Below are 144,179 nucleotides of genomic sequence, written 5' to 3' on the forward strand. Positions count from 1 at the left end.
TTAATTACTACTTAGTTTACTATTCAGGATGTTCACACATTTTTCTTGGGTACAATTAATAATTTTCATTCTTTATGTAGGTTTGGAGATTACACGTACCGCTGAGGCTCACTAAGCGTCAGTACCGCTCCACGGAGCGGTAGTACCGCTTGATGGCCTCAGCAGCAGTACCCCTGCGGATCCGTGCTCCTACCGCCTCGACACAGGTGTTGTAGCGGTAGTACGGCTGAAGTTCATTAAGCGGTAGTACCGCTTGCTGGGCTCAGCCGCAGTACCGCTGTGGCTCCGTGCTCCTTCCGCTTCGATTCGAGTGCGCATTTTCTCGTGTCGGGTTTTGCGGTACTTGCTGCGGTAGTAGTGGCGGTAGTACCGCTTATTCGCGGTAGTACCGCCCTGCCCCCACGGTAGTACCGCTCTGGGTCCCAGCCCCAGCCCCTTTTCTTCTGGCGTGGCAGTACCGCTGAGGGGGAGCGGTAGTACCGCTCTGCCTCCGCGGTAGTACCGCTATCTGCGGGGCTGAGTGGGGGGGTAACGGTTGGTTTGTTCCCCCACTATAAAAGGGTGTCTTCTTCCCCCTCCTTGACTTACCTCTTCCCCCAAGCTTCATTATTGCCCAAGCACCATTTATTGCTCAAGCTCCATTAAATACTTCAAGCTTTCTTTTGCCCGATCTATCTCCCTAGCCAATCAAACTCGTTGATTTGCTCGGGAGTGGTTGAGAAGGCTCGGATCTACACTTCCACCAAGGGATTTTTGATTCCCCCACTCATCCTTAGCGGATCTTGTTACTCTTGGGTGTTTAAGCACCCTAGACGGTTGAGGTCACCTCGGAGCCATATTCCATTGTGGTGAAGCTTCGTGGTCTTGTTGGGAGCCTCCGATTAAGTTGTGGAGTTTGCCCCAACCTTGTTTGTAAAGGTTCGGTCGCCGCCTTCAAGGGCACCAATAGTGGAATCACGGCATCTCGCATTGTGTGAGGGCGTGAGGAGAATACGGTGGCCCTAGTGGCTTCTTGGGGAGCATTGTGCCTCCACACCGCTCCAACGGAGACGTACTTCCCCTCAAAAGGAAGGAACTTCGGTAACACATCCTCGTCTTCACCGGATCCACTCTTGGTTATCTCTTACCTTTACTTGTGCAAGCTCTTTAGTGTTTGTTCCCTTGCTTGCTTGTGTGCTTGTTGTTGTTGCATCATATAGGTTGTTCACCTAGTTGCACATCTAGACAACCTACTTTGATGCAAAGTTTAATTTGGTAAAGAAAAGCTAAAAATTGGTAGTTGCCTATTCACCCCCCCCCCCTCTAGTCAACCATATCGATCCTTTCACGTACGTGTATGGTTGGTCCGGGCCGCTTCATCCCACAATACCGTTGAAGCAAGATAAGACTAGTAGCGGCAAGAAAGTTGACAACATCAATGCCCACAACAAATTGTGTTCTACTCGTGCATAAAGAACTACGCATAGACCTAGCTCATGATGCCACTGTTGGGGAACGTTGCAGAAAACAAAAAATTTCCTACGGTTTCACCAAGATCCATCTGTGAGTTCATCTAGCAACGAGTGATCGGATGCATCTACATACCTTTGTAGATCGCGAGCGGAAGCGTTCAAAGAACGGGGATGAGGTAGTCGTACACGACGTGATCCAAATCACCGGAGATCCTAGCGCCGAACGGACGGCACCTCCGCGTTCAACACACGTACAGTCAGCGTGACGTCTCCTCCTTCTTGATCCAGCAAGGGGGAAGGAGAGGTTGATGAAGATCCAGCAGCACGACGGCGTGGTGGTGGATGCAGGGCGTCACAGTAGCAGGGCTTCGCCTTATACTACGAGAGAGAGAGGTGTAGCAGGGGAGAGGGAGGCGCCAAGACTCAAGGTGCGGCTGCCCCCTCCCTCCCCCTCATATATATAGGCTCCCCTAGGGGGGCGCCGGCCCTAGGAGATGAGATCTCCTAGGGGGGGCGGCGACCAGGGCTGGAGTGGCCCCCAAGGCAAGGTGGGGCGCCCCCCACCCCTAGGGTTTCAACCCTAGGCGCATGGGGTGGGCCTAAGGGGGGCGCACCAGCCCACTATGGGCTGGTTCCCCTTCCCACTTTGGCCCATGGGGCCCTCCGGGATGGGTGGCCCCACCCGGTGGACCCCCGGGACCCTTCCGGTGGTCCCGGTACAATACCGGTGACCCCGAAACTTGTCCCGATGGCCGAAACAGCACTTCCTATATATAATTCTTTACCTCCGTACTATTCCGAAACTCCTCGTGACGTCCGGGATCTCATCCGGGACTCCGAACAACATTCGGGTTACTGCATATACATATCTTCACAACCCTAGTGTCACCGAACCTTAAGTGTGTAGACCCTACGGGTTCGGGAGACATGCAGACATGACCGAGACGACTCTCCAGTCAATAACCAACAGCGGGATCTGGATACCCATGTTGGCTCCCACATGCTCCTCGATGATCTCATCGGATGAACCACGATGTCGAGGATTCAAGCAACCCCGTATGCAATTCCCTTTGTTAATCGATATGTTACTTGCCCGAGATTCGATCGTCGGTATCCCAATACCTTGTTCAATCTCGTTACCGGCAAGTCACTTTACTCGTACCGTAATGCATGATCCCGTGACCAGACACTTGGTCACTTTGAGCTCATAATGATGATGCATTACCGAGTGGGCCCAGTGATACCTCTCCGTCATACGGAGTGACAAATCCCAGTCTTGATCCGTGTCAACCCAACAGACACTTTCGGAGATACCCGTAGTATACCTTTATGGTCACCCAGTTACGTTGTGACGTTTGGTACACCCAAAGCACTCCTACGGTATCCGGGAGTTACACGATCTCATGGTCTAAGGAAAGGATACTTGACATTGGAAAAACTCTAGCAAACAAACTATACGATCTTTATGCTATGTTTAGGATTGGGTCTTGTCCATCACATCATTCTCCTAATGATGTGATCTCGTTATCAATGACATCCAATGTCCATAGTCAGGAAACCATGACTATCTGTTGATCAACGAGCTAGTCAACTAGAGGCTTACTAGGGACATGTTGGTGTCTATTATTCACACATGTATTACGATTTCCGGATAACACAATTATGGCATGAATAAAGACAATTATCATGAACAAGTAAATATAATAATAATGCTTTTATTATTGCCTCTAGGGCATATTTCCAACATGCCTCCCATGAGAGAAGCAAAACGCATGCCTCCCATCGTGGCCATAGCGTCGGGGGGTGCTCCAAAGCCAACCATGCTTCCCATTGCACCTAAACCGCCCACGGTACCTCCGAAGCCACCCATGGCACCCATGGCACCGAGGCCACCGCCACCCATGCCGCCGAGGCCACCGCCACCCATGGCGCCGATGCCACCGCCACCCATGGCGTCGAGGCCACCGCCACCCATTGCACGAACCATGGCTCTTTTTTGGATCAATACTTCTTGTTGGGCAAGATTGACATACTCCTTTTGCGCCGCATTGAGGTGAGTTGTGTCCAAGAAGAACAAGTGCTTCTCCCATTCCAACAATCTAGTTCGCTCCTCATTGCTCACCTTCCTCTCCTCCAAAGCCACCTTCCTCTCCTCGGCCGCCACCCTCCTCTCCTCGGCTGCCAACTTCCTCTCCTCGGCCGCGGCATCTTGGGTCCTTGCCATTTTCCTCACCTCGTTGGCTTCTTTTCTTGCCTTCACAATAGCTTCCATAGCATTTTTGAGCTCATCATCTCCTTTCCTCTTCTTCTTTTGGGTTTGGTCTTTCTTGCACCCATTCGGTCGCTTTGGCTTCGAGTATGAACCCGAGTTGCGTGTAGGGCTTCTCTTGTCGTCATCACTTGATGCATCATCCTCCTCCTCATCATCATCCAACTTAATTGTTCGCTTCCGTTTGTCGCTCAAATGCAAATCATCCAAATCTTCATGCTTCTTCCATTTCTCATCATCCTTCAACACATCATAGCAATGAGGCAAAGTAAAGACCCTTCCTTTCTTGATCTTCCCCTTCTTGGTTTTCCTCTCCTCTTCTTTGAACAAGTTTTGCGCAATGTTGAACTACATGAAAACAAAGCAAGTTAGCACCAACAACAAGCAAAACAAAGCAAGTTTAGCACCAACATATGTAAGATGAAATGGCACTTACTCTATCGTCCTCATTTGTGCCACTTGGGTTCAACTTGTCAACCGCCTTTTGACAAGCCGCCCACCTTTGACAATCCGAGTTGATTGCCGACCACCGGGACCTAAGTGATCGGTTGGAGCGGTCAATTCCACTCACGTTGCGAGCATCAAAGTGTTCCTTCATCCGGTTCCAATAAGCATCTCTACTTTGATCGCCTCCAATGGATGGATCCCTCGACACTTGCAACCAAGTATTGCATAGTAAGATGTCATCGGTGTTGGTGTAATTGCCCGATCTTCCTTTCGGTGCGTCGACAATGCCCTCACCCTCCTTGTCCACCTCGAACTCATGGTCTTCAAAATGCATGTCATTGGTTTGAGACCAATGCGAATTGTTGGAGCCAACACCCATCGTTGACATGTATGCATCATCATTGAGACTACAAATTTTTTTTGCACAATGCAAATAAGCTATCTATATGTGACGAATGCATTCAAAAAATAACAAAAAAATGAAAAGTTAGAATTTTTTACCTTGGAGGCATTTCGTCGAACATGTTGTGTGCGCCGGCCGCCGGCTCAACGAGTGAGCTTGCCGGCGCTTCGGCAGCCGCCGCGCCCGTCGCACGCCCCGCAAGCTTCTTCCTCTTCGCCTTGGAGGTGCCGGAGCCGTCCGCCGCCTTGTTTTTCTTCGCCGATGTCTTGCCCTTCTTTGGCCGCGCCGCATTGGGGAGCTTTGAGGAGGAGGGGGCGGCGGCTCGGGCCGGCGCCGGCGCGACGCCACCCGCCGCCGAGGTCATCCGCGGCGGCATGAAGAGGCCATGCGCGAGGCCGCTCGTCGTAAGAGCTCCGGCGGCGGCGAGGCCAAGCCACCCGGGCTAGGGTTTGTGGCGGTGGCGGCGGCGGCGGGGGCGAGGGGGTCGCGGCTATAGGACGGGGTGAGGGGGGTGCCGGCGCGTGCGTCCATGGGTGCGGGTCGCCGGCGCCGGCGCGCGCGGGGCTTTGGAGGGGGAGAAGAAGAGCGCGCAGCACGAGCGTCGAGTGTGCCGCATGCGGAAGCGGGCGCCGCAAATACACCGCGCGATGAACCGCATCCACGCGCGCGCCCAACTGCTTATACCGCGCGCGCGGTTATTGCGCGCCTGCTGGAGCCATCCACCGGGTTGCGCGCGCACTAAAACGGAGGATTTTACGGCGCTGCGCCTGTTTAGCGCGCCTGTTGGAGATGCTCTAAGAGAGCGAGACTGAAAATCTCCATGTCCCTAAAGCCCAGGCCCCCTTTATACTTGGGCATGCACATTGTTTCCCACAAGACCCATGTAGTATTCCTTTCTCCCACTTTGCTGACCCATCAAAATTTCCGAATCATCATGGAGATATGCTAGCATAAACCCCGCAACAACTGGAATAAGGCAATAGAATAAGTTGGTAGAGCCTAAACCACTGACTTGATGAGAACCTCCTTATCACTGCCTGTAAGGTACTTTTTCATCCATCCATGCACATTCTTCCACACTCCCATCTTTTAAGTAAGCGAACACGCCATTCTTGTCCCACGTAAGATGGAAGACCCAAATATCACTCACATAGAGATTCCTTTTGTATATCTAGAATACCATTTACCATGTCTCTGCAAGTTCCCGGGCGAACTTTTTCTAAAATTCACAAACATTTTTTGAATCTATGAACAAAAATTTAAATGTGAACATTTTTAAAATTTTGAAATTCTATTATTTTAAATTTTCAAAAAGAAAATTGTAACAGAAGCAAACAATATTTGAACTTCAAAACATTTTTTAAAATTTCTAAACAAAATTTCAAACCAGGAACATTGTTGTAAAAATAAACAAAATTTAAAAAATGGAAAATAAATAAATTCCTGACCATTTGATGAAAATTAAAATATACTTTTAAAAGAAAAAATATGGGAAAAAAGAAAAAAGAAAGAAAAGGAGAAACAGCAAAAAGGAAAACAGGAAAGAAAAGGAAAAAATGTAAAAACAGAAAAAAGGAAATATAAACAAGAAAAAAGAAAAAAAAAGAAAAATGAATAGAGAATAGAGAATGAAAATGAAAAAGAAAAAACGGTTTAGGAACATTCTAAAAAGTTCCCAAAATCAGAAAAAAAAACTGCTAGGGACCTTATAGAACGTTCCCAAAACCGGGATCGGTGGATGCATGCCTCACTTCTAAATGGGCTGACACGCTGACAATTTGAGGCAGAATGCATCAAATAGAAAATCGCATGTTCGCTCAGGGCTGTGCCATGCATTCCCAGCTAGCGAATTCGTTCGCTCGATGGTACACCGGCCCCTGGGGCACGTTTAGTTTTTTGGCACTATATCCCGGAGCAGGTCGTCAGATATTGGTGTCCTATAATTCCTATAATTATGGGAAAAGCTCGGGAACAGCCGGCTGATCCAGCACCGGGCGCCAGCCGCCTCCTAGGCGTGATGTGTGGCCTGCACGCCATTTTATTTTCCCTTATCTCACTGGCCACTACATCTTTGTTGTAATATTTTATGTAACAACATCTGTGTTGCAAAAGTTTCTTCCGCAACAACACCGATCTTGCAAAAAAGTGAAAACGCAAAAAGAAACTCTGCAACAATATCTCTGTTGCAAAAAATGCAACAAGAACTCTGTTGTAAAAATATATATGCAACACTATCTTTGTTGTAAATATTTTTGTAGCAAGACTTGTGTTGCAAAAGAAAACTTACAACACGCCCTCTATTGCAAAATTGGGTCGAGCCATGAGAAAATACCGAATCTAATGGCTCGCAACTCGGCGAATCTTTTTAAAAGATCCACCGGCCGACGCGTAGTATGAGCATGTTTGGTTGGTGGCCTAGGTCACATGCCTGACAAAAACCAGTGCTTAAAAGCAACCTGAAAAATAGCTATTTCTGCTTGGTGAAAAACAAAACCGTTTACTAGTTCTAATAGAAAAGGTCACATCAAGTACTATTTGCATGATTAGCGTTCCTAGGTCCAGGCTAGTGAACCTGCCTGGTTTAGAAGCCAGGCTAACCAAATTATAGTGTGTCCAGGCCAGGCTGCATCAGGCTTTTCCAGTACAGCAAACAAACACCCTTCAGGCACATCTCAGGCAGGCTTCAGGCCAGGCACTCAACGGCGAGGATGCGAACCAAACTGACCCTATGTCCATGTTATAAACGGACAACATCTATAAGTCCGTTTATAACACGCTAAAGGGACTTGTCAATTTAGCCCGTGAGTAGCCCACCTTCGCTTATCGGGCTTGCCTGGACCTGGCTATTAGACTGCTAATATCAGCAACAAACAATCAACAAGCCCAATCCATCATCGTCTCCCTTCTTGTCTCTCCCTCGCGGCAGCACCAATGGCCGTTGCGGCGGCGGCCGCCGGAGATGACCACCATCACCCGCAGCAGAAGTACGGTCTGTGGAATAGATCGCCGTACAGGTCCGCGGCGGTGGTGGCCAAGACGGGAGCTGCTGCTGCTGCTGCAGAACCAGGCGGAGATGCTGCGGCCGTAGAGGGGGATCGCACGGTGACGCTCTGGCGCGCGTGGTCGGCGAGGAACGAACCAGGCCAAATTCATCCCCACCCAGGTCCCCCGTTCCCCTCCCTTTCCCCTTGCTTCCTTGCTTGACCATCCGTTCTGCATTCTTGAGCGACCCTGCAGTGGTGAATGCCAGCTCCCTGAAACTGTAAGTTGTACATGTCGACAATTCAGTGAGTAACCGATCTTCTCTTCATTCTCATTATCATAAATAGATATTCTCTATGAATTCTCCGTTGTAACACGACGAGCCTACGCAAAGTAATCATCAGCAAAGCAGGAATCAGTACCAAAGGTTGCAGTCAGCTTCATGTACATTCATACGACAACATCAGGTGTCAAACTGGCAAAATAGTATATACTTAAACCAACTCTTTGGAATACAGTTCATACTCCATCACATCACAAATTAAAACTACAATTCAGTTAAGTAGGCATTTCAGGCAAGCACAAGGGGTAGGTGGAGCTGACTGTTGGGTGTGTTGGTCCTCCAGCTTCAACACAGGTTTCTTCACAAGCTCGCCAACCTTCTGCTGCAAGTGTTCCTTGACTTGGTCGCTGTATGAACCCTTAAGCCACACTTCCTTGAGATTCTCTAGCTTCTCTAACCCAGAAAGCTCCAAAGACGACTCGGTAGAAGAGCAGTGAACAACCAGCACCTCCACATTTGCAGGCATCCTACCTCCAAAAACTATCACCAGCTTGTAGCTGCCACAGTCAATCTTAAGGTCTGGGGCTTGGAAGAAATCCCTAGTCCACGGGGCCACCAGACTATCATAATAGAGCTTGCCATCTTCAATCGGCTTGAGACAAAGATGACGGAACATATCCTTGCAAGGCAATTGTACAAGGCTGTCTATGTTCTCCTGCGTTGATATTACCAACTCAAGATCTTGAACGCGAGCCTTTTTGAGATTCTTGCCAAGTTGCTTCATCCAGACTACCGATACGTGTACATTTCCCCCGTACAGCTTGAGGCTCTTTAGTGTTTTTGGCGGCTTGGAGATGTCATCCAAACAACACAAATCCTCCCGCTCCTTCTGCTTCTCATCATTATCACCGAGTCTCACTGACAAGGTCTCGAGATGAACATAGCCTGAGATGACAGAACAAAATTCACTCCAATTTTTCCAGTTGATGCCGGACACAGCGAGCTTGTGCAATTGGGTAAGCTTCTTGAGCTCCATGAGGATGGCCTTGCCACTAATAGTGATATTGACAACACCAAGTGTATGTAAAGCGATCAGCTTACCAATCCCAGCCGCAACAGGAACCTTAACACCACTACATCGTCGACGTTTGCATCTAAACTTGTTGGACAACCAGCTGGAAGATACCAGCATATCTCGTCCCCGACTGCTCCATGGCGTTGTGGTCTGGACTGGCTCTTCTTCTGCTGGTGTTGTTGCTTCTCCTGCTAATTGGCTTGTAACCATGGCATCACTATGGTCATCTCCAGCGGTTGCTGATGTCATGTGGTCCTCATCAGCTGCTCCTGCTTCTTCTGCTGGTAGGTCTTCCGTAACTGATGGTGGTAGTATGGCACCAGCACGAATGTATTGTAGCTTATGTAGCTTCATAACATAAGATGGCAAAATGACTATGGAGGTGCCTTTTACATCTAGAGTTTGCAACTGCTTCAGGCCAGCCAATGATCTCGGCAAACAGGTAATATATTTGCAACCTCGTAGGGAGAGGAATTTGAGGCGAAGAAGTAGCTTCCCAATTTGCTCAATATCAGCATCTCTGACACCTGTTGAATTCTCTAGATCCAGCACCCGGAGCAATTCCATATTGACATCGGCAGAGATGAAGAATGGCCTCCACTTGCCGAACACCGTCAATGACCGGAGCCGTGACAATTCCATTCTCTCAAATACAATCTTGTCTCCATCCCAGCTGCTACTTATGGCCAGGTGTTGTCCAGTTCCAGCACGCTGCCAGTTATGGCTGCGACGCCCCTCTAGTGCAAACACAAGATTATCTTGCATTGGACGTGAAATGATGTATTCATGAAAGAATCCATTGACTTTCCATACGTCTGCACTGCTTGGTGGTTCTTGCTGCTGCTGGATTATTATGCTTAACTCTACAAGCTGGGAGAAGTACTTCTCCGCATTCTCTTCTGCAGTACTGCCATTAGTCCCCCTGGAGTAACCCTCCGCGATCCACCGCCTTAACAGACGCCTTCGCCTAATAATGTGGCCTAAAGGGAATACTGACAGATAGAAGATACATGGCTTCAGTGAATCTGGACAATCATCAAAATAGGACTGCATCCTAGTAAATAGACCCCTTAAACATTGGAATCTTGGGTCTGTCTCCAACATGATCATGAATTTAGCATTTAGGCTCTCTAACAACTTTTTATCCCATTTGTAGGGTGCCTGCAAGGACTCGCCTATGGCAGCTATTACTTTGGGTAGCCCGCCACACTTGGCAATGATCAGTTTTGAAAGCTCTTCCTCTCTGGAAGTCTTGATCAGCTTGCCACTCCGAGCCATCTACTATCAAGAAATAAGTTACTTTTCCAATAAATATAAATATGCTAAATTCAGAAATGTATACAAAATCAGTTTGGAAACCATACAAACTTAAGCATTATAATTACTTTTGGAAATTAAGTTGAATTTATCACAAAAACAAAATTTTGTTTGTAATTAACTATCTAATGGGTAGTTCATTAAAGTCAACTTTGAGAAAATATTTGAATTTATTTTCTTGAAGTTGAAACCAAACTTAATTTGACCCAAAATCAAATATTTGGATGAAAATTAAACTGCATCTATAATGTTTAAAATATGAGCATCTAACATATTTCAAACTACAATAACTTGAAGTTGAAATTTAATTGTGATGTATAAGCTATCTGCACTTTACTGTAAATAATTTCTTTTAGTTATCTACAAAAACTGTTATTTCTAAAATCAGAAAAGTAAGTTACCAAACACAAGTTGACCAATACTTTCAAGTGACTTTTATATTTCTCAACATCTGAAACTAGTTATTTTTCATTTGGGGTCGAGCACGTGCTATTGTCCGGATGCACCCTTGTGTTTCAAACAATAATATTATATGGTGTAATATTGTAAAAGGTTTTACATCATGCATTTTTCAAGGTGTGTTGGGTGTGTGTGTGTGTGGGGGGGGGGGGGGGGGGGTGGTGGGGGCTTGCATTCTTGAACTGTATGCCAAAATCCTAATTATAAGTAAAGACTGGCCTGGAATGTCTCAGGAAAAAAAAGGCTTGGTTCATCACATTTTGTCACAAACTTATGCATATAGTACTATAAAATGTACGGATTATTGCAAGGTAGTGTAGATGAACGCATGCCAGTGAAGGAACAAAATTGAATGGTTATCACTATTCATATCATACATTTATACATTGGCAACAGCGTGTCATGTCTACATATCAATAATTTGAATGCAACTTCAAGTTGACAACACGGGTAATTAATGTTGGATGCTTGATGTACAAATTTGACATAGCTCTAAATTAACTTATAGCTATTCATAGACTAACATATGTATCATTTGTTACTCTTGTTGCACATAGAAATATTCATAAACAAATGTACGTAGCCAAATTTCTTGCACTAGAGCAAATCAATTAATAAAAATGCCTTGGTGAAGAGAATACCTTTGTGAAGAGAGCAAGGGCCGTGTCAGCACCAAGACCTTTCACATTAAACACTCTATCTTCTCGATCATCTACACAATGTGTGGCGACACCTTTTTCATTTGTAATGACAAATATACTGCCTTTAATTGGCTCAGATAATAACACTTCTTTTATCTGATCCCAGTCATGTATGGAGCATAAACCATCAAAAACAACAAAGTAGTCGTCTTCCTGCAAAAACTTACGACACCCTTGAATTGGGTCCTGGCCTTCTATCATACGAACTGCTGCAGTTTCTTTTTCTTCAAGATCATCCGAATTAAAATCCATATATAATTGTCTACAAAAGTCTGTCAAATCGAATGGTTGGGGAACATCCACCCAGCTGTACTTCCTGACCGGTTCAAGATCACCAATCATACTCTTGTAATAAAAGCTTCTGACTGGAGCTGATTTCCCGACCCCTGCAATCCCCCACACGGAAGTAACACCATGAGGAGGACTGCCATCTGGGACAAATTCCAAAATAGGATTCCATCCACTATAATCCTTAATACTTTCAAATTTGTTGATCCAATCACGTGCCTCTACCATTCTGATAGAGAATGCGTTACTCTTGTCCTTATCTGAGTACCCTTTCTTCTGCAACAAAGACACATATGACTATAAATAACATAACTTAATCCATACAAATTAAACATGTCCACTAAAATCTTATGTGAAAAGTTTTCTGATATCTTTAGTATGCTTGCTAAGCTCCCATTGATGGGATGTGGCACCAGAAGGATAAAGAATTGAACGGCAACCTACGTGCCGTTTCTTCACTTTACATGCATATAGCTGGAGTATGCGCAAATGATGCTAAAAATGGTAGATGTGAAATGCACATTTGAAGCATTCTAAAATTCTATTACAACACATTAGGACAAGTTTGTGATTGTATGTACTTTTTTTGAAAAAGAGGTTAACCTTCGTTGTTTGCATCATTGATGTGATGCACACAATCTTATTAATTATTAAGCAGAGTACAAAACAAAGCCAGCCACGGCTAAACCATTACAAGATATATGAAACAAACACCTACAGCTAAGTCAAAATTTTCACATCAACGCTTTCAAGAAGGGATAGGCGTACTCGCGCCGTCGTCGTTGTGTCCGGCCGAAGACAACCAAGAAAAGGATTTTCATCCTGGTTGCCGAGTCTAACCACCGAAGGCCAACACATCAGCAAGGAAACAACACCTTCAACAAAGTAATGATGAAAGTTCTTCACTATTGAGCCCAACCAATTAAGGGTAGAACAAGAGTTTTCACCCCAGACATGAAGTGGTGTTCCAAACATCATCTTGAAGACAGGTATTCCTCTAGTCACGCCAACATGTACTGCATGCCAGGCCAGAATGGCACTAGCAAATGGATGGGGCATCTTCTCACCATAGAGGCATAGACCATCACCCGGCCGTTGGGGGTCGTCCATGATGCGGCGTGGATCCAACCACAGCCGCTCCACATCTGTGAGAATAGGCATGCAACATCCGCTACGACCCTAGGGACGCTACCCCAGCGTCCTTCATATTAGCAGAGACCGTTGTAACCGAGCTTGATGCCGATTAGGAGCACTCGGTGCGCCCTTGTGCCCCATCAAAGTCAGTCGCTGCATATGGGAACCTCCACGTGCATATGCCACTGCCCACACACACCAGACGACAAATGTATGCCCTCGGCCATTGGCACACCATCGCCCAAAGCCCGCTATCTGCAGGACCTTGATAACGCCATCTGGCTAGCTAGTCCGGGGTTGGGGAGGAGGGCCACACAGAGGCGACACCGGAAGCTCATTGATGACCGCCAAATGCGGCCATGGCCTTGACGGATGCTAGATTAGCCTCGTGCAGGGCCATCGCCGCAGCCTCGCACAGCACCGGACCTGCCGCTTGCCTGTTGCACCAAAGCAAACACGGTCCCCAATACCCATTGTTGCCAGGATCACCGTCGTGGTGCGTTGCAGCACAACTACCTATGCCGCCCGGCAGGCTCGACGGAGAGGCACACTCATGCCCGTGGCTGCAAGCAAATGCGTCACTTCGCCGCCACATGGCATCATTGGAGGCGACGAGAAGCGAGTCAACGGGAAGAGAGATTGATGCATCCGCCACCATGAACAAGGATGTGGAGTCGCCATGCCCGCCATGGGTGCCTGCCTCCGTAGTGCGCACCCTTTTTGGCTCGCAGATCTGAGGCCGGGGTGTTAGAGTTGTGTCGAATAATGTGTACAAGGTAGGTTACAGTTGGACTAGGAGTTGTATTGTGTTTAGATAGGATATGGAGTCGTGTCCTAATAGGACACTTGTATCCTAGGCCTCTCATATATAGCGGGGGTAGACACACGATGTAATCTATGCCAACATAATAGCACCGGAACGCAGGGGAAGCCGGCGGCATGTGCCGGTGTCCAGGGCGACCGGGTGCGGTATTGTGACGGTGTCACGGGGAGGAGCGCCGGTAGTCAAGCCCCGGGGATGTAGCCATATCGATGAATCTCGTTAACAAATCTCGGTGTCGTGCTCGTGTGATTGCTTGATCCTCGGATGATCAATGGTATGCTTCGGATTTATTCTAACAAGTGGTATCATGAGCTAGGTTGGACGAAGGTGGATCGTTGATCGGAGCCGGAAGGTATTGTTGGAGTTCTGCAGGGAGTGATCGCAGTCGTTAGAGCGGGAATCGACTTGAGGCGATCTAAGAAGCAGAATCAGCGGTTGTAATCTTCTTGAGGCGATCAGAGAGACAGCGCATGCAGTGGCGGATCGGTTCGGCGGCGGCAGGCAGGCAGGCAACGTGCAGCGTTCGAAATCAATTCGGTCTCGGCGAGAACGATCGTGATTGATGGAACGTATAGCAGACGCAGATTGGAGGCCCATCCGGAGAGCTGAGCTGAGCGGAAGCCCCACGAAGGCCCAATCAGACTGGTTCGTGGATGCGTGCAGACATGAGTTTTGTTTTGGACCAAAAGAAGAGGACCGAGTCCTCGTGTACGACACGGAGAGAGGCAGATCAGATCGATTCGGCGGAAGAAAACTACCTATTGTGTTGTGCATCCGTCAGGAATTAGCAGAGGTTGTGGCAAGGCAAAGGCAGCATTGGAAGTTGTGTAAAGGGAGCACACCACGTGAAGAGGCCAAAAGGTTTTTTCTTTGGCTGGGATTTGGTGCATGTACACGGTTGTGTACTTAGGCATCGCGTGGGAGCTCAGTTATTTTCCATCGAGTTAGCCGTATGAAGAACTGTGACGCCAATGGGTATTAGGTTTGAGGTGGAGAAGTTCGCGGAACTGAAAACCTTGGATTATGGTAGACATAGATGAAAGATTTGTTGGCATAACAGAGATGCTTGAAGGCATTGCGGGAAGTCATGTCAGTTAAGATGGAATTATCATGTGATGGATTAGAATTCGCTGAAGACGATTTGAGAGCCTGGAGCGTGTCATGTAGCCGGACATGTTCGGCTGGGTCGGATAGGACAGTCTGACGGGATCGACGTGAGTCGGTTGGAACAGAAGACGGTGGTGGGATCAGCGACAGTGACATATGAGCGTGATGCTGATGGTGACCGACTTCTGGTCGTAGAAACACGTGTGCAGGCCCCGAGGGCTTGTGTGGCTTCGACAAGACTATGGCGTGGGGTTGATTCAAGGTGGTGCACACATGGAGCTTGAAGTCGACGGGGCGCGAGGGTGGGCTGATCATCTACCATGGAGTCATGTTGAAGGTGGAGCTGGATTGAGGGGCTACGGTGTAAGGATCAAGGGAATCGAAGCCTATTCAACAAGGAGGAAAAGCGAGTGACATGTAGTTTGGACTGGAGTCCAGTGGTCTGATGGAAGCATGAAACTCGTCATCGGTCGGTGATGATCGGTGGTACTCTGCAGTGGGGTTGAGTGGTGTGGGTTCGCGGCCCTTGAGACTCGACCGGGACAGCGGAGGCTCGACGCAGTAATAGCAGCGAGGTGTGCGGTACGCACGGGACATGGAGACGGGCCAAGGCTCTGGTGGTCATACATGTGGTGAGACAACTGTGAATTTGACTCGGGATGACTACAAGCAATGGTGAAATTTCTTCAAGTTTCAGACAGGCGGTCAAGGAAGGAGCGGTGATATTAAGTTCAGGTAACTCTTATATGTGACACCCAATATATGAGTTGTTCAATTTCACGCAGGTCAGTGATCAGCATGTGATGGCGTTGGACTGATACTCTGAAAGTTGGGAGCGCAAACTAGAGTAATGTGGAACTTAATTTCGTTCGAGTGTTGACTCTGGTCAAGAAAAGAAGGGACTACAAATTGCAGGTGGAGTCATATGGAGTCTTTGGAGTAGCAGCGGTACTCATGGGATAAGCTCAAGTCCAATGTACATGGAAGTTTGACGCATTGACAAATTCAAGGTGGTGGAGAATATTCGCCAAGGTGGAGTTTGTTAGAGTTGTGTCGAATATTGTGTACAAGGTAGGTTACAGTTGGACTAGGAGTTGTATTGTGTTTAGATATAATATGGAGTCGTGTCCTAATAGGACACTTGTATCCTAGGCCTCTCATATATAGCGGGGGTAGACACACGATGTAATCTATGCCAACATAATAGCACCGAAACGCAGGGGAAGCCGGCGGCATGTGCCGGTGTCCAGGGCGACCGGGTGTGGTATTGTGATGGTGTCACAGGGAGGAGCGCCCGTAGTCAAGCCCCGGGGATGTAGCCATATCGATGAACCTCGTTAACAAGTCTCGGTGTCGTGCTCATATGATTGCTTGATCCTTAGATGATCAACGGTATACTTCGGATTTATTCTAACACGGAATGCCGCCTATCTATCTATGGTCGCCGTCAAATGGCTGACCACACCCCACTAGAGAAACCACTGCACTACCTCGTTGGAGGCAACGGGAAGCAACGCTAGGGGGTGGGAGACTGGCAAGTCGCCATCTTTGAAGACGGAAGGCCTGCTGAATCGCACTATGTACAGACAGTGATAGAGAGAGGGAGGGAGAGAAGGAAGAGAGAGGGGGGAGGAAGAGAGAGGGAGAGGAAGAGCGAGAGAGGACTCGGGAGAGAGGGAGAGAGAGTATTCCACTCGTTATTGTTTTGCTGTAATAAATTTTTATGCACATATACAGCTAGCTACTCCCTCCGTTCCTAAGTACTTGTTTTTTTAGGCATTTCAACAAATGACTACATACGGATCAAAATGAGCGAATCTATACTCTAAAATATGTCTATATACATCCGCATGTAGTAGTCATTTGAAATGTGTAGAAAGACAAATATTTAGGAACGGAGGGAAGATTGTAAGAAGAGAACACCATGCATAACTAAGGGCAGGTAGATTATTAGAGTAAACGTACCTTTCTGGACTGAACATGGGCTGCAAGGTCGGCTGCTCGACCATTGTCAAGGAACACTCGATTTTCATGATGTACACAGTGTGTTGCAACACTTTCTTCGCCCGTACTGACAATTATACATCCATTCGTAGGCTTGGAGAATAATACATCTCTTATGAGGTTCCAATCATTTTTCGACTGTAGACCGTCAATAACAACCAAACACTTGTCGTGTCGAAGAAAATTAAGGCACTCTTCAATTGGGTCATGGCGCCCTTCCATCAGACCGAAAACCGCATTTTGCTTTGGTTTGAGATCATCTGAGTGAAAATCCAAAGATAAGCGCCAAGAGAAGTCCATCAAATCGAACGGGTGTGGTACATCAACCCAACTGAACTTTGTAAATCCGGAATCCAATTTCTTTCCATCTTTTACCCGTACAGTGGGTGGTATACCATCTTCATGTGCAATAAGCATTTGGTTGTAGTAAATTTTCCTGGCAAGAGCCGATCTCCAAGCTTCGTCCCCACACAAGGAAATTGTACCATGTTGTTGTAAACAATGCCGGAGGCATGGGTAATACACATTATGTGGATCTACAATAAGTTTAAATTTACCAGTCCAGACATGCGCTTCTTCCCTTCTGTTGCAGAAAAATCGGCCCCTGCTAGAGGCCTCCTTGGCTCCAAGTCCATTATACTCACAACCCTGCGCATGGCCACAAGTATAAGATATATGTAAAAGCATTTGTTTAAATTAGGTTAATTAGAACAAGGGCTAGGAAACTTATACTACTAGAAAGCCAATCAAACAAAATACAAACACGCGAGGTATTCCGGGCCAGGCCAGCAGCTACTAGAGTAAACCTCCACCTAATATCTATGGTCGAATTCCAATTGGGTTTGAGTTAACTTTAGGGGTCATACTAATATTAATTAAGCTGGAAACGCATGAATGTTTGAGGGTTAAGACACTGCTACTGTTTATCTAGTGCAGCAGCAGCAACAACAATAGTAATAATGTATGTATACCTTCATTGAGCGACGAAGTACCACGTCGGCTTCCAAATCTTTGGTGTTGAGCGCTGGACGATCAGTTTCGCCTACACAGTATCTGGCCACACTTGCTTCCTTTGTAATGACAAGGATACAACTCTTAGTAGGCTCTGATAAAAAGGCAGCTTTTATTTGGTCCCAACTATCTGTCGAGTCCAGACCATTAATAACCACGAGGCACCTGTCTTCCCTGAGAAACTTATGACACCCTTGAATGACGCCTGTGTCTCCCATTGTACCAGCTGCTATAATTTTCTTGGCTCGAAGATCATTTGAATGAAAATTCAAAAATAAATGCCGAGCAAAGACACCCAAACTAAAGGAATAAGGTACATCGACCCAGCTGTGTCGTTCAAATTTAACTTCCTCAAATTCTTTTGACTTATTTGTTACGCCTGCGTACACCTTATCAATAAGAGTTGATGACCTTAGATCAGGATGCTTCTGCACAGAGATCACACCAACAACATGTCTTAATTGCCAAATGAGTTCACCCATGTCACTACGACGTTCAGAGACCTGCACGTAAGAAAATTGGATAGTTTAACTAGAATGCGAGGATCAGAACAAACCGGTCTCCATTAATATGCATTTCCCCAAACATTTTTTCTTTAAATTAATTATAATTCATAAGCACACCTGGGTCAATGAGACTACGTCTGTTAGCGAAGCCAATTTTTTTAACCCCCATAATGCATGATTAACTGCGAAAATGACACTCCCTAAAAGACTGCTAAAATGGTAGAATAAGCTAACTCTCTATTCTAAAATAGTACTAGCAAGTAGCAATACCTATTTTTTCTGTGCATGCAACCCTTCTACATAAACAAATCATGCATGTCCGCCATGTCATCAACTTGGCATCTCACTACTTGTTGAGAATAATTCCTTATCACAAGGAAGTGCGTATGTATTTATAAAAGTAGAACAAATGATTACTATATGAAGTTCTGAAAGAATAAATACTAGTATATGTACTTGCAAAAAGGATGTAGTAGACAAAATAGTGGTAGCTTTTTATGTCTACAATTACGTTGGAAAATCAGTGGTCAAAGAAGAATGAACCTTATGATACATTATTAGGTGTTCATTACACTAAATTCACTATACTCTAACTTTCATGAATAAAAGTCCAAGTAATTTGTTTACCTGTTAGTAGTCCAAGTTTAAGAAGTTTGACTATGTATTTATAGGATGGCATCTATTTCCGAATGAAGAGTAGTGGTACTAGCTAGTAGTACTGAGTAAGAAATAAACCTTGTACGGATGACTATGAAATTAAGGAGGTAGTTTGATTTGCTGTGTTGCCACATATGGGGTTTACGCACCTTGTTGAAGAAGGCACAAAGAGATTGGCCACCGGAGAGTTGTCTGAGGTTCGATACTTGATAGGGATTCCCCGTGCACGAGAAAGCAAGACCCAACTGCTTTGTCGTCACGACAATCCGGCTGCCGTTTTTACTTTCCGGTAGGTACATTCTGATGGCATCCCACTCTACCACAGAGGATAGTTGTTCCACGATAACGAGATACCTCAGCTGGCTCACTTGCTGCATGAGCTCATCTTCCTTGGCCACCGCTTCTTTCATATTTTTTCGGAAGCCTGCTACTCCTACACTTGCTCGGTTAGAGCTAGCATAGAATTGAGTGAGCAAGATTTTGATGAACTCATTGAGGTTAAAAGGATGCGTCAGCTTTACCCAGGCTCGGCTTGTGAATTCTTGGCAGATTTTTGGGTCATTGTAAGCCTCCCTGAGGACGTGTGTCACCCCAAGATCAGATGCTCCTGGGCTTCCACATACAGAGATAACCTCAAGGTCACTACCTTCATTGGTGATCAACTTCCTGAGGTCACCCATATCAGGCCGTATCTTATCTGTGGCCTCCCACACCTTGTGCAGGATGCGGAATGCCGCTGCTGGGCCAGAATCAGGCATAAGCTCCGTCGTCAAAGATGAGACAGTAGTAACTACTGTAGGCTTTGAGTTGGAGTGGGAGCCAGAGTCACCAATGAGGTTGTAGCGGGTGTTCCTCTGGCTTACATCCTCCACCCTCGCCTTGAGCCGCTGAATATCCGCGACCGCCACATCCAGAGGCCGCACCGGTGCCATGCAGTCCGGCAGCACGCGCCACAACCAGGACCAGGTTGACTTGTTGTCGAGGTGGACAACAAACTCGAGGCAATCCTCCACATCGAAGGCCAGGTCACGGACGTGCCTCACCCAGGTCCTCACCACTTGGGTGTTTGCCCGTTCCTTGTTGGCAGCGTTGAGAAATGATTGCATCATTTCGAACTCGCCAGTGATGAACACCAAATCATTCTGCACTCGAATCCGCAGCTTCGCCTCCTCATCGATGGCTGACTTCACCCTGCTCACCGTCCCCTCCACCGCCGTCTTGGTCAGACCAAGCGCGAACTCCGCCATTCTGGCTGATCTCGATCTGCCTCACTTGTGTGTTGTGTCTACTCAGGGTTGCTGGCTTGTGTGTTTGTTGTCTACTTAGTATTGCGGTTCGCAGAAGCTAGCTGCTGGAGATGGAACTACATATAAATCGGAGATCTGGTTGCTGCAATCAAGACACCCAATATTCTAGGTGCTTTGGCAGCTGCTTTTGTTTAGAGAAATGATTAGTACCAGTACTACAGCTTTACAGCTCAACCCCCAAAACAAGCAACGAATCCCAGGGCCCTTAATATCCACCCAAATGTAGCAACAAGAGATAAATAAAATCAATAGCTTGCCGAAAAGCATGCCACGGTCTTCACCACTATCTTGATAAAGCGAGCAGAGGCATATGCATGGGCGGAGCCACGTTATCGCTTCCGGTGTCACTGCCACCGGGTAAAGTACGTGCTTAATTACCTTATACTACATAGTCCTGATTTTTGGGCTGGACACCGGTAATTATTGAACCGGGACACCGGCCAGCCCAGACAAACACAGGCGAGGCAGTGCAGCCCAGCTATACATTAATCGATCCCTGGTCCTGTACGTGCGCGTGTTGAAAAAAAACTATCGATCCCCATACGGCTGTACCCTACCTGCAGGTGCGCCTGTTCGGTTGCTCGTCCGCTCGGTTTCTGCGCTTCAACCCAGCGCCGCCGTTCTCAGCCCTTCTCCGTCACGCGGCCAGCCGCCGGTCTGCCGAGCTGCCGTTGTTCAAGCATCGCTAGCCGGCCACCTCTACCTTCGCCCCACTCAGGGATTGTTGGAAATTCGGGGTAGGTCTCAACTCTCAACTCAGCACTTGGTAATTGCCGATCTCTCTTAAATCTGAAATCTCTATTCAACTGTGTGTAGGAATTTCATTTTTTTTATTTCTGTTTTTCTAATTGTAAGGCTAGGGTCTTAAAATTTGAAGGTATTTGGGGACAATTCGCTGCGATTCATATATAACTAGGGGAGGATTATTTTTGTGACAGCAATGAGGCACAATGTCGAGTAAGTTTAGGTCCCTAATCGTATCATTCAATCAATACGTTTTGTTTATTGTTTCTATTCTTGCATATGCAAACACAAATAATGTAACTCGTACATCTTTGCTAATACAATAATAATTAATCACAGGAGAATTTATGGAAATGTTTTTAAAAAAATGAAGACCTCGGCATAAGATGATATAACTAGCCCATCACATTCAGAATATATTGACATATGTCGTCATCTGATCATATTTGTTTTCATTGTTTGGAGTTCTTATGCTTAATTGTTCAAATTTACATAATCAATTAGTATTTTAAGTGGAAGTGAACAATTTATTTTGATCAGAAATCTTGTTGCCATATAATTTGTGTTGTTGGGTGTGTTATTTATATATACTCCCTTGGTAAAGTAATACAAGATAGTGATCTAAAAAGTCTTATATTACTTTACAGAGGGTATTATTGCTTAGTGTACATCCTTGTATATATGATGTGCACGTGGACACCGGGACATTTTTGTTCTGGATCCGCCCCTGGGCATATGTAACTCTTCACTTGACACTTGAGTAAAAGAGGTAGACTAGCATGACGTGATGTGATTAGCCCACGACCACGACGAGATGCTTGGTTCTTGCCTAGAACCAAGCAAACAATTCTTTCTTTCATCTCTTTGTCCCGCTGCTTCCCGGCATATGTAACTTCTCAAATATTGTTCTGATATAGATTTCTTAACATGTTTGTTAGTTTCGCAGTATTGTGCTTTTGCCTATCAACCACAATAGGCAAAATATTTTGCACAACTTTCTAACTATATCTCCAACGCAACACAATAGTGCTATGTGATATACTATATATTGAATGTTACTGTGGCAATAAAAAATGTGAGTGCTTTGATAATATATAAAACCAGTACGCACCCACTATCTTGCCCTAGAGCTCTGATATGTCGGGACTCGGGATCGTCCCTGTGCATACTGTGGTAGAATGAACACGTCGATCAAGATCATAGATAAACCCAGTACACGATGTTTGCTTCTTCTTCTTTTTTTGCGGGGAGAACATGGTGTTTGTTAACCAGGGGCAAAGCTTACATCCACAGGGTGATGCTCCCCACCATTTGGTAACATGAGCCGTCTAACTTGAACACATGTCAGCGTGTTTACATGAGCCACTGGAATTCTTCTTTCAATCTTAAACATGCTGCTGCATAACTTAACCTCTGAGCCGTCTCACCTAAAAGGCTAAAACCAAGCAAAGGATTCTTTCTTCCATGTTGCTGCTTCTTATGGTTGTGTGCATCATGTGATGCAGAGGCCGGGATAATTCCTTTTTATGAAAAAAATGCTGCTGCTTCTTGGCATATATAATTCCTCCATTTGATGTTTATTTTAGCAATGCTTTTGATACCTTGCCACCTTCCTTGCCTAGGAGATGGGGCCAGGCAATGAGCAACTGGAGGATTCTTCTCTTGATCTTCACGTATGCCGTATGCCGATGCTTATTTCTTTGGCACAACTTCCCGTCCATGCTTTGATTTGCTTTTGACTGGGCAATCACTTCTCGTCTGATTTATTAAAACAAGGGGGGTAAAGAAACCAAAAGAATCTTGTTCTGATCTTTGCGCATGAGCTGCTTGTAGCTTGGCACATGCAATTCCTCCTGGCCTAGAGCCAAGCAAAAATCAACCAGAGAATTGTTCTCTTGATCTTGCCGTGCTGCCACCGCTTCACGTACATCAGCCATGCAAAAAGTATACTGACATACAGCTTGGTCTGAGACAGCATATGTTGTGCGCGCGTGGGACAGCATATTGGCATGCAGCTTTAGTTTGAATGCTGTTTCTGGTAAACCACACTGAGGAATACAAATGTCTCGTATGTTTTTGATGCACTAGACTGCGGCAAAGACACAAACTTTCCGGGAGAAAAATGGATACAGCGGAGGAGGAGGTCCTGTTGTCTTTACGACCAGTTACTGATGAGTGTCGTACGTGTATACTCAATTAGTTTGCGCTTCATATACAGGACCGCAACTTTGACGTTCAAAGATTCTTTGTCGTAGACACCATGCGTGAAGCCTCTCGTCCTAGTTTGGAGGTAACACCGGTTATAACTGAAATAGGTTTTTGCCAGTTTATAAATAAAGCTATCCAAGCATCATGACAATAAATAAGAAGTATAGTAAGGCAACGGCACAAGACATTCCCAAAAGCGATGCTGCTCCTCAGCTTAACATCCACACCAAATCGTAGCAAACACGAGACTATTGAAACCAAAAGCTTGCTGAAAAGCATGCCACCGTCTTCACCAGTATCTTGATAAAGCAAGCAGAGAGGCGTATGTAACTCCTAAAGAGATAACGTGATGTGATTTGCCCATCACCACCACGTGGGACGATGCTTGGTTCTTTCCTAGAACCAAGCAAAGGATTCTTTCATTATCTTTTTGGGCCAGTGCTTCCGGGCATACGTAACTCCTCCAATTGATGTTTATTAGTGCTTTAATGCTTTTACAGTTCTACTATTTCTTTCTCCAATATTTTCTAAACATGCATGGGCTCGTATCCATTATTTAGATTTCTTAACATGCTTATTAGATTTACAGTATCTAATTGTTGCCTATCAACCAACGCAAACGCAAAATAATTTGCACAGTTTTCTTACTATCAACAAGAAGTCTTTGTGTAATGTGATATATATATATATATACTAGTATATACTGAATGTTATTGTGGTAATAAAAAATGTGAGTGCTTTGATAATTCATATAAAAGGGCCCCACGCCGCTGTCGGGGTCGGCCCTATGCATACTGTGTTAGAATGAAGACGCCAAGCAAGATCATAGAAACGAGTACGAGCCGCCTGGATGTCAACACATGTCGTCAGCTCCCTCAGCGTGTTTACATGACCCACCAGAGTTCTTTTTTTTTAACCTTTACGTGCTGCTGCTCCTTGGCATAACTTAACCTCTGATGCCATCTCACCTAGAACGAAACTGCTTTGCGCACGACGCCTGCGTGGCCGATTCATGCACGATTCAAAATCAGACGATGTCCTGCAGTTTATTCCCACAAACCAACGGCTTGATTAACTACATCGTCCATAAATCATGCACATGTGTCGTGTGTATAGCATCGTTGCACCTAGAACCAAGCAAAGGTTCTTCCGTGCTGCTGCTTCCTGGCATATCCATCTCCTGCAATTGATGTTTTAGTAATGCTTTTGATGTATTGCCACCTTCCTCGCCTAGGAAATGGGGCCAAGCAAAGGATTCCTCTGATCTTCACGCCTTATGCATCCTTTGCTCTTTGGCACAACTTCCCGTCGATGCTTTCTTTGCTTTTGACTCGCCAACCATCTCTGGATGAAACCAAAGGAAAATTAAGAAACCAACTAATTCTTCTTCGTATCTTAACGTACATGTGGCTTGTAGCTTGGCATATGCAACTCCTCTTCTAGAGACAAGCAGAATGCAGCCAAAGAATTGTTCTCTTGATCTTGCCGTGCTGATAAAGAAAAACAGGAAAAATCAAGGAAAACTGATGCATGAAACGAAAAGAAAAAACCACATGAAAGGTTCTTTTTTTCAGTCAAACACAAAAGCTTCTAAAACCAATGCATAGAATCTTTTCAAAATTGCTCTAGGAAGGTACATGAATGGACCTTGTTGGGCCGGCCCGGTAGCTGAAGCGCGAGAGGCGACACGGTGTCTGGTCTCGCAAAGAGAATAATCTATCCCAATTTCAAAAAAGAATATTCCCAAAATCCATAAGAAGAGCAATATAAAAACGGATTATGATAACCAATCCATGCATCAACAGATACACAGTCCATGCAGGTATTGATAAGATCTCCAAAAGTATTTATTCCTAAACATTTGTACAGCTTGTTACTCTTGCTTTGCGTCTTCGGTTCTTATAATCATTAAGGCACAAAACAAAACTTATGTTCGATGAGATTGTATCATATCTGCTAATGATAGACAGATTAGTCATATGTCTAACAAGACCAACAATGGAATTCGTGCCCTAGATGCGAAACGGTTTCCTCCACACGAAACGCGCCTCCCCAGGTGACGTGCGTTTCTTGCCTCCCACCGCCACCGCCACCGGTCCGCCTCGTCTTCGGTTGCCTTACGACCATAGAGGCGTCGCGGACCCCGACCCCTGTCAGTGGGGGGCTTCTGCTCCGGTTTTAGATGTTTTCTTGAGTTTGGTTAGGGTTTGTGTCATGCTCAGGAATGTGAGGCGATGGCTCTTCGAAGATAGAATAAGGTTCTCCCCGTCTAGCCCCCGTTATGGCAGTGCATCTAGCATCATCGGAGGACATGTGGAGGTGTGTCTCTGGCACATCTCATGGGATTCAGTCGGTGTCTCTCTTACAGATCTACTCTGATTCAATCTTCGCCCGTTTACGTTGGCATGTCTACTTAGTTGGATTCTTTCGATCTACACTTATCTTCATTGACGATAGTTGTTGTTCTGGTGTGCTAGTCTAGCAGGGCCTTATCATAATGACTTTCCGACTGTCTGCTACAATAAGGTTAACCCGGCCTTGGTGAGGGAGGGGTGTTGAAAACGACGTGCCTTTGGCGTGATTGCAATCTGATAGATTGTCTACCGTGCTGGATGTATTTTTGATTATATTTTGTATTCTTTATACTATCATGATAATTGATGAATAGTTTAAGTCTGTAGATATGAATTGAACCATTAGATTTTTTCTGAGGAGAAGAATTGATAGGCCTCCTTCGGCCAGGAGCATATCAGCAAACTTAAACTCACCCGACGGATTTACAACTCGCCACAAGCAGCCTCCATAGTGGACCAGCCCAGTATCAGCCGTTCCATTTTTGCTCTTTTGTTTGTTTATTTCTGTTTATCTCTAGTTCGTTTGTTTATTTATTTTTATTACTTTTTTGTTTGATTTTCTGAAAAACTATTTTTTAAAATTCTAAATACATATGTTCCAAAAATTAATTTGCCGAAATATTTAATAGCTTTCATCACACATTTCGAAAATGTAAATGCTGTTGTAAAAAAAATGTTCCTGCATTTATAAAGGCATATTCGTGCCATCCAAAAAAATATTCGTGCCATTGAGAAAATGTTCACATATTTTCAAAATTCCATGTGATGTCAAAAAAATGTGCGTGCAATTGTAAATATTTGTTCACATAGTTTATAAAGAGTTTTATATCATTCATGAAATTTTCCACCACATGTAAAAGTATTCACACGTTTCAAAATTATATTAGTGGCATTTTTTTAAATGACTATGCAGTGCAAAACAATCTTAGCATAATTTATAAGAATGTTCCCTACCATTCAATAAAATGTGTTAAAATATAAAAATGTTTGCATGCTTAAAAAATGTTCAACGTGTATTTTAAAAATATTCAATGTGAATTTGACAAAATGTCAACATGTATTCAAAAAAAATCAATGTGTATTTGCAAAATGTTCCACTTCTATCTGAAAAATGTTCAACCTGTATATAAAAATAACGTTGAATGTGCATTTAACAAATGTTCAACATGTATTCGGATAAGAATGATCAACATATGTTTGAAATGTTCAACGTGTATCTAAAAAATGTTCACATGTATGCTTAAAATTTTGAACTTACTAAAAATTTTGAAATGCATTTGAAACAAGGAAGGAAAACAAAAAAAAAAGCTGGGGAGAAATCAAAGAAAACTGATATAGAAAACAAAAATAAAAAACCACGCAGAAGCTTCTAAAACCGCTCCATAGAATCTTTTCAAAACCACTCCAAGAAGCTACAGGAATGCACCTTATTGGGTCGGGCCAGTAGCGCAGCGCGGTGTCTGGCGACGACGCTTACGGCGCAGCCAGGGCCGTGCTCGAGCGCCTCCAGGCCCCCGTCACGCGCGCCGGGGCAAGGCGCCATCCGTCGCCGCCTCGCCGACGACCCCGCCGCCGGGCAGGAGGAATGCTTCCACGCCTTCAACCTCCGCATCCACGACGTCGTCCTACAAGGTCGGCCCCCCATCCTCCCCACTGCCCGACGATGCCTCCCCTTCCTCCTGTGTCGCCTCCCTCGACCAGTGTAGGCACGTCGACATAACCTGGACGCCGTCACTGCATTGATCATGTAGATCAGGGCGCCTGCGACGTGACACAGCCATTTTCTTCGGCCGAGCACTGAAAAGGGGCTGACGGCTGCATCGCCATGCCATTTGTAGCTCAAGATTTGTAAGCCGCACAAGGTCATCTCTGCCGCTTCACTTCTGGTTCGCCTCTCTGCTCCTCCCAACGCATCTATCTCGTGATTTCAATAACTGAAGGTGCTGGTGGCCATCCTTGCCCTCTTCTCCTTCCCGTCCCTGACCTGCCATCCTCGTCCTCACTCACCTTGATTGGTGTTCTTGTGTTGCAGGGTTGAAGGTCAAGGTCGGCGACCTGTATGTCCACAAGTTGTCCCATGGCTGTTCACTGTGGGATGTGATCGAGAGGTGAGGCCTCTTTGCCTGTTGAACAGGTGCAGGGCCTCCCGCTTATTCCTACTTTCTTGCAGTCAAAGGACGGGGTTCGGTGAAACCAGAGCAAACTAAGGTCTATGGTTATCTCCCGAAAAAAGGGTGTATGGTTATTTTAATTCCCTGTTCTTTCTTTTAGAAAAGTCACTGTTATTCGTAGCCATATGGTACATGCATGTGTGTCAAGTTTCATTTGTAATAAATTACATTAGCTGAATTTAAACAGATTAAGTTTCCTAATGCAGGGCAAAAGCATAGTGTATTCAGTTTGATATTGTTCCCGTATTTATTTGTTCTGGGCATAGCTAAACTCTCAAATTGTAAAATCAATTTGTCCAGTTTACATATTTTCAATCAGAAGTCATCTTGTTTTGTTCATAAATTGTGTCATTTATAGTTTAACTTAACTCGTCATGTAATTATCTGTTTCTACCTATTGGAGGGCATAGCACATAACCTGTGGGCCAATGGGCTGAGGTTTTCAAATGTTATTTTACCCCTCGTGTCTATTATAGGCTAGATACATTTCTGCCATCTTATTAAGTACTCAGATTTCTATTTAATGAACTCAGATTTAAAGACAATAGTCCTTTCCCAATAATAAAAGATGTATTTTATGAGGTAGTACAGTCGTAGACTTTTCTTATGTTCTGATTTGTCATTCCACCTCACTGAAAGAGCTTGTAAATTTGTAATTGGTTCAACAAATAGCATACACTTTCTTTCGGTTTGAATAGTCTGAACTTTGTAGCTCAGCGGCTACTTTGCGGGTGTATTTAAATCTTTTGGCCACACTAGGAAAGGGTAGACTATTTTAGGTGATAAGTCGGTTGGTTAATGTTGTAGTCCCTTTTTTATTGGAATGTTTTATGTTTCTGTACATTAGTTTTGGTAGAAAATCCACATCTGCTGTGGCATCTCTTCCGTTTTTGGTGTTCTCCTGAAAGAGCGAAGGGGCAAAGGGTTTCTTCAGTATTGCACAAGACTTTGATCTATCTGGTTGGTTCTGCTTCAGCTGGGGTTATTGGCTTATTGCCGATGTTTCCCTCTGCTCTATGGAGGCAGCGGCATATGTAGGATCCTGAATTGGGGTGTAAAGAGTAAAAGAAAAAAAACTCCACTAGACACGCACATTTTTCTTTTGAGGGGTACCCAGCCATGTGCGTATGCTCGAGCTATAGAGAAAAAAATTGTTGCTCACTCTGGAACCCATTGATCAATCGGGGGAATTGCAGTTCTGGTCTGATGGCCTTTTACGTGCTAGGCCAGCTGCTTAGTTAATGGCTTGAGGGGGAAATATAAAGGGTGTTAAATGATAGGAGGTGGGCAGGGCTGCTTTGCTACAAGGCACTAAATTTTCAGATTATTATAGCTAGCAAACTACACATATATGTATAAACCTTGGTCTGCAATTGGTAGTAGTACTTGTTTGTTACTGAACTTTGAAATTGGTTTGCGTAAATTTGGAATATGTCTTGACATATTTTACTCGGCCGCGGTTCAGCTGTTAGGTTTGCTTCAAAATTTTACTTTCTGTGAGCATCACTTTCTTAGGGCATCTGATTCCTAACAGCCCTCTAATGGAATTCATTATGCATATGCATTTCTCAATAGGGAACAAAGGAAAAACATCTATTATTACTAGGTAAAAAAACGCGGATGACAAAGTGAACCAAAAGCAGGCTCGAGGTTTCTTGTCCTAAGCACCTGACCTGAGATAGCTTCTAAAAAATCCATAATCAGAAAGGGTCAAGGAAAATTCATATGAGATCAGAATACAAGTAGGGCATTGATCAAGCGATTTATTTAGAGGAGTATTTTATTACATGCGTGTGTAGTACGGGTTGTTGTTTCACAATAGTTTCCATGGCCTCTAAGCATCATTATTCATGTGTGAACTTTCAATATTTGTGATTTTGGTTCTGGTTGCATAAGAATTTATCGAATGCTTTTAGGATCCCAGCAAAGAAGGAAGCTAATAATGATGGACATACCTAGCATTTTCGGCCCCGGACATAGGTCCATCACTCTCTACGAGGGCATAAATCATCATCCAGATCCAGATTCCATTTTCAGGAATAAGACCGTCGCACAGCTGGGATGTGGCAATGGTTGGATATCCATTGCGCTTGCAGAAAAATGGTGCCCTTCCAAGGTTGGTGTCTCTTGTCCCGTCCGCTATCTCAGGTCAGGTGTCATTATTCATGTGTGAACTTTCAATATTTGTGATTTTGGTTCTGGTTGCATAAGAATTTATCGATGCTTTTAGGATCCCAGCAAAGAAGGAAGCTAATAATGATGGACATACCTAGCATTTTCGGCCCCGGAGATAGGTCCATCACTCTCTACGAGGGCATAAATCATCATCCAGATCCAGATTCCATTTTCAGGAATAAGATCGTCGCACAGCTGGGATGTGGCAATGGTTGGATATCCATTGCGCTTGCAGAAAAATGGTGCCCTTCCAAGGTTGGTGTCTCTTGTCCCGTCCCCTGTGGACATTTATCTTATGATCCTCGTTACGTAAGTGGGAACTGCAGCAGTTTCGCATTTGTTTATAAAAGTGGGAGCTCCATAGTTAGATATTTACCCAGGTTTGACGATATGATACTTCACAGACTTCTGATAATCTGCCGACAGTCTAAGTTAGTCGGAGCATCTGAGAAAACAATATATGTCCCCCTCCCCTGGTTTTTTCTCGTCCTGCCTCCCACCTCCCAATTCCCCCGCAGTAACGATCCCACCTCCCAGTTTCGTCGGTTTTTTTTTGATTTTTTATTCGTCCCCCTCCCACTGGTTTTATTCATTTTCATGCTTGATGTAAAGTTTAGTGTTTCTTTCCTTCTGTTTCATGGTAATGATGCGTTGGATATGCTTTAGTGAATGGAGGAATCTGAGAACACATAGTGATTTAACCTTACCCTGTTAAATGCTTACATGCATGTTCATTCTGTTCAACTAAAGATAACCACGATTATAGGGATATTATCTTTCTACAAGCATGTTTGTGCGTAGGTATAAACATGATTCTCACCACCCTTCCTAATTCGTAATGCAAAGATACTTGACTAATGTTGGATCTTGCATATGCAATGAATACTAATGAAGGCCATGTGCCTTTCTTATTTCATGCACTCTTTGCCCAGTTACCTACTTAGAGTTTCAGTTCGCTGCACAATTATCGTGCCACTGAAATATGTAATGTGAAACCCGCTCCCATCTGTTCTCATTTTATAAGAGTGCAACTTTTTATATAACAGGACCCTTCCAGGTGTTAGATTTATAGTTAATTACTACTTAGTTTACTATTCAGGATGTTCACACATTTTTCTTGGGTACAATTAATAATTTTCATTCTTTATGTAGGTTTGGAGATGACACGTACTAAAAATCTAATTAATTTTCTCTTGTCGTTTTTTGTAGTTAATTCAAGGAGGACCCTACATCTAAAGGTAACAGAGCAGTTTATATCATAATTCCATTGCTGGATTTCTAGAAGAATGAAAAAGGGAGAAATGGTTGTTTCATTTGGTGTGCGAATCTGGTTTAAAGTGTGCCTGCTTATATCTGGCAGATCTTGGTTGCAAAAGTATATCAGGAAGATCTTGGTTGCAAAAGTGATCAGATATACTCCTCTGTACCAAAATATAAGACGTTTTTCTCAGTTCAATTGAACTGCAAAAATATCTTATACTTTCATACGGAGGGAGTAATAGTCAACACAACCAGGTTGGTTCTGTAATTAAATGCCTAGCTAAGATCTTGTAATTTTGAATCAAATAGTTTGACTACACAAAGAATTATATTTACTTTGTGTAAGATCTTGTAATTCTGAACTATTCTAAATCAAATATTTTGTCTACTATTCTATATAGGTCTTAAGTAGCAAAGCTAGGCATTGTACATAATTTTGTTTTGCTTTGGATTTCAATTAACTTGGAATTGGGGGAGAAGTTAACAATAAGGTTCATGTCTACAAGGTTGGAACGTTGAGATATTAGGAACTGTGCATTAGTACTCCCCGTGAAAAACCGACCGGCAGGGAATGAGAATAGCCCACGAACTCCAGATTTTTTGATGGGTTTGTATTTGAATTTCTGTGTATTGATAGAAGTTTAAAGAAATATGGATAACAGTAAGCACATCATCCATACACACATGCACTCACACATGGCCAGTACCACCACTATCCTAATCATTTAACTACTGATTGGTTTTAATAACATTTTTCCCAGGCGGGGGCACATGCCATTTTTTCTCCTTCACCATGGACCCTGAATTTGCTGAACTCTGGGCGTGTCGATGGGCTGCTCAGCTTACATGTGAACTGGACGTGGCAAAGCTTATCCTGGAGACGAACTCAAAGCTATGAAAATTCATGTATACTGATTATCGAGCATTATGGTATGTTTTCCACGAGACTCAATTTGTTATGTCCAGAGGCATGGCTTTCAGAATAAATGCAGACTGTATGTTTACTCATTATCGTGATCTTTGTATATCTGTAACTACACCATACAGCTTGAGCCACTTGATGACCAACCTGCAATTAGATGTTACAAATATAAATGCAATATGTTAATTCTAAGGTGGCATCCAATTCCTAATAATTCATACCTGAAATAAAATTGTGATTTATTCGCTATCTTACTATCATATCCGCATCGAGCACAACCGAACTCCTCTTATATCCAGTGAGGCCAACTATCTAGAATATTGTCACCATCTTAAATCCATTGATGTTTTTCTGTTAAAGGCTTTGTTCTATGTACATACTGAAATTAGCAAAGCCAAACTTTTAATCTGAAAATATCACTTTATAGTACTTTGGTCTGTAAATGTGTTGGTTGCTGTATTTTAAAGATGCGGTTTGTATTGGAAAAGATTACATTAAAGATGGTGTCGATCCTGATGACGGGCTGCCTTGCAGGGAAAGGGACGGGGGTACAAGGCATGGTCTGCGGCGCCGCACCTTGTTGTTCCCTGCCGGTGGCGGGCGAGCTGCAGTGGCGCTTCTCTGTTGCGTGGCGAGGGACGGGGGCGGAAGGTGTGCATCTGCAGTGCCACTCCTGGGGCATGCCTCTCCGGCGACATTGCCGGCGTACACAACATACCTTACTACACGGGGATTTCATCTCTGAACTAAATATTACGTCCGAAGACTGAAACATCCAGAAGATTTATTGAGACTATTCATTGATGGTCTTTCTCTACTACACGAGGAAGGTAATTTATGTGCTTCTTTTTCCATTTCAATGTACCGTTGTGTTATTTCGGTTGAAAAAATAAAGTTTCTACATATTTTCATGGCTTATGAAAAGTAGCTGAGATCCGTTGTTTTATTCCTACTTATTGAGGAAATTTCTGTGAAGCTAAAGTTGAAGTTGTTCATCTTTTTTTCTACAATTTAGTACTCTTGACATAGTTCTAAAATTTATCATTTCAAAAGATCAGTGTAGTAGTGCAGGCTAACAAAACCGTATTTTCTACAGGCCTGAGGTAGACAAACATAACAACTGATGAAAGAAGAACATATTTGTACCTTGTTGCCCGCTGACTATATGCATGGTTGAATTGTAGTATGTGTGATACATGAGAATAATGTAATATGAAGTGAAACATGGTGGATAGGGCTTCGTGAATGAGCTGGCGGAGAAGATGTCAGTGGTGGAAGCGGAGATGTTATAGAAGATGTTGCGGGCGGTACCGGAGGAAATGGCCAAATGGGGTTCCTCGGAGCCGACAAGAAGGATGCTGCAGCGGCACATATTGGTTTCCATTTCCATCCAGAGAAGAACTTATGAACGGTATGTGCGCGATCCATTCATTCTTTCGTTTGATCCTTCCTTATTCCCCTCAACTCAGATTCTTTTTCTTTTGCACTTACATGGTTTTTATGGATCAATAAATTTAGTGACATTAATGGCAATGAGAATATCATATATCCATAAACTTCACATTGTTGTTTTTCAGCAGAATATGATGTTTGTCTCTTTTTCATATGGACTGCAATATGGTCGATGGTAGCTTGCTGAATAGGTTAAGCGAGACCCAAGACATAATTTCATTCCCAGAGTTTGACTTGCTGAATAGGTTAAAAGCCTACTACAAAATATATTAGACACGGAGTTTGTAAGGGTTACATGTATGCAATTTACATGGGTCTATCTAATGTTAGAGTTTCATGCCTCTAATTATTTGTATTTATGTATTCTAGCTATGGATACCAGTAGCATTAGTTCTTTTAAAGTACTGCATTTATAAACTTTACTATTTAGATAATGTATATGAAAATATCAAGTAATTATAAATGCCATTTATGATCACAAACGATCTTACCGGATGATTGTTTTCATGGCCTTCAAAGAAGAGATATCCTAGAAGTTGAGTGCAGTTGGAGGGGCCTCAGTCCTTTTGAGCCAAGAAAAGTAGATGGGGCATGTCCAAGCTATGAATAGTAGATGGGAAAGTGTTGAAATATTTTGTGTTTCCATGGTTTGTAAATGGTAGGAGGTATATGTAGTAACCTGTACGGTTTCAAATGCCAAATTTCATGTGTAAAAGTTTGCTAGGGAATTCTGATTGTAGAATCTTGAAATAAGGGAACAAAATCCTACATGTGTCATATATTTAATTAATGGATAATAACAACAGACATGCTTTCATGAGATGATTAATCTTAAGCATAGAAGGGCATCCATGTGCCACCTATCATTTGTAATGCATAATAAAGAGTTCTATGTTTTTGTGTTTTGTGCATTAGATCTGATCCTATATGTTACCGAATTACATTGTAAGTAAAGTGGATCTCAATATTTTTGTATGTTATCAGCTATCTTTTCTATACATGTGAAATTTGATATGCAATTAGTAACAACTAACCTGCAATGAGTAGGAAGGCATAGTAATGTAATGAATAACCCAATATCGAATACTGATAATAATATCGACAAAACGTTCTTGATTTTTTAAGGCCCGTGGCAACGCACGGGCACTCTACTAGTTATGATAACCAATCCATCAACGCATACTCTTCGGTTCTTAATCATTAAGGCGCAAAACAAAACTTATGTTTGATGAAATTTTATCATATTTGCTAATGCTAGATAGAGTAGTCATACGTCTAACAAGACCAACACTTGAATTCGTTCCCTAGATGCAAAATGTTTTCCTCCTCACGAAAAGTGACGAGGGTTTCATGTCACCCACCACCAGGGCCGTCTCCGGTAATTTGGGGGCCCGGGGCGGAATTCAAAATGTTGGCTCAAATTTTGGAAAAAAAATATATAACTGAGGAACTATTTCTAAAAAGTCGCATACCTACCCAAGAAATACCTCATGGTAAAGCATATTCTTTTGCTCAAATACACAATATGAGTAGAACTAGAACTTGATGTGGAACGATCGGACAAAATAGAGACATGACAAAAAAAGCGTGGGGATATAAAAGAGACCTGATGAATAGGTTGCTTCGTCCGTGCCTATATGTGTACACACTACTGTTGCGGGCATCGACGAAAAAAAATATGTTCATCTTGAAATTGAAATAAAAATGGGGGCAATTTGAGTTCAATGGATTAATGATTTGTTTTCATTTCAATTTTTGTTCGACGTTCAAGTGCATCTATTTACAAATCAACACATACAACATCAATTTGGAAATCAGCAGATACAACATGTTAGTTCAAATGCATCTGCTGTTGTTATAGGTTTGTCTCAGTCCAAGAAATTACCGAATAGTTTGCTCTCGGCTTCGAAGGCGCATCCAGTCCAGGGCGAAGGGGAGGCAGACGAAGGTGCCCGACAGCAGCAATACGGGGGCTTGGTCAGTCTGGCATACGTTAGGAACTTGTGGGAACGGTGCGGAGGAGCTAGAAGGCTGACGACGGATTGCAGCAGATGAGCAGTCCTCGACTTGTCTGCGGGGTGGGAGATGGGTTGAGGCGGCGCGAGCGTGCATGGCAGACGACTGGGGATGGGGTTGGGCGCTGCGGCCTAGGGATCGGGACAGTACCAGGCTTGTGCAGAGATTGAGAAGGCGTTCGCGTCAGACTCGGGCGGGTTGCAGATATACGTGCACGACAGTTTCTCCCCGGTCGGGGGCCCCAAGATTTTGGGGGGCCTGTGCGGTTGGCCACTTTGGCCGCCCTCATCGACGGGCCTGCCCACCACCCCCGCCACTGGCCTGCCTCGTCTCTCGTGATCTTAGGACCATGGAGGCACGGTGGATCCTGACCCTGACAGTGGGAGGGCTCATGCTCTGGTTTAGGTAATTTTTGACTTTGGTTAGGGTTTCTTGCTTAACAAAGCGAAGCGGCAGCGGCTCCCTGAAGATGGAATAAGGTTATCCCCGCCTACTTCCCATCCCGGCGGTGTGTCTTGCGTTGTTGGAAGGTGTGTGGAGGTGTGTCTCCGAAGAATCTCACATGATATTATTGGTGTTTGTCTTCGATGGGCCTGTTCTGATCCCATCTTCGTTCGTCTACGTTGGTGTGTCTACATGTTAGATTCTTTCGATCTGCACTTCTTTCATCAGGGCTGGTTGCTGGTTTGGTGTGCTGGTTCAGTGGGGCTTTAGCACGTCGACTTTCCGACTGTTTACTACAACAAGGTTTGCCTAACTCCGGCGAGGTAGGGGCAATGACGACGGCGCACCTTCGCCTCGCTCCAATAATTGTAGTCATAGATATATGGTCCATGAGCCTGTATGTAATTTCAGTTCATTCTGATGTTCTTTGTACTACCATGATAATTGATGAATAGATCAAAAGTTTCTTCAAAAGAAAAAAAGACCAACAATGGTATAATCCAATGAAATGTCATACAATTTTTGTCTTCAACATACATGCATGGGACCAGATAGATATTGCAAAACCGAGGAAGTGAATCTTCTTCTCAAAATCTACTCCCTCCTTTCCGGTTTATAGGGCTTATCTCAAAATTTTAGTTTTTCCATTTTATAAGGCTCAATTTGATTGTTTCCCATCACATGTTCAGACTTCAAGGTGTATGAAGAGAAAACTGACCAATGCATGCACTTTATGCATGCATCCATTGCAATTAATGCGTTCGTAAACATAATTTTTTGAGGAAAACAAGAGCATTAATTGGGTGCTTTTGCAAACTACAAAAAATATTCCACCACTCATCATCTACCTTAGTTGGTGAGATTTTTGAATTGAGCCTTATAAACCGAAAGGAGGGAGTATCAATTATTCCACGCTTACATATCTTATTATTATTATTATTTAGTCATGCGAGCTTACGATAGAGACATGCATGTCTATAGTTTGTTTCTTAGCTCATACCTCTACGCCAAGGGAAGCACCTCCAGTTATCAATTTTTTGCACTTCCCCTTGTCATTAATTTGGTTGCAGAATCTAGTGAGTGGTTCTTCTTTTTTAAACCTACTAATTATTTCAAGCTTATTTATACTTTTTTTTTCTTTTCTCTAAACGATATGAACTCGGTGACAAAGACATGCATGTCGATAGTTTTGTTTGCTTCTTAACTCGGTACCTCAAGGGCAGAAAAGGCATAATTCTATGCAAAGAAAAGCACCAATCAATCATCGTTTCTTCACCTTGTCATTACTACGATTATCTTATTTTGATGTGGATCTGTGGCATCGCCAGACATGATTATCTCCTCGTCGAGAGATAACTTTGGTAATATGATCACAATACTCTTTCCTTATGTTTTCAAAGTAATGATGTGAGAGTATCTAAAAAATGATCGCATGTATAGTGGCGGAGACGGGGCAGCAGGGACCCTGGCTCCCCCTCACATCGATTTACAATGCAAAACTAGTCATTAGTTGCTGCTAAAAGCCTAATTTTCTATGACTTGGTTCTCCCAAACTGATTTAACATCACTCGCCCCCTCCCTCCAGTTCAATTTTACTGGCTCCAACACTGCGCATGGACAATTGTAGTAACCAGTGATTCCTCCAGAACCAAAAGAACTATCGGGCGTGCTACGCATCCATTGGCTGGTTTTCTTAAAAGATCTGTTGGGTCGTGAGCCGCCGATCTATGATGATCTGCAACAAGAGCCTCGTTCCAATTGCAACAAACCTTTTGTTGCAAATTGCAAAAACATGAATTTGTTTTTATGAGATGGCTCTTTTTTTTTTGCGAGACGGCTGTATATATGACTCTTTTGCAACAAGAGCCTTGTTGCAATTGCGACATGCCCTTTGTTGTAAATTGCAAACATTACTTTTTTGGGGAGGCTACTCATTTTTTGAAGCTCTTTGTTGCAAAAAAAAAAAACATCTCTACGTATGGACGTGTCTGTTGTCGGGGTTGTCTTCTACACCGCCACCTTCTACCCCACCACCCAACCCACGCATCCCACCTCTCTCCACCTCCATCCTCTCATGCTCTCCCTGCCCACACCCACCTTCTTCCGGCAGTCACAGCTCGTCACCACCACAGCCATGCCCAACCCCACTACATGTTGCGCACGGCTTGCCCTATCGCCAGCTTCTTCCGCTGGTGGCCAGCGCGCCCTCGCCCTCCCCGCGTCGTCCTGTCCATCCGTTCTTCGGGCCAAGGCGGACACGACCCCTTGCCGCCATATCCAGAAGCCGCGGGCTCTAGTCGATGCTGCTACCGCTCTACGATCGCAACAAGAGCCAAGTTGCAAACATGTACTGTAGTACTGTAGTGAGGTTGCTCTTAATCCATCTGATTAAAACATGACGACCACTGAGACGGTGGATGCGCACGGAAAGATCAGTATGTTGATCTATGGTGATTCGTAGGAACTATACATGTCCCTTGGGCTTTAAGCCGTTAATTTACAGTAGACTAATCGATCTAGTAGTACATATTTTGCATCTTGCTAATGATCGAACGCACATGAGATCTTCTATAAAAACGTCTCCCGCCGTGCCGCAGTTTACACGCATCACCTGATCTGGGCCGTCCAAGACGGATCGAACGGCGCGCAGCAGCTGACGCGGTTTTTCCTCCGGCGACCACGAGCACAACATGGTGCCGTGTCTGAACCAAACGGCCGGCGGCCTGGCGAACGGGAAAGCAGAGCATGCGTGTGTCCGGCCGTCCTACCAGCACTAGTCCGTCTCCCACGTCCTGCGTCGGAACGCTGGCCCCGCCGCCCGCCGCGTCGTGATCACCGCGGCGCGGCTGGCCACATCCTGGTCGTAGCGCGCGCGCTCGTCGGGGTCGGCCAGCGTGGCGTACGCCGCGTGCAGCCGGATGAACCCCTCGTCGCCGCCTGCGCCTGCGGCGTCCGGGTGCACGTCCCTCGCCAGGCGCCGGTACGCCGCCTTGATCTCGCCCCTGCTGGCCCCCACGCCCACCCCGAGCACCTCGTAGTGCGTCCTCCTAGCCGCAGAAGCCCGCGCCAGCACGCACCGCCGGGCTCCGGCGACACGACCTGGAAAGGGCACAGCTGCAGAAGCGAACGTAGCCATCTATGGTTCCTTCTCTGTACTTCTTGATCCAAAAGCAGAGTACTTGTTCGTTGCACTGTTGTCCGTCCTCGTCCAGGAGAAGGGAGGCGGCGATGGATTTATAGGGGCTCTGGGCAGGGGTTGAGGAGCTTACTCAGCACTGGATCTTATCTGCTTCGAGAAGAAGATTACGATTATGTGTGAGCTCCTGCTGCTGAGTCAGCCACCAGTGGCTTCTTCTCCTAGTGCCCAGCCTGTTGCTTTCGCGCCACCCGTCGTGGTCCGGTTGCCGCTGCACCTCCTCTTCTCTTCTCTTCTCTTCTCTTCTCTTCTCTTCTCTTCCCCCCAACAAGGCGGAAAGGGACTCTCCATCATTAAAAACTCAGTCTCTTCAACCAACTTGCGCGACATTCCGGGTAGCGGGCATTCTAACTAATCTATGTGCATCAACATTGCTTGCGGGTTGCTCGTCGACGAGCTCACAGCTCTGAAACTTCTGCTTCCTGTCATTGATCTCATGTAAGATCATGCAATACTTACCGAGATGGACCGAGTTCTTCGGGTCATTTCGAGACCATGCAATACTTACCGAGATGGACCGAGGCACCCAAAAATAAGCCAGTCTCATTTCGGCAAACTATGCCCACCGCCCGGTGTTGGATGATTTTGCCACTGCATCATCAATGTTCATCTTTACCTCTCCCGCTGCTGGCCGAATCCATGACGTACTGTGCCCCGTCGCCGGAGCTCTAGTGGGTCTGGAACCTTGGTTCATGGCTGGAGATCTTGGAGCTCATGCAAATACCTCTCGATGAAATGATGTATAGATAGTGGCCTTTATAGCGCGTTTGAGAGCGGCACTGAAGCTCATCGATGGAGGCCCCATACGCGACACAACTGCAACCAATGCGGGAGCAGTGCGTCCTGGACGGCACATCGGCTGTAGTTGGGGCGGCCGGGCACATGCCAGTAGAGAGCACCGATGGTGTCTGCTCACGCGCGGGTATGAACCCACCTACACCCCCTGTTTGTCCATATATATTTTCTATGAAGATGGATTTTTGATTCGTGCATGGCAGTTTGCATTGCAGTTTGTAGGAAATTGTACAAATTTTAGTATGGTAGTTTGTACGGGAAATTTTAGAAATGATTAAGATGTATGCAGTTTGTATGAAGTTTGGGTGGTGATTAACATGTAGCCATTACTTAAGATGTATGGCAGTTTCTAGGGAAATTGTAGAAATGTTTTTAAGCCCAGATGGTGTGGGCAACTAAAACTTTTTCACATGACATTCTTTGTATGATTGTGTTTGTTTTATTCACATGACAATGTGTTTTCTCGTGCCAACTCTGTAGGTAATCACCACAACATCATATAAATATTTGATTCATGATATTTTTGCCATGCGCAAATTTGTTATAGGCACCACAAAAATTTATATTATACTTACCATGGCAAGTAAACTATAATTACCATGGGAAATAAACTAGGTTTACCATGTCAAATATATTTGTAGGGTAGCATGGCAATTTATTATAACACCATGGCAGTTTTATTTAGATAGACCATTCAAAACATGGCAGAAAAATCATATGGCAAATTGAAAACATATCCGTTTTCGTTTAGTTAAACATGGCTTTTTTTATAACAAATTGTATTGGTCACATGGCATTTATGTGTGAAGTGACATTGCAATTTTTTGAAGAAGATCATACGGCAAATTCAAAACATAGCAGAAAAATCATATGACAAACTCAAAAACATGGAAGTTTTTGTTTAGTGGAACATGGCAGATTTTTAGAGCAAATTATTATTTTTGGTCACATAGCGTATTTTGTGTGAAGTGGAATGGCAAAACTATCATGCATCAATAAGTTCTTGTCAATTATTTTTTGTTTCGAGATAGTATCAACTTATGAAGATTTTTGGATACAAATCTTTGTACTAGGTTTATGGCAAGTTCACATGTGCATACAATGTCCACATGGCTAATTATTAGAGCTTGTCATTGCAAATAATTATTTAACATGACAATTTTCTAGAGTTTTTCTTAATGTCCCATGAGAAATTGTATTTTTTTACATCACAAATATATAGAGTTGTCATGGCATATAATGTTCTTTAATATGGCAAATCGTTGTTTTTATAACAAATTTGTGCTAATGTTGTCATGTTTAAATTTCAGTATAGGTAGCATGGTATTTTTACCTATTTTAGACCATGACATTTTAACTCGTTAGACCATGTCATTTTTATTAGCCTGACCATGGTAGTTTTATTGTTAAGATGATGGCAGTTTTCGTTATTAATAAGGTGGCAGTTGAACATGGCATTTTTTAGCATATAGTGTTTTTTAATGTAAAAACTTAGGTACAAACATCGCACCCACTTTTTTGTGTGCATACAACGTTTTTTAATTTTTTATATATTTTTGTGAACACTTTAATTTTATAGACATTTTTAAAATTTTATATATTTTTTAGGTGAATTTAATTTTATAGATATGTTAAATTTGTATAAACTGGACTTTTTTGGGTATGAACTGGACCTTCTTTTGGTCCAACTAGAAGAGAGTAACACCGGCCTCTCAACATTTAGGGACCATATTGGCGTCCTTTTACTATGCATTTATTATACTTCCTTCGATCATTTTTAGTTTGCATATAAGATTTGTCTGAAATCAAATCTTCTAAGTTTGACCAACTTTATAGAAAAAATACCAATCATCACAACGTGAAATCAGTATCATTAGATGCGTCATGACTTTAATTTTCATAATGTATAACTTTCGCGTTATAAATGTTGATATTTTTTAATATAAATATGATCAAACTTTATAAAGTTTGACTTCAGGCAATTCTTATATACGAATTTTTTTTTATATACAGAGTAAAAAGGACATGAGGGAGTAGTGAAAGAAATAGGTAGTGACATCGGAGTAGTGGAATACTACTCACGCACCGCTCGGCATCCCTCGCCGCTGCCGCCCCCCTCCTGCTCCTCTTCCTCGGCCTCGTCCACCGCCCGCGCTCTGCTTCGGGCGCGGCGGGGAGGAGGGGCGCGGCTAGGCTTGGATGGCGAGCACCGCACCTGCGGCTACAGCAACACGCCCCCGAGGCGACGCATTCGATTCAAGGGCGTTTCTTCTTGCCGAGAGAGGATTCTTCAGTTCTTGGCGTGCTCTTCCTCTCTGATATCGAAAGATCTCAGATAGTAGTAGTAGTACCAATCTTGGTAGTTCCAATGCTGTATGTACTCTGGAGATAGCTTCTCAAGTGAAATTCCGGGGGAATTTTTGTACCAAGATGTAGCTCCAAGGAGCAAGCAAGTGTGTAAATCAATCTCCCTGCTGCCTGATGGTACAAATAATAAAGATTTTGAAGTCCAATGTATCTTATGTTATTATCATGCATGTACTGTGTGATTGAACAAACTAACAGGGTCGACGCCAAAGATTCTTGGAGAAGTCGATACATGGATGGAAAGAAGACATCAGGTGAGTTTCCCTTCACAACTTTGGAAACAGCACATGAATTTTGAAATCCTCACTTTTGTAAATTCTTATGTATGAATGCACTGACAGAGTAACAGGTCGACGCATGAGATTGATTCTTAGGAAAGTTGATGCATGAAACAGAGATTGGGCAATAAAGCGAGCCCAAGAGTTGGTTTCATGGTGGCGATTACAAAAGGTAGGTTGCTGCTATGCAGTTTTCCTCCCAACTTTGGAAAACAACAGTTGATTCTGATGCCAACAGAAAACTGCATCCATCCAGAAAACACCACAGCAACAGGTCAGCAAAGGAGATTGATTCTTACAAAAGTCAATGCATGAAACGGAGACAAGGTGACAAAGTGAGCTCAAGAGTTGGTTTCATTCAGGTGGCCAATACGAAAGGTAAGATTGATGCTATATTTTCCCTTCACAACTTTGGAAGACACTTGCAAAGTTGCAGGAACGGAAAATTGGCATCACAGTTGTTTACAAAAAGATTACGCCCCCGGTGCTAAGAGTCTGTTCCCTCTATAAACTTCATCCATCCATCCAATAGCATCTGATGCTTTTAATCCTCCTCTTACGAAGAGCACATCAGATACACAAAAGGCAGCTCAGGCGGCCAGCCTGTAATAGCTTCAGAGTCAATTACTCCCAGAACATACATATAGGGGCCAATGATAAATTAAGTCCCACTCGGACCAACCAAAAAATGACGAGCCTTGTATCATGCAGTGAACTTAAGCCAGTCAAGGCTTGCCGTCGATGGCTTGCTTGAGCTTCCTCCCTAGCATGTAGGAGAGGGGAGGCGGCACAGCGTTCCCGATCTGCCGGTGCTTGCTCTGGATGTTGCCAGCGAAATGGTATCCATCAGGGAAGCCCTGCGAGCACATTCATGTCAGTCATGTCATGGGATTGGATCAGAGATCTTCAGAATATATCAGCAGATGCATTCGATTCATAGCATAATGCATTAGGTTCTGATCTGCCTACAGATCACGGACAAGGCCATTGTGCTTGTACAAATGCATAATTATGATCCAATTATTTGATAAAATGGTTCAGTCTAGTACTCTAGTAGCAGCATTGATGGGAACAAAAACTAGTATGAACTATATGCTTCATTTTAGTCAAGCGTAAATGTCCAGGCACCAGGGGTATATTACTGTCTACTAGAGTCTATGCAATATTAGCACTACGATCTGATTCTCATAAAATAGCTCAATCTTAAACCCTGGTAGAAGCAACGATGGGGAACAAAAACTACTGTGAACTCTGAAGTCTGAACCGTATGCTTCATTTTAGTCAAGTGTAATTTTCAAAGCACCAGCAGGTGTATTACTGTGTAGTAATCTATGCAGTGGTATCATTTTTGGGAGTATATATGTTGGCAAAGTATTTTACCTGGGATCGGGCGCACTCACGAACAGTGATGATCCTGTCCTGATCAGGGTGGAAGCACATGCCGACCTTGCCCATTGGCTGGGGATCTGTCACAGATGTGGGGAAGTTGCCCTCCCAATCCAACCTCCCGTACAAGCCTTTCCACTGGTTGTGCCTCTTGGCCGTGTTCGGCAAGCACCAAGGGATCAACTCCACCGTTTGCCCTGTCGATAGCTTCACCTGCACGCACAGCATGATGAAAATCAGCTATCAGTACATCACATGATTGGCTACCAACAAACAAGGCGGTAGAAAGCAGCAGAAAAGGATTTGCGTCGAATGAAAAAGAAAATGGCAGAATGCTACCTTCTCATCTGGGAGGTCATGCCAGTCACAGCCAGGGCGCTTCGGGATGTGCTTGCACCTTATGAGATTGAGCTCATTCATTTCTTTAGCTATGTGATCACTCAGCGAAGATGCATCACCTCGAATCTTCTTCTGGAACCAGGAGACAGGCTCACTTGCATACTACAGCACACAAGGGAGAAAATTCAGCTTGTGCATATCAAGCAAGAGCACTGACACAACGGACTGAAGTGGGAGTAGGGATGTACTATACACCTACCGGTATTGTTGGTTTGCTGGCACCATTCTCCACCGGCGGCAGATCACCAATTGTATCCCTGACTGTTATAGAGCGGAAAGGAGCCCCTCCAGCAGTGCTCTTAGCAGCGGCATAGTATTTCCCTTCTGGTAGATTGATTTTCAGCTCAGGGCTGGAGAAGACGTGCATCGGTTCAGGCCAATCAGGAAGGGTCTCCCCAGGTGCAGCAGCCCAGATGAATGCCCTTTTCCTGGACTGTGCAACACCATAAGCACCTGCCTCTAAAATCCCAAACCGAACCTATAAAAAATGCAGAGAAGTTTAGAACATGTGGGAATGAAGGAATGCCATATAGTACAAGCAAAAACAGAGGAGAGCAAGTGTCAAGCACCTGGTATCCCATCTCCAGCAGTGATGCTAGTGTCAGTCTGAAGGTCTGGCCTTTGTTGAATGAAACAAAGTTCCTAACATTTTCCAAAAGGAAGAACCTAGGCCGGAAATACTCCGCAAAGGACAGGAATGCCAAAATCATCTCACACTGAACTTTGCTCCATGGACTTTGGTTGAATCTGTTCATTCCAGAGAACCCCTGAGAAAAGATGGACAGAGTGTCAAGCAGCAGCACTGAAGATTAACAAAGCATCGAGCATTCTCCTGGCATATAGATGAAACAACCAACCTGGCATGGAGGGCCACCATTGATGAACTCTACTTCACCTGGCACAGGGAGATTTTTAATCTTTTCATCTGAAAGTTTAGCTGCCCGTTCAGAAGCCTCGGTAGTTGAGATGCAATCATCAACATCACCACACTTGTCCATTATTGCCCTGCAAAGGCAAATGGTCACATGTGAGTTGGGAGATACAGGAATAATAGGTTTAGTGCGTCCAAAGGGGGGAAAGGTGGCTGCATACTTCAGAATCACATTGCAGTTCTCCACAAATACCACTGCCTCTGGATGATTTTCACCAAATGCATCCCCAGCAGGTTCTTCATATTCAATTGCCCATTTTGTACGTGATGCGCCTGTAAAGTCAAATGATCAGAAAGTATATGGAGGCCAAGTTTGTTCTATCTTCCAGCAAGCATCTAATAAAAAACATGCAGATGGAAATATAATTACCAGATAGCTGCAACCCTTCAGACAAACCTCCACAGCCAGCAAAAATATCAAGGGTTGCAAGACAGTTTTCTGGTGTCACATTCTTCTGTTTGTCAGAATCAGCTTGCAAAACGTCACAAATCTGCTTTCCTTTATTCTTTTTTACAGCCTGTGCCTTCCTTGTCAGGATCGTGAGCTTAACATTGGTCGGTAGCTGGTTCAAAGACAAGACAGGCTCAGTCAACTATCTGAAGCAGTTTCTCAACAAAATAAATGCAAAGTAACTGGTGAAGATCAAAAGCTGAATTTTGGCAATAACTAACCTGCTTGAGAGCTCCAGTCTTAGGGTCATAAAGATATTCACAGTAAAAGGCATGATCAACCACTACTGGAAGATTTGGGTTTGGAAGGTCGTTCTTTGCTGTAACCTCACATTTCCCCTCTATCATCACAACTGGCACACTCACTACATCTTCACTGTAGTAAACCTGGATCATCAAACAACAAAGAATAAATATTAAAGACCAAATGTACAAACCAAAAGGTTATGAGGAATAACAGGCGTATGACGATCGCTATGCAGATAAACAACAATGAAGTGAATATTTTTGAAGTGAATACTAGACCTTAAACAACAAGGCAAAAAGCAACAAACCTCTCTGATGTCTGAAGAGTAAGCTTTAGCTGATGAAATATCATCTGGCCTGTATAACCTTCTTACACTGACTTTGGTTGATTCTGGATTAGCTTTCTTCGATCCAGCAGAAGCTTTGATACTCTGCAGGTGACACACCACATAAGGCTTCAGGCCTACATTTCTTCCAGCCTTGTAGGTCCCCTGACCCTCGACTTCAGAGAAAAACTCAGGCCTGATGTACAGAAAGTCATGAACACTGTATGTAACATTCTTGAGGACAAAGCTGGTCTCTGATAATATCTTGAATTCATCACCAACTGCTTCTCGCTCCTCACAAGAACTACAGCGGCCAGTTCCAGTGCCCAGTTTATCAGAAGGGAGGGAGAAAAAGGCACCTTTCTCAGGACAGTATAAGCTTTTGCAGATATACTCCACAGGCAAACCTTTCCTCTTCCTGTCCTCTGCCTTGGCCCTCTCCATCTTAATAGCTTCTAAATGCTCCTTTCTGCACTTGTGGCCCCAAGGAACCTGCTGAAAATTGACGGACACTGATTCCTTGATGTCACTTGTTTCGAATTCCAAACAACCATTAGTAAAGAAAACCTCTCGTTCATTTGCAGCATTGCCAAGGACAGTGTGTGAACCCTTTTGCAGAATTCTTCCATGGATCATTTGTGTACCATCATGTTTCTCATGCATATACTCAACAAAACACATGATGGTTTCTCCTGAATCATCTTCTAGTGTGACTGCCCCACCAACAGCAATACTGAGATCTCGAACTCTAGCACATTTGTACAGAACTTCTCCAGAGAGTGTTTTCCCAACTGTTTGGCCCTCCCATTCAATTTCTTTACAAGCATTTGTTGATGACTTTTTAGACCTCGTTGATGGTGGGGTCCTAAAAACAGCTTCCTCGTCAACTTTAACCTCCACCTCAGCATCATCATCTTCATTCTCTTCCTGTTCCTCCTCAATTTCCTTCTGGTCATCATTCTCATCTCCCTCCTTGGAATCCTCTGGGAAATGAGTTGCATAGTAATCACTCCATATCTTGCTGATCAACCCTGTAGTTGTCGCACGCATAAGTTTTCTTTTAAGTATTGGGCCCATATTTGCACTTGGGTTCAGATTCTCTCCCCTTGTTGCCTGATTTTTTTTCTTCATCGCTAGTTTTATGTGCCTTCGTTCTTCCATCTTTGCAAGAAGTCCAGTGATGAAGGCACTTTGTTGAATAGTCCTTTCTGGATAACTTGCAAACTGCTGAAGAATTATCTGTCCATGCACCACAACATATCTTTCAACAAGCGCTGCATTTGTTGAAATAAATGCACAGTGCCCTTTCTCAAATTCGGCTACTCTCTTAACAACATCAGCGAAAGCAAGTTTGGAAGCGCGAGTTTGTTCTTTTAGAAGGGCGATGACACTGACAGCCAGCCTTGCTGTTTTAAGGACAGTGTCACACCATGGCGCATACTGCTTTGTTGGCTGGCGTAATTTGTACCTGAAATAATTGAGATCCATATGTAAGTTAGAGGGAGCTTTCATCGGAAGAAATTGCAAGATTCTGTGCATAAAATAAAATACAAATTTCAAGACAGAAGATCCGAAATGCATGGCAAGCTATTGAGCAAGTGTGCTTGTAATACAGAGGTAACTGGAGTTGCAGGAGTATTTACCAAGCTATGTCAGTTCGAATTAATATGCAGATCATTTCACCACCAAATTCTACAACCCATTCCTTGATTGGACTTAGATAAACTGCAATCCCTTTATCTTCCTGGTCAGATTTACTTGAGGAAGAAGATGACTGTGTTGACTCGGCTGTTGAACAGAAGTTATGATCATCTTCTCTCATAAAACCAGACCCAAAGATCACTATGTCATTTTCAGCACCTGCCTTCATAGGAATGAGCTCCAAAGGGATAAGTCTGGCATCTGAATTATACAGAGCCCAATTGTTGAGTATTCTTGTTGGCAGTTCCTCCACAAGCATGGCATCTTCGCTGTCAAGCATGTACTCATCCATTTCTACGCTAGATGGTTTATAGTATGCTGGCATTGGGTAGTCATTCGCGATCTCTGTTTCACAGATCTTGATATAGACATTTTTCTGTGAATTCTCATGCTTGCCTCTCTGCTTCTTGTTCATCTTCCACTCTTCCTCATCCTGCAACAGTCTTGCTAATTTCTCATCTTCATCCTCGTTTTCAGTCGCCTCCTTACACTGCCCATCCTTGATCGTCAGAGTTCCATCTGAGGTCATAGCTGCCAACCTGCTGAATTCCACCCTAGATTTACATCCATTTCTTAGGGCAACAAGAGCAGGCAGTGTGGACAGTATCTCATCATCGTTGTTTGCTGTATGGTCCAATGCAGTAAGCTGGTTATGGATAAACTCACCAATTGAGATTACAAAGTCCTTTCTCACTGTTCCATTGAAACTTCTCTCTGAATTAATGGAACGTACAACACTAGCAAGCAACTCTTCCAGACCCAGCAAAGGATTTCCGCCAACTGACCTGACTAGCTTTCTGTAAACTTCAACACAGATATGGGCCTTCTGACTGAAAAGATCAAAAAAAGACCGGTAACTACTTGCTGGCTTCACACATTCATAATCAGCTAGTTCTGTTGAGAGCCAAATTATCACAGTGTTTTCTTTATAGCCAGAAATTGCCCAGTCCTTGATTGGCCCAAATCTCTCACAGCGTATTCCCTTTTCCCTGGGCTTTTTCATATCAGCGTCAAAGGGCATGACAACAGCTGTTATGGAGATACCATCACTTCGAGACATTTCAAAAGGTTGCGGATTACCATCTCCATCATGCAGGATGAAATCACAGAGTTTTCTGCGAGGTTTCTTATCTTCAGGCCCTGTTTTTGTCAACCTAACAGCCTCTGTTTCCTCTTCAATCCGAATGTCCTTGATTGTGACAAGCATATCTTCTTCAGACAAGTAAACTGCCTTCTGTTTGAAATTAGAACAGGCAGCTGTTCTCTTTGGTCTCTTGGAGACAATGGTGTCATGACCATTGTTAGTGGTACCGTTGTTCTCTTTATTAATATTGTTGTCATCCTCGGTCTCATCTTCCGTCTTATGAAGCTTAGGTCTGCGCCTCTTTGTTCCTGAAAAGCAGAAAATGACAGACACATTAAGAACTGAACAAGATGCGAGAATATAAACATCAGATGAACCCCATACATAAGAATATTAAATGGAGTGCATTCAAAAGACGAGAAAATAAATGCTGGTCAATATTTAATACTTATTATTATCAATATGAACTTGGATTCTGCACTGAGCCCAAAACTCGGAGCATGTCGTGTTAAGTGCTATGCCTAATCAAATCAAGATGTGGCACTGAGCACAAAACTCGGAGCATGGCATATTAAGTGCTATCACTAATCAAATCAAGATGTGGCTATCATATGTATCTGAGCAGATTACTCCCTAATAACTTAAGCTCTTTTCGTCGAACACACACATATGTGTGTCATCTTGTACTAGGAAAACTTCAAGATGACACAGAACTTACAACAACAAAATCAAAATAAAGCAACAAACCAGAAAGCCAAAACAAATAAGAAGACTAAACAAGAACTACTTGGCTAGTTAGCGAAAACTAATAGCTTACACTTGTGTATCACAAATGAATAAATTCTGCTAGGGCGCGAGACAAGTTATCTTGTATTGAAAACATAGACGTACAACCCAACAGGGGAATCACCCTGTGACTTTTTTAGTAAGAGAAATAACGCATGAGGCACCCCGCAGAGGAAGCACCATGTGACCTTTTTAGCATCGAACACGGGTGGGTTGGGCACACTTGCTAAGGGATGCTCGGTTCTCAAGTTGTCTTAGGTTATACAAAACTCGACCCTATGTGGAGTTTTATAGTAAGAAGAAACAACCCATGAGGCACCACACGGAGGCCAAGCCTCAAACATGGTGGGCCGGGCATGCATTCATGCAACTAGCCAATGGAGTGGCACTCAGTTCTCTTGTTGTCGTGCATATCCTATACATATTTGGTTGGTTACTAACTGGTGAACGACAGTTACTTGCTATGTGATTTAGAAGTTACATTTATTTACTTTGATATCATCTATACTTTCCTCCAGCTGGAAGCTCATGGTTAACTACACATTATTTGATCGTCCACCCAATTTAATTATGCTCTAGCCAAGCTTCAACTAACTCATGATAGAAAAAGTAGTTCTAGGCTTCTAGCTAAGACTCCCAGTGCATAGCGGCCTTGTAAAATATATTGGCGAGTGATCAATTAAACGCCTGAGATGGCAAACTTATCAATAAATAACAATGGTATCATTATGACGAAAAAGGGTTTCCCTCCGCTTTATATTATAAAGCAACCACCACCGCATACATCCGAGAGAACTGATACAAACTCACGCCACGACCGCACTCAACAAACACACCCAAGGCAAGATACAAGGTGTCGGGCACCAACACACCACCCCAACGACTACTAGGACACTACAAATGAGCAAAGAAGAACCACTTTGAGCCGAGGAGAAGTGAGACGGCCAACTTCGTAGCGGGGACACCAAAACGGTGCCTCCAAGAAGGGCACGACCACAATAGCCACCACCGTCCGGTCCCGCGGATCAAGTTTTCACCCGGAGCAACACGAAGGGAGAGGGAGCACCGCGACTCCTCCTGCAAGGAGGAAACACGCCCACGGCCGCCGTCACCGTCGGCCAGTCCAAAGACTGGGCAAGTGATGTACCCCGTTGCTCCAACCCCTCCAACACACCCCCACTCCGTCAACCACCCACATCCATACCACCCGAGTGGCCATGTTTGCTCACCCGCACCCGAGCCACACAATCTGCTAAGACCAACGCGCCTTCCGCCGCCGCCCTGCTTCCAAACTGCCCCAAGAACATCAAAGGGGAAGGCTTTGGACAGCACTGCCAACCCCAACCATCGCCGGAACCGCCAGCGACCGTCCCGCCTCAAGCATCGCCAGGTAGCAATCAGCGAGCACCATGCCAGGGAAGGGGGAAGGGGGAGGAGCGGCACACGGCCACGCACCCCCTGCGCCGGTGACAGGCGGCTCGACCACGTCGGAGCCCCCATGCCTCCTACTGGCCTTTCCCCCCGAAGCAGTTGTCCGCTGAAGAGGGGGGGTAGGACTGCCGCCACAGCCGCCAAGGATGGACCCAAGGGAAGCCTTCCAACGCCACATGTCGTCGTCCAGGTGCCGGGGAAGAGGCCTGACCAGACGCTGGGGCGCATACGCACCTCCACCACCGCAGCCACGCCACCAGCATGGCCAGACGACCCACGACAGCACCGGTCGCCCGTGGCCCCTGCTGGCCTCGGCCCTCTCCACCAGACGGGCCGCCAGCAGCATATCAGGCCCATCTGACCGGCCCGTCTCGCACAAATCCACCCGAAGAAGGCTGCCTGCATCACCAACCTGGGCTGAGGCACCAGCTGCCGCCGAGCCACAGCCAAGCAGCAGGAAGAGGCCGCGCCACCACCAGACGGCGCCACGGCCTCCTCGCGTGCCCGACGCCGCGCCCCGCCATAGCCCAGCGCCACCAGCGGCCAGCCATCCCTCACCCGCTAGAGTTTCCACGCGGTAGGGAAAGGAGAAGCCCCGCCGCCACTTACGCCGGCTAGGCTTCGCCGGCGGCACCTCTAGGCGGCGGTGAGTGAGGGGGCGGAGGGGAGGGGGTGGCGGCGGCCGCTGGTTCCCCGTCCGCTCGCGGGAGTGGCTCAGGGGGAACAGTTTTCACAATGGTAGCATTCATTGCTTCATATACTACACAACTTTTTTTAGACCAAATATAACACCACATATTGAACTCATAAAAAAAGAACAATAACAGGCCGTAGTCTAACAATGCGGAGACGTGCAATATTGCAGGAAGCCATGAACTAATAAATTGATGCCTAAAATGTAGGAACAGAAATAGCAAGGCAAACATACCTGCAGTAGAAGCGAGATGCGGAAATTTCGTCATAACTCCCCTGTAAAGTTTCATAATCAAGCAGATATGTCAGCTAGAAGTTGACATAAATGTAGCAATAAAGCTGCAAAATCAGGAGTTTGGCGGTTACATCACAAAGCAACAGTTCATTAACATATTGACAAAAAAGGACCTAGTTCATTGACACATATAACAATGAAATCGGACAGAGTTAATGACATCTGATCCAGTTTTTATAGCAACTATTGAAGAGACACATGATGTACAAGCCTACAGGGCAATGAAAGCATCTCCAGGGCGTAAAAATAAGCGCGCCACAAAAGGGGCCGCAGTTGAACAGTCAGATTCCACATAACACGCTAAGGCAAGCAAATTCACCAGCATTAATATGCAAAGACGGCGACAATGTCGCCGGCCTGCCGACAGGCACCTAGATCTCCTCATTGGAGCAAATAAATTAAGGCACTAAGCAACATTGACACAGTAATCACAGTTAACAAGTGCAACAGCTCCCAGCTGATTTGATTCCAAGTGAGCAAATACTAGTTAGTAGCAGTAGCAACTAATTAAGCAACAGCACTGCTGAGGTGCAACCACATCCACGGTTAATAAGGAGAGCAGCGCACAGGAGGCAGCAAGGGCAACAACTCCAGGGTGATTCGATTGCAAGTGATCACAACAGCAATTCAGCTACTAGTTCATCAATGGATGAGGAAGGACATGGTTACCTCACCGGTGGAATCCGCAGATCTCACCAAGCTAGGGAGGGTCACACACTGACACTCACAGATCCACGACCGAGATCAAGAATCCTGTGCAACAAAACAACAGGATATATCATTAGAGAAGCATCATAGTCAGAATCAGATTCAGAAATTTCGGCATAAGTCCCCTGTAAAATTCTATAATCAAGTAGAAATGTCAACTAGAAGTTGAGATAAATGTAGCAATCAAACTGCAAAATCAGGAGTTTGGTGGTCCCATCACAAAGCAGCAGCCCATTAACACAACTTGGACACAACTAATGACATCCAGTTTATAGAAATCATTTAAGAGACACATGATGTACAAGCCAATAGGGTAATGAAAGCATCTCCGGGACATAACAATGAGTGCACTAAATGTAACAGCAGTTGAACAATATGAGTTTTATCCTATGCAGCTATGTAGGAACACATTCTCCATAAAACATTAAGTCAAGAAATTTCACCAGCATTGATATGCAAAGACAATGACAACACCGCCAAGGCGCCTAGAGCTCATCAATGGAGCAAACAGAATTAGCCACTAAGCAACCATTGAAGAGACACGTAATGATGTACAAGCGTACAGGATAAGGAAAGCATCTACAGGATGTAACAATGAGCGTGCCAAATATAAAAGGGGCAATGGTTGAACAATATCAGTTTCATCCTATGCAATAAAAGTTGAGCAGATTGTGCATGACACGCTATAGCAAACAAATTCACCATCATTTATATGCAAAGACGACAATGATGTCACCAACTTGCCAACAGGCGCCTAGATCTCATCACTGGAGCAAACAAAATTAGTCACTAAGCAAACATTGAAGAGACACGTAATGATGTATAAGCCTACAGGATAATGAAAGCATCTACGGGGCATAACAATGAGTGCGCCAAATATGAAAGGGGCAGCAGTTGAACAATATAAGTTTATCCTATGCAACTATGTGGGAGCACATTCCGCATAACATGCTAAGGCAAGCAAATTCACCGGCATTAATATGCAACGACAAAAACAATGTCTCCAACTTGCCGACAGGCAACTAGATCTCATCATTGGAGCAAAAAAAATTAAGCAACTAAGCAACATTGAAACAGTAAGCACAGCTGGCAAGGAGAGCAGCGCACAAAGGAAGCAAGGGCAACAGCTCCCAGGCTCCCAGCTGATTTTACTCCAAGAGATCACATACTAGTTAGCAACAGTAGGCACTAATTAAGCAACAGCGCCACGATGGCACCATAACCACAGTTAATAAGTAGAGCAGCACACAGGAGGCGGCAAAGGCAATAACTTATGGCTGATTTGATTGCAAGCAATCACAACAACAATCCAATTACTAGTTCATTGACGGTTGAGTAAGGACATAGCCACCTCACCGGGGCAATCCAGACCCCAGCAAGCTAGGGAGGCTCACGCACTCACAGATCCAGCACCTGCGCAAGAAAACCACGGGATATGCCATCAGAGAAACATCAGAATCAGAAGTCAAAATGCGGAAACGCAAACACAGCTAGCGATGCCGCAATAGACCGAACATGGAAGCAGGGACACCCGTCTGGATTCGAACCAGATGGGGCGACGACCAAGACGCCGAGTACACAAAGCGGGCGGGGCTAGTAGCTGGGCCGAGCGACGGAAATGCGGGGAGGCGCACGGCTACACGGAAGAGAAGCGAAAGCACGCACACACCCGCATCGCCATTCCAGCCCTGCCAGGCCGGTAATCATCCATCCATCCATCCATCTGAGGCGACACGAGCAAGCACGCAGGCGCGCAGACAAGGCGAGGCGGAAAACCCGCCCCCCGGTCGGAAGCGATGGAGGGCCTGGTCGAGGGCGGCCGATCTTCCTGCTCGCGTGCCCAGGTCGAGCTCCGGCGGAACATCGGCCGTCTACGTGCCCCCGCCGGGGAGGCGAAATCACCGGCCGACCGACCGGAACTCTCGGAGAAATTGGGGGAAATCGAATGTCCCCAAATCACGGATCGCGCGCCGGCGATCAGCGAGCGGGGCGACCAAAAGCAAGGAAGCAAATCCCCTTCCCCAAAAAGGCCCAAATCGAAACCCTCGCCCAAAAAAAAAAATCATAATAAAGCAAGCTAATGCTGGGGCGGCCGGCGGGCGAGCGATTACCTGCCTGCGGGGGCAGGCGGGCGGGCGGGCTCCCTCCGGCCTCCGGCGACCGGCGGCGAGATGCGGGGAGGGGGAGAGGGAGAGGGGCGGTCTCGATCGTACGGAAGTAGGGTAGCTCGTAGGGGTGTGGGCGTGGGTGTGGGAGGTGGCGGGCGGAATGCGAAGAGAGAGTGAGAGAGTGGGAGGCATATGAGCGGAAGGCGGGCGCGGTCGGGGGGCCGGAAAGCGCGCGGGTTTCGATTTTTGGGGCGGCTCCCTTTGCGCGGGACAAAGCTCTCCACTCCCTCTCCTCTCCTCTGCTCCCGGTGGGCTTTGCTTGCTTGGGCCACATTCGACCTGCACTCCATCTAAGCCATAGCGGTGAATCTTTCTTCTGTGAGATAATTTTGTATTAACTTTAGTACAAAGTTATACTAAACTTGAGACACTTATTTTGAGACGGAGGGATATTACTTTGTCTAAGAAAAAGTTTATCGTTGCTTTTTTTTGGCGATGAAAAAAAGTTATCATTGCTACTTTGTCTAGAAAAAGGGCTATCGTCGCTGTTACTGTTGTAACAAAACCTACAAATATAAGCTTGTTTGTGATGCCCTCATGCTATGCCGTCGTCCCGAGCAATTAAGGGAGCGTTTGGATCTCTTTTTGCCGTTTTACCTTGCTAGGCAAGGCTAGCCTTGCCGATGAAGGCTAGCCAAATTGACCCGCTCGCTCCGGCGTAGAAAAACCTGGAAACTGTGGGCAACGAGGTAAGCCCGCTTAGGAACCAAATCCACCTCTTCCTTGCCGGGTCAGGTTGAGCGAGCCCTTGCCCAAGAACGAAACGCTCCCTAAGTAATACAACCGTCTCTCCTTTAGTGCGGGCGCATGGTAGAGGGAGTGAGACTTGGTCTTTCTGTGTAGTGTCATTAGAATATTATATAATCTGTCCAAAAACAAAGAGCTATGTGGTGCTTGAACTTGCCACAGATGTTCATTTTAGTGTCTGAACTTGAAAAATACGTCAAGTTGGTTCTAAAACATGGCGCGAGCATACAAATACGGTGTTAATGTTATTCGTAGACGTAAAGTATGCCGACATGACACTGAATTTAGCTGATGTGGCATGGGATCCACTTGTAGCGATGAAATAGGATTTTAGTTGAATATTATGTCTTTATGACTGGGGAGCCCGTCTGTCAGTACAAAAGAGAACCGAAATGAAAATACAGGTTGCGCCAGCCACTCCACCCAGTTACGTCATGTTTAAAATGTTGCTCCTCAGCTTTAATGTAGCCAATGTTTGCCCCTCAGCTTTAATGCGTGTGCTACTTAAGTGAGCTGCAATCAGTACCTGCCGTTTAGCACATATTATTTTTGGGAAAATATCTGTAAATTATAACCACACCAATACACATGCTACCACTCTGCATTTTACACACGGTAACGTCTGTAGATTATACTCGTAATAATAAAGTTAGATTCAAATATTTGTGGGGTATTAATAGTTACCTCGTGGTATACAAATATTTGTGTGCATATATAATTAAAAAAATCTATAAACTAAGCCCCATGCCATATCGTGTGTTACAAATATTTGTGGTACATAAATAATAACCTCGTGGTACACAAATATTCGTGTGCACACAAAATAAATATATAAATGTATGCAATAAACTAACTTACTAAAAATGATCATGTAAGTTTAAGAAATATTAATATATTATTTATAAAATAATATTTTAAATATAGTGAATACAAACATTTTTGTACATGGATGGCTTATATTTATTTTGAAGAAATTAAGGATAACAACATTTACTAAATACTTAAAAATATTCACTAGTGCATAATTTCGCTCATGGATTATATTATTAATTTTTATATAATTTAAATATAATCCACGAGTGAATATTCATATATACATTTTAAATTTTAAATTATGAATAATATTTGATTATAGAAACATTTTCTTAAACAACATACTTATGAAATATAAAATTGTTGTATAGTTACTCAAATGTTTGAATGATTAAAATAATATTTATGAAGTATAATTTGAAAAATATTTGTAGTATATTATATTATACAAATATTGTTATAATTCATCTCTATTACTTCAATTGTGTTAATATTTTTTAAATGATACATGAATATTCTAAAAGGTATATGAACATTTTAGAAAATAGTTATTTTAGTTATATGTATAATATTTATAACTATTAATACCACACAAATAATTGACCTTTAATGGTATTGCTGTGATTTGTATTTTACAGACTTGTGCCAGTTTCTTTAAATGAACAATGTGCTAAATGGGCCGCAATAGCTCCAATCAGTTTAAATAGCACAAGCTTTTAATTCCACTGTACATTAAATCTAAGGGGGCAAAGTACGCATATTAATCTATCTCGTGTAGTGGCTAGCATAGCTTGCCCGCACTCTTCAGTTCGCAGGTTTGAACCCTGGTGTTCACCATTTTTTATTTTAGTTTTCTTCTGCCCTCGCATACAGGGCCCACTTATCAGTCATAGAGACATAGTATATCCAACTAAAATCATGTTTCATCTCTACAAGTGGACACATGCCATGTCAGCAAAATACAGTGTCATGGCATCACACTTTACATCTACGAATAGGATTAGCACCGTATTTGCGCGTTCATTACAAGTTTTAGAACCAGTTTGGCGTATTTTTCAAGTTTAGGCACTAAAGTGAACATCTATGATAAGTTCAAGCACCACTGGTGTTATTACCTCAAAAACAAATTAGCAAGCAAGTAGGGGTGTGGGTGGGAGGAAGCGAAGAGACGTGGGCGGAGTGGGGTGGGGGGGGGGGGGGGGGGTGGGTATATAAACGGAAGGTGGGCGTGGTCGGGGGCGGAAAGCGCGTGGGTTTCGATTTTTGGCGCGGCTCCCTTTGCGCGGGAGGGACGCCGCTTTCCTCTGCTCCGGGTGGGCTTTTCCTGCTTGGACCACATTCGACCGACAGTCCATCTAAGCCATCGCGGTGAACCTTCCTGTGACAGTGGTAGTTGTCGTTGCAATTTTGTCGCAGGGCACATACACTTGTTTAGACAATAAGGAGGATAATTGGCTTGATGCCAAACATTTAGCATTGCCAAAAAAAAAGACAACTTCTTGTGATGTTGGCAAGTAGACATGGTAACCAACCAAGTAATAGCCAATATTTGTCATTTGCCAAGTGTTGGCATCAAACCAATCATGCTCAAGGTCTGTCTATGATACCATGCCACATCATATATAGGTTGTACTATCGACGCAGGTTAGGGCATGTATAATGGTGCTATCTTAAGAGTGTCACGTAGAATAAATGATGAGGTGGAGGAGAGATAACTCATAAGAAAAGAGTTGTCTTCTTTTATTTAAGAGAAGACAAGAGATGATCTCTTAGCACAATATGTCTCATCATGTTTTTAGGAATAACCAATTATTGAAAATAAGACTAATAGATGACCCATTGTAGACATTTTTTGTCATATCTAAATTACATACAAGACTTAAGATAAAATTATTTTATCAACTATTGGACATGTCCTTACAACGCTTCATCTGTCTAGTTGTCTATAACAAACTAATACGGGCGGTGGTTGGCCCGTGGCGGCCGGCCGAAGCGAGTGATTAAAAAATAGAAAATATATTTCTCCAAAGAGAGAAACAGTTTGTTACAGACTCCCCTCGTATAACGGGAGAAAGCACGACGTCAAGGGGTGATTTTTACGGGAATAGACGATCTTTAATTCTACAGACGGACTGTATCCTTTTTGTAAATATCTTTCCTCCACACAGACAAAAATCTTACATGGCCTGGGTTATAGACGGTTGAGTAGATACCAATGTGCATGCCCTCAGCAAAGCAAAGCTATCGTTGCTATTATTCTCTTTTTGGGGCAACGCAGGTGCACTGCCAATTTCATTTGAGAGAAAAACAAAACAGAGTTGCCCAATTTATACGAAAAACCAGGCCAAAAAATCGTATCGTTGCTTGTCACCCTTCTCCTTCCTCTTTTGTGTCCTCCCCCTTCTTCCTCCTCGTCGTCCTTCTCTCCCTCCCCTTTTCCCCATGCCATCTTCCTCCTCCCACCGTGTAGTCCGAATGTCACCAACTGTATATTACAAATCGTATCATCATTGACACACTTCTTGCCTGTCAGTGGCTAGGTGTCAGTGATGGCTTTTTCAACACGGACGGGCCAACTGGACAGTCAATGATGACCTCTGAACATAGACCGCTGGTTGGTGAGTGATAGCATCCCCCTTTTCTTTTCATTGCCGGCCTTCACCTCTGTTTTGTTGCAAGCCATAGAATTGCAATTGACAAAAAGGCATACAAAAAATATACACGCACACATCATGCATTTTGCACAAAGCACTTTACTTTTCATAACAAACAAGCATATAATTATACTTCACAGCCAACAAGTACATTAAATTGAACACAATTCGTAGCCAATGTATTGAACTTGCTTGTAAAACCTACAAATATAAGTTTTGTTGTGATGTGCTCATACTATGTCGTCCTCCCCGAGTAATTCACTTGTCTCTACTTTAGTGCAGGAGCATGGTAGAGGAAATGAGACTTGGTCATTTTGTGTAGTGACATTAAAATATGGTATGTCGAGAAACAAATTAGCAAGCAAGTTATGATTTATAATAACAAGACATGAGTACGATCGAAGTAAATGAAGATTGCTTAGAATAATTATAGCTTCTAAGACATACTATCGACAACGTCTATATCTACATGATCAATAACTGCCTCTAGATAAGAAGTTGATAGGCCGAAACAAGAAGTTGCAAACGTGAAGGTAAACCTATAAGTCTTGAAGGCAAACTTAATCATCTGGACTAGCAGGTGCTTTCTCCTGGCCGTTCCTTTCTTTTCAGATTTTGTGTGTGTAGTGCAACTAAAATATAATGTTATCACCGCCTTGACATTTAGGGTAACATTGTAAAAAACAAAATTGACTTGTCCTTACTATATCAAGTAAGATATGTAATCTAAAACCTTAATAGATGTGTCTAGCTCTGGTAGCATGAGTTAAAGAATATTAGTAATTATTAGACACTATTAGAAATAAAAAGTTTGACTAAAATCTAAAGCATTAACATAATTCTATAAACATCACCTATAGAAATTTATGAAGGTAACACGTTTCATCATCGGGCTAGTGTGGCTAGTGCAACACTACTAGCATGGTAAAGCATTAACGGATTTTTATAAGCATTATCTATAAAAAAATGTGAATGTGACAAGTTTCATCATTGCCCTAGTGGTTAGTAGGACACAATTAGCATAGTTAGATTAAAATCTACAACATGAGCCAGGGGCGAAGCTGGAGCTTAAGTCGCCCTGATGCACCAACTTCAATATTGTGTATTTTTAAAAAGAAAAATGGTGTAAATTTTTCAAGCAACATCGTACTAAATAGAAGTGTGTTTCATATCTTCTACCATCAATTACAGGATACACTATAATAAATTTTCTTTGCTATGAAAAGTAGCAAATAAGAAAATATCAATGAAAAATATTGGTATACTTTACCTATTTGTACACAACGTGCAAATACATTAAATTTCAATAACAATGTTCACATCAAAATATCAAGTGAATATAAAAAAAATTAAATTATATAATTATTTAAGTTAGAAATTTACCTTTTACTTCCTTCGTCCCATAATGTAAGACGTTTTTTACACTAGTGTAGTGTCAAAAAACGTCTTACATTATGAGACGAGTAACATTTAGGCTCTCTTACATTTATAAATCAATCAACAGTATTATTCTTTTTATAGGAAGAAATAACATATTGCTTGAACTATCTCCACAAACCAAGCAATTTTTCTTACCACGTCTTTAAGACTAGATGGTAATCCTTTTGCGAGGATTATACCAAATCCCTTCATAAAAATTAGTCTGATCTCGATGTTGTGATGATTTTCTCTTTTAAGAAGATGCCTATCCATATATCTGCGGGGCGTTGTCTTGTTATGATTTTCTCTTTTAAGAATATATGCTATCCATATATCTCCATTTGGTGAAGATTAATTATATAAATTGGACACCCGCCCCTTCACAAGAAGCTTGTACATGGAACCAAAAGAATAAAAAAAAGGAGATTTGAGAAATCTTTTTACACTAATAAACGACAACACTTCTGCTTTGATACACCCCTAAACATATCAATGGTTAAGATTACCCCATACCCTTTTATAATAAAGGGTAGGATGGTCATCTTTGAAAGGACATGACCAGCGACGAGACCTCCGATACATGGGCTGTGTATGGCCGAGTGTGTCGGTATTGGGCCAACCCACCAGGTGGCGGGCCACTTGGTATTTCAACGTGCGACTAAAGATGGAGCTCCAGTCACCAAAACCCAGCTTTGGTGGAGCTCACAAAACCCAAGTTTATAGTAAGCTCCACTTGGTATTTCTTATTGCGAGGTTTTGGTGGAGTCAATTGGATAAAGAAAATAAAATCCACTGGGTTGGATGGGACAAGCTCACAAAACCAAAAAAGGATGGAGGGCTGGGATTTAGAGACCTATATTCTTTCAACTTAGCTATGTTGGCAAGGCAGGCTTGGAGAATGCTACAAAACCCATCTTCCCTATGCGCTCAAGTGATGGCTGCTAAATACTATCCAAATCAGAATCTGTTACAAGCGAGGCCAAGAGATGGCATTTCATATAGTTGGAGAAGCATTTTGAAAGGAGTGCAGGTGTTGCAAAGTGGAATCATATGGAGAGTAGGAGATGGACGCAATATCAATATATGGGCAGATCCTTGGCTACCAAGGGGTGTTTCTAGGAGAGTAACATCTCAGCAAGGCAGCCATGTTATCACAAAGGTTTCAGATTTGATTGACCCTACCTCTAGCACATGGGATTTACAACTGATTGATCAAACTTTCAACAAAGAAGATGTAGAGGTAATTGTCCAAATTCCGATCCGAGAGGGTGCTAAGGACACTCCTGCCTGGCATTTTGACAAAAAGGGTATATTTTCAGTAAAATCTGCATATCAAGTAGTGTTGGAAAACCAAGCCAAGAACTCTGCACATGGTGGAGCTTCGTCATCAAGTAAGAATGATCAGCATAGGATAACATTTTGGAAGAAACTGTGGACGTTTCCCTTGCCCAACAAGATCCTGCACTTCCTATGGCGACTGTCCCATTATAGCTTACTTCTAAGAATGAAACTACAGAATAGAGGAATGGAAGTGGATACAAGATGTCCAGTATGCCATCGAATGGATGAAGATGGAGGTCATTGTTTCCTAAAGTGCAAATTTGTCAAGGCCGTTTGGAGAACTACATTGTGGAAGAAAGTCGATATGCAACTTCTCAATTGCCCAAATGCCATCTCGATGGGAGATATCTTGCACATGGAAGAGGAAATGTCTGAAAGGTATGCATCCTTTTGTTGGTATGGTGGTCTGAAAGAACAGAGCTAATCAAGGAGAAAGGATTAGGACTGAAGAGGAAATTATATATTCAGTTCAGCTGCACTTGTGGAATACAAAAATACATCAGCGACAGGAGCAAAATGTGCCAGGCTGTAAACCAGGTTTTGGTGTCCTCCGCCTGATGATTTTCCTTAAAATTAATACTGATGGAGGCCTTTAGGCTATCAACTAAATCCAGGAGGGTGGGGTTTACCATAAAATAATCAATGAATTGCACTAGTTGCAGGAGCAGGGAGTTTGGAAATGTGCTGAAACCACTACAAGCTGAAGCTCTAGCCATGCTCTATGCTGTGAATGAAGCGTCAAGAATGGGGTGCCAAAAGTCATCTTAGAGACGGATGGCAGTTTTGCTCTAAAGCAGGCAATCACAAGCGACCTGTAACGACTACTCAAAAGCCTAGGCGTGCTGTTTAGAGAATAAGAGCAAGTGTTGCAATCAGCTTTTTCAATCTTGTAAAGTAGAAACCTGCCCACGGGCATTGTAAAATATTTCTGCACACTGTTCTGGCTCATGGTGTATGTATGAAGCGGAAGAGCTATCAAGATTTGGCTTGATCCGTTTCCGGAGCCATGTAAAAAAACTTGTCGCTGGCGAGTCCAGCTGGCCTGGGTAATGGAATACATTTGTGTTTCAAAAAAAAAAACCTCAGGCTACACCACCGCTACTGCTATACAAAGCACGAAATATGTTATTAGTTGTTGCCTGTAGATGTCGCGGTCATCGTTGTTTTTTTTTATTAACGTCAACCACATGCATGCAATTTATTCAAAACCAGGGATTTCTGAAGCTACAATACTGAAAATACAATCAGGAGGCTGAAGCGTCCAGATCTGACACTGATTATTACTAACACCTGCCCTAGCAAGTGCATGCGCTGCGCTGTTTGCTGAGCGCCCAACCTACTTTGTATTCCTGCCTCGTGCGTAGAAGGCTAGAAGCTCTTTCACCTCTTCGATCACAGGATCCAAAACTGAAAGATTTTTCCCTTGCTCATTCAGCATGCCCACAACTCCTTTCACCTCTGAACGTTTCTGTGTGTGTAGCTTGTACTTTGTACTAGTGAAGTTGTTCAACGTTTCTGTGTGTGTAGATTTGTTGTGTGAAGGCACGTGGTAACTACCCACGTGGATGTATGTGCAAATCTCATATCGATCTGTGCGCACATGTCATTTCTTCTAATTTGTTCGTAATAGGTTCATGCCTTTTGTCTGGTCCATGTGTATGTGTCCCCAGAACAGCCATTGTGTCATGTATGTATATGTTCCCTAGAGGCGGACTTGACCTAGCCAGCCGCTGCCTCCAAAAAGCTAAGGTTCTTTGCCTCCCGCCGGCGTCAGTGCCGGTCCGTCTCGTCTCCGGTGGCCTTAGGGCCATGGAGGCGGAGTGGATCTCGGTTCTTGCCGGTGGGGGGCTTTGTTTTTAGATCTTTCTTCAAGTCTTGTTAGGACTTGTGTCCTGTTCAGAAAGGCGAGACGGCGGCAGCTCTCTGAAAATGGAATAAAGGTCTCCCCGCCTGGGAGAATATCTGGTGCACCGGTACTTGTGGTGCTACCGGCGCACCGAACTCAAGTCGCACATTTTAAATGTTTGAAAAATTCTGAAAAAATTGTAGCACATTGACACAATATTAATGTAGATTGTCACAAAATTTTAAGTCAAAATTCGAAACAAAGCTCCTAAAACAAAAATGGCAAATTCAACAATGATAGTACATAATATAGGTTGGGCTTTAGATTTGACCCATTATCACACTGATGTCATTTTTGTATCTTAAAAAATATTCAAATTTTGATACGGAATTTTGTGACGACATACATTGATGTTATGTCAATGTGCTCAATTTTTTTCCAGATTTTTTAAAATGTTGTACGGCATCCGGTGCACCGGTAGCACCACAAGTGTTGGTGCACTGGATACATGCCCCTCCCCGCCTAGCCCCCGTTCCGGTGTTGCGTCTAGCATCATCGGTGGACGTGTGAAGGTGTGTCTTTGGTAGATCTGTCTTTGGTGGATTTGCTCGGATCTGTTTGTCGTTCGTCTTCGTTCATGTGTCTTCATGTTGTATCATTTTGATCTACACTCTTCATCTGTGGCGGTTGCTATTCTGGTGCGTTGGTTCTATGGGGCCTTAGCACGACGAATTCCCGTCTGTCTACTACAACAACGTTTGCCCGCCTCCGGTGAGGGGGGAGGGGCGGGGGGCGATGACAGCGGCGCGCCTTCGGCTCGCTTCAGTGCTTGTAGTCGTCGCTAGGTGGTTTATGGATCTAGATGTAATTTTCATTATTTCTACTTTTCCTTGTACTATCATGATTGAAAATGAATAGATTGGAAGTTTTTCCCGCAAAAAATATATGTATACATTCCCACTTTATATATTTTTTTCACAAATTTAAGAAATGTTTGTGTTTTAGAAAAGGTTCATAAATTTTTTTAAAAATACTTGGTTTGCAATTTGTATTCAACATAATCTGTCGGGAATTTCTTAACTATTTCGGAAAACAGTGTTCAAGTTTGTAAAATTTACAGTTCAAAAAATGGTTATGATATAAGAAAAATTTCATGTTGATTGATAATGATGGAAATAGCAAATAACCAAAGCATTCAAATTATAAAAGCTCATGGATACATCCGTTTGGCCTAGTCTAGCACACTCCTCTCAACCAGTGATTTTTTGGAAGAAGGTAGACATCCATGTCAAGTTTGAATAAAAAAGTATTTTAAACCAGAATTTAAGCAGTAAATGATTTTTTAAAAAGCATTCATTTAATAAAAAATTGAAGGAAAAAAGAATTTAAAATACTGACTTAAAATTATTATTTTGGTATTCAAAAAATATTTCGAATTTCTTAACAGGTTTCAAAAATAAAAATAAAGTTCAAAATGGAGAAAATGAATTAACGAAAAAAGAGAAGATAAACAAAATAATATAAAAGAAAAAATGCTTAGGCCTCGGCCCAACTAGGCGATGACATCGCTCCCATCAGGCGCCTCTTCGGCTGGCCGAGAGCTCGTGGCTTTAAAAAAAGTTCACCTATTCAAAATATGTATCTGTTTTCAAAATTTGTTCACAAATTCATAAAATCTTTCCGTTTTTCCAAAAAATCAAAAATTGAGAAACAATTGAGAAGTTTCAAATAATGCCCGCGGATTCAAAATTTATTTGGGGTTTATTAAATGTTCCTGTTTTCGAATCTTTTTACACAAATACAAAAAAGTTCGGGGAAATTCAAAAATTGGTTTCATTTTTCTCATTTTTTCAATTTTTTATGAAATTCCAATTTGTTAGCGCTTTTAAAAAAAGTTCACGGTCAAAATTTTGTTCGCTCTTTTTTAAAAATGTTTGTATTTTGTCATTCTGAGCAACTTTTAAAGACACGAACATTTCCTTGGGAATTTATGTACAATTTATTAAAATATGATTATTTTTTTGAACAAAATTTTAAAAGGCAACCATTTTGTTGACAAATTTTAAAAGCACAAGCATTTTTGGGAAAGAAAGAAACGAAAAAAAGGAAAAGCAAAAAAAACTAAAAAGAAACAAATTATGAACCAAAAAAGAAAAAGAGGCAGGTTTTCTGTGAAAAAAGTCGATAATTAGAAAAAAAATATTCATGAGTTTGAATTTTTTTTCCTGGATTTGAAAATGTTCATGGGTTTTGAAAAAATAGTTTCATGTAAACTGTAAAAGTTCATGGATTTGAAAAAATTTCACTAGAGTGTTCGATTTTTTTGAAAAAAGTTTGTGGATTTGGAAAAAGTTCACTAGAGGGGAGAAATGTGTTTCCTTTCTGGATAGATGAACTAGGAAAACATTTTATCTTCAAACCTCAAAAGCCAAAGAATTATGCTCTTTAATAACTATCCAATTAGATGATGCAATGAGGGCTTTGTTCTGGATCTTTGTTGTCAAAACACTAGTCGAACATAAGGCACAAAATTAATTAAGATATCAAGTTTACAACATAGTTGCAAATTGCAATACTGATGCAAACAAACTTCACAATACGACTGAATTTATCTATCTAAGCAGCATCTACATGCTTTCGACTCTCCATTGCTCTCGGTCTTACCTCGATCCCCTCTATGATAATCTGGCACCCATGCGACCCTGTCAACCCTCTGAACTCAACGGAAATATTGCTCTCTTTTCCCTCCACACACTGCTCGTCCAACTCTATTTTGATCTCTTGCTCTACCCACCGTCCGTCGCTCCTCACGCAAACACCATCAGGTTTCAGCCGCCGCTTCCGACTTTGATTCTTCTCGGTCATGGCTACCAACGTAGACGACGACGATGATCCATCGAGTTCCCAATCCCAGTCCCATAACGGAGACCGCGAGTAGTTATGAGGCACCAGATGGTTGCACTCATGGTTGCAGATGGCGGCGGCAGAGGATGCTGTAGCTTTTTCGCGTTGCTTTTGAGCGGTGTTTGGAGTTGGCAACCAATGCACCCTGTATACTAGATAGGCGGCATAGCCTCTACCGACGCCCGGGAGGTTTTTGGTGTTCAAAATGCCATACACGTCCAGCCAGCACAGGTGCGATAGAACAGCCACCTCACGGAATCTACAAGACAAAAGAAAGGGTAATTCTTAGTTTACGGGTTGTTGAACTGTGTTTTAGTGCTACGCTTAATTTATAATGTGCTGCAGAAATTAGCCTCAAAAGCAGGCAAAGCAGATCAAACAAATACTAAAATATGCACACAAAATAAGTGTATAGATTGGGCAGACAGGATTCTCATAATCCACCCGAAGTCCGGAATGTCCAACTCAATCTAAATTATTTTCTTTACTTCCTAATAATCTTTTACCTGTTTAACTAGGAAACATCATGTGATTAAAGTTTTCTAGATCTCGACCACCTAATTCCACAGTACTTGCCTAAATCTACAGAAATTCAACCGGAAATTATCGAAATGGGACGAAAGCAAAACCTGGAGTGAGGGTGGCAGTGCGACCAGGCGAGGCCTCCGTAGGGGTAGCCACTCCACCCGTAGCACAGAGCTTTCGCCGGTATCATGTACTTCTTGCCGCCGCTACGCCTGTCCAGCGAGAAGCTCTTCTCGCCCGGCCGGCGGATCGATGCCAATGTCATTCGTGATCGATCTTTCGAATGGTACTACTAACAATTAAGTCTGCAACAGCAAAGATTACCAGGTTGCAGCCGTCGAGGAGGACGGGGGAGCCGCAGAGGCGGGAGAAGAGCTCCTTCTTTGTTTCACCCTCGCGGCTGCCGGCGGTGCTGCACCGCGCGAGGACGTCGGCCCAGTCCGCCGGAAGGAAGCTCCCCCAGACCTCGTCGGAGTCGGCGGCGGCCCGGAGCGCGCTGGCGGTGGCCGCCAGCCTGCACGCGTCGCCGGGGCAGGTCAGGGAGGCCACGAGGGCCAGGCAGTCCGGCGGGAGGTCGCAGATGCCCGTCTCCGTCTCCATGCATACGCGTTGATTAATTTTGCTTTGGTCGATCCTGGAGTGGAGGGGAGCGACGATAAAGACTTTGGACAGGGACGCGTCCGTACTACGTTGCTGGTCACACCACATGGTGTTGCGACGATGACAACATTTCTTGCTCCGGATGCGAGAGTGAGCACATGGTGATCATGCCGTGGGTATGGCCACATAATGACGACATTCCTCAGGCCAACTTGGGTAGAACATGTAATTAGTGAACCAGTTCCCTTCTATTTTTTTCCTTCTTAAAAAAGAAAAGTTGTCTTCTATTTTTTAATTGGGGTAGAAAGAAAAAGAAAAGGGAAAGGGAAAGAAGAGAGATGCAAAATATATTTAATTACCCTGTCTAATTTATAACTTACTTTTTGCGGAATCTGTCTAACTAGCTCTCTTGTATCTTTATAATTCGAGTACCTTGGGAAGAAATATATGCTGTATTTGTTGGATCATAGTCACCTTGTAAACAAAAAAGTGAAATGGAGACATGTAGTTTATCGCAAATTGAGATATAACTACATCACATACTACCTACGTGCATATGTATGCTGTTAAACTTGCACTTTCCCCCATGAATGGAAGAACAAGCCAAAAGAAAAAGGTGCAACTTCAGGTTGAGAAAACGGCTGACATAGGGGGAAAATATATAGAGATGAAAATTTCCGCTGAGTATGACTGCTTGTCAATTTTCCAGACGCAACTTTGTTCTCATAGCTTATAAGAAAAGCTGTTGGAGTGGAATCTGCACAAAACATTTTTGGCTTAAAAACTAACACAAATTACATGATTGGTTTGTCTTTGGTTGTGGTACCTCCTTTGGCAATCTTCTCCCTCGGCGGTTGTACCTTTCTCCTCGGCCAGGGGCTCCAATGGACGACTATGAGGGCATATTGTGGATTCTGGTCCCTGCTAGCCTTCTTATACTCTTCACCTTTCATAGTGACATTTTTGGTAAACAATGTATTTTTAGCTCGGTAAATAGTGTTTGTTGTTATCATTCAGAAAGAAAAAAAAACCATCCTGAAAATGGTGTCGGTTTATATGGGTTTTTCGGTGCGGGTCTTTACATGGTTTCATTATGAATTGTGTGATGGACTCGAAAACAAATTGGACTAGAGCGGTGCGGGTTGAGCAAAATTAGGGGGCGAAAAGAAATTGAGCAGATGAAACTGCACATACTGAAATGGTTCTAGTTGACGTGTTCACCCACAGGTTCAATCCACTCGGTTGGATTGAATGACTCGAATACATTCCCCAAGTCCCCGTCGTGGCCATTTCCGTGCACTGACACCCCCCTGAACTGGCCACTGCTTTAATCTGTATGTGGTCGCTACTCACTCCGACGAAGGCTAGGGAGCGTTTGGTTACTGGGTCTACCCGATGGGAAATGGTAGCGCGGACTATCTTCAACCGGTTTGGATGTCGGTCATGCCATAGGATAGGTGTTTAGTTGCCTATTTCTCTATTTTCCGCCGGTTGTGGCTATCCTTCTCATGTTTCTAGCTCTGTGAAAGCCTTTTTGTTATCGAGACTTTATTGTACGATTATTTTTAATAAATGGCCGCATGCATCGTTCTGATGCAGAGGCCGGGGGCAGTCCTTCTTTCCTAAAAGAAAAAAATGCCTAGGCTTTGACTTTAGAGGTATGATTTTTTGGTTTGGCGGGTTTTGGCAAATTTGTTTAATTTGTACCCGTTCCCAGGTTTGCACTCTCTGTCATTTTTACAAAATAAGTTTAAATAACACGATAATCCTACACACACGGACCCTTTACAGGCTTTTACGTGATTTTCTTCTAACTAATCTCTCTTCCGCCGATTTTCAGCGGGGATGGACCCCATCCTCCCCTCTTGTCCAATCCCAATCGCCCACGTCTGTTAATCCGTGAACCCCATAATCAATTCCTCCCTGACTCTAGCATTACTCTAAATAACAATTAGTACGATATTGTTGGTCCCAATTGACTTTTCTTTCTGAGTTAGCATCAAATGCACTCCCTCCGTCCCATAATATAGGATGTTTTTTGATATTAATGTAGTGTTAAAAAACGTCTTATATTATGGAACGGAAGGAGTAACTATGATTGAATGGAAATAAAGCTAGCCAAGAAGGCTTTTTATAAAAAGAAAACGACAATGGCATAAAATTTATCTCAGAAGGCAACGTATCCAAAGTAAAATTCTGTTGCTACTCTTTTACTAATGATGAAAACAAACAGGAGGCTGTTCACAGGTTCGTACGAAGCCACATGAGCTCATCATGACCGGGCCAGCAGAGCCCGGGCCGTCGCCCTTGGCCGGTCGCCGCTGGTAAGGGAAGGCGCCGATCTCCCCTTCGATCCTGCCCCTGACGTCGACGAGGAGGCAGCGGAGCCTGGCCGCCTCGGCCTCGAGCGCGGCGTGGTCCTGGACCTTCTTGGTGAGCTGCTCGTTCATAGCCCTCAGACGGGCCGCCTCCTCCTGCAGCACCGCCGTGTGCTCCTTCTTCTTCTCGCGGTACTTGCGCACGGCCGCCCGGTTGCCCGAGGGGCGGCGCTTCTTGCTCCGGGAGGTGGCGTGGGCGTCCTCCGGCTCGGTGGGGGAGTCGGCGGCGGCGTCGGAGGAGGCGGAGGCGGCGAACTTGGAGTGGACGTGGTGGCAGGTGTGGGTGTGGGGGAGGTCGTGGGCGGGCGGGTTGCAGGTGTGGGTGTGGGTGCAGCACGCGAGGTGCTCCGCCGTGCCCCCGAGCAAGTCGTCGAAGTAGCTGCCCATGGACATGGAGGAGAAGTCCAGGTCCCCGTCGTCCATGGCCGCGATTTGCAGCGACCAGGAGACGCTTAATTAGCCTGCGTGCTCACGTGACGCTTGCATTTGTTTCTTATTTTTTCGCAGAAAGTGTCGACATGATGGGAAATACTTCAACGTGGACCAGAGGAAGCCACTACCGTTCAAAAAAAAAACGCCAGCGATTTATTCATCTATTTTTGCTTGTCAAAAGAGAAAAAATTCACTTCAGGTCCTCATACTCGTCGTGTTGGCCGATTTAGTCCTTGTACTTAGAAATACCCAAAATACAGTCCTCAAACTTATCTCATGTGGTCATCTACGGTCCAATATACGTTTTCTTCTACGTACGTGCTGATTTGGCGGTTGACTGGCATGTCCATGCGGGCTTTGACCGCCAGCTCATCACCAAACGCTCTGGGCCGATCCATTCGGGGGAATGCGGGAGGGGGGGGGTCTTTTGCAAAATCACCAGGGAATAAAACATTAGCCCACCTGGTCGGACCAGACCGACCAGACCAAGTCGCTCTGCTCCCCCGTTCGTCGTCGCTGCCGAGGTGCGACCTCGAGCTCGCCGGCGTGGCCGACTGTGGCGACGACCGCCATGAGCTCGTCATCGGCCACCGAGCCGCCGCCGTCTGCTCCGTTTGGTAGGGGCATGCGTGACGTCCCTCTCGCTCCCACCCGTTGTGATGAGCATGCCTCGCCGCCGTTGTATGGTACGTCGCCGTCGTCACCACCTTCTCTGCTCGATCTGTCCATTTTAGCTCCGGGAAAGAGTGCACGTCCTACTCAGTTGCGCATATGGGGTAGGGTTTAGGGTTGTTGGCCCTCTTTTTGGTCATGGATGGGGTGCGCATGTAGGCTTTTAGCCGTGGATGGTGAAGTTAGTGGCAAATCCAAATTAGGGTTTCATGAGGCCTTTCGATAGGTTCTTTGTAGATGAACTATGGTTGTACAGAGGTAATTAAGGTTTTGATTGCTCGAATTGTTAGGCAAAGGGTATGCCCTGTTTTTTTGGCGGAAAATGCTAGCTTCAATTAGGTTACATGCATCGACCATATGTTGTTTTGTTAATGAGATGATCATTTGTTTGCCAGATCCCCTAAAAGAACATGCTTTTGGACGTGAAAGATCATACATTTGTTTACTGGATATGCCATGAATTCCATGCTTTTGTTCAGGAAATGTCTGAACTTTCAATGTCTGAACCTGTCTAAATTATCTATTTCTGAACCTGTCTGAACATTGACATTTTGGTTAGATTAGTGCAGTTACACTGAGCTATTTGTAGCAAAGATGCTATTAAATAGGATGGTTGGGTCATGTCTTCAAGTGGCTGAACATTTTTGTCTGAACATTGACAGTTTTGTTATTACTGTCTGAACATTGACAATTTTTTGGACTGGTGCAGTTACATTGTGTCAGTTTCCTAGCTCAGATGCTCTCAAATAGCATGGTTGTGTCATTGTGTAGTTACGTTGTCTCTTCCCCTCTGTTATTACTGTTTGTCTGAACATTTTGTCATTTCCATTGTTTTCCAGGACCCCTAAGCAACCACTTCTCCGTTGAGGTCATACATGGTGGCTATTTCCTATGTTCAGGCAAGCATAGGGATTATCATAAGGGCCACTCCATTTGGTATGAAAACTATGATATAGATAATTGGACACCTACAGTTGTTGCCAGTCTGATGGAGGAAATTGGGTATGAGTTTGAGGGCAGGATCAGGGCTTACTGGTGTGTTCCTGGACTGACAGTGTATAAGAATGTTTTAAGAGAAATTAAGTTAGGGGACAACACAATGACAGAGAACATGAAGGATTGTGTTCTGAATGGGAACCATTTCCAGCAGATATTTCTTAATCATGATGACAACATGAGGTCATATATTTCCCCTGTTCCAGTTCATTATGATGATGAGGATCCTCCTTTGGCCAAATTCAGTGGCTTGAGGCCTAAGAAGGAGCAAGTGCAAGAGGAGCAGTCACATCAATTGCAAGTGCAAGAGGATCATTCTGACCAAGTGTAAGAGGACCAGTCACTTCAACTCCAAGTGCAAGAGGAAAATGCTGAGCAAGTGCAAGTGTTACAGGAGCAGACTGAGAAAGATCAATTGTATGAGGTAGAAAGTAAGGAAGAGTCAGAAGAAGAGGAGTACATACCAGGTCCTCCTCAGCTAGGAGAATATATTCATACATTTCAATTTGAGTTCAGGGGCAGAAGGAAAACCTGTAGGGTTTTAAACATGGATGCAGAAGATGGAGTTGGTGATTCAGCATTTCATGATTCTGATGAAGATTTCAATCCACAACTTGTTGATTCAGATATTGATCTGCAAGATGATGATGACTTGTTTGACATAAATGTTGATTGTGATAAAGGTAAAGGTTTAGCAGTCCAAGAAGAACCTGATGATCCTGTTGAAGATGTGGACATGTGTTTGCCTTCTTCTGATGAAGACAAGGTTAAGCTGAATTTCAAATGTTTCAGAGAAGAAGACCTGTCTAAACCAGAGTTCCAAGTGGGTCAGACATTTGCAAGTGTTGAGTTACTGAGGAAAGGTATCAAAGAGTACAGCTGTAGGGAAAGGGTTGACATTAAGTGCCCCAGAAATGATAGGAAAAGACTGCAAGCCATTTGTGAAGAAGGGTGCCCTTGGTCTTTGTTTGCATCATTTGATGGCAGAACAAAATGCTTGACGGTCAAGAAATACAACCCAAAGCATACCTGCATAAATAAATGGTCCATGAAGTCATTCACTGCTCCCTTCATGGCAGGAAAATATATTGATTCTTTCAGAGCAGATGAAAACATGAACATGAAGAATTTTGCAAGGGTGGTTCAGAAGGAATGGAACATGATAGCTACAAGGAGCAAACTTAGAAGGGCTCAGAGACTAGTCAAGAAGGTCCTTGAGGGAGATGAGTTAGAGCGGTATAGCAACATGTGGGATTATGCACAAGAATTCAGAACATCAAACCCAGGTAGCTCTTTCTATGTGGGTGTCAATGATGGCATATTTGGAAGTTGCTATTTCTCTCTGGATGCCTGCAAAAGGGGTTTCATGCAAGCCTGCAGGCCTGTGATATGTTTAGATGGATGCCACTTGAAGAGCAATTATGGAGGTGTTATGTTGTGTGCTATTGGGATGGATCCCAATGACTGCATTTACCCTCTAGCATTTGCAGTTGTGGAGGTAGAGAACACTAATACATGGAAATGGTTTTTGTCAAACCTGAAGAGTGACTTGGGAATACTCAATACAGAGCCATGGACTATTATGTCAGACAAGCAAAAGGGGCTGATCAAGGGAGTGAGGCTGCACTTTCCTGATTCAGAGCACAGACATTTGTCAGGCATATATGGCAGAATTTTCAACAAACACACAAAGGAGATGTACTGAAGAACCGGTTATGGAAGTGTGCAAGGAGCACAACACCTGAACTGTGGGCTGCAAACATGGAGGAACTAAAGGCCATGAGCTTGGAAGCCTACACATGGCTTGAGAAACTACCACCAAACACTTCGGCCAGGGTTTCCAAAGAGAATTGCCTAAGTGTGATATCCTTATGAACAACAACTGTGAGGTTTTCAACAAATATATCCTTGAGGCTAGGGAGATGCTGATCAAATCAATGATTGACAAGATCAAAACCCAGCTCATGGTCAGATTCTACAATAAAAGAAAGGAGGCAGAGAACTGGCCTAGCTCTATATGCCCAAAAATATGATAAGAGTTGAAAAGAATATTGAGTTGTCAGTTACATGCATGGTTTTAGGGGCTGGTGATGGTATTTTCTAGGTTGACAACAAGAACATGACATACATTGTTGACATCAAGGAAGAGAGTTGTACATGCAAGAGGTGGGATCTTAGTGGAGTTCCATGTCACCATGCAGTTGCATGCTGCAGACATGAAAGAATTGACCCCGAGACTTTGGTGCACTCCTGCTACAGTATTGAGGCATTCAAGCTAGCATACAAACCCATTATCAAGCCTTGCAGAGATAGGAGAGAGTGGAAGAAGATGAATGGGTGTGAAATCAAGCCACCTGCCTATGAAAAAAAGAGTAGGGAGGCCTTCAAACAAGAGTAGGAGAAAGCATCCTTATGAGATTGAAAAGAAAGATGGAACAAAGGTAATGACCAGACATGGAGGCACAATAACATGCTCCTACTGCCATGAACACTGCCCTAACATCAAAGGATGCAATAAGAGAAAGGCTGGCATTTTGCCAAAGAAACAAGTGAGAAGGGGGCCAAGGGCTATACCTGATGATGTGTCAGATGATGGCCAACAAGCTGCTGGCCAAGTACCTGATGTCTACTACACAACCTTCTTCTTGTAGACGTTGGTGGGCCTCCAAGTGCAGAGGTTTGTACGACAGTAGCAAATTTCCCTCAAGTGGATGACCTAAGGTTTATCAATCCGTAGGAGGCGTAGGATGAAGATGGTCTCTCTCAAGCAACCCTGCAACCAAATAACAAAGAGTCTCTTGTGTCCCCAACACACCCAATACAATGGTAAATTGTATAGGTGCACTAGTTCGGCGAAGAGATGGTGATACAAGTGCAATATGGATGGTAGATAAAGGTATTTGTAATCTGAAAATATAAAAACAGCAAGGTAACTAATGATAAAAGTGAGCGTAAACGGTATTGCAATGTGTTGAAACAAGGCCTAGGGTTCATACTTTCACTAGTTCAAGTCCTCTCAACAATAATAACATAATTGGATCACATAACTATCCCTCAAAATGCAACAAAGAGTCACTCCAAAGTCACTAATAGCGGAGAACAAACAAAGAGATTATGGTAGGATACGAAACCACCTCAAAGTTATTCTTTCCAATCAATCTGTTGGGCTATTCCTATAAGTGTCACAAACAGCCCTAGAGTTCGTACTAGAATAACACCTTAAGACACAAATCAACCAAAACCCTAATGTCACCTAGATACTCCAATGTCACCTCAAGTATCCGTGGGTATGATTATACGATATGCATCACACAATCTCATATTCATCTATTCAACCAACACATAGAACCTCAAAGAGTGCCCCAAAGTTCCTACCGGAGAATCACAACGAAAACGTGTGCCAGCCCCTATGCATAGGTTCATGGGCGGAACCCACAAGTTGATCACCAAAACATACATCAAGTGAATCATGTGGTATCCCATTGTCACCACAGATACGCATGACAAGACATACATCAAGTGTTCTCAAATCTTTAAAGACGCAATCCGATAAGATAACTTCAAAGGGGAAACTCAATTCATTAAAAGAGAGTAGAGGGGGGAGAAAACATCATAAGATCCAACTATAATAGCAAAGCTCGCGATACATCAAGATCGTGCCAAATCAAGAACACGAGAGAGAGTGAGAGATCAAACACATAGCTGCTGGTACATACCCTCAGCCCCGAGGGAGAAGTACTCCCTCCTCGTCATGGAGAGCACCGGGATGATGAAGATGGCCACCGAAGAGGGATTCCCCCTCCGGCAGGGTGCCAGAATGGGTCTAGATTGGCTTTCGGTGGCTACAGAGACTTCTGGCGGCGGAACTCCCGATCTATTGTGCTCCCCGATCATTTTAGGGTATATGGAGATATATAGGAGGAAGAAGTACGCCAGGGGGCCCACGAGGGTGGAGGGCGCGCCCAGGGGGTGGGCGCGCCCCCCTGCCTCGTGGCCTCCTCGTAGATCCCCTGACGTGCACTCCAAGTCTTCTGGGCTTCTTCTGATCCAAAAATAAGTTCCGTGAAGTTTCAGGTCAATTGGACTCCGTTTGGTTTTCCTTTTGTGCAATATTCTAAAACAAGGTAAAAACAGAAACTGGCACTGGGCTCTGGGTTAATAGGTTACTCCAAATAATCATATAAAATAGCATATAAATGCATATAAAACATCCAAGGTTGATAATATAATAGCATGGAACAATCAAAAAATATAGATACGTTGGAGACGTATCAGCATCCCCAAGCTTAATTCCTGCTCATCCTCGAGTAGGTAAATGATAAAAACAGAATTTTTGATGTGGAATGCTACCTAGCATATTTCTCTAAGTAATTCTCTTCATTTTGGCAAGAATATTCAGATCCATAAGATTCAAGACAAAAGTTTAATATTGACATAAAAATAATAATACTTCAAGCATACTAACTAAGCAATTATGTCTCTTCAAAATAACATGGCCAAAGAAAGTTATCCCTACAAAATCATATAGTCTGGCTATGCTCCATCTTCACCACACAACGTATTCAAATCATGCACAACCCCGATGACAAGCCAAGCAATTGTTTCATACTTTTGATATTCTCAAACTTTTTCAATCTTCACGCAATATATGAGCGTGAGCCATGGATATAGCACTATAGGTGGAATAGGATGGTGGTTGTGGAGAAGAAAAAAAGGAGAAGATAGTCTCACATCAACTAGGCGTATCAATGGGCTATGGAGATGCCCATCAATAGAGATCAATGTGAGTGAGTAGGGATTGCCATGCAACGGATGCACTAGAGCTATAAATGTATGAAAGCTCAACAAAAGAAACTAGTGGGTGTGCATCCAACTCGCTTGCTCACGAAGTCCTAGGGAATTTTGAGGAAGCCCATCATTGGAATATACAAGCCAAGTTCTATAATGAAAATTTCCCACTGCTATATGAAAGTGATATCATAGGAGACTCTCTATCATGAAGATCATGGTGCTACTTTGAAGCACAAGTGTGGTAAAAGGATAGTAGCATTGTCCCTTCTCTCTTTTTCTCTCATTTTTTATTTGGGCCTTCTCTTTTTTTATGGCCTCTTTTTTTTCTTCGTCCGGAGTCTCATCCCGACTTATGGGGGAATCATAGTCTCCATCATCCTTTCCTCACTGGGACAATGCTCTAATAATGATGATCATCACACTTTTATTTACTTACAACTCAAGAATTACAACTCGATACTTAGAACAAGATATGACTCTATATGAATGCCTCCGACAGTGTACCGGGATGTGCAATGACTCATGAGTGACATGTATGAAAGAATTATGAACGGTGGCTTTTCCACAAATACGATGTCAACTACATGATCATGCATAGCAATATGACAATGATGAAGCGTGTCATAATAAACGGAACGGTGGAAAGTTGCATGGCAATATATCTCGGAATGGCTATGGAAATGCCATAATAGGTAGGTATGGTGGCTGTTTTGAGGAAGGTATATGGTGGTTTTATGGTACCGGCGAAAGTTGCGCGGTACTAGAGAGGCTAGCAATGGTGGAAGGGTGAGAGTGCGTATAATCCATGGACTCAACATTAGTCATAAATAACTCACATACTTATTGCAAAAATCTATTAGTTATCGAAACAAAGTACTACACGCATGCTCCTAGGGGGATAGATTGGTAGGAAAAGACCATCGCTCGTCCCCGACCGCCACTCATAAGGAAGACAATCAATAAATAAATCATGCTCCGACTTCATCACATAACGGTTCACCATACGTGCATGCTACGGGAATCACAAACTTCAACACAAGTATTTCTCAAATTCACAACTACTCAACTAGCATGACTCTAATATCACCATCTCCATATCTCAAAACAATTATCAAGTATCAGACTTCTCATAGTATTCAATGCACTTTATATGAAAGTTTTATTATATTCCTCTTGGATGCCCATCATATTAGGACTAAATTCATAACCAAAGCAAATTACCATGCTGTTATAAAGACTCTCAAAATAATATAAGTGAAGCATGAGAGTTCATCTATTTATTCAAAATAAAACCACCATCGTGCTCTAAAAGATATAAGTGAAGCACTAGAGCAAACGACAAACTACTCCGAAAGATATAAGTGAAGATCAATGAGTAGTTGAATAATCATGCAACTATATGAAGACTCTCTAACATTTAAGAATTTCAGATCTTGGTATTTTATTCAAGCAGCAAGCAAACTAAATAAAATAAAATGACGCTCTAAGCAAAACACATATCATGTGGTAAATAAAAATATAGCTCCAAGTAAAGTTACCGATGAACGAAGACGAAAGAGGGGATGCTTTCCGGGGCATCCCCAAGCTTAGGCTTTTTGGTGTCCTTGGATTTAACTTGGGGTGCCTTGGGCATCCCCAATCTTAGGCTCTTCCCACTCCTTGTTCCATAATCCATCGAATCTTTACCCAAAACTTGAAAACTTCACAACACAAAACTTAATAGAAAACTCGTAAGCTCTGTTAGTTTAAGAAAATAAATCACCACTTCAAGGTACTGTAAGGAACTAATTCTTTATTTATATTGGTGTTAAACCTACTGTATTCTAACTTCTCTATGGTTTATAAACTCTTTTACTAGCCATAGATTCATTAAAATAAGCAAACAACACACGAAAAACAGAATCTGTCAAAAACAGAACAGTCTGTAGTAATCTGGATCAAACGTATACTTATGGAACTCATAAAATTCTCAAATAAATTTATGGAAGTGAGGAATTTATCTATTAATAATCTGCAAAAATAATTAACTAAATATCACTCTCCAATAAAAAATGGCAGCAATTCTCGTAACCGCTAAAGTTTCTGTTTTTTTACAGCAAGATCAACAAGACTTTCCCCAAGTCTTCCCAAAGGTTCTACTTGGCACAAACACTAATTAAAACATAAAAACTCAATCATAACAGAGGCTAGATAAATTATTTATTACTAAACAGGAGCAAAAATCAAGGAACGAAAAAAATTGGGTTGCCTCCCAACAAGTGCTATCGTTTAACGCCCCTAGCTAGACATGGTGATTTCAATGATGCTCACATGAAAGATAAGAATTGTAACATAAAGAGAGCATCATGAAGAATATGACTAACACATTTAAGTATAACCCAATTCCTATGCATAGGGATTTTGTCAGCAAACAACTTATGGAAACAATAATCAACTTGCATAGGAAGGTAAAACAAGCATAACTTCAAAACTTTAAGCACATAGAGAGGAAACTTGATATTATTGCAATTCCTACAAGCATATGTTCCTCCCTCATAATAATTTTCAGTAGAATCATGAATGAATTCAACAATATAACCAGCACCTAAAGCATTCTTTTCATGATCTACAAGCATAGAAATTTTATTACTCTCTACATAAGCAAAATTCTTCTCATTCGGAATAGTGTGAGTATCATAAGAATCTCAAATACTAAAAATTGTTTCCACATTAAAAGAGTAATGTTCAGAAAAAGGGTAATCATAATCATGACAAGTTTTATAAATATAATCATCACTACTTTTTATAGCATATGTATCATCACAATAATTATCATAAGTAGGAGGCATGCTATCATCATTATAAATTTGCATATCAAAACTTGGGAGACTAAAAATATCATCTTCATTAAGCGTAGCATCCCCAATCTTGGGAAAAACATTAATTGCAGCAAATGTATTCTAAAAAACATCATATTCATCAAACATAGCATCCCCAAGCTTGGGGCTTTTCATATCATAAGCATAATCACTCTCATCATTAATAGTATAGATAGCACCAATAGTATAGCAATTATCATATTCTTCCAAGCAAGTGCCAAAAAGATTTTCAAGATCATAAGAAGTATCATTATCTTCCACAATTATATTTTCATGAGGCACAATAGTAATAGGAGCTGCATTATTTGGGAGAGATATCTTTTTACCTCTCTTCCTTTTTCTTTTCTTCTTCTTCACCACATCATGTGTGGGTTCAATCCTCTTTTTGGAGCTCCTTATTAATGAGATTGGTTGAATAGGAGGCTCCTCCTCGTTACCTGATTCATCATAAGAAATAGTAGGAGGGTATTGGGAAGTCTCTTCCCTCTCATTAGTATTCTCTTCATCTTCTATTTGTTTTCTTTTCTTTATGTAGTTGGCAATATAAGAATTTTCAATGCAATTCACCGCACAATACATATAAATCTTCTCTAGATCAAAATCAAGAAATCTATCAAGATTAAACTTTGGAATACCCTCAGTTATACGTTTCATTTCCTCATACCCCAAAAGAAGACTAAGCTCTTTATGATGCTCAAGGGTAATCAAATTATCACAATTTTTGGATATGATTTGGTCATGAAATAATTTGCATTGGAGATTTGAATGACCATGTTCATTGCAAAGTTCACAAGGCCTGCGAAAAATATTGAATTTTTCAGCACAATCATCAAGACTTTCTTGCAACAATTTAGTTTCTAAGTACTTATGCCTCTTGCAATATCTATCTTCCCTATTTGGTGTGTACTTACAAACCCAATGTACTCCACAAAAATTGACATGTTTATAGGAGACATTTTCATCATAACTAGTGCAATTATCATTAGTACTATGGATATTCAAAAAGTTCATACTAACAACATTGCAATCATGCTCATCATTCAAAGATTTAGTGCCAAATATTTTAATGCATTCTTCTTCTAACACTTTTTCATAATTTTCCTTACCATCATACTCACGAAAGATATTAAAAAGATGAAGCGTATGAGGCAAACTCAATTCCATTTTTTATAGTTTTCTTTTATAAACAAAACTAGTGATAAAACAAGACACTAAAATACTCGATTGCAAGATCTAAAGATATACCTTCAAGCACTCACCTCCCCGGCAACGGCGCCAGAAAAGAGCTTGATGTCTACTACACAACCTTCTTCTTGTAGATGTTGCTGGGCCTCCAAGTGCAGAGGTTTGTAGGACAGTAGAAAATTTCCCTCAAGTGGATGACCTAAGGTTTATCAATCCGTAGGAGGCGTAGGATGAAGATGGTCTCTCTCAAGCAACCATGCAACCAAATAACAAAGAGTCTCTTGTATCGCCAACACACCCAATACAATGGTAAATTGTATAGGTGCACTAGTTCGGCGAAGAGATGGTGATACAAGTGCAATATGGATGGTAGATAAAGGCATTTGTAATCTGAAAATATAAAAACAGCAAGGTAAGTAATGATAAAAGTGCGCATAAACGGTATTGCAATGTGTTGAAACAAGGCCTAGGGTTCATACTTTCACTAGTGCAAGTCCTCTCAACAATAATAACATAATTGGATCACATAACTATCCCTCAACATGCAACAAAGAGTCACTCCAAAGTCACTAATAGCGGAGAACAAACGAAGAGATTATGGTAGGGTACGAAACCACCTCAAAGTTATTCTTTCCAATCAATCCGTTGGGCTATCCTATAAGTGTCACAAACAGCCCTAGAGTTCGTACTAGAATAACACCTTAAGACACAAATCAACCAAAACCCTAATGTCACCTAGAAACTCCAATGTCACCTCAAGTATCTGTGGGTATGATTATACGATATGCATCACACAATCTCAGATTCATCTATTCAACCAACACATAGAACCTCAAAGAGTGCCCCAAAGTTCCTACCAGAGAATCACGACGAAAACGTGTGCCAACCCCTATGCATAGGTTCATGGGCGGAACCCGCAAGTTGATCACCAAAACATACATCAAGTGAATCACGTGGTATCCCATTGTCACCATAGATACGCACGACAAGACATACATCAAGTGTTCTCAAATCTTTAAAGACTCAATCCTATAAGATAACTTCAAAGGGGAAACTCAATTCATTACAAGAGAGTAGAGGGGGGGAGAAAACATCATAAGATCCCACTATAATAGCAAAGCTCGCGATACATCAAAATCGTGCCAAATCAAGAACACGAGAGAGAGAGATCAAACACATAGCTACTGGTACATACTGATACGTCTCCAACGTATCTATAATTTTTGATTGCTCCATGCTATATTATCTACTGTTTTGGACTATATTGGGCTTTATTTTCCACTTTTATATTATTTTTGGGACTAACCTATTAACCGGAGGCCCAACCCAGAATTGCTGTTTTTTGCCTATTTCAGTATTTCGAAGAAACGGAATATCAAACGGAGTCCAAACGGAATAAAACCTTCGGGAACGTGATTTTCTCACCGAACGTGATCCAGGAGACTTGGACCCTACTCCAAGGAGTCAAAGAGGCGGTCACGAGGGTGGAGGGCGCGCCCCCTGCCTCGTGGGCCCCTCAGAGCTCCACCAACGTACTACTTCCTCCTATATATACCTACGTACCCCCAAACGATCAGAACAGGAGCCAAAAACCTAATTCCACCGCCGCAACTTTTTGTATCCACGAGATCCCATCTTGGGGCCTGTTCCGGAGCTCCGCCGGAGAGGGCCGTCATCATGGAGGGCTTCTACATCATCATAGCCTCTCCGATGAAGTGTGAGTAGTTTACCTCAGACCTTCGGGTCCATAGTTAGTAGCTAGATGGCTTCTTCTCTCTTTTTGGATCTCAATACAAAGTTCTCCCCCTCTCTTGTGGAGATCTATTCGATGTAATCTTCTTTTTGCGATGTGTTTGTTGAGACCGATGAATTGTGGGTTTATGACCAAGTCTATCTATGAATAATATTTGAATCTTCTCTGAATTCTTTTAGGTATGATTGGTTATCTTTGCAAGTCTATTCGAATTATCCGTTTGGTTTGGCCTACTAGATTGGTAGTTCTTGCCATGGGAGAAGTGCTTAGCTTTGGGTTCGATCTTGCGGTGTCCTTTCCCAGTGACAGAAGGGGCAGCAAGGCACGTATTGCATCGTTGCCATCGAGGATAACAAGATGGGGTTTATTTCATATTGCATGAATTTATCTCTCTACATCATGTCAGCTTGCTTAAGGCGTTACTCTGTTTTTAACTTAATACTCTAGATGCATGCTAGATAGCGGTCGATGAGTGGAGTAATAGTAGTAGATGCAGAATCATTTCGGTCTACTTGTCACGGACGTGATGCCTATATACATGATCATGCCTAGATATTCTCATAACTATGCTCAATTCTGTCAATTGCTCAACAGTAATTTGTTCACCCACCGTAGAATACTTATGCTCTTGAGAGAAGCCACTAGTGAAACCTATGGCCCCCGGGTCTATTCTCATCATATCAATCTCCATCACTTTAATCTTGCTTTGCTTTTTTTACTTTGCGTTTAATTTTTACTTTGCATCTTTATACCAAATACCAAAAATATTATATCTATCAGATCTCACTCTCGTAAGTGACCGTGAAGGGATTGACAACCTCTAATCGCGTTGGTTGCGAGTAGCTATCATTTTGTGTAGGTACGAGGGACTTGAGCGTGGCCTCCTACTGGATTGATACCCTGGTTCTCAAAAACTGAGGGAAATACTTACGCTACTTTGCTGCATCATCCATTCCTCTTCGGGGAAAACCAACGCAAGCTCAAGACGTAGCAAGAAGAATTTCTGGCGCCGTTGCCGGGGAGTCTACGCAAAAAGTCAACATACCAAGTACCCATCACAATCCCTATCTCTCACACTACATTAGTTGCCATTTGCCTCTCGTTTTCCTCTCCCCCACTTCATCCTTGCCATTTTATTCGCCCTCTCTCTCTATCCCCCCTCTCTTTCTCTATTTGCCTCTTTTTTGCCCGCTTGCTTTTTGTTTGCTCGTATGGTTGGAATAGCCGTTTATTTATTACTAAACAGAGAACCTAAGATCTATGGATCCTCATCCGCTTGCTAATCTTTTTAAGAGATCCAATTATGTTGAACCAATTGCTAGTGAGTTTTGTGCATTAGATTATCTTTATGAGGTTTTGCTTGAAATTCGTGAATCTAAAAAGTGTGATGAAGTACTTCATGAAGTGATTCACGATAGATCTTTGAATAAAAAGCATGATTGCAATGATGATAGTATAAATTCTATTAATATAAATTGTGCTAATAATATGCAAAACCCTAAGCTTGGGGATGCTAGTTTTGCTATGTCCTCTACTTGTTGCAACGATCATGATTGGGGTGATTCTTCTTATGATCTTGAAAATTTATTTAAGCCCCATGATGAATATGAGATTGATTATAATGTTTGCAATAATATTGATAATGTCAACTTTAGATCCCACATATTTGAAGAATGTTCAATCTTATGAAGTTTTTGATAAAAGTGCGTTTGGAAAGGTCATCTATCTATCTATCTATCTATCTATACCTATACTAATTTCAGACTCCCAAGAAATTACCATGTTAATCAGTAATTAGGAGCCGTTAATCTGGTGGGGCCGAGTTATTACGGTGTAGATCAACCCATCTATCTACGGTGTAGATCAACCCATCTATCTAATCCTCGACTTTTTTTCTTCTTAATTTTGATTTGGTGGGTCCGAATTATAATGGTTCAGATCTAATCTGTTTTTTTGCAGGGAAGATCTAATTCCTATGTTAATTACTGGTGGGGCCGAGTTATTACGGTGTAGATCAACCCATCTATCTACGGTGTAGATCAACCCATCTATCTAATCCTCGACTTTTTTTCTTCTTAATTTTGATTTGGTGGGTCCGAATTATAATGGTTCAGATCTAATCTGTTTTTTTGCAGGGAAGATCTAATTCCTATGTTAATTACTGGTGGGGCCGAGTTATTACGGTGTAGATCAACCCATCTATCTACGGTGTAGATCAACCCATCTATCTAATCCTCGACTTTTTTTCTTCTTAATTTTGATTTGGTGGGTCCGAATTATAATGGTTCAGATCTAATCTGTTGTTTTGCAGGGAAGATCTAATTCCTATGTTAATTAGAGAAATTTATAAAACAGAGGCCATTGATTTGGTGGTTCAGATCTAATTTGTTTTTTTTGCAGTGAAGATCTAATTCCCTACAAATAATCATCAATGGAAGCCCGCAAGAAAAAATGTCCAATCCCACCCCACGTGACCTAGGCCCTGTCTCCTCACGTAAAACTTCTTCTGAGACCCGATCCCCCTTGCCTCGCCTTCCTCCTCCCTATGGAACCAATCTATCTATTTATCTATCTATCTATCTATCTATCTATATCTATCTATCTATCTATCTATCTATCTATCTATCTATCTATCTATCTATATCTATCTATCTATCTATACCTCTATATCTATTTATCTATCTATATCTATCTATACCTCTATATACCTATACTAATTTCAGACTCCCAAGAAATTACCACGTTAATCAGTAATTAGGAGCCGTTAATCTGGTGGGGCCGAGTTATTACGGTGTAGATCAACCCATCTATCTACAGTGTAGATCAACCCATCTATCTAATCCTCGACTTTTTTTCTTCTTAATTTTGATTTGGTGGGTCCGAATTATAATGGTTCAGATCTAATCTGTTTTTTTGCAGGGAAGATCTAATTCCTATGTTAATTAGAGAAATTTATAAAACAGAGGCCATTGATTTGGTGGTTCAGATCTAATTTGTTTTTTTTGCAGTGAAGATCTAATTCCCTACAAATAATCATCAATGGAAGCCCGCAAGAAAAAATGTCCAATCCCACCCCACATGACCTAGGCCCTGTCTCCTCACGTAAAACTTCTTCTGAGACCCGATCCCCCTTGCCTCGCCTTCCTCCTCCCTATGGAACCAAGGAAACAAAAACTTGAAATCGCAGGCAGAAATCGCATGTGCCTCATGAATCCTACTCCGATTGATCCAGCAGCAAGGCATAGAAGCCTCCTCTTCGTGTGGCAATGAGTTCAATCAGGCAGCAAACCACACGTGGCTCATGAATCCTCCTCCGATTGATCCAGCAGCAACGCATAAAAGCCTCCTCTTCGTGTTGTTCTTCTCTCCCGTATGTGTTGAATTAATCTTGCAAAAAAGCGTGGCTGGGATGCACATGACGAGCTTCATCCTCTGTTGACACTGCAGTGTTTGAGAAAATCAAGGACTCTCTCTCTCTCTCTCTCTCTCTCTCTCTCTAAATAAGCCATGGTGGATCCACCATCTCCAAGATCATTCCCACTGTAACCTTTGAATCTACAAAGCTTCAAGTTCGATTAGGCTGGATGCCCACCATGCATGTTTCATCCAAGCAGCAGGAGCTTGAATTCACGGTCCATGACTTCCACGAGGACAATATCAACCTCCAGGTATGTTAGTCCTACCATCGCACCAAGTGTTCACATTATGCCGATGTCCTCTAGCTAGATCGTCCAAGTATCCCTCCCCCATCTACGTGCTCACCATGTGTTTGAATGCTTGCCTAGGAAAACACTGATTTTAGGTAATTAATTTCTTTTGGCTGGACCGTGCAGATTTACAGTTCAATGTTGACAAAATTAGGATACTATGTGTGTAAGATATACTCACTAAGTAACAGTAACATATTGCCGTTTCTGTTTCTCCTGCACAACCTGTAGGCCACCTAGGTATATATGCCTCACATATATATGTACAATTCCACCCTACATCCGCTCTGTTTCTCACATAACCATTGCTGTGTTTTGAGAATTAGATGTAAGATATTGCTGACATCTCCTTCCAGGAAAGAGGAAAAGTTTATGGCAAATCAAAGCCACTGGATGATGCTGATCTCTCTCTGTCCAAGGTTTGTAGATTTCTAAAACTTGGTTACTGCTTGAGTATATACTACTACTCTTTTTAAACAATTGGTAACTTGCATGTAATCTAACAAATGAAAGCAGAATTAGTTTTTCTTAACTTTATTCAGACTGACTTTTTACAAGGATAATTGAGAGGTGCAGTGCTGCAGGATGCAGCTTTGGTAGCATTGTTAGTGTAATTTCAACATTGTAAGAAATATGGTGCATGTGAAATGGGTATCAAGGGTTCATTCGTTGGCTCATAGTCTGGACGTAGATGTGTCGACAACGTGTCCGCAGCTGCCGTATAAGATCAAAATGCAGTATTAGTTGACGTCTGTGTCTATGCTTTTATTTGCCCACGTTTCTCCGCAGGCTAAGCAGACATATGCCTCCTAAGCATGCTCGACATGATATGCAAACATCCTGCCAGCCTAGCTTGTGTTGTAGGGCGAGACGTGCAAGGCACATGTGGCCTGGCATAGTCGAGCAGAGCAGCGGCACAGTTGGCAAAGAACCATGGTGATGTCACCTATTGTTGCTCGTGCAATAGAGCTTTTAGGCTAAAGCAGTTTACACGGAATGGCGCGGCCGAAGTGAGTTTGACGTCCGTGTCTGCCAGTATTCTGACCTTAGTACTGACGACTTCAGGTAATATTTTTTTGTTATGATTACTTATTTCTAATGATACCTCAAATGGCCTATAGATGCACACTTTCATTGATCTGTGCTGCATCCGTGATTCTTTATTTAGTTAATTATCATGCATTGTACATTAGATTGCCTTCTCCTTTTCATTTCATGTGTTTAAGATCTGCAATTCGGATGTCTATTTATTCTTTAATAGTAGTTGTGAGCTTCACAAATAAGAGGCCTCTGCATGTCCATTATCTTCAGGTTATAGCAACACATAATTTTATCCAGAAAATATACTGATATACTGCTGGAAAAAAATTATATGCCGAGTGCTTTGGTATGCGCCAAGAGCCCAGTCATGGACTCTAGGCAGAGACATTATCCATTTTTCCTTTGTTATTCTATTGCATTTGTGAGATTCTAATTGTAAGCTTGAATAACTTTTCGTCCATTGGTATCAATCACCAAATTTTATAGTGTCAACTTCGTATGGATGATCAAAGAAATTATGTTTCTTTACCATGTTTCCTTGCATTTAATTTAAGAATCTGTGTACTTACCTTCAATGTTGTGCATGTTACAATGGTTTGTGAGGTTGAGACAAATTTAGTGCCCTTTTTGTCAATCATTAGTTTTCCAACATGTTTTTTCTATAACAACTGAAGTTCAATTTGGAGTTGAGCTATAAGTTTTCCTGATTGTTGTTATTTATCTGATTTCATCATTTTCAGCTAAAATAGTAGACCATTATTCTTGACCAAACTTCAAAAGGATTAGGTTATGAGAAAGGGGATATAACTACTTTGACATTTCTCAAATTAATTACTTCGGATGTAAGGCTGTAAGCATCATGATACATATGTTGCTGCGTTGTAATGTGTTCATTCTCCTCCTTTCTCATTCATTGGATTTACCTTGCACATTTAAGTTGTATTAAGCTAGGTGATATTATCTCTCCGTCCCTTGATCAATACGACCATTATATTAAGGTAAGATGTTGTATGTCAATATGTTTTGCTGTCTATGACTGATATGTGATGTATTTGATAGCTAGGAAATAATTGTACTAGAAGCTCAGTATTAGAAGTTAGTATCATTCTACTAATGAGTATTGCCATTTATGATGATTGAAACGTAAAGATTAGATTTTTGTATTCGCCATGATTGTCCAATCTATGAAAATGTATCAGTATATTTCTGGAATTATTGTGTTTTATTAGGTGATCAAACTGCAACGTGCTTAAACGATTTTCCTATTGTTGTGGTTAGGTGGGATATTTGCTCCTCTAAAATAGTTCTCTATGATAGAGCTAAAATTTGTGAAATTTTATGTTGTCCAAAGTCTTTGCAGTTCGCATTGTTATTGTCATAATATCTTTGATTTGAAATTTTAATGTAGAAATAAAAACATACGGCTCCTATAAATCTAAATACGAAATACAGGATTGTGGTTTATGTTTTTTTACTCATGTTTGAAATACTAGCCTACTGCATAATGTCATATAGAGCTAACATGGCCACCCCAAGGTCCGTTGTAGCGACCAGACCTTAAACGGTCCAATCTCTGTGCTCTGGTGTCATCCCTGGATCAGTAATGCTGACACCACACAGTACTCGAAGGATTTATAACAGAGTAGCAATCACACACTTATTACATCAAGTGTCTCAATAGAGATCTTATTACAATAAACATGGCTTAAGGCCATCTAATAACGATAACAGCGGAAGGCTTGGAAGATAAGCGAGTCCATCAACTCCAACGGCATCACTGAGTATAGAACCACGAACCTAAAACTCCTTAATCGTCGTCTGAAAAGTCTGCAACATTAACGTTGCAGCCCGAAAACGGGTCAGCACATGGAATATGCTGGCAATGTAACACATAGAGAGTAATGGAATGAAACAACTATTCTATATGCATATTTGGCTGGTGGAGAGCTCTATGGTTACAGTTTTTGCGAAAAGCCAATTTTTCCCTACTGCAAAGGAATAAATTTATTTAACGATCATGGTGGTTGTTAAACATTGAGAATGGTTGACAGCATTCTCAATCCCAATTAAATATCATTAAACAAAACCCAACCAAATTAAATTAGGGTAACATGTTGAGATTCACATGATAATGCAGGTACTAGATACTCAAGATGTCCATAACCGGGGACACGGCTAACCATGATTAGTTTATACACTCTGCAGAGGTTTGCGCACTTTTCCCCACAAGACTCGATCGCCTCCGTTTGGTTTCTCGCACTACATGGTGTTTGAGAAGACGGATGACCGAGACATAGTCTTTCAGAAGCGCTAGCATCTTACGATCGGGTAGACCGTACCACCTACATCCCCTACATCTGCTAGTCTACCACTGTAAGAGTTTGCACGACTTAGTTAACTATGCTAGAGCCCATAATAGCTTGTGGCTGCACACGGAAGTTTCTAGTATGAAAAATCTCATGATCCCTTTAAGTCTGGGTGGCGGTCCAAAAAAAAAACAGGCAAATCCTGGATTACCCAGGTGCCTCAATCCACCCAGATGTGTGTTTAAGTTGCCACCTTAGATAAACCGTTAATTAACAAACTCACATCTGTCATGGATATTACTCACCCAATCCACGTCTACTAGCATAGCATAGCAATAATAAGCAAACGTAGAAGTAACTCCCAAAGGTTTGATAATAAACAGGTAATAGGTACTACCTCAACTAGTTCCCATCCCACAATTTAATTAGATCCTAATCATGCAATGTTTGAGGATTTGATCTAAAGCAATAAAACTGGGTAGTAGGAAAGGTATGATCAAGTGTTACTTGCCTTGCTATGATCCGCGAAACCTGGAGATTCGAAGTAACAGGCGGCGCACTCCGGGTATTCTATCGCAGACAAACAACAAGCATACAATAAGTACTCATCTAATGCACAGGTAAAAGTCAAATAAGAGATCTAACCAGAAAGTTCAACTTAAGAACTCCGGTTTGCAAAAAGAATCAAATCGAACGAAGCAACGAAAGTCAAACGGCGAAAGAAAACAACTTCGTTCTACTAATCTGGATCTAAGGCAATTTTTACAGTGGCAAGAACTTGTTTAAGTTGGTTAGACGGATAGAGGGTTTCGAGACGAAACTCCAGGCGCTTGAATCGCCTGATTCCGATAAACGAGCGAAAAGTTATACTAAAACGAAAATTGGATCAGAAATCGCGATCAGAAAATAATCGCGGAAAAATCCGAGAAAAGAAAAACGACGAACAGATTAATGAACGAAAGTTCGTTATCTGGATCTAAACGACGAACACGTTCGTTAAAACGAACGAACGAGCGAACGCTCGCTATTTAACCTAAACCAAAAAAACCGAAACTAAAAAAAAACCGACGAAAAACCGGACGGAAAAGGTTTTTCGAGAAAAACGGCGGCGCGGAAATCGAGGCACCTCGGCGGCGGGTCGGCGGCGGCGGCGGGCGGCGCGGGGCTCGAGGGCGGGCGGGGCTGGCGGCTAGGGTTTGGCCCGGGGCTGGGCTGCGGCTTATAAAGCCTGCCGGGCCAGGAGTCCTAGTCGGACACGGCCCGGTTAGGTCGGTGCGCGTTTTTTTAGAATAATTACGCACAGAAGAAAAATAAAAAGAAATACTAAACGAACTCCAAAATTCCCGAAATAAATTTTCCCGGGCTTCTAAAATCAAGCCGCACAAGGTGAACATTTATTTGGCGCCTAAATGCAATTTTGAAAAACGCACATTTTTCCTAAATTCAAATAAAATACCGAAAAACTCCGAAATAAAATATTACTTGATTTTATTATTAAATCCTCAATATTTCTTTATTTTGGGAAAGTCATTTTATTCCATCTCTAATATTTTTGTAATAGAAATAATTGATGATAAATAATGAAAATCAAATGATCCTATTCTCAATTTTTGAGAAAACTCAAATATGAAAATAACGAAATCCCCAACTCTCTCCGTGGGTCCTTGAGTTGCGTAGAATTTCTAGGATCAAAACCAAAAGCAATTAAAATATGATATGCAATGATGATCTAATGTATAACATTCCAAATTGAAAATTTGGGATGTTACAAACCTACCCCTCTTAAGATGAATCTCGCCCTCGAGATTCGGGTTGGCTAGAAAATAGGTGAGGGTGGTCCTTGAGCAAATCTTCCTCTCGCTCCCAGGTGGCTTCGTCCTCCGTGTGGTGGCTCCACTAAACCTTACAAAACTTGATAACCTTGCTGCGAGTGACTCGACTGGCAAACTCAAGAATCTTAATTGGTTTCTCCTCATAGGTCAAATTGTTATCCAACTGGATTGCTTCCAATGGCACTGTATCCCTCAACGGTATGTCAGCCATCTCCGCGTGGCACTTCTTCAACTGAGAAACGTGGAACACATCATGAACTCCTGACAATCCTTCGGGCAATTCCATCTTGTAGGCCACTTCTCCCATATGCTCCAAAACTCGATATGGTCCTACAAACCGTGGTGCTAACTTTCCCTTAACTCCAAAACGCTTTGTTCCCCGAAGTGGTGATACTCGAAGATAAGCTCTATCTCCAACTTCGTAAACTGTCTCCTTGCATTTTAGAATCTGCATAACTCTTCTGTCTGGACTGGGCTATCTTGAGCCTATCGCGAATCAACTTCACCTTCTGTTCAGACTCCTTAATCAAGTCAGGTCCAAACAACTGGCGGTCTCCAACTTCGTCCCATGACAATGGTGTCCTGCACCTCCTTCCATACAAGGCTTCGAAATGGGCCATCTTCAAACTGGTTTGGTAGCTATTGTTATAAGAGAACTCTGCATATGGCAAATTGTCGTCCCAGCTAGATCCATAATCTAGCGCACAAGCTCTCAGCATATCCTCCAAAATCTGATTGACTCTCTCGGTCCGTCCATCTGTCTATGGATGAAAAGCTGTACTGAATTCTAGCCTGGTACCCAAAGTTTTGTGCAACTGCTTCCAGAACTTTGAGGTAAACCGGGTTCCTCTATCTGATACGATACTCCTCGGAACTCCATGCAGACATACTATCCTGGTCATGCATATCTTTGCCAACTTAGCACTGGTGTAAGTGGTCTTTACCGGGATGAAATGAGCTACCTTTGTCAAACGATCGACTACAACCCAAATCGAGTCATAGCCTGAACGTGTTCTGGGCAATCCTGTAATAAAATCCATGCCTAGCTTATCCCATTTCCATTCGGGTATCGGCGATGGTTGTAGCAATCCTGCTGGCTTCTGATGCTCTGCCTTCACTCTCTGACATACATCACAAACTTCTACGTACTCCGCAATATCCTTCTTCATTCCGGTCCACCAGAAAATATCCTTCAAATTCAAATACATCTTGGTATTTCCTGGGTGAATCGAATATGGTGAATCATGTGCCTCTTGCAGTATCAACTTCCTGATCTCCGGGTCATTGGGCACGTAAACACGGTCTTCAAACCATAGGGTATCGTGCTCATCCTCACGAAATCCCTTAGCCTTTCCTTTGCTAAGTTTCTCCTTAATAGAAGCAATCTCCTTGTCAGTCCTTTGGGCTTCTCTGATTTTATCCATCAATGTAGACTGAATCTCCAATGCTGCTACATAGCCTCTCGGGACTATTTCTAAACATAACCCTCGAAGATTTTCGACTAACTCCCTTGGTAATTCTCCCGTCATTAGGGTGTTGACATGACTCTTTACGGCTCAACGCGTCAGCTACTACGTTAGCCTTTCCAGGGTGATAATGCAATCTCATATCATAATCCTTGATGAGCTCCAACCATCTCCTTTGCCTGAGATTTAACTCCTTCTGCGTGAAGATGTACTTCAAACTCTTGTGATCCGTGTACACCTCACAATGGTTTCCAATGAGAAAATGTCTCCAAGTCTTCAACGCATCCACTACGACTGCTAACTCCAAATCATGCGTGGCATAATTCAACTCATGAGGCTTAAGCTGTCATGAGGTATAAGAAACAACTCTTCCTTCCTGCATAAGCACTGCTCCAAGTCCTCGACGTGAAGCGTTGCAATACACCTCAAAATCCTTGGTCTGATCTGGCAAAATCAACACAGGTGATGTAACCAAATGTTTCTTCAACTCCTGGAAACTAGCCTCACATTCTTCAGTCCATTTGAACTTGGTATCTTTCTTCAACAATTCCGTCATAGGCTTCGCAATCTTCGAGAAGTTTTCAATGAATCTCTGGTAATATCCCGCGAGTCCAAGAAAACTCCGGATCTCTCCAACTGTTGTAGGGGCTTCCCGTTTTGTCACAGTGTCAACTTGGTGGGATCTACTGCTATACCTTCTCTGGATATAACGTGTCCTAGGAATCCAACTTCCTTCAACCAAAATTCACATTTACTAAACTTGGCATATAACTGATGTTTTCTGAGCTTCTCAAGTACCAAACGCAAATGCTCCTTATGCTCCTCTTCATTCTTCGAGTAAACTAGGATATCATCAATGAACACTACGACGAACTTGTCCAAGAACTCCATAAATACTTTGTTCATCATGTTCATAAAATATGCGGGTGCGTTAGTCAGACCAAATGACATAACGGTATACTCATACAACCCGTACCTGGTGGTAAAAGCTGTTTTAGGTATATCCTGTTCTTGAATCTTCAACTGGTGGTATCCTGATCGAAGATCGATCTTGGAAAATACCTTAGCTCCTTACAATCGATCAAACAGATCATTGATCATCGGTAGTGGGTACTTGTTCTTGATTGTTACTTCATTCAATCCTCGATAATCGACAACCATTCTTAACGATCCATCCTTCTTCTCCACTAGAAGTACTGGCGATCCCCAAGGTGAAGAACTTGGGCGAATATAACCTTTATCCAGTAACTCCTTAATTTGCTTCTTAATCTCCACCAAATCCTTTGCAGGCATCCTGTATGGTCTCTTCGATATTGGCCCTGTGCCTGGCAATAGCTCAATCAAAAACTCAATGTCTCTATCTGGTGGCATGCCTGGCAACTCCTCTGGAAATACATCAGGGAATTCCTTTACCACTGGTACTTCCTCCTGCACAACTCCTGTTAAGCAATTTACTTGAGTCCTCTTTGGCACATGTCGGGATACATACTTGATCCTTCTCCCTTCTGGGGTGGTAAGCAAAATTGACTTACTAGCACATTCAATATTCCCTTCATACTTTGATAACCAATCCATGCCTAATATCACATCCAATCCTTGGGATTCCAATACTATTAGGTCTGAGGGAAAAACATAGTTACCAATCCTTAACAGTAACCGATCACACCATCGACTAGCCATATATTCTGCTCCAGGCGAGGTTACTAACATGGGTGACCTAAGGGCTTGGGTTGACAGGTTATACTTATCCACAAACCCCCTTGAGATGTATGAATGCGATGCACCAGTATCAAAAAGAACGAGTGCAGTAAATGACTTAACCAAAAACTTACCTATTACTGCATCAGGCTGAGCTTCAACCTCCTCCACGCTAACATGGTTCACCTGTCCCCTGTTGAAAGGGTTCGGCTTCTTCCCAGAGCTTCCATTGCTATTTCCATTTTGTAATTCAGGACATTCATTGGCATAATGTCCGGTCTTCGAACACTTAAAGCAAGTGACTTGGCTCAGGTCTTTCTTGGCTGGGGTTGATGGGTTGGTGCGGTTCTGGCCGTTGCTTCCTCCATTACCATTACCATTCCTGGGGCCATTGTGATTGTGCGAGCTACCTCCTCCATGGGTATGCTGAAAATGTCCTCCCGGTCTAGGGGTAAAACATGGCTTTTGCTGATCTCCTGAATTGTACTTTCCTTGTGCATACTTCCTCTTGCGACTTTCAATTTGCTGCTGCTTCCCTTCAATCATAAGAGCACGATCTACCAACTCCTGGTAGTTGTTGAAGGTTGCTACCATCAACTGCATGCTCAACTCATCGTTCAGTCCTTCCAGAAACTTCTCCTGCTTAGCTGCATCCGTAGCAACGTCATCTGGAGCATAACGTGCTAATTTACTAAAGTCCTCCACGTACTGGCCAACTGTCCATCCTCCTTGGCGCAAGTTGCGAAACTCACGCTTCTTCATGGCCATAGCTCCTACTGAAACATGGGCAGTGTGAAAAGCGTGCTGAAACTGGTCCCATGTGACAGTGTCGACAGGGAAAGTGACTGGGAAATTCTCCCACCATGATGCTGCGGGTCCTTCAAGCTGATGTGCGGCAAACTTCACCTTCTCCGCATCCGTCCATCCTGCTGTGGTCAACTCTCTAGCTGTCTTGCGGAGCCAATCATCTGCTACTATTGGCTCGGTGCTACTGGAAAACACCGGCGGGTTCAGCCTAAGAAAACGGGCTAAATGATCAATAGGTGGTGGTGGTGGATTGTTGTTGTTGTTCCCCTGATTCTGATTCCGGACTAGCAACTGCATCAATGTGTTCTGCTACTGGATCAACTGAGTGAGCTCCGGTGGAAAGGTAAATCCAGGGTCACGTCTCGGAGGCATCTGAGGGTTTAGAAAAGATGAGATTTAAGAATAGAGGGGGTCTAAAGAGAAAACACTACCCATATGCACATGAGGCAAAATCAAACAATTCACTTCATTCATTCAATCAAACAAGGGCATACAATCGATCTAACTATCGCAAAAGTGCTCGAACTATAATATTTACATGGTGGACTACTACTACTGATGAGGTGGTCTACTAGAAATATTCTTCGGTTGCAGACTCCATGATATCTGCTCCGGCTTCATCAACATAGTCATCATCGCTATCATCTGGATCCGAATCGGTGTCATCGATGATGATGTAGTCTTCCGGGCGTATCTCTTTGGGTTCTTCGTCTTCATCCACTGGTGTAGGGCCTCCCATAAATATCCCGATCTTCATTGTTAGGTCGGCATTCTTGTCCACTAATACTGCAATTTCTTCTTCATAATCTTCACGTGTAGCCTTGAGTTCTTCCTCCAGTTCCTTGATTCTTGTCCTTGCCTTCTTCAGGTCTATCATGTCGGCGCACATCTGGTTCTCCTGACGTCGAATGTGCTGGTTTAACTCCTGGATAAAAGCTGCAATTGATCTATCCTTCCTGGTGCTGATCATCTCCCAGTGCTCATCTCGGCGTCCACAAATCTGGTAGATAGTATCCTTGAGATCATTGCAGTAGACTTCTCCAATGCGTCCTATGGCGATGTGAGCTGCCATGCTCTTTCCTAGACTCCAAGTTGGTGCATCAAAAGAAAACTCTATGGCCTCAGTGACTGGCATGAACGTCCTTCCTGGAACTTGAACTTGAATCATCCAGCGCTCTTCTTCAGGTAAAGTGGTGTTGTAGGTTCCGGTGAAGCTTGGTACTCCTATGTTCAGGTATCTAGTGACTTCCTTCAAGTGACGTCCAAAGGGTGTATCTTCATCCGGTTGCGTGAACTTGTTCCTTGCATCCGCCATCCTAAAAGAGTAGAAACGATGAGGAGTCAGAAGAGAAGGAGTAGGTAGTGATCTAGGTCTTTAGCTTAGTGGTCGTGTCCTACAGTCAGCATGTGCTCTGATACCATCTCTGTAGCGACCAGACCTCAAACGGTCCAATCTCTGTGCTCCGGTGTCATCCCTGGATCAGTAATGCTGACACCACACAATACTCGGAGGATTTATAACAGAGTAGAAATCACACACTTATTACATCGAGTGTCTCAATAGAGATCTTATTACAATAAACATGGCTTAAGGCCATCTAATAACGATAACAACTGAAGGCTTGGAAGATAAGCGAGTCCATCAACTCCAACGGCATCATTGAGTATAGAACCACGACCCTAAAACTCCTTAATCGTCGTCTGAAAAGTCTGCAACATTAATGTTGCAGCCCGAAAATGGGTCATCACATGGAATATGCTGGCAATGTAACACATAGAGAGTAATGGAATGAAACAGCTATTCTATATGCATATTGGCTGGTGGAGAGCTCTATGGTTACAGTTTTTGCGAAAAGCCAATTTTTCCCTACTGCAAAGGAATAAATTTATTTAACTATCATGGTGGTTGTTAAACCTTGAGAATGGTTGATAGCATTCTCAATCCCAATTAAATATCATTAAATAAAACCCAACCAAATTAAATTAGGGTAACATGTTGCGATTCACATGATAATCCAAGTACTAGATGCTCAAGATGTCCATAACCAGGGACACGGCTAACATGATTAGTTTATACACTCTGCAGAGGTTTGCACACTTTTCCCCACAAGACTCGATCGCCTCCGTTTGGTTTCTCGCACTACATGGTGTTTGAGAAGACGGATGACCGAGACATAGTCTTTCAGAAGTGCTAGCACCTTACGATCGGGTAGACCGTACCACCTACATCCCCTACATCTGCTAGTCTACCACTGTAAGAGTTTGCACGACTTAGTAAACTATGCTAGAGCCCATAATAGCTTGTGGCTGCACACGGAAGTTTCTAGTATGAAAAATCTCATGATCCCTTTGAGCCTGGGTGGCGGTCCAAAAGAAAATAGGCAAATCCTGGATTACCCAGGTGCCTCAATCCACCCAGATGTGTGTTTAAGTTGCCACCTTAGATAAACCGTTAATTAACAAACTCACATCTGTCATGGATATCACTCACCCAATCCACGTCTACTTGCATAGCATAGCAATAATAAGCAAACGTAGAAGTAACTCCCAAAGGTTTGATAATAAACAGGTAATAGGTACTACCTCAACTAGTTCCCATCCCACAATTTAATTAGATCCTAATCATGCAATGTTTGAGGATTTGATCTAATGCAATAAAACTGGGTAGTAGGAAAGGTATGATCAAGTGTTACTTGCCTTGCTGATGATCTGCGAAACCTGGAGATTCGAAGTAACAGGCGGCGCACTCCGGGTATTCTATCGCAGACAAACAACAAGCATACAATAAGTACTCATCTAATGCACAGGTAAAAGTCAAACAAGAGATCTAACCAGAAAGTTCAACTTAAGAACTCCGGTTTGCAAAAAGAATCAAATCGAACGAAGCAACGAAAGTCAAACGGCGAAAGAAAACAACTTCGTTCTACTAATCTGGATCTAAGGCAATTTTTACAGTGGCAAGAACTTGTTTAAGTTGGTTAGATGGATAGAGGGTTTCGAGACGAAACTCCAGGCGCTTGAATCGCCTGATTCCGATAGACGAGCGAAAAGTTATACTAAAACGAAAATCGGATCAGAAATCGCGATCAGAAAATAATCGCGGAAAAATCCGAGAAAAGAAAAACGATGAACAGATTAACGAACGAACGTTCGTTATCTGGATCTAAACGACGAACACATTCGTTAAAACGAACGAAAGAGCGAACGCTCGCTATTTAACCTAAACCGAAAAAAACCGATCTAAATAAAAAAACGGAAACTAAAAAAAACTGACGGAAAAACCGAACGATTTTTCGAGAAAAACAGCGGCGCGGAAATCAAGGCACCTCGGCGGCGGGTGGGCGGCGGCGGCGCGGGGCTCGAGGGTGGGCGGGGCGGGCGGCTAGGGTTTGGCCCGAGGCTGGGCTGCGGCTTATAAAGCCTGCCGGGCCAGGAGTCCTAGTCGGACACGGCCAGGTTAGGTCGGTGCGCGTTTCTTTAAATAATTACCCGCAGAAGAAAAATAAAAAGAAATACTAAACGGACTCCAAAATTCCCGAAGTAAATTTTCCCGGGCTTCTAAAATCAAGCCGCACAAGGTGAACATTTATTTGGGGCCTAAATGCAATTTTGAAAAATGCACATTTTTCCTAAATTCAAATAAAATACCGTAAAACTCCGAAATAAAATCTTACTTGATTTTATTATTAAATCTTCAATATTTCTTTATTTTGGGAAAGTCATTTTATTCCCTCTCTCATATTTTTGTAATAGAAATAATTGATGATAAATAATGAAAATCAAATGATCCTATTCTCAATTTTTGAGAAAACTCAAATATGAAAATAACGAAATCCCCAACTCTCTCCGTGGGTCCTTGAGTTGCGTAAAATTTCTAGGATCAAAACCAAAAGCAATTAAAATATGATATGCAATGATGATCTAATGTATAACATTCCAAATTGAAAATTTGGGATGTTACATCCGTTATATGGGTGCCCGAAAAAATATGCATGTTCCTCTCCTTCCATATATTCCATACGGCATAGATGGGCCTCCCACTCCTCCACTTACGGACATCCTTTGATGATGAAGCAGTGATGTCATCCCACCAGTTGGAATGTTGGTCACAAGCATGTTCTCACCTGTCTAGGCTCACATCCATGAATTTCCATGTTCACAAAAACATGTATGATGAGCAATGCTTCTACGCTTTATAATAACATTAATGTGTATTAGTTCTAGACCGTGCACAAGTTTTTCACTAGCTACTAATTGTTTTGTGCAGTTTTCCAGATGTGAAATAAATTATGACACAAATGTTCTAAACTGGATGATGTGCTCTAAATCCAATGGTTCGTGTACTAATATAAATGGGTACACAAAAACCATGTTGCGCCTTACATGAAAGTTTATGTTTGCTCCACAATAAAACGATTAAGTAATTTCATAGAAATAATAAAAACTTAATTGTATTTATATAAAAGTTATATGCTAACATTCTAAGTAGGCTAGCCCGTGCGCATGCACGGGTTGACGACTAGTGACTTTAGTTAATGTTAATCCCACTATTTTGGAAGAGTGTCAACTTTACATGCATGTGGATCATGTTGAAAGTATTCTATGTGATAGCTATTTTGTTGAATTTGCTTATGATCCTACATGTAACTATTACGAGAGAGGAAAATATGGTGGTAGAAATTTTCATGTTACTAAATTACCTCTCATTATGTTCAGATTGCTATTGTTTCTTTCCGCTTCCTTGCATATGCTAGTTTTTGCTTTCCTTGATAATTTGTTTGCCTATAAGATGCATATGCATAGGAAGTATGTTAGACTTATATGTGTTTGTCACGTGTTTTATGATGCTCTCTTTGTGCTTCAATACTTGTCTTTCATGTGAGCATCATTGAAATATTATGCCTAGCTATAAGGCTTTAAAGAAAAGCGCTTGTTGGGAGACAACCCAATATTATTCCTTGCTGTTATTTAATAAATAAATTATTTAGTATCTGTTTTGGTTGTGTTTTTTGTGTTTAATTAGTGTTTGTGCCAAGTAGAACCGTTGGGAAGACTCGGGGAAAGTCTTGTTGAACTTACTGTAAAAAACAGAAACTTTATCGCTCACGAGAACTTCTGTAATTTTTATTTGAAGAGTGCTATTTAGTTAATTCTTTTTTCAGATGATTAATAGATAAATTACTCACGTCCAGAATTTATTTGAGAATTTTTGGGGTTCCATATCTTGTGCTAGCTACAGATTACTACAGACTGTTCTGTTTTTGACAGATTCTGTTTTTCGTGTGTTGTTTGCTTATTTTGATGAATCTATGGTTAGTAAAATAGTTTATAATCCATAGATAAGTTAATACAGTAGGTTTAACACCAATATAAATAAATAATGAGTTCATTACAATACCTTGAAGTGGTCTTTTGTTTTTTTCGCTAACGGAGCTCACGAGTTTTCTACTTTAAGTTTTGTGTTGTGAAGGTTTCAAGTTTTGGGTGAATTCTTTTGATGGATTATGGAACAAGGAGTGGCAAGAGCCTAAGCTTGGGGATGCCCATGGCACCCCCAAGATAATTCAAGGACACCAAGAAGTCAAAGCTTGGGGATGCCCCGGAAGGCATCCCCTCTTTCGTCCACTTCCATCGGTAATTTACTTGGAGCTATATTTTTATTCACCAACATGATATGTGTTTTGCTTGGAGCGTCTTGTATTATTTTTGTCTTTGTGTCTTAGTATGCCAGAATCATCCTTGCTGTACACACCTTTTGAGAGAGCCATACATGAATTAAAATTTGATAGAATACTCTATGTGCTTCACTTATATCTTTTGAGCTAAGTAATTTTGCTCTATGTGCTTCATTTAGATCTTTTAGAGCACGGTGGTGGATTTGTTTTAAAGAAACTATTAATCTCTCATGCTTCACTTAAATTATTTTGAGAGTATCTTAATAGCATGGTAATTTGCTTAATAATAATATTCTTGGTATTCAAGATTTGTGAAACTTTCTTTTGAGTGTGTTGAATACTAAGAAAAGATTGAAGCACGATAATTGTTTTGAGATATGGAGGTGATAATATTAGAGTCATGCTAGTTGAGTAGTTGTGAATTTAAAGAATACTTGTGTTAAAGTTTGTGATTCCCGTAGCATGCACGTATGGTGAACCGTTATGTGATGAAGTCGGAGCATGATTTATTTATTGATTGTCTTCCTTATGAGTGGCCGTCGGGGACGAGCGATGGTCTTTTCCTACCAATCTATCCCCCTAGGAGCATGCGCGTAATACTTTGCTTTGATAACTTCTAGATTTTTGCAATAAGTATATGAGTTCTTTATGACTAATGTTGAGCCCATGGATTATACGCACTCTCACCCTTCCACATTTGCTAGCCTCTCTAATACCGCGCACTTTTCGCCGGTATCATACACCTACCATATACCTTCCTCAAAACAGCCACCATACCTACCTATTATGGAATTTCCATAGCCATTCCGAGATATATTGCCATGCAACTTTCCACCGTTCCGTTTATTATAACACACTCCATCATTGTCATATTGCATATCCCGGTGCACCGCCGGAGGCATTAATATAGAGTCATATTTTGTTCTAAGTATCGAGTTGTAATTGTTGAGTTGTAAGAAAAATAAAAGTGTGATGATCATCATTATTAGAGCATTTTCCCAGTGAGGAAAGAATGGTGGAGACTATGATTCCCCCATAAGTCGGGATGAGACTCCTGATGAAAAATAAATAAAAGAGGCCAAAGAAGCCCAAAAAAAAGAGAAAGAAAAGAGGCCATAAAAAAGAAAAAAGGCCCAAATAAAAAAATGAGAGAAAAAGAGAGAAGGGACAATGTTACTATCCTTTTACCACACTTGTGCTTCAAAGTAGCACCATGATCTTCATAGTAGAGAGTCTCTCATGTTATCACTTTCATATACTAGTGGGAATTTTACATTATAGAACTTGGCTTGTATATTCCAATGATGGGCTTCCTCAAATTCCCCTAGGTCTTCATGAGCAAGCAAGTTGGATCACACCCACTTAGTTTCTTTATGATCTTTCATATACTTATAGCTCTAGTGCATCCGTTGTTGGAAATATGCCCTAGAGGCAATAATAAAAGCTTTATTATTATATTTCCTTGTTCATCATAATTGTCTTTATTCATGCTATAATTGTGTTATCTGGAAATCATAATACATGTGTGAATAACAGACACCAACATGTCCCTAGTAAGCCTCTAGTTGACTAGCTCGTTGATCAACAGATAGTCATGGTTTCCTGACTATGGACATTGGATGTCATTGATAACGAGATCACATCATTAGGAGAATGATGTGATGGACAAGACCCAATCTTAAACATAGCACAAGATCGTATAGTTCGTTTGCTAGAGTTTTCCAATGTCAAGTATCTTTTCCTTAGACCATGAGATCGTGTAACTCCCGGATACCGTAGGAGTGCTTTGGGTATGCCAAACGTCACAACGTAACTGGGTGACTATAAAGGTTTGCTACGGGTATCTCCGAAAGTGTCTGTTGGGTTGACACGGATCAAGACTGGGATTTGTCACTCCGTATGACGGAGAGGTATCGCTGGGCCCACTCGGTAATGCATCATCATAATGAGCTCAAAGTGACCAAGTGTCTGGTCACGGGATCATGCATTACGGTACGAGTAAAGTGACTTGCCGGTAACGAGATTGAACGAGGTATTGGGATACCGACGATCGAATCTCGGGCAAGTAACATATCGATTGACAAAGGGAATTGCGTACGGGGTTGATTGAATCCTCGACATTGTGGTTCATCCGATGAGATCATCGTGGAGCATGTGGGAGCCAACATGGGTATCCAGATCCCGCTGTTGGTTATTGACCGGAGAGTCGTCTCGGTCATGTCTGCTTGTCTCCCGAACCCGTAGGGTCTACACACTTAAGGTTCGGTGACGCTAGGGGTGTGAAGATATGTATATGCAGTAACCCGAATGTTGTTCGGAGTCCCGGATGAGATCCCGGACGTCACGAGGAGTTCCGGAATGGTCCGGAGGTAAAGAATTATATATAGGAAGTGCTGTTTCCGGGCATCGGGACAAGTTTCGGGGTACGGTATTGTACCGGGACCACCGGAAGGGTCCCGGGGGTCCACCGGGTGGGGCCACCTATCCCGGAGGGCCCCATGGGCTGAAATAGGAGGGAACCCAGCCCATAGTGGGCTGGGGCGCCAGCCCCTATAGGCCCATGCGCCTAGGGTTTCCACCATGGAAGAGTCCATGTGGTGGAAGGCACCCCTAGGTGCCTTGGGGGGGAGGGAAACCTCCCCTTGGCCGCCGCCCCCCCTAGTAGATCTCATCTACTAGGGCCGGCGCCCCCCCCCATGGCACCCCTATATATAGTGGGGGGAGAGGAGGGATTTCACACCAGCCCCTGGCGCCTCCATCTCCCCCCGTTACGTCTCTCCCTCGTAGTCTTGGCGAAGCCCTGCTTCTGTGACGCCCTGCATCCACCACCACGCCGTCGTGCTGCTGGATCTTAATCAACCTCTCCTCCCCCCCTTGCTGGATCAAGAAGGAGGAGACGTCTCCCGTCCCGTACGTGTGTTGAACGCGGAGGTGCCGTCCGTTCGGCGCTGGTCATCGGTGATTTGGATCACGTCGAGTACGACTACATCATCACCGTTCTTTTGAACGCTTCCGTGCGCCATCTACAAAGGTATGTAGATGCATCCGATGACTCGTTGCTAGATGAACTCCTAGATGATCTTGGTGAAACGAGTAGGAAAATTTTTGTTTTCTGCAACGTTCCCCAATAGTGGCATCATGAGCTAGGTCTATGCGTAGTTCTTCTTGCGCGAGTAGAACACAATGAGTTGTGGGCGTAGATTTGTCAACTTTCTTGCCGTTACTAGTCTTTTCTTGCTTCAGCGGTATTGTGGGATGAAGCGGCCCGGACCAACCTTACACGTACGCTTACGTGAGACCGGTTCCACCGACTAACATGCACTAGTTGCATAAGGTGGCTTGGCGGGTGTCTGTCTCTCCCACTTTAGTTGGAGCGGATTCGATGAACAGGGTCCTTATGAAGGGTAAATAGAAGTTGACAAATCACGTTGTGGCTTTAACGTAGGTAAGAAGACGTTCTTGCTAGAACCCTAATTCAGCCACGTAAAACTTGCAACAACAATTAGAGGACGTCTAACTTGTTTTTGCAGCAAGTGGTTTGTGATATGATATGGCCAAAGTTGTGATGAATGATGAATGATCTATATGTGATGTATGAGATGTTCATGCTATTGTAATAGGAATCACGACTTGCATGTCGATGAGTATGACAACCGGCAGGAGCCATAGGAGTTGTCTTTATTCTTTTATATGACCTGCGAGTCATTAAGAAACGCCATGTAAATTACTTTACTTTATTGCTAAACGCGTTAGCCATAGTAGTAGAAGTAATAGTTGGCGAGCAACTTCATGGAGACACGATGATGGAGATCATGATGATGGAGATCATGGTGTCAAGCCGGTGACAAGATGATCATGGAGCCCCAAGATGGAGATCAAAGGAGCTATGTGATATTGGCCATATCATGTCACGTTCATTATTTGATTGCATGTGATGTTTATCATGTTTTGCATCTTGTTTACTTAGAACGATGGTAGTAAATAAGATGATCCCTCATACTAATTTCAAGAAGTGTTCCCCCTAACTGTGCACCGTTGCGACAGTTCGCTGTTTCAAAACATCACGTGATGATCGGGTGTTTTATTCAGACGTTCACATACAACGGGTGTAAGACAGATTTACACATGCAAACACTTAGGTTGACTTGACGAGCCTAGCATGTACAGACATGGCCTCGGAACACAGAAGACCGAAAGGTCGAGCATGAGTCGTATAGAAGATACGATCAACATGAAGATGTTCACCGACGTTGACTAGTCCGTCTCACGTGATGATCGGACACGGCCTAGTTAACTCGGATCATGTAATACTTAGATGACTAGAGGGATGTCTAATCTAAGTGGGAGTTCATTAATAATTTGATTAGATGAACTTAATTATCATGAACTTAGTCTAAAATCTTTGCAATATGTCTTGTAGATCAAATGGCCAACGTAGTCCTCAACTTCAACGCGTTCCTAGAGAAAACCAAGCTGAAAGACGATGGCAGCAACTATACGGACTGGGTCCGGAACCTGAGGATCATCCTCATAGCTGCCAAGAAAGATTATGTCCTACAAGCACCGCTAGGTGAAGCTCCCGTCCCACAGAACCAAGACGTTATGAACGCTTGGCAGACACGTGTTGACGACTACTCCCTCGTTCAGTGCGGCATGCTTTACAGCTTAGAGCCGGGGCTCCAAAAACGTTTTGAGAGACATGGAGCATACGAGATGTTCGAAGAGCTGAAAATGGTTTTTCAAGCTCATGCCCGGATCGAGAAATATGAAGTCTCCGATAAGTTCTTCAGCTGTAAGATGGAGGAAAATAGTTCTGTCAGTGAGCACATACTCACTATGTCTGGGTTACATAACCGCTTGTCTCAGCTGGGAGTTAATCTCCCGGATGATGCGGTCATTGACAGAATCCTCCAGTCGCTTCCACCAAGCTACAAGAGCTTCGTGATGAACTTCAACATGCAGGGGATGCAAAAGACCATTCCTGAGTTGTTCTCAATGCTGAAATCAGCGGAGGTAGAAGTCAAGAAGGAACATCAAGTGTTGATGGTCAATAAAACCACTAAGTTCAAGAAAGGCAAGGGTAAAAAGAACTTCAAGAAGGATGGCAAGGAGGTTGCCGCACCTGGCAAGCAAGCTGCCGGGAAGAAGCCAAAGAATGGACCCAAGCCCGAGACTGAGTGCTTTTATTGCAAGGGAAGCGGTCACTGGAAGTGGAACTGCCCTAAGTACTTAGCGGATAAGAAGGCCGGCAAAACAAAAGGTATATGTGATATACATGTAATTGATGTGTACCTTACTAGTGCCCGTAGTAGCTCCTGGGTATTTGATACCGGTGCAGTTGCTCACATTTGTAACTCAAAGCAGGGGCTGCGGAATAAGCGGAAACTAGCAAAGGACGAGGTGACGATGCGCGTCGGGAATGGTTCCAAGGTCAATGTGATCGCCGTCGGCACGCTACCTCTGCATCTCCCTTCGGGATTAGTTTTAAACCTTAATAATTGTTATTTAGTGCCAGCTTTGAGCATGAACATTGTATCGGGATCTCGTTTAATTCGAGATGGCTACTCTTTTAAATCTGAGAATAATGGTTGTTCCATTTTTATGAGAGATATGTTTTATGGTCATGCTCCTATGGTGAATGGTTTATTCTTTATGAATCTCGAACGTGATGCTACACATGTTCATAATGTGAGTACCAAAAGAAGTAAGGTTGATAATGATAGTCCCACATACTTGTGGCACTGCCGCCTTGGTCACATAGGTGTCAAACGCATGAAGAAGCTCCATGCTGATGGACTTTTAGAGTCTCTTGATTATGAATCATTTGACACGTGCGAACCATGCCTTATGGGTAAAATGACCAAGACTCCGTTCTCAGGAACAATGGAGCGAGCAACCGACTTATTGGAAATCATACATACTGATGTGTGCGGTCCAATGAGTGTTGAGGCTCGCGGTGGCTATCGTTATGTTCTCACCCTCACTGATGATTTAAGTAGGTATGGGTATATCTACTTAATGAAACACAAGTCTGAAACCTTTGAAAAGTTCAAGGAATTTCAGAGTGAGGTTGAAAATCAACGTGACAGGAAAATCAAGTTTCTACGATCAGATCGTGGAGGAGAATACTTGAGTCACGAATTTGGCACGCACTTAAGAAAATGTGGAATAGTTTCACAACTCACGCCACCTGGAACACCTCAGCGTAACGGTGTGTCCGAACGTCGTAATCGCACTCTATTAGATATGGTGCGATCTATGATGTCTCTTACCGATTTACCGCTATCCTTTTGGGGCTATGCTTTAGAGACTGCCGCATTCACTTTAAATAGGGCTCCGTCGAAATCCGTTGAGACGACACCGTATGAATTATGGTTTGGGAAGAAACCTAAGCTGTCGTTTCTAAAAGTTTGGGGATGCGATGCTTATGTCAAGAAACTTCAACCTGAAAAGCTCGAACCCAAGTCGGAAAAATGCGTCTTCATAGGATACCCAAAAGAAACTATTGGGTACACCTTCTACCTCAGATCCGAAGGCAAGATCTTTGTTGCCAAGAATGGGTCCTTTCTAGAGAAAGAGTTTCTCTCGAAAGAAGTAAGTGGGAGGAAAGTAGAGCTTGATGAAGTATTACCTCTTGAACCGGAAAATGGCGCAACTCAAGAAAATGTTCCTGAGGTGCCAGCACCGACTAGAGAGGAAGTTAATGATAATGATCAAGATACTTCTGATCAAGCTCCTACTGAAATTCGAAGGTCCACAAGGACACGTTCCGCACCAGAGTGGTACGGCAACCCTGTCTTGGAAATCATGTTGTTAGACAACGGTGAACCTTCGAACTATGAAGAAGCGATGGCGGGCCCGGATTCCGAAAAATGGCTAGAAGCCATGAAATCCGAGATAGGATCCATGTATGAAAACGAAGTATGGACTTTGACTGACTTGCCCGTTGAACGGCGAGCCATAGAAAATAAATGGATCTTTAAGAAGAAGACAGACGCGGATGGTAATGTGACCATCTATAAAGCTCGGCTTGTCGCTAAGGGTTATCGACAAGTTCAAGGGGTTGACTACGATGAGACTTTCTCACCGGTAGCGAAGCTGAAGTCCGTCCGAATCATGTTAGCGATTGCCGCATTCTATGATTATGAAATATGGCAAATGGACGTCAAAACGGCATTCCTTAATGGTTTCCTTAAGGAAGAATTGTATATGATGCAGCCGGAAGGTTTTGTCGATCCTAAGAATGCTGACAAGGTGTGCAAGCTCCAACGCTCGATTTATGGGCTGGTGCAAGCATCTCGGAGTTGGAACATTCGCTTTGATGAGATGATCAAAGCGTTTGGGTTCACGCAGACTTATGGAGAAGCCCGCATTTACAAGAAAGTGAGTGGGAGCTCTGTAGCATTTCTCATATTATATGTAGATGACATACTTTTGATGGGAAATGATATAGAACTCTTGGACAGCATCAAGGCCTACTTGAATAAAAGTTTCTCAATGAAGGACCTTGGAGAAGCTGCTTATATATTAGGCATCAAAATCTATAGAGATAGATCAAGAAGCCTCATAGGTCTTTCACAAAGCACATACCTTGATAAAATATTGAAGAAGTTCAATATGGATCAGTCTAAGAAGGGGTTCTTGCCTGTGTTGCAGGGTATGAAATTGAGCTCAGCTCAATGTCCGACCACGGCAGAAGAAATAGAAGAGATGAGTGTCATCCCCTATGCCTCAGCCATAGGCTCTATTATGTATGCCATGCTGTGTACCAGACCTGATGTAAACCTTGCCATAAGTTTGGTAGGAAGGTACCAAAGTAATCCTGGCAAGGAACACTGGACAGCGGTCAAGAATATCCTGAAGTACCTGAAAAGGACTAAGGAAATGTTTCTCGTTTATGGAGGTGACGAAGAGCTCGTCGTAAAGGGTTACGTCGACGCTAGCTTCGACACAGATCTGGATGACTCTAAGTCACAAACCGGATACGTGTATATTTTGAATGGTGGGGCAGTAAGCTGGTGCAGTTGCAAGCAAAGCGTCGTGGCGGGATCTACATGTGAAGCGGAGTACATGGCAGCCTCGGAGGCAGCACATGAAGCAATATGGGTGAAGGAGTTCATCACCGACCTAGGAGTCATACCCAATGCGTCGGGGCCGATCAAGGTCTTCTGTGACAACACTGGAGCTATTGCTCTTGCCAAGGAGCCCAGGTTTCACAAGAAGACAAGGCACATCAAGCGTCACTTCAACTCCATTCGTGAAAATGTTCAAAATGGAGACATAGAAATTTGTAAAGTGCACACGGACCTGAATGTAGCAGATCCGTTGACTAAACCTCTCCCTAGAGCAAAACATGATCAACACCAGAATTCCATGGGTGTTCGATTCATCACAATGTAACTAGATTATTGACTCTAGTGCAAGTGGGAGACTGTTGGAAATATGCCCTAGAGGCAATAATAAAAGCTTTATTATTATATTTCCTTGTTCATCATAATTGTCTTTATTCATGCTATAATTGTGTTATCTGGAAATCGTAATACATGTGTGAATAACAGACACCAACATGTCCCTAGTAAGCCTCTAGTTGACTAGCTCGTTGATCAACAGATAGTCATGGTTTCCTGACTATGGACATTGGATGTCATTGATAACGAGATCACATGATTAGGAGAATGATGTGATGGACAAGACCCAATCCTAAGCATAGCACTAGATCGTGTAGTTCGTATGCTAAAGCTTTTCTAATGTCAAGTATCATTTCCTTAGACCATGAGATCGTGTAACTCCCGGATACCGTAGGAATACTTTGGGTGTGCCAAACGTCACAACGTAACTGGGTGACTATAAAGGTTTGCTACGGGTATCTCCGAAAGTGTCTGTTGGGTTGACACGGATCAAGACTGGGATTTGTCACTCCGTATGACGGAGAGGTATCGCTGGGCCCACTCGGTAATGCATCATCATAATGAGCTCAAAGTGACCAAGTGTCTGGTCACGGGATCATGCATTACGGTACGAGTAAAGTGACTTGCCGGTAACGAGATTGAACGAGGTATTGGGATACCGACGATCGAATCTCGGGCAAGTAACATATCGATTGACAAAGGGAATTGCGTACGGGGTTGATTGAATCCTCGACATCGTGGTTCATCCGATGAGATCATCGTGGAGCATGTGGGAGCCAACATGGGTATCCAGATCCCGCTGTTGGTTATTGACCGGAGACTCGTCTCGGTCATGTCTGCTTGTCTCCCGAACCCGTAGGGTCTACACACTTAAGGTTCGGTGACGCTAGGGTTGTGAAGATATGTATATGCAGAAACCCGAATGTTGTTCGGAGTCCCGGATGAGATCCCGGACGTAACGAGGAGTTCCGAAATGGTCCGGAGGTAAAGAATTATATATAGGAAGTGCTGTTCCGGGCATCGGGACAAGTTTCGGGGTTATCGGTATTGTACCGGGACCACCGGAAGGGTCCCGGGGGTCCACCGGGTGGGGCCACCTATCCCGGAGGGCCCCATGGGCTGAAATAGGAGGGAACCCAGCCCATAGTGGGCTGGGGCGCCAGCCCCTATAGGCCCATGCGCCTAGGGTTTCCACCATGGAAGAGTCCATGTGGTGGAAGGCACCCCTAGGTGCCTTGGGGGGGAGGGAATCCTCCCCTTGGCCGCCGCCCCCCCTAGTAGATCTCATCTACTAGGGCCGGCGCCCCCCCCCATGGCACCCCTATATATAGTGGGGGGGGGAGAGGAGGGATTTCACACCAGCCCCTGGCGCCTCCATCTCCCCCCGTTACGTCTCTCCCTCATAGTCTTGGCGAAGCCCTGCTTCTGTGACGCCCTGCATCCACCACCACGCCATCGTGCTGCTGGATCTTCATCAACCTCTCCTCCCCCCTTGCTGGATCAAGAAGGAGGAGACGTCTCCCGTCCCGTACGTGTGTTGAACGCGGAGGTGCCGTCCGTTCGGCGCTGGTCATCGGTGATTTGGATCACGTCGAGTACGACTACATCATCACCGTTCCTTTTGAACGCTTCCGTGCGCCATCTACAAAGGTATGTAGATGCATCCGATGACTCGTTGCTAGATGAACTCCTAGATGATCTTGGTGAAACGAGTAGGAAAATTTTTGTTTTCTGCAACGTTCCCCAACATCCGTTGCATGGCAATCCCTACTCACTCACATTGATATCTATTGATGGGCATCTCCATAGACCGTTGATACGCCTAGTTGATGTGAGACTATCTTCTCCTTTTTGTCTTCTCCACAACCACCATTCTATCCCAGCTATAGTGCTATATCCATGGCTCACGCTCATGTATTGCGTGAAGATTGAAAAAGTTTTGAAAAAGTTAGAGTATGAAACAATTCTTGGCTTGTAATCAGGGTTGTGCATGATTTAAATACTTTGTGTGGTGAAGATAGAGCATAGCCAGACTATATGATTTTGTAGGGATAACTTTCTTTGGCCATGTTATTTTGAGAAGACATAATTGCTTTGTTAGTATGCTTGAAGTATTATTATTTTTATGTCAATATAAACTTTTGTCTTGAATCTTTCGAATCTGAATATTCATATCACAATTAAGAAGATCTGCATTGAAATTATACCAAGTAGCACTCCGCATCAAAAATTCTCTTTTTATCATTTACCTACACGAGGACGAGCATGAATTAAGCTTGGGGATGCCTGATACATCTCCAACGTATCTATAATTTTTGATTGCTCCATGCTATATTATCTACTGTTTTGGACTATATTGGGCTTTATTTTCCACTTCTATATTATTTTTGGGACTAACCTATTAACCGGAGGCCCAGCCCAGAATTGCTATTTTTTGCCTATTTCAGTATTTCGAAGAAACGGAATTATAAAACAGAGTCCAAATGGAATAAAACCTTCGGGAACGTGATTTTCTCACCGAATGTGATCCAGGAGGCTTGGACCCTACTCCATGGAGTCAAAGAGGCGGTCACGAGGGTGGGGGCGCCCCCCTAGGGCGCGCCCCCTGCCTCGTGGGCCCCTCGGAGCTCCACCGACGTACTTCTTCCTCCTATATATACCTACGTACCCCCAAACGATCAGAACAGGAGCCAAAAACCTAATTCCACCGCCGCAACTTTCTGTATCCACGAGATCCCATCTTGGGGCCTGTTCCGGAGCTCCACCGGAGAGGGCCGTCATCACGGAGGGCTTCTACATCATCATAGCCTCTCCGATGAAGTGTGAGTAGTTTACCTCAGACCTTCGGGTCCATAGTTAGTAGCTAGATGGCTTCTTCTCTCTTTCTGGATCTCAATACAAAGTTCTCCCCCTCTCTTGTGGAGATCTATTCGATGTAATCTTCTTTTTGCCGTGTGTTTGTTGAGACCGATGAATTGTGGGTTTATGATCAAGTTTATCTATGAATAATATTTGAATCTTCTCTGAAGTCTTTTATGTATGATTGGTTATCTTTGCAAGTCTCTTCGAATTATCCGTTTGGTTTGGCCAACTAGATTGGTAGTTCTTGCCATGGGAGAAGTGCTTAGCTTTGGGTTCGATCTTGCGGTGTCCTTTCCCAGTGACAGAAGGGGCAGCAAGGCACGTATTGCATCGTTGCCGTCGAGGATAACAAGATGGGGTTTATTTCATATTGCATGAATTTATCTCTCTACATCATGTCAGCTTGCTTAAGGCGTTACTCTGGTTTTTAACTTAATACTCTAGATGCATGCTGGATAGCGGTCGATGAGTGGAGTAATAGTAGTAGATGCAGAATTGTTTCGGTCTACTTGTCACGGACGTGATGCCTATATACATGATCATGCCTAGATATTCTCATAACTATGCTCAATTCTGTCAATTGCTCAACAGTAATTTGTTCACCCACCCTAGAATACTTATGCTCTGGAGAGAAGCCACTAGTGAAACCTATGGCCCCCGGGTCTATTCTCATCATATCAATCTCCATCACTTTAATCTTGCTTTGCTTTTACTTTTTACTTTGCATCTTTATACCAAAAATACCAAAAATATTATATCTATCAGATCTGACTCTCGTAAGTGACCGTGAAGGGATTGACAACCCCTAATCATGTTGGTTGCGAGTAGCTATCGTTTTTTGCAGGTACGAGGGACTTGAGCGTGGCCTCCTACTGGATTGATACCTTGGTTCTCAAAAACTGAGGGAAATACTTACGCTACTTTGCTGCATCATCCCTTCCTCTTCGGGGAAAACCAACACAAGCTCAAGACATAGCACATACCCTCAGCCCGAGGGAGAACTACTCCCTCCTCGTCATGGAGAGCACCGAGAAGATGAAGATGGCCACCGGAGAGGGACTCCACCTCCGGCAGGGTGCCGGAACGGGTCTAGATTGGCTTTCGGTGGCTACAGAGGCTTATGGCGGCGGAACTCCTGATCTATTGTGATCCCCGATCATTTTAGGGTATATGGAGATATATAGGAGGAAGAAGTACGTCAGGGGGCCACAAGGGGCCCACGAGGGTGTAGGGCGTGCCCGGGGGGTGGGCGCGCCCCCTGCCTCGTGGCCTCCTCGTAGATCCCCTGACGCGCACTCCAAGTCTTCTGGGCTTCTTCTGATCCAAAAATAAGTTCCATGAAGTTTTAGGTCAATTGGACTCCATTTGGTTTTCCTTTTCTGCAATATTCTAAAACAAGGTAAAAACAGAAACTGGCACTGGGCTCTGGGTTAATAGGTTAGTCCCAAAAATCATATAAAATAGCATATAAATGTATATAAAACATCCAAGGTTGATAATATAATAGCATGGAACAATCAAAAATTATAGATACGTTGGAGACGTATCAGTACCACATGCTGCTCAAGAAGAAGGCCAACTCCCACAGTAGGAAGTCAGTCTAACACAAGATAGTGGCCAGCTCACACAGGATGAGGTTAATCTAGCAGAAGATGATGCCCAAGTACCACAGGAGGAGGTCAATGTAACACAAGATGATGTCCAACTCACACAGGAGGAGGTCCATGCTGCTCAAGATGCTGCTCAAGAAGATGAAGAATATGATACACCATTTCTATTTCAGGCAAATGCTAATCTTGTTTCCACTTCTTATCAGTTGCGTCTAATCAATTAAAATGTAGAATGCTTCACAGGATGCTTATCAGTTGTGTCCACTTCTTGTCTTTGAACAGGTGCAGGACTTTGGATGTACAATGCTTCACAGGATACAACAAGCTAGACCAGTGCCTATAGATTACAATGAAACTACTGTGCCGGATTCAACATTTATCTCAATGGCAGCTAATTCTCAAGCTACAACACATACAACGATAGCTACAACTAATGGGAGCCTGACCATGAAGCTGTTAAAGATGAAGAAGGACAAAGAAAGGTAGATGGCAGCCAGAAGAGATGCAACACCGGAGGCCATGAATGAGTTGGCAAAGAGGAGAGCGGAGGAGGCAGAAGCAAAAAGGCAAGAAATTGCTCTCAGGAAAGCAGAGCAGGCAGCAAGAAGAAGAAGAGTAGCAAAAGACAAGAAGGCTGAGCAAACAGCAACAAAGCAGCAAGGAAAGCTGCATTGCAACAAGAGAAGGAAGCAAAAGCAATTGCAGCTAAAGCAGAGGCATCACTTAAAAGAAAAGAAGAACAAGAAGCAAAGAGCCGAGGCAACACTGAAGAGGAAGGAAGGTCAAGAAGCAAAGAGGAAACAACAAGAAGAGGCCAAGAGAAGAAGAGCTAAGCAGAAGAAGCAAGCAGGGCCAAGTGGACATGTGCCCAAGAAGCAGAAAAGAGTCAATATGTTTGATGAGTTTAGATGAATCAGTGATGTTGCACTTGTAGTCATCTGATTTTTTGTCAAAAACTAAAATCCGAGTGTTTGAAACTATTCAAATGTACCAGCCATTCAATGTTTGAAACTATTGAAATGTAGTTCAATCATTGGCTCATTCAGTTAACTGCAGACTGAAATTTATGCAAGTTAGTACTCATGTCAGCTGAATGTTTTGACTGAAATTTATGCAAGTTGATTGTTTGAGTTCATACCTTGATTGAAAACTAGGTGCAGTGCAAATGAATTGTAACTAGGTGTTTTGATCTGATCAGCACCCAGGTGAAAATGATTTTTTTATTAAAAAGAAAACAAATTTTTTTTGGTCTGGGTCTCGAACCCAGGCCTCTGGTATTAAGAGATGCATGCAATGCCAGTGGGATAGTACTAGTAGTCTGACCAAATGCTACTAAACAATCATCTTATTATTTCGTTGTGGCCCTCAGGTCCAGCGTTCGTTGCACATTATGTACGGCGACTGTGCGCTGCATTGTCTGCATGCCCTTTCGGTTTCTCCTCCTCTGTCTTTAAGCCCACCCACCCGCCGCTCTCCACTCTCCACTCGCCATAGTCCACCCGCGTCCCCTCGGTTTCTCCTCGCTCAGCCAGTTGATATTATCTACTGTTTTGGACATTATTGGGCTTTATTATCCACTTTTATATTATTTTTGGGACTAACCTATTAACCGGAGGCCAAGCCCAGAATTGCCGTTTTTTGCCTGTTTTAGGGTTTCGAAGAAAAGGAATATCAAACGGAGTCCAAACGGAATGAAACCTTCGGGAATGTGATTTTCTCACCGAATACAACTCAGGAGACTTGGACCCTACGTCAAGCCAATTAACAGGAGGCCACGAGGTAGGGGGGTGCGCCTGCCCCCCCAGGCACGCCCTCCACCCTCATGGGCCCCCTGTTCCTCCACCGACGTACTTCTTCCTCCTATATATACCCACGTACCCCCAAACAATCAGATATGGAGCAAAAAACCTAATTCCACCGCCGCAACTTTCTGTATCCACAAGATCCCATCTTGGGGCCTATTCCGGAGCTCCGCCGGAGGGGGCATCGATCACGGTGGGCTTCTACATCATCATCCAAGCCCCTCCGATGAAGTGTGAGTAGTTTACTTCAGACCTACGGGTCCATAGTTAGTAGCTAGATGGCTTCTTCTCTCTTTTTGGATCTCAATACAATGTTCTCCCCCTCTCCCGTGGAGATCTATTCGATGTAATCTTCTTTTTGCGGTGTGTTTGTTGAGACCAATGAATTGTGGGTTTATGATCCAGTCTATCTATGAGTAATATTTGAATCTTCTCTGAATTCTTTTATGTATGATTGGTTATCTTTGCAAGTCTCTTCGAATTATCAGTTTGCTTTGGCCTACTAGATTGGTTTTTCTTGCCATGGGAGAAGTGCTTAGCTTTGGGTTCGATCTTGCGGTGTCCTTTCCCAGTGACAGAAGGGGTAGCAAGGCACGTATTGTATTGTTGCCATCGAGGATAACAAGATGGGTTTTTTTTTATCATATTTCATGAAACTATCCCTCTACATCATGTCATCTTGCTTAAGGTGTTACTCTGTTTTTAACTTAATACTCTAGATGCATGCTGGATAGCGGTCAATGAGTGGAGTAATAGTAGTAGATGCAGGCAGGAGTCGGTCTACTTGTATCGGACGTGATGCCTATATACATGATCATACCTAGATATTCTCATAACTATGATCAATTTTGTCAATTGCTCAACAGTAATTTGTTCACCCACCGTAGAATACTTATGCTCTTGAGAGAAGCCACTAGTGAAACCTATGGCCCCCGGGTCTCTTTCTCATCATATCAATCTCCATCACTTTATTATTGCTTTGCTTTTTTACTTTGCCTGTTACTTTTCACTTTGCATCTCTATACCAAAAATACCAAAAATTATTATTTATCATCTCTATCAGATCTCACTTTCGTAAGTGACCGCGAAGGGATTGACAACCCCTAAGCGCGTTGGTTGCGTTGAGCTATTGTTTTTGTGTAGGTACGAGGGACTCGCGCGTAGCCTCCTACTGGATTGATACCTTGGTTCTCAAAAACTGAGGGAAATACTTACGCTAATTTGCTACATCATCCTCTCCTCTTCGGGGAAATCCAACGCAGTGCTCAAGAGGTAGCAAGAAGAATTTCTGGCGCCGTTGCCGGGGAGTCTGCGCAAAAGTCAACATACCAAGTACCCATCACAATCCCTATCTCCCGCATTACATTATTTGCCATTTGCCTCTCATTTTCCTCTCCCCCACTTCACCCTTGCCGTTTTATTCGCCCCCCTCTCTCTCTATCCTCCCTCTCTTTCTCTATTTGCCTCTTTTTGCCCGCTTTCTTTTTGTTTGCTTGTGTGTTAGTTTGCTTGCTTGTCATTATGGCTAGTCCCTTATCTTCTCCGTTGATCCCTGAGTTCGAGATCTTTCACTTTAAACAAAGACTAGGAGAAAACTTAAAAGATGCCTGGTTGAGAATAATGGAGTCTTATCATAATTGTACCTCTGAAATAAACGTGAGAATTTTTCTTCGCAATTTTTATGTTGGATTGAATATGTCTCATAGACAACTCTTGGATTGCGTTGCCAAAGGCAATTTTATTGAAATCGATCCCCATATTGTGCTTGAAAATATAGAAGGTATAGTGGGAACACTACCTCAACAAAAGGGGCCTCATCCTACCCAGGAAGAGACACAAGTTTTTGAAAAAAATTGTGAAGTTACTAAAATCTTGCAGAAATCTCTTGAACCTCTTAAGAACATTAGTGGAAATATTCACCGCATGAACATGTTGATTACCCTTTGCAATAAGCGGTTGGATTCGTTAGATCTAAAAATTTCAGAATATGAAGGGAAACGTAAATAACCTCCCGGATTCGAGCTTGATTCCGCTAAAAAGTTGAAAACCAAAGATGGCAATACCTAGATCTATTCTTGCTTGTTATGCCTAGCTAGGGGCGTTAAACGATAGCGCTTGTTGGGAGGGAACCCAATTTTATTTTTATTCCTTGCTTTTGCTCCTGATTAGTAATAAATAAATTATTTAGCCTCTGTTTTGGTTGTGTTTTTTGTGTTTAATTAGTGTTTGTGCCAAGTAGAACCGTTGGGAAGACTTGGGGAAAGTCTTGTTGAACTTGCTGTAAAAAACAGAAACTTTAGCGCTCACGAGAACTGCTGTCATTTTTATTTGGAGAGTGATATTTAGTTAATTCTTATTTCAGATGATTAATAGATAAATTCCTCACGTCCAGAAATTTATTTTAGAATTTTTGGGGTTCCAGATCTTGCGCTAGCTACAGATTACTACAGACTGTTCTGTTTTTGACAGATTCTGTTTTTCGTGTGTTGTTTGCTTATTTTGATGAATCTATGGCTAGTAAAATAGTTTATGAACCATAGATAAGTTGGAATACAGTAGGTATAACACCCATATAAATAAATAATGAGTTCATTACAGTACCTTGAAGTGATCTTTTGTTTTCTTTCGCTAACGGAGCTCACGAAATTTTCTACTTTAAGTTTTGTGTTGTGAAGTTTTGAAGTTTTGGGTATAGATTTGATGGATTATGGAACAAGGAGTGGCAACAGCCTAAGCTTGGGGATGACCATGGCACCCCCAAGATAATCTAAGGACACCTAAAAGCCAAAGCTTGGGGATGCCCCGGAAGGCATCCCCTCTTTCGTCTACTTCTATCGGTAACTTTACTTGGAGCTATATTTTTATTCACCACATGATATGTGTTTTGCTTGGAGCGTCTTGTATTATTTGAGTCTTTGCTTATTAGTTTACCACAATCATCCTTGCTTTACACACCTTTTGATAAAGCCGTACATGATTTGGAATTTGTTAGAATACTCTATGTGCTTCGCTTATATCTTTTGAGTTTTATAATTTTGCTCTATGTGCTTCACTTATATCTTTTAGAGCACGGTGGTGGATTTGTTTTATAGAAACTATTGATCTCTCATGCTTCACTTAGATTATTTTGAGAGTCTTAATAGCATGGTAATTTGCTTAAAATCCTAATATGCTTGGTATGCAAGATTAATAATAAAACTTTCTTATGAGTGTGTTGAATACTAAGAGAAGTTTGATGCTTGATGATTGTTTGGAGACATGGAGGTAATAATATCAAAGTCGTGCTAGTTGAGTAGTTGTGAAATTGAGAAATACTAGTGTTGAGGTTTGCAAGTCCCGTAGCATGCACATATGGTAAACGTTATGCAACAAATTTGAAACATGAGGTGTTATTTGATTGTCTTCCTTATGAGTGGCGGTCGGGGACGAGCGATGGTCTTTTCCTACCAATCTATCCCCCTAGGAGCATGCGCGTAGTACCGAGGTTTTTGATGACTTGTAGATTTTTGCAATAAGTATGTGAGTTCTTTATGACTAATGTTGAGTCCATGGATTATACGCACTCTCACCCTTCCATCCTTGCTAGCCTCTTCGGTACCGTGCATTGCCCTTTCTCACATTGAGAGTTGGCGCAAACTTCGCCGGTGCATCCAAACCCCGTGATATGATATGCTCTTTCACACATAAACCTCCTTATATCTTCCTCAAAACAGCCACCATACCTACCTATTATGGCATTTCCATAGCCATTCCGAGATATATTGCCATGCAACTTTCCATCATTCCGTTCATCATGACACATTCATCATTGTCATATTGTTTAGCATGATCATGTAGTTGACATAGTATTTGTGGCAAAGCCACCGTTCATAATTCTTTCATACATGTCATTCTTGGTTCATTGCATATCCCGGTACACCGCCAGAGGCATTCATATAGAGTCATCTTTGTTCTAGTATCGAGTTGTAATCATTGAGTTGTAAATAAATAGAAGTGTGATGATCATCATTTTCTAGAGCATTGTCCCAAGTGAGGAATAAAAAAAAGAGGAAAGGCCATAAAAAAGGAGAACCCCCCCCCCCCCCAAAAAAAAAGGCCAAAAAAAAAAAAAAAAGAAAAAACCAAAAAAAAAGAAAACCCCCCCCCCCCCCAAAGAGAAAGGCCATAAAAAGAAGAAGAGAAAAGGCCCAAAAAAATGAGAGAAAAAGAGAGAAGGGACAATGTTACTATCCTTTGCCACACTTGTGCTTCAAAGTAGCACCATGATCTTCATAGTAGAGAGTCTCTCATGTTATAAATTTCATATACTAGTGGGAATTTTTCATTATAGAACTTGGCTTGTATATTCCAGCAATGGGCCTCCTCAAGTGCCCTAGGTCTTCATGAACAAGCAAGTTGGATGCACACCCACTAGTTTCTTTTGTTGAGCTTTCATACATTTATAGCTCTAGTGCATCCGTTGCATGGCAATCCCTACTCCTTGCATTAACATCAATCGGTGGGCATCTCCATAGCCCATTGATTAGCCTCATTGATGTGAGACTTCCTCCTTTTTTGTCTTCTCCACATAACCCCCTCATTATATTCTATTCCACCTATAGTGCTATGTCCATGGCTCGCGCTCATATATTGCGTGCAAGTTTATAGGTTTGAGATTACTAAAGTATGAATCAATTGCTTGGCTTGTCATCGGGGTTGTGCATGATGATAGCATTCTTGTGTGACGAAAATGAAACATGACTAAACCATATGATTTTGTAGGGATGAACTTTCTTTGGCCATGTTATTTTGAGAAGACATAATTGCTTAGTTAGTATGCTTGAAGTATTATCATTTTTATGTCAATATGAACTTTTGTCTTGAATCTTTCGGATCTGAATATTCATACCACAATTAAGAAGAATTACATTAAAATTATGCCAAGTCGCACTCCGCATCAAAAATTCTGTTTTTATCAATTACCTACTCGAGGACGAGGCGGAATTACGCTTGGGGATGCTTGATACGTCTCCAACGTATCTATAATTTTTGATTGCTCCATGCTATATTATCTACTGTTTTGGACATTATTGGGCTTTATTATCAACTTTTATATTATTTTTGGGACTAACCTATTAACCGGAGGCCCAGCCCAGAATTGCTGTTTTTTTGCCTGTTTTAGGGTTTCGAAGAAAAGGAATATCAAACGGAATCCAAACGGAATGAAACCTTCGGGATCGTGATTTTCTCACCGAATACAACTCAGGAGACTTGGACCCTACGTCAAGCCAATTAACAGGAGGCCACGAGGTAGGGGGGCGCGCCTGCCCCCCAGGCGCGCCCTCCACCCTCGTGGGCCCCCTGTTGCTCTACCGACGTATTTCTTCCTCCTATATATACCCACGTACCCCCAAACGATCAGATACGGAGCCAAAAACCTAATTCCACCGCTGCAACTTTCTGTATCCACGAGATCCCATCTTGGGCCCTGTTCCGGAGCTCCGCCGGAGGGGGCATCGATCACGGAGGGCTTCTACATCAACACCATAGCCTCTCTGATGAAGTGTGAGTAGTTTACCTCAGACCTACGGGTCCATAGTTATTAGCTAGATGGCTTCTTCTCTCTTTTTGATCTCAATACAAAGTTCTCCCCTCTCTTGTGGAGATCTATTCAATGTAATCTTCTTTTTGCGGTGTGTTTGTTGAGACCGATGAATTGTGGGTTTATGATCCAGTCTATCTATGAATAATATTTGAATCTTCTCTGGATTCTTTTATGTATGATTGGTTATCTTTGCAAGTCTCTTTGAAATATCAGTTTGGTTTGGCCTACTAGATTGGTTTTTCTTGCCATGGGAGAAGTGCTTAGCTTTGGGTTCGATCTTGCAGTGTCCTTTCCCAGTGACAGAAGGGGCAGCAAGGCACGTATTGTATTGTTTCCATCGAGGATAACAAGATGGGGTTTTTATCATATTGCATGAAAGTATCCCTCTACATCATGTCATCTTGCTTAAGGCGTTACTCTGTTTTTAACTTAATACTCTAGATGCATGCTGGATAGCGGGCGATGAGTGGAGTAATAGTAGTAGATGAAGGCAGGAGTCGGTCTACTTGTCTCGGACGTGATCCCTATATACATGATCATACCTAGATATTCTCATAACTATGCTCAATTCTGTCAATTTCTCAACAGTAATTTGTTCACCCACCGTAGAATACTTATGCTCTTGAGAGAAGCCACTAGTGAAACCTATGGCCCCCGGGTCTCTTTCTTATTATTGCTTTGCTTTTTTACTTTGCCTTTTACTTTTCACTTTTCATCTCTATACCAAATATACCAAAAATATTATTTATCATCTTTATCAGATCTCACTTTCGTAAGTGACCGTGAAGGGATTGACAACCCCTAAGCGTGTTAGTTGCGTTGAGCTATTGTTTTTGTGGAGGTACGAGGGACTCGCGCGTAGCCTCCTACTGGATTGATACCTTGGTTCTCAAAAACTGAGGGAAATACTTACGCTACTTTGCTGCATCATCCTCTCCTATTCGGGGAAATCCAACGCAGTGCTCAAGAGGTAGCACCGTTTAAGAAAACCCTCACCGCCGACAACCACACCGCCGCCGCTGACATGGACAACAGCCCCGCCTGGCAGAGGGTAATCGATGACCTCACATGCGAAGACAAGGCGATGCGCGCGGACCTGAAGGAGATCGGGCAGTGGTTCCCGAGCATTGGGATGCTGCGTCACCACACGCGTGGCCTCCTCAAGATCATGACCGATGATGAGAAGCAGCGGGCCATCACCGACCCCAAAAGGTATCCCTCCTATGCTCGTCCTCCGCTTCGAGATGCAAGAGACACACTCCGACGACTCGAGGCAGCGAGCCCGGTGGTGGATGTTGAAGGAAATATGCCCTAGAGGCAATAATAAAGTTGTTATTTATATTTCCTTATATCATGATAAATGTTTATTATTCATGCTAGAATTGTATTAACCGGATACTTAGTACATGTGTGAATACATAGACAAATAGAGTGTCCCTAGTATGCCTCTACTTGACTAGCTTGTTAATCAAAGATGGTTAAGTTTCCTAGCCATAGACATGTGTTGTCATTTGATGAACGGGATCACATCATTGGAGAATGATGTGATGCACTAGACCCATCCGTTAGCTTAGCAATATGATTGTTTAGTTTATTGCTATTTCTTTCTTCATGACTTATACATGTTCCTATGACTATGAGATTATGCAACTCCCGAATACCGGGAGAACACTTAGTGTGCTATCAAACGTCACAACAAAACTGGGTGATTATAAAGATGCTCTACAGGTGTCTCCGATGGTGTTTGTTGAGTTGGCATAGATCAAGATTAGGATTTGTCACTCCGTGTATCGGAGAGGTATCTCTGGGCCCTCTCGGTAATGCACATCACCATGAGCCTTGCAAACAATGTGACTAGTGAGTTAGTAACGGGGTGATGCATTATGGAATGAGTAAAGAGACTTGCCGATAACGAGATTGAACTAGGTATGATGATACCGACGATCGAATCTCGGGCAAGTAACATACCATGATAAAGGGACCAACGTATGTTGTTATGCGGTTTGACCGATAAAGATCTTTGTAGAATATGTAGGAGCCAATATGAGTATCCAGGTTCCGCTATTGATTATTGACCGGAGATATGTCTCGGTCATGTCTACATAGTTCTCGAACCCGTAGGGTCCGCACGGTTAACGTTCGATGATGATTTGTATTATGAGTTATGTGATTTGATGACCGAAATTTGTTCGGAGTCCCGTATGAGATCATGGACATTACGAGGAGTCTCTAAATGGTCGAGACGTAAAGATCGATATATTGGAAGGCTATATTCGGACATCGGAAAGGTTCTGAGTGGTTCGGGTATTTTTCCGAGTACCGGAGAGTTACGGGAATTCGCCGCGGGGGAAGTATTGGGCTTTCATGGGCCTTAGTGGAAAGGAGAGAAGGGCCACAAGGGGAGGCCGTGTCCCCCATGGGCTGGTCTGAATTGGACTACGAGGGGGCGACGCCCCCCCTCTTTCCTTCTCCCTCTCTTCTCCTTCCTTCTTCTCCTACTTGGACTAGGAAAGGGGGAAACCTACTCCTACTAGGAGTAGGAATTCCCCCTTTGGGCGCGCCCCTTGTGACCGGCCCTCCTCCTCCTCCCCTCCTTTATATAAGGGGGAGGGGGGGCACCCCATAGACACACATGTTGATCTTTAGCCGTGTGCGGTGCCCCCCTCCATAGTTTTCCACCTCGGTCATATAGTCATAGTGCTTAGGCGAAGCCCTGCATTGATAACTTCATCATCACCGTCAACACGCCGTCGTGCTGACGCAGCTCACCCTCGGCCTCAACTGGATCAAGAGTACGAGGGACATCACCGAGCTAAACGTGTGCAGATCGCGGAGGTGCCGTGCGTTTGGTACTTGATCGGTTGGATCATGAGGACGTTCGACTACGTCAACCGCGTTACTTAACGCTTCCGCTTTCGGTCTACGAGGGTACGTAGACACACTCTCCCCTCTCGTTGCTATGCATATCCTAGATAGATCTTGCGTGATCGTAGGAAAATTTTGAAATACTGCGTTCCCCAATAGTGGTATCAGAGCCAGGTTTATGGAGAGATGTTTTATGCACGAGTAGAACACAAAGGAGTTGTGGGCGTGGGTATATACATATTGCTTGCCGTCACTAGTTGTTTCTTGATTCGGCGGTATTGTTGGATGAAGCGGCCCGGACCGACATTACATGACCGCGTTCATGAGACTGTTTCTACCGACGTGCTTTGCACACATGTGGCTGGCGGGTGTATGTTTCTCCAACTTTAGTTGAATCGGATTCAATGAACAGGGTTCTTTCTAAAGATAAAAAATCAATCACTATACCACCTTGTGGTTTTTATGCCGTAGGTAAGAATGGTTCTTGCTAAGCCCGTAGCAGCCATGTAAAACTTGCAACAACAAAGTAGAGGACGTCTAACTTGTTTTTGCAGGGCATGTTGTGATGTGATATGGTCAAGACGTGATGATATATAAATTATTGTATGAGATGATCATGTCTTGTTAAAGTTATCGGCAACTGGCAGAAGCCTTATGGTTGTCTCTTTATTGCATAAGATGCAAACGCTATATTGCTTTACTTTATCGCTATGCGATAGCAACAGTTGCAAAAGCAATAGTTGGCGAGACGACCATGTGACGACATGTTGATAGAGATCAAGATGATGGAGATCATGGTGTCATGCGGTGATGATGGAGATCATGACAGTACTTTGGAGATGGAGATCGAAGGCACAAGATGATGATGGCCATATCATGTCACATATTTTGATTGCATGTGATGTTTATCTTTTATGCATCTTATTTTGCTTAGTACGACGGTAGCATTATGAGATGATCCCTTACTAAAATTTCAAGGTATAAGTGTTCTCCCTGAGTTTGCACTGTTGCGACAGTTCTTCGTGCGGAGACACCACGTGATGATCGGGTGTGATAAGCTCTATGTTCACATACAACAGGTGCAAGCCAGTTTTGCACAAGCAAAATACTCAGGTTAAACTTGATGAGCCTAGCATATGCAGATATGGCCTCGGAACACTGAGACCGAAAGTTCGAGCGTGAATCATATAGTAGATATGATCAACATAGTGATGTTCACCATTGAAAACTTCTCCATCTCACATGATGATCGGACATGGTTTAGTTGATATGGATCACGTGATCATTTAGAATACTAGAGGTATGTCTATCTAAGTGGGATTTCTTAAGTAATATGATTAATTGAACTTAAATTTATCATGAACTTAGTCCTGATAGTATTTGCATATCTATGTTGTAGATCAATTGCTCGCGTATAGCTTCCCCGTTTTATTTATGATATGTTCCTAGAGAAAACTATGTTGAAAGATGTTAGTAGCAATGATGCGGACTAGGTCCGTGATCTGAGGATTATCCTCATTGCTGCACAGAAGAATTATGTCCTTGATGCACCACTAGGTGACGGACCTTTTGCAGGAGCAGATACAGACGTTATGAACATTTGACAAGCTCGGTATGATGACTACTTGATAGTTTAGTGCGCCATACTTTACGGCTTAGAATCGGGACTTCAAAACGTTTTGAATGCCACGGAGCATATAAGATGTTCCAAGAGCTGAAATTGGTATTTCAGACTCATGCCCATGTTAAGAGGTATGAGAGACCTCTGACAAGTACTTTGCCTACAAGGTGGAGGAGAATCGCTCAGCTAGTGAGCATGTGCTCAGAATGTCTGAGTACTACAATCACTTGAATCAAGTGGGAGTTAATCTTCCAGATAAGATAGTGATTGACAGAGTTCTCTAGTCACTATCTCCAAGTTACTAGAACTTCATGATGAACTATAATATGCAAGGGATAACGGAAACAATTCCCAAGCTCTTCGCGATGCTGAAATTGGTGAAGATAGAAATCAAGAAAAAGCATCAAGTGTTGATGGTTGAAAAGACCACTAGTTTCAAGTAAAAGGGCAAGGGGAAGAAAGGGAACTTCAAGAAGAATGGCAAGCAAGTTGCCACTCCCGTGAAGAAGCCCAAAGCTAGACCTAAGCCTGAAACTGAGTGCTTCTACTGCAAAGGGAATGGTCACTGGAAGCAGAACTACCCCAAATACTTGGCGGATAAGAAGGATGGCAAAGTGAACAAAGGTATATTTGATATACATGTTATTGATGTGTACTTTACTAGTGTTCATAGTAACCCTAGGGTATTTGATACCGTTCAGTTGCTAAGATTAGTAACTTGAAACAGGAGTTGCAAAATGAACAGAGACTAGTTAAGGGCAAGGTGACGATGTGTGTTGGAAATGATTCCAAGGTTGATAAGATCACCATCGCACACTCCTTTTACCTTTGGGATTAGTGTTGAACCTAAAATAAATGTTATTTGGTGTTTGCATTGAGCATGAATATGATTGGATCATGTTTCTTGCAATACAGTTATTCATTTAAGTCAAAGAATAATTGTTGTTCTATTTACATGAATAAAACCTTCTATGGTCATACACTTAATATAAATGGTTTATTGAATCTCGATCGTAGTGATACACATATTCATAATATTGATGCCAAAAGACGCAAAGTTGATAATGATAGTGCAACATACTTGTGGCACTGCCGTTTAGGTCATATTGGTGTAAAGCGCATGAAGAAACTCCATGCAGATGGACTTTTGGAATCACTTGATTATGAATCATTTCATGCTTGCGAACCATGCCTCATGGACAAGATGACTAAGTCTCCGTTCTCCGGAACAATGGAGCGAGCCACTGACTTATTGGAAATAATACATACCAATGTATGCGGTCCAATGAGTGTTGAGGCTCACGGCGGGTATCGTTATTTTCCGACCTTTACAGATGATTTGAGAAGATATGAGTATATATACTTAATGAAACACAAGTCTGTAACATTTAAAAAGTTCAAAGAATTTCAGAATGAAGTGGAGAATCATCATAACAAGAAAATAAAGTTTCTACGATCTGATCGCGGAGACGAAATATTTGAGTTACGAGTTTGGCCTTTAGTTGAAACAATGTCGAATAGTTTCGCAACTCACGCCACCTGGAACACCACAGCGTAATGGTGTGTCCAAACGTCATAACCATACTTTATTAGATATGGTGCGATCTATGATGTCTCTTACCGATTTACCACTATCATTTTGGGGCTATGCATTAGAGACAGCTGCGTTCACGTTAAATAGGGCACCGTCTAAAAATCCGTTGAGAGGACACCGTATGAATTGTGGTTTAGCAAGAAACCTAAGTTGTCGTTTCTTAAAGTTTGGGGTTGCGATGCTTATGTGAAAAAGTTTCAGCCTGATAAGCTCAAACCCAAATCGGAGAAGTGCGTCTTCATAGGATACCCAAAAGAAACTGTTGGGTACACCTTCTATCACAGATCCAAAGGCAAGATCTTCATTGCTAAGAGTTGATCCTTTCTAGAGAAGGAGTTTCTCTCGAAAGAAGTGAGTGGGAGGAAAGTTGAACTTGATGAGGTAACTGTACCTTCTCCCGAATTGGAAAGTAGTTCATCACAGAAATCAGTTCCAGTGATGCCTACACCAATTAGTGAGGAAGTTAATGATGGTGATCATGAAACTTCATATCAAGTTACTACCGAACCTCGTAGGTCAACCAGAGTAAGTTCCGCACCAGAGTGGTACGGTAATCCTGTTCTGGAAGTCATGTTACTAGACCATGACGAACCTACGAACTATGAGGAAGCGATGATGAGCCCATATTCCGCGAAATGGCTTAAGGCCATGAAATATGAGATGGGATCCATGTATGAGAACAAAGTATGGACTTTGATTGACTTGCCCGATGATCGGTGAGCCATTTAGAATAAATGGATCTTCAAGAGGAAGACGGACGCTGATAGTAGTGTTACTATCTACAAATCTCGAATTGTCGCGAAAGGTTTTCGACAAGTTTAAGGTGTTGACTACGATGAGATTTTCTCACTCGTATCGATGCTTAAAAGTCTGTCCGAATCATGTTAGCAATTGCCGCATTTTATGAAATCTGGCAAATGGATATCAAAACTACATTCCTTAATGGGTTTATTAAAAAAGAGTTGTATATGATGCAACCAGAAGGTTTTGTCAATCCTAAAAGTGTTAACAAAGTGTGCAAGCTCCAGCGATCCATCTATGGACTGGTGTAAGAATCTCAGAGTTGGAATATATGCTTTGATGAGTTGATCAAAGCATATAGTTTTATACAGACTTGCGGTGAAGCCTGTATTTACAAGAAAGTGAGGGGAGCACTACAGCCTTTTTGATAAGTATATGTGAATGACATATTGTTGATCGAAAATGATGTAGAATTTTCTGGAAAGCATAAAGGAGAATTTGAAAGGAGTTTTTCAAAGAAAGAATTACCTAAAGCTACTCACATATTGGGCATCAAGATCTATAAAGATAGATCAAGACACTTGATAAGACTTCTGATGAGTACATACCTTGATAAGATTTTGAAGGAGTTCAAAATGGATCAGTCAAAGAAGGAGTTCTTTCCTGAGTTGTGAGGTGTGAAATTGAGTAAAGACTCAAAGCCGGCCACGGCAGAAAATAGAAATAGAATGAAAATTCATTCCCCATGCCTCAGTCATAGGTTCTATAAAGTATGCTATGCTGTGTACCAGACCTATTGTATACCTTAGCATGATTTTGGCAAGGGAGTACAATTGTGATCTAGGAGTAGATCACTCGACAACGGTCAAAATTATCCTTAGAGGACTAAGGAAATATTTCTTAGTTATGGAGGTGATAAAAGAGTTCGTCGTAAAGAGTTATGTTGATGCAAGCTTTTTACACCGATCTAGATGACTCTAAGTCTCGATATAGATACATATTGAAAGTGGGAGCAATTAGCTAGAGTAGCTCCGTGCAGAGTATTGTAGACATAGAAATCAAAATACATACGGATCTGAATCTTGCAGACCCATGGACAAAACTTCTCTCACAAGCAAAACATGATCACTCTTTGGGTGTTAATCACATAGTGATGTGAACTAGATTATTGACTCTAGTAAACCCTTAGGGTATTACTCACATGAAGATGTGAACTAATCACATAAAGATGTGAACTATTGGTGTGAAATCACATGACGATGTGAACTAGATTATTGACTCTAGTGCAAGTGGGAGACTGAAGGAAATATGCCCTAGAGGCAATAATAAAGTTGTTATTTATATTTCCTTATACCACGATAAATGTTTATTATTCATGCTAGAATTATATTAACCGGAAACTTAGTACATGTGTGAATACATAGACAAACAGAGTGTCCCTAGTATGCCTCTACTTGACTAGCTCGTTAATCAAAGATGGTTAAGTTTCCTAGCCATAGACATGTGTTCTCATTTGATGAATAGTATCACATCATTAGAGAATGATGTGATGGACTAGACCCATCCGTTAGCTTAGCAATATGATCATTTAGTTTATTGCTATTGCTTTCTTCATGACTTATACATGTTCCTATGACTATGAGATTATGCAACTCCCGAATTCCAGAGGAACACTTAGTGTGCTATCAAACGTCACAACGTAACTGGGTGATTATAAAGATGCTCTACACGTGTCTCCGATGGTGTTTGTTGAGTTGGCATAGATCAAGATTAGGATTTGTCACTCCGTGTATCGGAGAGGTATCTCTGGGCCCTCTCGGTAATGCACATCACTATGAGCCTTGCAAGCAATGTGACTAATGAGTTAGTCACGGGGTGATGCATTATGGAATGAGTAAAGAGACTTGCCGGTAACGAGATTGAACTAGGTATGATGATACCGATGACAAAGGGAACAACATATGTTGTTATGCGGTTTGATCGATAAAGATCTTCATAGAATATGTAGGAGACAATATGAGCATCCAGGTTTCGCTATTGGTTATTGACCGGAGATATGTCTCGGTCATGTCTACGTAGTTCTCGAACCCGTAGGGTCCGCACGCTTAAATGTTTGATGACGATTTGTATTATGAGTTATGTGATTTGATGACCGAAGTTTGTTTGGAGTCTCGGATGAGATCATGGACATGACGAGGAGTCTCGAAATGGTCGAGACATAAAGATCGATATATTGGAAGGCTATATTCGGACATCGGAAAGGTTTTGAGTGGTTCGGGTATTTTTCGGAGTACCGGAGAGTTACATGAATTGGCCAGGGGGAAGTATTGGGCCTTCATGGGCCTTAGTGGAATGGAGAGAAGGGCCACAAGGGGAGGCCGCGCCCCTGATACATCTCCAACATATCTATAATTTTTGATTGTTCCATGCTATATTATATTCTGTTTTGGACATTATTGGGCTTTATTATACACTTCTATATTATTTTTGGGACTAACCTATTAACCGGAGGCCCAGCCCAGAATTGTTGGTTTTGCCTATTTTAGGGTTTCGCAGAAAAAGAATATCAAACGGAGTCCAAACGGAATGAAACCTTCGGGAACGTGATTTTTGCAACGAACATGATCCACAGGACTTGGACCCTACGTCAAGACATCAACCAGGAGGCCATGAGGTAGGGGGGCGCGCCTTCCACCCTCGTAGCCCCCTGTTGCTCCACCGACGTACTCCTTCCTCCTATATATACCTACGTACCCCCAAACTACCAGATACGGAGCCAAAACCCTAATTCCACCGCCGTAACTTTCTATATCCACGAGATCCCATCTAGGGGCCTTTTCTGGAGCTCCGCTGGAGGGGGCATCGATCACGGAGGGCTTCTACATCAACACCATAGCCTCTCCGATGAAGTGTGAGTAGTTTACCTGAGACCTATGGGTCCATAGTTATTAGCTAGATGGCTTCTTCTCTCTTTTTGGATCTCAATACAAAGTTCTCCCCTCTCTTGTGGAGATCTATTCGATGTAATCTTCTTTTGCGGTGTGTTTGTTGAGACCGATGAATTGTGGGTTTATGATCAAGTTTATCTATGAACAATATTTGAATCTTCTCTGGATTCTTTTATGTATGATTGGTTATCTTTGCAAGTCTCTTTGAATTATCATTTTGGTTTGGCCTACTAGATTGATCTTTCTTGCAATGAGAGAAGTGCTTAGCTTTGGGTTCAATCTTGCGGTGTCCTTTCCCAGTGACAGTAGGGGCAGCAAGGCACGTATTATATTGTTGCCATCGAGGATAACAAGATGGGGTTTATTTCATATTGCATGAGTTTATCCCTCTACATCATGTCATCTTGCTTAAAGTGTTGCTTTGTTCTTATGAACTTAATACTCTAGATGCATGCTGGATAGCGGTCGATGTGTGGAGTAATAGTAGTAGATGCATGCAGGAGTTGGTCTACTTGTCTCGGACGTGATGCCTATATACATGATCATACCTAGATATTCTCATAACTATGCTCAATTCAGTCAATTACTCAATAGTAATTTGTTTACCCACCGTGAATACTTTTGCTCTTGAGAGAAGCCACTAGTGAAACCTATGGCCCCCGGGTCTATCTTCCATCATATTAATCTTCCAACACTTAGTTATTTTTATTGCCTTTTATTTTACTTTGCATCTTTATCATAAAAATACCAAAAATATTATCTTATCATATCTTTCAGATCTCACTCTCGTAAGTGACCGTGTAGGGATTGACAACCCCTTATTGCGTTGGTTGCGAGGATTTATTTGTGTGTGTAGGTGCGAGAGACTCGTGCGTGGCCTCCTACTGGATTGATACCTTGGTTCTCAAAAACTGAGGGAAATACTTATGCTACTTTGCTGCATCACCCTTTCCTCTTCAAGGGAAAACCAACGCAAGTGCTCAAGAGGTAGCACCCCCCGATGGGCTGGTCCAAATTGGACTAGGAGGGGCGGCGCCCCCCTCTTTCCTTCTCCCTCTCCTCTCCTTCCTTCTTCTTCTACTTGGACTAGGAAAGGGGGGAACCTACTCCTACTAGGACTAGGAATCCCCCCTTTGGGCGCGCCCCTTGTGGCCGGCCCTCCTCCTCCCCTCCTTTATATATGGGGGAGGGGGGCACCCCATAGACACAGAAGTTTATCTTTAGCCGTGTGTGGTGCCCCCTCCACAGTTTTCCACCTCAGTCATATTGTCCTAGTGCTTAGGCGAAGCCCTGCGTCGGTAACTTCATCATCACTGTCGGTGACAAAACCGGCGGATCTCGGGTAGGGGGTCCCGAACTGTGCGTCTAGGCCGGATGGTAACAGGAGGCAAGGGACACAAAGTTTTACCCAGGTTCGGGCCCTCTCGATGGAGGTAAAACCCTACGTCCTGCTTGATTAATATTGATGATATGGGTAGTACAAGAGTAGATCTACCACGAGATCAGAGAGGCTAAACCCTAGAAGCTAGCCTATGGTATGATTGTTGATGTGTATGTTGTCCTACGGACTAAAACCCTCCGGTTTATATAGACACGGGAGAGGTTTAGGGTTACATAGAGTCGGTTACAATGGTAGGAGATCTGAACATCCGTATCGCCTAGCTTGCCTTCCACACCAAGGAAACTCCCTTCCGGACACGGGACGGAGTCTTTAATCTTGTATCTTCATAGTCCAGGAGTCCGGCTGAAGGTATAGTTCGGCTATCCGAACACCCCCTAATCCAGGACTCCCTCAGTAGCCCCTGAACCAGGCTTCAATGACGACGAGCTCGGCACGCAGATTGTCTTCGGCATTGCAAGGCGGGTTCCTCCTCCAAGTACTTCATAGAAGATTTTGAACACAAAGATAGTGTCCGGCTCTGCAAAATAAGTTTCCACATATTGCCATAGAGAGAATAATATTTATACAAATCTAATCTGTTGACGTATTCCATAGTGTGACATCACACCACGGCCAAGCTTTTATTCGAACCGTTTTACTGTCCCATCTTAGCGCGTTATGCGAGGCGGTTTCCTTGGCACGTCTTGTCAAAGCAGAGATCGTGTCCCCTTATTCCAGGATTCTCATCAATACGGGCGTGGGTAACCCAACCGCTTCTAGGACTCCTAGATCATAGGCAAGTCCAAACGGACACGGGGAGGACGCTCGATATCCACCCTCTTTATAAAGGGACGAGGCCTTTTATTTTCCCCTCCCATGCTCAATCGAATCCTTCCCCCACCTCAAGCTCAAGCGCCCAAAGTTCAGGTCAGGTGCTCCGAACCTTCAGTCATGTCCGGATCTAGCCTTCAAGGCCGATGGGTGCCTTCTTCCATCACGGAAGAAGACGTCAAAAAGTTGAGGGAGGCCAGATATCTGACCGTTGAGATTCTGCATCGGCTGCCTCCCCGGGGGCAGGCCGTCCCCTCCCCTGAACCCAACGTGAGCGTCGTGTTCATCTCCCACTTCCTCCGAGGTCTAGGCCTTGCACTGGATCCTTTCGTCAGGGGCTTGATGTTTTACTACGGGCTAGATTTCCATGATCTAGCTCCGGACTCCTTTCTTCATATCACGGCATTTATTGTTGTGTGCGAGGCCTTCCTCCGGGTTACCCCTCACTTTGGCCTATGGCTCAAGACCTTTGAAGTAAAACCGAAGATGATCGAGGGGCAACATGCGGAGTGTGAAGGTGCCTCAATACGCAAGATGACGGGAGATGCATGGCCCAAAGGTTCCATTCCAGAGGTGCCTGAATTGTGGCAACAGGAGTGGTTCTACATCATGGCTCCTAGAAGTGCCAAGTGGGCGGCCGCCCCTGTCTTTCGCCCGGGCCCTCCACCACAACTGATGTCATGGATTAGCAGAGGATTGAGCTGGGGTCCGGCCAAGGACGTGCCTATACTGCAGAGCCGCATTCAAGATCTCTTTAATGGAGATTTCAGTTTGGTTGCGGTAGCACAAGTTATGCTGGTTCGCCAAGTCCAGCCTTGCAAACGCCAGCCTCTTCGCTTGTGGGAGTTTAATCACGAGGGACCGCGCGCCATTCAAAATTTCCTCGGCCTGACGCACGAGGAGATGTACAAGTCGTTCTTCGGACCTCAGGTGGAGTGTCCGGAAATCACCGAGGACGCGGGCCTGAGTAGTAACCGCACCGTCGAACAGGTAAGGCATCTTTCGACCGAACATACTATCTCTCCTTTGTTATGAAGTTATTTCTGAGAGTTTGCTTTTTGACCAGGACTGGCTAACAAAGGCGAAGTTGATTCGGTGTTCGGCCCCCCTCCCTGAGGGTTTGGAAAATCCGGTATTGGAGAAGATGCTCCAGACCGCACCCTGCCCGGAGCCTTTAAAGGAAAATACTATGGATGGTAATGCGGGCGGACGCGGGCCCTCAACGCTGCCCATTCTAGCCGAGGGAGCGAGCGTCTCGATGAAGGAAGACGACCAGAAGATGAAAAGAACTGCGCCCGGGGATTCAGAAGCCGAAACTTCCAAACGAGGGAAGAAGTCTCCCACAGAGGGTCCTACCTCGGGGGGCGCCGTTGCCGCACAAAGTCCGCGAGGGGATCAATTCTCCCACGAGTCGTAAGTGACCCAAAATACCTTAATAGTACAGTTATGTCGTCTTTTCTTCTGAGAAGATAACCGCTGCATGTATCTTTGCAGTGCGGGCCTTAGCCCCTCTCAAATGAGCTCGTCTTCGGGGGATCTTCTTCCAGAGATGATGGAGAGCGAAACGCCCCCTCCGGACTCCTCCGCTCCGGAAGCGGGCGACCCTGAAGTGTCGTCGCGGAGGGCCTCTCTGAGTCCGGCAAGGCCAGAAGATAAGCCTGTCGACCCCCGAAGTTCCCAGTGTCCAGCTCCCGAAGAGAGCAGACAAACGAGTCTGACACCGTCTAGTGTGCGGTCGGATGTTCTGAGGGAGTTGGTGGGGCGAGCGGCCATCTCAGATGAACACCGTGTGCTGATGAATACGGTGATGGAGAGAATCTCGTCCACCGAAAGCGGATTGCATAAAGCTTTTATGAGTCTACTGACAGGGTTTGAGGTACGTAAAATAATGTATGATAGTCCTGCACATACTAGGTGTGCCCTGTGAAGATAGTAGCCCCTGAGACTGGTTGTCGTCGAAAACGATGATGAACAGAGGATCATATTCCCAAGTATTAACCATACTGCCTCGATGTGCAGGTGATGGAAGCTCCGGTGGCGAGCCGGACTAGCAACTTTGCCCATTTAGAACGGTAGTTGGATGCGGCAGACGCCGACATCGAGCTTGTTAACAAAAGGCTTGACGAGAGGATCATATTCCCAGGTAATAACCATACTGCCTCGATGTGCAGGTGATGGAAGCTCCGGTGGCGAGCCGGACTAGCAACTTTGCCCATTTAGAACGGTAGTTGGATGCGGCAGACGCCGACATCGAGCTTGTTAACAAAAGGCTTGACGAGGCACAGGGTAAGTGTCATTATCTGGTGAACGTCACATAGGAAGAGTAGCATGATGCCAGTATCTTTAATTTGTTGTGACTGCAGATGGGGCTGCCAATGTTGAAGCCTTGCGGGCAGAACTTGCCCGAGCCAAGGAACAAGCGAGGTTGGGTAATGCGTCTGCTTTAAAGGCGGCCGAAGAGTTGCAAGCCGAGAAGGCCGCACATGGCGAGAGCCGAGATAAGATGGCCAAGATGGCTATAGAATTAAAAGCCGCCGCCGACCGTTGCCGGGTTCTTGAAAAGGAAAACCAGGCGAAGGCATCGGACCTTGAGAAGGCTGCTGCGACGAGGAAGGACCTCCGCTCTGCTATGAGGGCAAAGAAGGAGGAGCTGCGGGAAGCCGAGGATATTGTAGCTGGGAAAACCTTTATGTTGCGGAGGAAGTTCAGAGATCCACGGTATGCCCCCCTGGATCGGCTGTGGAGCTCGGAGGATGTGTATATGGATTTGGCGGCGAGCGCTGCCGATGCGGCCAAGTACTTCCAGGGTCAGACGGACCGTGGAGTAGACCAGCTGTTTTGGAGACAATTCCATACTCCCGAGCATCCACTTTTTCATTGACTGACCAATTAGCCGAATGGGCCAAACTAAATAGGTTGTCCGGACTCTCCATGAGGTCTGTTGTGGATCAGTTATGGCCGGAAGGGTCAAAACCGAACAGCTATTTCAGCTTGGTGTAGCAGTTACTCGATGTGATGCCGCGCATTGATGCGGTGAAGAGGTCGGCGTGCATAGAGGGTGCACGGATGGCCTTTGCCCGTGTCAAGGCATACTGGGCGGAGATGGATGCTACCAGTGTTGCAGCGCGGGATTCGGCCATAGGTCAAAAGGCTGCTGAGCACTACTTTGAAGAAGTTCTTGAGGGTGCCCGTTTGATAGAGACCCAGTGCTCAAAAAATATTATGTTTGAGTGATATGTAATCTCATTGTAAGCGAAATGCTTTTATAGAGTTTTATAAGGCTATTTTTATACTTTTGCCTGAAAGTAATATGATGCCTCCTGGGCGGCCGTTTTTGTACACGTGTGTATAACCTGAAAGATTGCAGTCGTCGGCTTCAACCCCCACGCATATAATGCGGAGGTGCTAGCAAAAACACGCGTTCACACTTAACCCAACGTCTTGGTCCTATTAAGGAGGTGATAGCGGAGCGAGCGAGGCAACCGGACTATAATGCTTTAACACTTTCACTTAGCCATAGGAGTTTGACAGTGGGGATACTAGATAGCCCCTGGTGGCTCCGCACTCTCTCGATCTCGGGGTGCGTATATGCCTGGCCGGAAAACGGCCCTTCGTTAAGGCAGAGGAATTCTAACATTCCCACAGGTCATCGAGTGGTTGACCAGTCTCACGCTATATCATGACAGTCAGTTTTCGTCTTTCTCTACTAAGGTGCTCATCCGGATGAACTAGGGCACAATCGCAGTAGTTCTCCTGGTGCTACCTTAGCCGGTAAAGCGGAACGTAAGGCACCAAAACACAGGAGCCGGGCAAACCCAACATTTGACCAAAGACAATGATTCGAAGCTGATGCATATAGGGCCAAACTCACGACGCCGAACACTCCCTAAGGTATTCGGTCTTTGTGGTATAAACCAGGCCTAAATAATGGCCTTTGTAAGAAGCCCCTTGTGTCCAGGTACATGCATTGTTCTGGCATGGCCACATGCCAAGACGTCAGCATCCTTCACAACGGTGGATATGTATCAACAAGAGACAGTAAAAAAGGTTTACACATGATCTTAATCTAAAAAGAATCCTTTGAGCGGGTCCCTGCTGCACGTCTGCGCCTGTGTCTCCGTTGTGCCGTATCCTGGACGGGTGTAGCACGATGATTGTCTGTAAAAGAGAGGAAGTTAAGTGAAAGAGTTGTCGTGCAAAAAGATAGTTTTTAAAGAAACCATGTATAATTGAAGATGATAAGAAATTGCCACTTGTCTGCGCGCGTTGAGCCCCTTGTATTGACGAATAGGGGTGTGATCACTTATTCAGTGTAAATAGCGGCGCCAGACTCGATCGCTGGTCCGGACGTCTTTAATGTTCGGCTGCCAAGGCAGCCTCACTCTCTTCGGCGCGCAGAGAGCGCTTGATATCTCCGTGCACTGTAATGATGCCACGTGGACCGGGCATCTTGAGTGTGAGGGAGGCGTAGTGTGGTATTGCATTAAAGCGAGCGAAAGCTTCGCGTCCTAGCAGTGCTTGATAGCCACTTTGAAACGGAGCGATGTGGAAAGTTAAATGCTCGCGACGGAAGTTATCGGGGGAGCCGAATATAACTTGTAGTAGGAGGGAGCCCGTACAACGAGCCCCTGGGCCTGGCGTTACTCCTTTAAAGGTAGTATTGCTATGGCGAATTTGTGTTGGGTCTAACCCCATCCCGCGGATTGTATCTTGGTATATTAGGTTTAGGCTGCTGCCGCCGTCCATCAAGACTCGTGTGAAGTGATATCCGCTAATTACTGGGTCTAATACCAAGGCAGCCCATCCTGCGTGTCGGATACTTGCTGAGTAATCACGATGGTCGAAAGTGATCGGTTGAGACGACCATTGGCAGGACTTCGAGGTGACAGGCACTTGGGTATATTTCCTGGGGGTGCCGCATTGTTTTTTCCCTTGATCATGTGTAGTACGTTTACTGTTTTGACTTCTGGTGGGAATTTCTTTTGTCCCCCCGTGTCTTCCTTGGGGGGCTCGTCCTCGTCTTCACTTGGTGTGTCCTCCCCTTTGTGTACGGTGTTGAGCTTGCCGGACTGCTTGAAGACCCAACATTCTCTGTGGGTATGATTAGCAGGTTTACCCGGGGTACTGTGGATCTGACATACTTGGTCCAGAATTTTGTTGAGGCTGGGCAGTTCATCCCTGGTGCCTTTAGTGGGTGGCTTTTGACCTGGCCGAGAGCTTTTGAATCCGGCGTTTACTACCGTGCCCTTCGTGCTGTCTTCTTTATTCCGGCTTTTGTTATTGTTGTTGCGCCGTGATTTCCCGTTTCCATCTCTAACTTCCGATGTACTAGGGTCGTTGGTGCTGCATCTGGCTAGCCAGCTGTCCTCACCCGCACAAAAGCGGGTCATGAGGTTTGTTAATGCGGCCATCATTCGCAGCTTATTTTGGCCGAGGTGTCTGGCGAGCCATTCGTCACGGACGCTATGCTTGAAAGCCGCTAAGGCTTCGGTGTCCGGACAGTCGACAATCTAGTTCTTTTTAGTAAGAAACCTATTCCAAAGCTTTCGGGCTGACTCTCTGGGCTGCTGGCTCAAATCATCCGCATCCGGAGGTCGGACATAAGTCCCTTGAAAATTTGCCCGAAAGGCGTCTTCGAGCTCTTCCCAACTTCCAATGGAGCTTTCGGGGAGGCCTTTGAGCCAGTGACGAGCTGGCCCTTTGAGCTTGAGGGGTAAGTATTTGATTGCGTGGAGATCATCTCCTCGAGCCATATGGATATGAAGGATATAGTCCTCAATCCAAACCCCAGGGTCTGTTGTTCCGTCGTATGCCTCTATGTTTACGGGTTTGAATCCCTCTAGAAATTCATGGTCCAGCACCTCATCGGTGAAACACAGGGGGTGTGCGGCACCCCTGTAGCTGGGTGTGCCGCGTTGTTCGGATACTTGTTGTGTTGCATTGTATGTCGGGGGGCGCTTGCATGGTCCATAGATGGATCTTGTTGCGCCGTCCTTTGGGTACGAACCCTCGCCTGGGTCGCGTGTTGTATTGTGAGCAGCGTTGTATGCCGCTCTGTGTTGGTGTAAGTGCATCTAGTGCCACCCTAGTTGGTTTTGGAGTATTGACGACAAAGCTAGTTGAGGGACTAATGTGTTTGTGAGAACTGCAGGATAACACAGGTAGAAGTCCCTCATTGATTCGGTTTTCCTACCAGAGATGACCCCTAAAAATGTATGAAGACATTGATGTCAAAGGTGGTATATGAATATATTCACATTGAAGACTATGACAAGAGAAGACATCGCATGAAGCCTATGGAGCTCGAAGACTTAGATCTTTCGTAGTTCTTTTTCTTCTTTGTTGAGTCATAGGAACCACCGTACTGTTAAGTGGGGTCCAAGTGAACCAGTCAGAATGAATGAAGTGATGCTTAACCAAAACCTATGTCTTCGAGTGAAGACTATGAGAGCGAAACTTGTCCAGAGTCGTACAAGTCAGCTTTGCTTGTAGCCCAAGTAAAGCTGCCGCGTGAGTTTGAAATCTGACCGTTCGAACACGTGTCAGTTCCTTAGTGACCCAGGGTCATTTCGGACAAATCAGGTCGGGTTGCCTAGTGGCTATAAATAGCCCACCCCCTACAACCATAAACGGTTGGCTGCTCAGAGTTAGAGTACGGCTTTTGTCGTTTGAGAGCAACCCACCTCGAAGCCTTTGAGAGAGAATTCCTTGCGAGGATAAAGCCCTAACCACCCAGAGCCTAAGAGTGTTAGGCATCACTTAAGTCTTCTTGTCTGTGTGATCTGAAGACTTATTACACTTGAGGACTGTGAATCCTCCAGCCGGTTAGGCGTCGCATTCTGAGCATCCAAGAGACATTGTGGATTGCCGGTGAACGAAGTCTGTGAAGGTTTGGGAGTCTACCTTGAAGACTTACCAGAGTGATTGGGAGAGGTCTGTGTGACCTTAGCTCAAGGGGAATACGGTGAGGACTGGGTGTCCTAAGCTGCGTGTTCAGGACTGCGTGTCCGGGACTGTGTGTCCTCAGGTTTAAATACCTAGCCGCCCTAACCAGACGTACAGTTGTCACAGCAACTGGAACTGGTCCAACAAATCATTGTCTTCAACGAATCACTGGTTTCATCCTTCCCTTCCCTTTACTTACTGTTGGTCCTTGTGACATCATTGTATGATTGCACTATCTTTTGTCTTCACTGAGTGACTGCGTGCTCTGTTTGGCTTCATAATATCTTCCTACCTGATCCTTACTACATTGCTGCTATTAGTCATTGTGCTTTCACTCCATTGAATACTTGACTATGGTTTGCTTAGTGTAGTCTACCTTCCGATGCATGGTAATGGGTTTATTTCTATCGTTTGTCTTCATAACTTCCACATTTTGAAGACTTTCATAAAAATCGCCTATTCACCCCCCCTCTAGTTGATATAACGCACTTTCATTTGGTAGAGGGGTCGTCTATCCGACCAGGTGGCTGCTTTGATATTTGGTTGTGGGGGGTCTGGGGCCTCCTCATCGAATTCGGGTAGCAGCTTCCGCTTTGGGTAGCTCTTGGAGGGGCGATTGTCGCCGTACCTTGCTGCTGTGTTGAGTATTTTGCTCCATCTAATGTGGAGTGTGTCTTGCGCAGCCTTGAGCCTTTGCTTCTGTTTTTTCAGACTCCTCGCGGTGGCAACAAGCCTTTTACGGGCAGTCTGCTGCTCCGGGTGTCTGTCCGGCGTTATGTCGTCCGGACCATTATCCTTGATAGGATTTGTTTGTTTGGTTTGGTTATCCGGATTGCCATTGTCCGGCAGCGGTTTGCCCTGCTCCAATGCTGGGTCTGTGTGATCGCTATTTCTGTCGAGGCGGGATTTGGGGCGGCGCTTGCGTCGCCGCTTTGACTGCTTTTTGAGGGAACAAGCCTTCGGTGCGTCCTTCCGCTCCTCGTCGTCATCTTTTGGTGCGTCCACCATGTATATGTCATATGACGAGGTGACGTTCCAGGGCCCAATAGGCGCTGGTTCTTCACCGTCTCCTTCATCGGCGTCCATATCGTCGATGTCTTCTGAGCCGAAGTCGAGCATGTCGGTTAAATCGTCGATAGTGGCTACAAAGTGGGTGGTGGGTGGGCTTTGAATTTCTTCATCGTCCGAATCCCCTCCTTGCTGGCCGCAATCCGTCCAGGGCTTTCCTGATAAAGAGAGAGACTTCAGTGACTTCAGAATACCGCCAAAAGGCGAGTGCTAAAAGATGTCCGCGGCAGTAAACTCCACGATCGGCGCCGAATCGGATTCAATTGGCCGGGGCGCGGAGGGTTCGGAGTCCGGAAAGGGGTCCGGCTCCTTGGAGTCATGAGTCTCGCGGAGTGCGGGGCTGATGTTCGGCTCAATCGCCATTGGGATCACATCCCCGAGGTGGCGTCCAACCGCCCATCCTCGATCGGCGCAATTGGCTCCGAATTAAGGATCAGAGCCGATGCGGGTGCGGCCTCCAGGGCACTGTTCGGCGGCAGAGCTAGATCATGCTCATCGGGACAGTGCGCGCGCTCGGAAGTGGCTCGAATCCGCCGAGGATCAAGTCCCCGTGGATGTCAGCCGTGTAGTTTAAACTTCCAAATCTGACCTGACGGCCAGGGGCGTAGCTTTTGATCTGCTCCAGGTGGCCAAGTGAATTGGCCCGCAGTGCGAAGCCGCCGAAGACGAAGATCTGTCCGGGGAGGAAGGTCTCACCCTAGACTGCATCGCTATCGATGATCGTAGGAGCCATCGATCCTGACGGCGACGACACAGAGGAACTCTCAATGAAAGCACCAATGTCGGTGTCAAAACCGACGGATCTCGGGTAGGGGGTCCCGAACTATGCGTCTAGGCCGGATGGTAACAGGAGGCAAGGGACACAAAGTTTTACCCAGGTTCGGGCCCTCTCGATGGAGGTAAAACCCTACGTCCCGCTTGATTAATATTGATGATATGGGTAGTACAAGAGTAGATCTACCACGAGATCAGAGAGGCTAAACCCTAGAAGCTATCCTATGGTATGATTGTTGATGTGTATGTTGTCCTACGGACTAAAACCCTCCGGTTTATATAGACACCGGAGAGGGTTAGGGTTACATAGAGTCGGTTACAATGGTAGGAGATCTGAACATCCGTATCGCCTAGCTTGCCTTCCACGCCAAGGAAAGTCCCTTCCGGACAGAGGACGGAGTCTTTAATCTTGTATCTTCATAGTCCAGGAGTCCGGCTGAAGGTATAGTTCGGCTATCCGAACACCCCCTAATCCAGGACTCCCTCAATCACCGTCAACAAGTCGTCATGCTGACGCAACTCACGCTCAGCCTCAACTGGATCAAGAGTACGAGGGACGTCACCGAGCTGAACGTGTGCAGATCGCGGAGGTGTCGTGCATTCGATACTTGATTGGTTGGATCACGAAGACGTCCGACTACATCAACCGCGTTACTTAACGCTTCCGCTTTCGGTCTATGAGGGTACGTAGACACACTCTCCCCTCTCGTTTCTATGCATCTCCTAGATAGATCTTGCGTGATCATAGGAAAATTTTGAAATACTGCGTTCCCCAACAGATGTACCGGTCCGCCACCGTGCCGCAGCAGCCGGATCCGCTCCATGTTGGCTCGCGAACGGAGCGCGCCGACAACGTTGTCCTGGCCGTCCCCTATCAACACAGCCTACTGGGACCGCTTCCCGCCTGATATCCTTGTGCACGACGACTTCTCCGACGCCGAGTTGTCCGACTCTGGCTCCGACGACGACTCTGGCTACGCAGCCGACTCGTCTTGGTCGTCTGGCGAGGCGGACATATCGGTGGTTGTCTTCTCTGACGATGAGATCGACGAGCCAGAGGAGGCGGAGGAGCCGGAGGTCCAGATGGTGGCGCCAGTCCTTGACATGAAGGAGGGTGATCAGAACCTCCCGATCGACGTCGACCAGAGCGCAGACCAGAGCGGGAGGATCTCGCAGATGACATGTCAACGACGCCGTCGGTGAGGTGGCAGTAGATCTAGGCGGTGGTGGTTGCGGCGACGGCGGCGGAGGCGGACGCAGTGACGACGACTAGGGTTTGAGACGGGAGAGGAGAGGGGAGAGGTGTGGTGTGGTGCGGTGTGGAGATGTGCGGTCCGACCAGGTGTGGTTTGGTCCAACCAGGTCTGGCAGCCAGGTGAGGCGCGGTCCGACCAGGCGGGGGGAGGAACGTAAATTCGGCGATTTTGCAAAAAAACCCACATTTTCCTGAATCGATCGGCCCCGAGCATTTGGTGATGAGTTGGCGGTC

At 43.6% G+C, this 144,179-nt stretch overlaps 5 protein-coding genes and 2 long non-coding RNA genes across 14 annotated transcripts; 2 read left to right on the top strand and 5 right to left on the bottom strand.

Annotated features, from left to right (window-relative positions):
• Positions 1-7,999: 7,999 nt before the first annotated feature.
• Positions 8,000-20,225, bottom strand: LOC125519439 (disease resistance protein Pik-2-like). The gene is made up of 5 exons (XM_048684248.1): positions 19,067-20,225; positions 17,715-18,257; positions 16,705-17,391; positions 11,328-11,951; positions 8,000-10,188 (listed from the first exon to the last, which is right to left on the bottom strand). The coding sequence occupies exons 1-5, from the start codon at positions 20,162-20,164 to the stop codon at positions 8,107-8,109; spliced, it is 5,034 nt and encodes a 1,677-aa protein (XP_048540205.1). The 5' UTR covers positions 20,165-20,225; the 3' UTR covers positions 8,000-8,106.
• Positions 20,226-27,054: 6,829 nt separating this feature from the next.
• Positions 27,055-31,354, top strand: LOC125524612. 4 transcript variants are annotated; one of them, XR_007290864.1, is made up of 7 exons: positions 27,055-27,162; positions 27,369-27,470; positions 27,563-27,738; positions 29,618-29,817; positions 29,932-30,131; positions 31,086-31,114; positions 31,237-31,354. It is a non-coding gene; the product is annotated as an uncharacterized LOC125524612 (long non-coding RNA). The 4 variants fall into 4 exon arrangements; XR_007290865.1 differs by having other exon boundaries at positions 27,369-27,416; XR_007290862.1 differs by lacking the exon at positions 27,055-27,162 and having other exon boundaries at positions 27,321-27,470.
• A 1,247-nt stretch (positions 31,355-32,601) lies between these two features.
• On the top strand, positions 32,602-34,197 carry LOC125523667. 3 transcript variants are annotated; one of them, XR_007290340.1, is made up of 3 exons: positions 32,602-32,888; positions 33,155-33,469; positions 34,030-34,197. It is a non-coding gene; the product is annotated as an uncharacterized LOC125523667 (long non-coding RNA). The 3 variants fall into 3 exon arrangements; XR_007290341.1 differs by having other exon boundaries at positions 33,243-33,469; XR_007290339.1 differs by having other exon boundaries at positions 33,294-33,469.
• Positions 34,198-38,388: 4,191 nt separating this feature from the next.
• Positions 38,389-39,193, bottom strand: LOC125521990 (chaperone protein dnaJ 11, chloroplastic-like). Its single transcript, XM_048687054.1, has one exon. It carries the CDS (start codon positions 39,104-39,106, stop codon positions 38,744-38,746), a length of 363 nt encoding a protein of 120 aa, XP_048543011.1. The 5' UTR covers positions 39,107-39,193; the 3' UTR covers positions 38,389-38,743.
• A 3,725-nt stretch (positions 39,194-42,918) lies between these two features.
• Positions 42,919-55,322, bottom strand: LOC125523558 (DNA (cytosine-5)-methyltransferase 1A-like). Of its 3 annotated transcripts, none has more exons than XM_048688586.1 (14): positions 55,154-55,322; positions 54,394-54,455; positions 53,004-53,087; positions 52,275-52,315; positions 47,988-49,437; positions 46,327-47,812; positions 45,995-46,159; positions 45,693-45,885; positions 45,249-45,595; positions 44,961-45,158; positions 44,591-44,869; positions 44,332-44,493; positions 43,987-44,205; positions 42,919-43,463 (listed from the first exon to the last, which is right to left on the bottom strand). In XM_048688586.1, the coding sequence occupies exons 4-14, from the start codon at positions 52,306-52,308 to the stop codon at positions 43,332-43,334; spliced, it is 4,665 nt and encodes a 1,554-aa protein (XP_048544543.1). In that variant the 5' UTR covers positions 52,309-52,315; positions 53,004-53,087; positions 54,394-54,455; positions 55,154-55,322; the 3' UTR covers positions 42,919-43,331. The 3 variants fall into 3 exon arrangements, with proteins under 3 accessions (XP_048544543.1, XP_048544544.1, XP_048544542.1); XM_048688587.1 differs by having other exon boundaries at positions 53,009-53,087; positions 54,314-54,455; XM_048688585.1 differs by having other exon boundaries at positions 54,314-54,455.
• An 11,227-nt stretch (positions 55,323-66,549) lies between these two features.
• On the bottom strand, positions 66,550-68,178 carry LOC125521188 (F-box protein At2g02240-like). Its single transcript, XM_048686241.1, has 3 exons — positions 67,784-68,178; positions 67,564-67,688; positions 66,550-67,193 (listed from the first exon to the last, which is right to left on the bottom strand). Exons 1-3 carry the CDS (start codon positions 68,165-68,167, stop codon positions 66,647-66,649), a joined length of 1,056 nt encoding a protein of 351 aa, XP_048542198.1. The 5' UTR covers positions 68,168-68,178; the 3' UTR covers positions 66,550-66,646.
• A 1,976-nt stretch (positions 68,179-70,154) lies between these two features.
• Positions 70,155-70,927, bottom strand: LOC125521302 (basic leucine zipper 19-like). The gene has a single exon (XM_048686354.1). It carries the CDS (start codon positions 70,858-70,860, stop codon positions 70,273-70,275), a length of 588 nt encoding a protein of 195 aa, XP_048542311.1. The 5' UTR covers positions 70,861-70,927; the 3' UTR covers positions 70,155-70,272.
• Positions 70,928-144,179: the final 73,252 nt, after the last annotated feature.

The sequence above is a fragment of the Triticum urartu genome, chromosome 7, assembly GCF_003073215.2.
Source record: "Triticum urartu cultivar G1812 chromosome 7, Tu2.1, whole genome shotgun sequence".
Taxonomy (NCBI): domain Eukaryota; kingdom Viridiplantae; phylum Streptophyta; class Magnoliopsida; order Poales; family Poaceae; genus Triticum; species Triticum urartu.

What these genes read in the sequence shown, in the direction of transcription:
- LOC125519439 (XM_048684248.1), bottom strand. Translation starts at nt 20,164, where the DNA reads ATGGCGGAGTTCGCGCTTGGTCTGACCAAGACGGCGGTGGAGGGGACG. An exon ending in TTTGTGCCTTCTTCAACAAG is followed by an intron (nt 18,258 to 19,066) that starts GTGCGTAAACCC and finishes TCTTACGTGCAG; the next exon opens with GTCTCTGAACGTCGTAGTGA. An exon ending in CCCATGTTCAGTCCAGAAAG is followed by an intron (nt 11,952 to 16,704) that starts GTACGTTTACTC and finishes TCTTTGTTGCAG; the next exon opens with AAGAAAGGGTACTCAGATAA.
- LOC125521990 (XM_048687054.1), bottom strand. Translation starts at nt 39,106, where the DNA reads ATGGCTACGTTCGCTTCTGCAGCTGTGCCCTTTCCAGGTCGTGTCGCC.
- LOC125523558 (XM_048688586.1), bottom strand. Translation starts at nt 52,308, where the DNA reads ATGACGAAATTTCCGCATCTCGCTTCTACTGCAG. An exon ending in CCAGCAAACCAACAATACCG is followed by an intron (nt 44,494 to 44,590) that starts GTAGGTGTATAG and finishes TGTGTGCTGTAG; the next exon opens with TATGCAAGTGAGCCTGTCTC. An exon ending in GTGAGTGCGCCCGATCCCAG is followed by an intron (nt 43,464 to 43,986) that starts GTAAAATACTTT and finishes ATGTGCTCGCAG; the next exon opens with GGCTTCCCTGATGGATACCA.
- LOC125521188 (XM_048686241.1), bottom strand. Translation starts at nt 68,167, where the DNA reads ATGTGGTGTGACCAGCAACGTAGTACGGACGCGTCCCTGTCCAAAGTC. An exon ending in TCCTCGACGGCTGCAACCTG is followed by an intron (nt 67,689 to 67,783) that starts GTAATCTTTGCT and finishes CCGGGCGAGAAG; the next exon opens with AGCTTCTCGCTGGACAGGCG. An exon ending in CACTGCCACCCTCACTCCAG is followed by an intron (nt 67,194 to 67,563) that starts GTTTTGCTTTCG and finishes TTTGTCTTGTAG; the next exon opens with ATTCCGTGAGGTGGCTGTTC.
- LOC125521302 (XM_048686354.1), bottom strand. Translation starts at nt 70,860, where the DNA reads ATGGACGACGGGGACCTGGACTTCTCCTCCATGTCCATGGGCAGCTAC.